Below are 144,179 nucleotides of genomic sequence, written 5' to 3' on the forward strand. Positions count from 1 at the left end.
ATAAATATACATGTCATTATTACAAAAAAAAATACAGGCCGATTGATTTGTCATATAGAATTCCTGAGAGAATTTAACCTTTAAGCTTGTGTGATACAGTGCTGAAAGTTTGGGGTTCTCTAACTGCAGATTTGGCCATGTGTGATACAAAGTTACACATTCATGGATCCCGGCAGAGTGTTTCCTTGCCAAAGACGCAGTGCTGCAAATTCACTGTGAGGGAAAATCTTCTATACATTTAAACAGTGTAGAAATCTTACCAAGGGTGCTCTGGCATAGGCTGAAGAAACGGGAGGCCTGGGCCCTGGATAAGCAGCATTATAGAGTGGAATAAAGGTGAGAGTGACATCCAAAATATCGGAATGCTTGTTCTGCCCTCTAGGGCAAAGAGGGCAGGCACACCCAGAAGTAACAACCAATCTAAACCCTGTCCCATTTACAGGCCAATGATGTAGGTATTCACCAAAATCTTAACCAGGGGGAGGAGAGAGAACACTATAAAAACAAGAGACCCCAGTCATTGACAGTGGGTTAAAGGAGCAGGGGACTTAAGTTTGGAGTTGGCTGAGGGTTGGAGAAGGCAGAGGTTGGAGGGGTTGAATCAGTGGAGATCAGGAGAAGGTGCTAAGAGCTATGCAATGAATTATACAGAGTCATCACCAAACCCCAGCCTAAAGTCTCCTCCTGTGTGGCCTGGGGAAGGCAGCTACTACCTGATCCTAACACTCTGGGTGGTACCAGGGGGGAGGATCACATGGGAGGAGATGGCTGTCAGGGGGAAGTGGTGAACACTCCTTTTGGGGAGTCACTGTATTGTCCTTTACTCAAGATGAGGATCTTACAATTCCCAGACACCCAATAGCATGTTATCCTTGTTCAATCCCCTCCCATGAAACCACCCAGAGAAAATCTTGTGACAAGTCAAATAATCAGACTTACATGTGCACCTTGGGAGTTCAGGACTTAAGTACAACACTCTCTCATCATGATGAGACTATCTCAGATAGAAATCCTAATCCCAATAATAGAACACAACCTTTTTCCCATTTCCTAACTCTGACCCATCTCAGTTTTAAAAACCATCTGATACAAAAGAGTCAACATCACTAAGGACTTCAAGGTCCAGGATGCTTGTAGTACTGGGCAGAGGAAGAGGGGCTCAGAGTTAGTAAGGATCCAAAAAGCAACTAACCTGAATGAGTGGTCCAGTTGCTGCAAAGACATACACCTGAGCGGGACATTTAAATTGAGAAATGAAGTGCCATTGGGAGAAGGTGGAAACAGCAAAGCTGAATCAGATTGGGTGCTGAGGTTGGCGTAAGAGGAGCAGGAAGCCCAGCTGATGCTGATGCGAAATGGGCAGCCAGATCACCGTACCGAGTGTTCACAGCGGGAAGCGGCATTGGATGAGAGAAGCCAGGTGAATGGGAGACGTGCTCCCATTCAGGCAGGTACTGCTGCGGAGTGCAGAGAAGAGCAACGAAGCACCAGAGCTACCCCAGCAATACTAATTGCTGGGGTTAGTCTTGGGGAACAGGACTATGGAAAGTCTGTAATTTGACAATCAACAGAAGAATGGTTTAGGGAACTCTAGAGCCAGTAAGTCATTGAGAACTGTGAAGGGGTGTCTAAATCCGTTTTGAACTGTAAGATCTGGGAAGGAGATTTGAGAGGCCATGAAGGTCTGAGAGCCTGGGAGCCAGGGGATGATAATTAGGGAGCCACCTACAGGCAGAAAGGCCCCGTTATGTCCAAGAAGAAGACCCATCCTAACAGTTTTGGTTTTAGGATGATCCTGTTTCTACTTTAAGCTGGCCCCCTGTGTATTTATTTCCCTAAATAAAATTCTAAACTTGAATGTATAGTCTTGGAATACTTCATGTTCCCTATCAGCTCTGCAACAGCACCCAATGGCTGTAGTAAGCACCAAATCTCTGAGACTGGAAACAGGTTATATCAGTGTAAGGGTGCAGAAGAAGGACTCTGACACATTGTTGGCATGTTTGGGGCTAAGGATGTTTATTAAATAGTAAAGCAAGAGATTACCTATCTTTCCCCATTCCTAAGAGGGGATTCCCTCCCTCAACTAAAGATCTAAGGTGTCTGTCAGGATGTCTGTTAAAGTAAAACTGTCCACCGCCTTGTGTCAAGGAAACCTTATTTCTGTCCCTTATACTCTAAACTAAAGAATAAAGCAGCACTGTTCTGGTCCTAGGAGAAAGTCTCCTTTCTCCTGGGTTATGGTCAAAGTTCCACACAATGTTTCCATGATAGGCCTAGAGAAGGCCTCCCTTCTCCTGACGTTCAGCCTAAGATAGTTCCAAACAATTTTTACTTCTTAGGCCAAGAGAATGTCTCCCTTCTCGTGGCATACAGCCTCAAATAGCCTGGGCGAATGACTCCCTTCCCTAGGTCACAAGGTTCCAAGCAATATTTACTTCATGGACCAGTAGAATGCCTCCCTTCTCCTGGAGTTCAGTCTCAAAATAGCCTGGGGAATGACTCACTTCCCAAGGCCTGTTGGACCTTACTCCTGATCCAATTTACCACGAGAATGACTCCCTTCTCATGGTTATCATAAAACAATCTCTTGTAACCAGGGGGAATGACTCCCCTCCCCTGATCTTCTCTTCATTATGTTTCACACCTGCAACACCTACCTCTGAGTGTTTAAGAACATCTGGGAGCCTAGCTTCTCTTCTTCTTTGATTGGACCCACTTGGTTCACTTCCCCTTGATGTTGCTATTAGTTCCTCTACATCTTGGGAAACTGGGGTGATGGCCTGTTCAAGTATCCTCTGTGCTACGGCCTCCCCATCCTTGACCACGTACTGATTAGACCCATGGATATGGAGGAGTATCTTAACCTCTCCCCAGTAGTTAGGATCTATTACGATGGCTGCAACATCCAGGGCGTACCGCTGGGGAAGACCTGACTTTGTGGCCAATCATGCATAAATTGCAGGTGGAGGGGAGATACTGAGACCCGTAGTTATTAAGCGTCTTTTATGAGGGGGTATAGAAATCTCGTCTATACTGTAACCTTGGCTTTCAAAGACAATTTCCTAAATAGCATCGGTCCCAAGCTGGTCTACATCTGGCTTCTGACACCATATGTGGCTATGCAGAAGAAGAAAGAGTCTGACTTGATTTATTTAAATTAATGTAAAAATGCCTATCTGTCGCATCGCTAAGAGAGATTTCCCTTCCTATAAACAAAACTAAAGGTGCTTGTCGTATGTCAAACCAAAATAAGTCCTCAGTCCAAAAACCTATTCACTATCTGGATCTACCAGTTCAGAAAAAAAGCATGAATATAAGCCAAAATAACAGTCTCTTAGCTCAGGCTTTAGCCGGACAATGTTACTTGGATCTCTCTCGGTTTATTGGTCACAGTTCAAAACAATTTTCTTCACAATTCACCCCCAAAAAGTTTGCAGCTCTCTCGTTATGCTCCTAGAGAAAAGTTGTAAATCTTTGTACAAATGTAATGTCTCAAGTTCTTTACATTCTCCACCAACTTGGTCAGGTCCTTTTGTGAGAAATCAGAGGGTGTCACACCCGCTAGTTCCCAGGGATCTCGCTCTCAGGTGGCAAGGGCATGACCATTACCTTTGAATCCAGGCCCTGGGGTGGACCAATGCAGGAAGATCACCTTGATGAGGGTTTTAGGGGCCTGGGGGTGAGGCAGCCGATGGTGAGATGCTGTATTACCCCCTTTTTTGTCCACATAACCCATCCGATTTTTTTAGGATTCTCAGACGTTCCAACTCCCCCCCCACCCCCTTTTTACACAAACCCTGGGCTGAGGAAGAGGGGGACTGAGAGTATCAAGACTAACTCTCATACATCGTTCTGGACACGTCCTGTTAATCGGGTCAAGCAAAGTCAGGCACTTAACTTTAAGTGCATGCACCTGATACCAATTAGCAATTAAGCAAGCACTATTTTGAGTTAATTTACGTTTTAACAAATGAAAGATTCATCTTGGACTCAATCCATGTTTCATTCACTCTTTGTGTGATGTGTGTGTTGCAAAAGTCTCTATTTTTATAAGTGTAGCAATGAAAACTGAGGTGAGTAACATGTTGATTATTTTTCAGCATTGGCATTGGAATTACATGAATATATGACCTGTTTATCTTTAAACTGCTTTAATTATTTCTCTTTGGTTAGAAAATATACCATCTGTGCAACCCAGTGTGTTTCTTGTCCCGATAAGTGAGTCCCAGATTCATAGTAAGAACTTTATCAAATAAAGGGAAAATGTGCGTGCCTGGTTTGGAGTGGGTGGACATTTCCCCTGAATTAGATGTCGCCCGACTAAACCATCCTACAAAACTGAAGGTCCCACCGAGATATGATTTCTAGGATAACTACTGTCATTGCAACATAGACCTTTTTAACTTAAATTGTGCAGAGCTCACAAATGTGCATGGAAGCTTTGTGTTGCATTGAGTTATATGGCATTGATACCACAGCCTCTTAACGAAATACAAAGGCTTGCCCAGAAGTAGAGATTATTACATTGAAATTGTTAGCATTTGGATTTGCAGTGGTACGGGATTCAGTGACAGAGGGAAAAAAGGAGTAAGAAACATTTGCAGTTCTGCTTAGCAAGACATTTGGAGGCAGAGTGTTATATTTGAAACAGAGAGATGTCTAACATAGCAGTACCTGTGATAAAAGCCCATGCTCTTTCAAAGTTATATTTCAAAGGAGATTGGACAGCCACAGATATTGATGTTTGGAAGACAGAATAGCCTCAGTGGGTGCAGACATTTAAGACGTAAGAGGCCGGCCCATTAAATCAGTTCCTACAGAGGCTATATATGACTTCAACTAACTGATCTGTCTCTCTGCAGACCTTTATTTTCACTTCCAATTGGTGGAGAACAGGTTAGCAGTCAGGTATGTTGAGATTAAACAGTGCCAAGAAGCGGCCCAGAACATTTCGGAATAGCTGAAGAGCACCAAGCAAGTGTGTAACGACAAACTGGAAGACATTGTGCGGCTGCAGGAAACACTGAAGGAAAATCAGGTTTCCATATTGCAACAGCAGAATGTCATGGATCAGATAAAAGCTGAAATTAAGACAGCTTCTGAAGAGCTGATGGAGCAAGCAACACAGTTTTCGAGTCTCCAAGACACTTATAATCAACGTATAAGGCCATAAATAAGCTACAAGGAAAATATAATGTCCAATATGTGTATAATAATGTCTGGTTAGACAACATTGTGACACATAGCAGAGTTAAAACAAGAAAATAGTAAATTAATTCTCAAAGAAGTTGAGTCCAAAAAACGAATTTGATCAAATTAATCATAATTTAAGTGTCACAAAAAAACAGAGATCAGCTTGCACAAGAGCGTGATGCTCTAATTTATGGGAAACAGCAACTGATACAAAAAATTAATGAGGTGTATGGACATACGTGCCTGAGTCAAGTCTCTTCCCAAGAGCTAGCCATTGTAAAAGATGCTCATTTGCATCTACAGGACAAATTGGAACAAATAGAGTCTGCCCTGAAACAGGCAGTCCAACAAAAGAGTTATATGAAAAAGAAACGCTGCACCAGCAAGAGAAACACAAGGACCGGTCTGGTGTAATTCAAAATTGCCAGCACGAGAATTAAAGTTTACAGCAGGAATTGAAAACTTGTTAACTTGCCAGAACAAAACGCTGGAAGCTAATCAGGCCAGAATGTGCAATTTGAGAGAGCAGCTAGTGCAGTGTAGGCAGAACATTATTATGGAAATGGAAAAAATGAAAAATGACACCAGGAAGTAAGGGACTATGAAATGGCCCTACAATTACCCAGCAGGCAACCATCAGTGGGAAGTACTTTGGGTAGGGAGGATCATTCCTTTTTGCCAAAGGCTTCATTACACCCACCTAAAACCTCCTATAAGCAGGCTGAGATTAGAGGTGTCTAACATCCCCTCTCCCAAATATCTCTGATGAGGAAGGAGAGCATTACTTATCAGGCATTTACTGGCAAGAAGGGGGACAGTGCCTGATTCAGCATGTCAGGCGAAGACAGGAGTGGAAATGAAGATACATCTGGACCTGAGGAAAAATATCGGCTACCAGTGATAGTATTGAAAACAAAAGGATCGAATGCCTCCAAACCCCCATTTTCTTTATTAAAAACTTTTTTTTACCAACCCAAACTAAAAAAATATATAAATAATTAAATTTAAAAAACTACCCTTTTTTTCCGATCCTTTTGCAGTCGAGCAAAGGGTCATTCGATCCTTTTTTTCGATCGTTTGACTGGACACCAAAATGTCAAGAGGGATTGAGCGATTTGGAACTGCAGAAAATGATCCTGCAGGGAAATCATTTAGCCCACTTGGCTGAGATGAAAGACAGAATTTTCAGACCAGGAAGGGCATTTTAAAAGTTTCTTCCATCAGGGTGACTGGGGGTGGGGTATAATGCTAGGCAATCATGGAGAAGAGACATCGTTTATTTTCAGCCCTCAGAGGAAGAAACCCAATATTATCCAACTTCTAAAAAGGGATCCTGGGAAAATAACCCAGTGAAATACCAAAGAAACGGGCAAAGGGAGGAGCCTATGTCCTGTGCATCTAGAAAGCATTCCCGAAATCGGAACAGTAAGGTGGCCCCAGATGACAATAGGGAATGGGGTTCCAGCAGTAGCTCTGAATCTGAGGGAAGGTGAACTCAGGTTCAGAGACGTAAGAAAGGCAGATCCAAACAGAGTTGCATCAAACACCCTATCAAACAAATAAAAGCCATCAAAAATGTTATGACCCCTTATCATAAAAACGCCAAGTATTCTGTGTGGGAAGATCTAGAGTTGAAAGAGCAAATGATGTCCGCATTTGGAATAAGGAATTAATTTAATAATATAGAGTATGACATTCTCCCCTGGGTTTTCCAGCTTCTTTGCAGGGCTGGAAGTTCAAACCCACTATAAACTACTTACATGGCAGAAACCCACAAGAGGCCCATACATCTGCACATAATATGGTTTGTAACGAGTACCAATCTCAGCGAATTTGCCCATCTCTTGGTGGGTAAATACCAACAGCAGGGAGTTTATTACAACATATTTCCATGCACTCCCAAAGTACAAACTTTCAAACCATCTACAACATCTACCACGTGAAAGTGGCAAAGGTGAAGGGTGCTTCTCCTTTGATCTTTTGTCAGGGGTTCAAAGAATGTTCCTCCTCCCACCAAACAAAATGTCTGACAGAGGAGGCCCCCTGCCCAGTCCCAATCGAGCATCACTCAACTAGTGCTCCAAAATATCAACCCTTCTGACACTCGTACATATATAAGTCCATTGCACATGTGTTCTACGCCCATCGTGGGCTACAGATACAGTCCCCGACAACAGGGGGGAATCAAATGCAAGGGACAGTTCCCCTGTGAAATCAGAATCAGAATTTCCCACGGGAAAGAAATCCAACACTGCCACCTAATCAAAATCTCCAAATTATGTTCCTCCTCCTCCTGAATTCCAGGATAGTAGAACCCAGAATGAAGGGGAGTGGAGACTGTAAGGAATGCATGCTATCAACAGTAAGACAGACACAAGTGACCACACAGTTCAAGAGTGTTTATTGAACTTCAAAAAGGGTTTGAAAAAAGCCTATCTAATCCTAAATCTACAGATGGGAGCAAGCTACGACAATGAAATAATAATAACACAGTCCTAGTGGTGTCTTGTCAAAATAAAAGGGCCTATACTAATGAATATATTGCCAATCCTTACCTTTAAATACAAAGGGGGTCATTACGAGGTTGGAGGTAATGTAAAAACAATGTCGGTAAGGGATTACCGGCACCGCATACTGCTCAGGGCTATTCCGACAGAACAACCCGGTACTAGCGCCACCGGTGATAGCGTGCACCCCCGTACCAATATGCGCGCGCGCACGCAAGCCTTGGGCCCAGCAATAGCAGCATGGCGCTAACAGAAGGACATCACGAGTCAGGCAGACATGCAAATACCGGCATCATGAAGGCGGTAATGAGGGATACCGCGATGCCGGCAATACCGGCATCGCGAACCACCCGCAAACAGCAATGTGCAGTGTTCGCAACTCCCACAGGTGCACACATTCAGCACAGGTGGTGGCAATGGAGTCTGGCCCAGCACAAAAGGAGCACACCCACACACCACACCCCTTACCACACCAAAATGATTCCACTTGTAGTAGCAATACTGGGGCTGGAGGACATGCTTGCATTGCTACACCAGAAACAACAACAGGCACCACAGAGGAGACGCAGGAGGAGAAGGAGGGTGAGACAGGCCCAGCAAGCCCCACCAGTGCAGCCAGTGGTACCACGCAGGCAGCCCCCAATCCCTCGCATCAGAGCCAGTCTATTCAACCTAACCCCTGAGCAGATCCACACCCTGTACCGTCTGGACCGGGACACCATCACCACCATTGTGGACATGATACACAACGACAGTGTAAGCCTGTTTGAAATATGCACCGCCCCCCCCGCCCACCTCTACTGAAGGTAGTGTCTGTGCTCCACTTCCTGGCCACAGGCACCTACCAGCACACAGTGGGGCACATGCATGGCATATCACAACCCTTATTTTCCTGCATGCTGAACCAAGTGCTGTATCCCCTCCTGAAGCACTCAAGGAACTACATATCCCTACCACGGACTGTCCAGGAGATTTTTGACACGAAAGTTGGCTTCCATGCACTGGCAGGCATGCCAAATTGTATTGGTGCACTTGACTGCACCCATGTGGAATTGGTGGTCCTGCATTCAACTGAGGTGCTGTACCGCAATTGTAAGCTATATCACTCAATCAATGTACAGATGGTATGTGACTCAAGCAAGATCATCATACATTGTTGTGCCCTATTACCCGGATCAACTCATGACTCAATGGTCCTGCGGAACTCCACGCTACCACGCTACATGGAGCGATATTCAGGACGATGTGCCTGGCTGCTTGGCAAGTTGCATGACAGGCACATGGCAGTGTAATGGGGGAGAGATGCACACACCACCATGGTGTCATTGTTGTGGTGACAGCATGATGTGCACATCCCAAAACACTGTGCCCCAAAGCATCCCAAACTGAACATGACAACCAATCTCCATAGCAATGAAGGAACCTGCACACCAATCACAACATTCCAAACCTTCAACCACCCCACATCCCACAACACATGCACCACCCACCATCAGACCTCACCCTCTGTAACACAATCCAGCAACATGATGTGAGTATACACAATGTAAATGTCTGCAGCAAATCACTACACAGGACAAGCATCCATGAGGGTGCACAAAACAAAACCACCAAGGGAATCCAGTGCTTGTCACAGGGCCACAACCACAGTAGTGCAGCATGTCACCATGGGAATAATCAGCGCTGAATGCTAAGTAATGCAGAGACTACTGCCAACGCAGTAGAAAATCATACAGAACACTAGACATCACATATATAACACAAACACAGCAGTATGCGTCCACAATGCATGAGCACCATCAAGGCAGTGTACACCGTGTATCATCTTGAAGACGCAATCCACACCATAAGACCATGGCACAGCACATAATCAGGTAAAAATGTGTGCATACAACCAGGGACATGTGAATGTGACCAACAAATATCTGCAGGCATGTGTGATAAGTACAGCGGTCCATCATGAATTGACTAACACATACCTTATTTTGCACCCATGCAAGAGATAGTGGCTATCCCTTGAAGCTGTGGCTCCTCACCCCTGTCCGGAACGCGCAGAACTGGCACAAAGAGGACTACAATCGTTCCCATACCCGTACCCGTGTGGTCATCAAGCAGACCTTTGGCCTGTTGAAGGCACGTTTTCGCTGCCTCAGACACTCCTCTACAGGCATGAGAAGGTGACCAAGATCATCATGGCATGTGTCATGCTGCACAACATGTGTATCTGACCGAACATGCCCCTGCCCCCTGACATTGAACAGCAACCACCAGGTGATGATGAAGAGGATGAAGAAGATGTGGGCGCACATCATTGCAGTGCCGATGCACAGCAGGGATGTTCTGTGCACCAGTCAGTGATTGGACAATATTTCTAAGACACATGGGTGTAGAGGATCCCATGAAAGTGGGACTGAGGGCACTGGGTGTGGGAGTACATATACAATATGCACTGTAGACCAATAAATGACACATATACAATAAGAAATGTCCACTCAAGTATTTTTTCAGGTACACAAAGGGTATATTAAACAGGTTGTGCGTTTTAGGACCTGGACAACCGGTCTTCTGCTGTGAAGACTTGCTGCTTGAGTGGAGTATGTATACCTCCGTCCCTAAGCAACTAACAGCGATATACAATGATCTTCGCTGTTTGGAGATTAGGGCCACAGGTGGTAGAAACAGGAATCCAGGTCCTCCAAGTGGTTGCTGCAAGAAACGTACAAGTTAGATTATACAGTTGGGCAGCTTTGTCTTTGCAATAATGTGTTACTAGAAAGAGAGGACACCTACCAGGAAAACCTATGCAGGCGCGGTGGTATAAGTGGAGGAATGAGTGTGAAGTGCAGGAGCAAACCTGTTCCCTCAGCGGGCCCAAATTCAGCGGTGGAATTTTGGACAAAAAATTCAGGCTCGCTGGAAACACCTGTGGGAATGTCCAAATGTTTGTTTCCAAGATGACTCAAGGCAAATGGTTCCGTTTGGAGCAAAAGGGGAGAATCCAAAAGCAATCCATAATTCAGTCCGTGGTTCGTAGCAAAAGCAAAGTCCAGGCGGTAAGCAATGATTGGATAATCCGGAAGCAATCCGTAATTCAGTCCGTGGTCAGTGACAGAAGGAAAAGCAGAATATGTCTTCAATGCCGGCGGGGAAAGACAAGAATATCCAGGTACGAGGTCTGTGGTCCGTGGTCAGTTCAGGTAAGCAATCCGAGAATTCAAAGTATCGAGACACCAAACGGCTGTGGAAAAACAGCTGAGAAGCACAGTGTAATGAGACAGTCGTAGTTTTATGCCGTTTCCATGGACACCCCGAATCACGTGATCGGAATCTAGTGCAACACGTGTCAGGATGTGTAGAGTTACTGTGAAGGCAGGCTGCCATGGTAACAGCGTCACGTGAGAATTGTATGGGTTGTTTCTTCCTCATCCATGTACACAAATGCCAGGAAGTACTTTGTTTTGGATACCCATACAAACGCCTAGGTAAACGCCATCTATTGTACGCAGAAGTTCTTCTTTGAGGGCGGTGCTGTGGGTGAAAAGTTTGTTTACTCCTGCAGTGAGTGTGTAACGGGTCAGTTCTCGTAGTGCGTGAAGTGGCATGCATGACAGAACCCCCCCAAACGCCCACGACCCCGTGGGCAGGACGGATGATCCCTATGAAAACGAGACACCAAGAGAGGGGCATGGACATCAGAGGCGAGTTCCCACGACCGCTCCTCTGGACCGTATCCCAGCCAATCGATCAGGTAATACAGACGACCCCTAGAAACACGGGAGCCCAGGATAGCGGTGACCTTGTACTCATGGACACCATCGTGCATAACAGGAGAGGGGGCAGGACCACTCTAGTGGACAAGGGACATGGTTTGAGGAGGGAGGTGTGAAAGACAGGATGAATATGCCAGGAAGTCGGAAGAGAAAGACGGAAAGCCACTGGGTTGATGACCTGCGTGATCTTATAGGGCCGAACAACCGGAGATGAGGGATGGAAAGGCAAACCCGGTCGCCCACTGCATATGGAGGAGAAGGCAACCATTTCTTGTTTGCAGCGGTTCTCATGGTTTCCTGCGCCTCGTGAAGATGTGTTAAAGCCTGGGCATGAATCGTGGACAGGTCTCCGAGGCAAGCTGTGGCAGCAGGATTCTGGGATACAAGGGAGTCAGGGATAGGGAGATTGCGGGGATGTTGGCCATATGGGATGAAAAACTGTGAAAACCCAGTGGAGGAGTGAGGAGCGTTGTTGTACGCGAATTCAGCCAGATGCAATGAAATAATCGGGTAAGATGTCTCCAAAACTTTGACGTAAACTGAGATCCCCGATCCGAGACAAGGACGGAGGGCAATCCGAACAGGCAAAACACCTCCCGCAAGAATAGGGCAGCCAGTTTTGGGGCTGAAGGGATACCAGAAAAAGGGATAAACCGAGCCAATTTTGAAAAAGAATCAACCACAACCCAGATAGTGTCATAGCCCTTCACCTTGGATAGGTCTGTAACAAAGTCCATACTGAGAGTATGCCAGGGTCGAGGTGGGACAGGTAATGGATGCAGGAAGCCTAAGGGGCGCCCCTTCCGGTTTTTACATTGGGCAAAGATCGAACACGTGTTTACGTAATTGTTAACATCCTTCCGCATTGTGGGCCACCAACACCACTGCTGTAGTAAACCGAGGGTGCGTTGCTGACCTGGGTGGCCATTAAATGGGGCGTCATGAGTCCATTCCAATGCTTGACTGCAGGTATCTCGAGTGGGTACAAACAATCTGTCCTGAAAGTATGTCAAACCCTCTCGTAGTGTCAAATCCCACTCTGATACCACTTCAGGATGTAATCCGATCCACTGACTGATGTCAGAAAGCATATCGGATGATGGTGTGAAAAGGCAAATCGTGTGTCTTTTGTCTAGCACGGTCTCAGGGAGGATGGGAAGAGAAACCCCCCCAGGGGAGCGAGAAAGGGCATTGGCTTTCCCATGGGAAATGCCAGGTCTGTGCTTATGACAAAGTCATAGGAGGAAAAGAATATATGCCATCGGACTTGTCTGCTATTCACACAATTCAAGGATGCCAAATCCTGAAGATTTCTATGGTCTGTATAGACTATGGTCTGTTGACGGGCCCCTAAAAGGTGATGACGCCAAGTTTGAAATGCTTCCTTGATAGCCAAGAGTTCCTTCTCGGTCACTGTGTAGTGGGTTTCAGCTGTGTTAAATTTACGTGAATTAAATGCTATCGGCTGTAAACGACCAGTAGCCGGACAGGACTGTGATAAGACGGCTCCCAAAGCATAGGAGGATGAATCTGCCTCTACTATAAACGGAAGTTCAGGATTGGGGTGCTGAAGGACGGGTGCTGTGGTGAAGGCATTTTTTAGTGTTTCAAAGGTGGCTTGCTGCACCGTGGTCCATTGAAAACCCACCTGAGGACTGGTGAGTGCAGTGCAGTGAGAGGCGCTACGATAGAGGAAAAGCCAGAGATGAAGCGTCTATAAAAGTTGGCGAGCCAAGGAAGGACTGGAGTTCCTTCAGTGTCTTTGGAACTGGCCAATCAGTGACAGCCTTCACCTTAGACATATTCATGGATAACCCCCCTGGAGAGATGTGGAAACCCAGAAATTCTACACTAGACATATGGAATAGACACTTCTCAGGTTTGGCATATAAAGCCTGGCCCCGGAGCCGTGAGAAGACCTCTTGTACATGAACCACATGCACCTGAAGAGAAGAAGAGAACACAAAGATATCGTCTAGATAGACTATTACAAAGGTGTCTAGGATATCGCTGAATACGTCATCCATAAAGGGTTGAAATGTGGCGGGGGCGTTACATAGCCCAAAAGGCATGATCAAGTATTCGTAAAGGCCATAACGGGTGCAAAATGCTGTCTTCCATTCATCACCAATGCGGGTCGCACCAGATTGTAGGTCACTCTGAGATCCAGCTTGGTGTATATGGATGCGCGGGTTAATCGGTCTAGCATAGGACCAATAAGAGGTATGGGATACCAGTTCTTTATAGTTATTGAGTTCAGGCGTCTGTAGTCAACACAAGGGTGGAGGTCTCCCTCTGTTTTTTGGAACAAAAAATATGGGACTCGCAGCTGGGGAAGTGGAATGTCGGATATGTCTGAGAGCAAGAGCAGTACTAATGTATTCTTTGAGGATTTGTTCTTCAGATGGAGATAGAGAATAGACCCGCCCAGTGGGTATCTTGGAATTAGGTATCAGATCGATAGGGCAGTCGTAAGGCCAATGAGGGGGTAGCGTTTCCGTACACCCCTTATCAAAGACCTCAGCGAAATTGTGATAGACAGATGGGATACCTGACGTTATGGCCCCCACAATGTGTTGGGATGTATCGAGATCCATAGGAGTGGTGTCGGCCAAAGTAAGTTGAGCGACTTCCCCCAACAAGTGTGATGGTGTTTCAGGTGTATCATGGTGTACCAGACACATAGAGTGACAAAGGGCTGAGTCGAAAAACAAGCGGCCAGTGTCCCAGTTCACAACAGGGTTATGTAAACGTAACCAGGGTATCCCAAGAATGAGCCCAAACTGAGGTGTAGTGATTAGGTCAAAAGTAATGTTTTCTCTATGGGTGTCCTGAATAACTAAGGTCAGAGAAGCAGTTTGTTGTTTGATAGGACCTGAAATTAGGGAAGTGCCGTCTACGGCCTGTACCGCTTCCGGCCGCCTTTTGTTCTGTAGAGGCAGGTTCAATGAAGCGGCCAATGATATGTCAATGTAGTTTCCAGTGGCCCCAGAGTCAATAACAAGGTGGACATGATGCTTTATATCTTGGGAATAGGACAGGGTGGCTTGAATGGTAATTGGTTTCTTCCCTTCCACAGAAGACAACAAAAAAGAGGGGATCAATTCTAGGATCGTCCGTGCCCCCAAAGTTACGGATGAGCCTTCTGAAAACCCGATGTCTTGAGTTTGGGCCGACAAGGGCATTCCCTAACAAAGTGTCCATTAAGCCCACAATAGCAGTCCCCCTTCACTCTCTTTCTAGGGCTGTAATAGGGCTGCGGATTCCCCCAATCTGCATGGGTTCCCTGTGTGTTTCTATTGTGGGAGTGAAACGAGAGGTAGTAAAGCCTATTTCATTCTTTCTTTCGGTTCGTCGGGCATCAACCTGTAAAGCCAGGTCCTCAAGATCATTAAATTGAGCAGGCAAGGATGGAACCACAGCCAAGGCATCCTTCATAGAATCGTTTAGACCCTTATAGAACATTACGGCCTTCTTGTCTTCAGGCCAGGCTGTTTCCACAGCCAACTGGTTGTACCGAGTGATGTATTCTATAAGGATATTCTTACCCTGGATCAAATTGAGTAGTTCCAAATCTCGGGATTGGGCCTTGTGTCGTACGTCAAATACTTTGGTCATTTCTGTGACTAGTAGATCAAAATCGTATAGGGCAGGGCTGTCGCTTTCTAGTAGAGGGTTAGCCCAGGTGGCGGCAATCCCGCCCAGATGGGACATTGTAAAGGCTGCCTTGGTCGTATCATCGGGGAAAGCCTGAGGTTTGCACAAGAAGTTGAGTTTACATTGATTCAAAAACGTTCTGGATCACCTTGAAACTTTTCGAGAGCTGCTAGAGGCTATGGGGTGGGAACAATGACCTGAGTTGTGACATTAAGAGGTAACTGAGAGGGACTAGGCTGGGATGTAGGGTCCCTGAATTCTAGGTCGGCTGGTAATGCATGTCTTTCGCTCTGAATAGTGTCTCGGCATTGATGGATCGCTGCGGTAGCAGCTGCCATATCAGAACGTAATACTGAGATTGCTTGGACAAGTGCAGCCACTGGGTCCCCGGTCAAGGATTCCATACTCCAGACAAGCGATAGAGGCTTCTCAGTCTGTCAAGACTTGCTGCTTGCGTGGAGTATGTATACCTCCGTCCCTAAGCAACTAACAGCGATATACAATGATCTTCGCTGTTTGGAGATTATGGCCACAGGTGATAGAAACAGGAATCCAGGTCCTCCAAGTGGCTGCTGCAAGAAACGTACAAGTTAGATTATACAATTGGGCAGCTTTGTCTTTGCAATAATTTGTTATTAGAGAGAGAGAGAGGACACCTACCAGAAAAACCTCTGCAGGCGCGGTGGTATAAGTGGAGGAATGAGTGTGAAGTGCAGGAGCAAACCTGTTCCCTCAGAGGTGGAATTTTGGACAAAAAATTCAGGCTCGCTGGAAACACCTATAGGAATGTCCAAACATTTGTTTCCAAGATGAACTAAAGCAAATGGTTCCGTTTGGAGCACAAGGGAAGAATTCAAAAGCAATCCGTAATTCAGTCTGTGGTTCATAGCAAAAGCAAAGTCCAGGCGGTAAGCAGTGAATGGATAATCCGAAAGCAGTCCGTAATTCAGTCCATGGTCAGTAACCAGAAGGAAAAGCAGAATATGTCTTCAATGCCGGCGGGGAAAGACTAGAATATCCAGGTACGAGGTCCATGGTCAGTTCAAGTAAGCAATCCGAGAATTCAAAGTAGCGAGACTCCAAACGGCTGTGGAAAAACAGCTGAGAAGCACAGTGTAACGAGACAGCCATAGTTTTACGCCGTTTCCATGGATCACGTACCCCAGATCACGTGATCGGAATCTAGTGCATCTTGTGTCAGGATGTGTAGAGTTACAGTGACGGCAGGCTGTCATGGTAACAGTGTCACGTGAGCGTTGTATGGGTTGTTTCTGCCTCATCCATGTACGCAAATGCCAGGAAGTACTTCGATTTGGATACGTAAACAAACGCCAAGGTAAACGCCATCTATCATACGCAGAAGTTTTTCTTTGAGGGCGGTGCTGTGGGTGAACAGTTTGTTTACTCCTGCAGTGGGTGTGTAACGGGTCAGTTCTCGTAGTGCATGAAGGGGCATGCATGACACTTGCACACCTTCTATTGGCGGTTGTAGCTTATCCTGCAGCCTGGCACATGGTTTGACTGGGGACCAACTCCAGGTTTCCCTAGTAATTTGATGCTTGGTGGTGAAACAAAAAGCCGACACGCGTTTCGGCCGTAGTCTTTATCAAAGCAGAGGTGAAGTGGCAGCAGGCTCATGGTAGAGTCACTGACTCCAGCTGGAACGGAACGCTGATCCCGGCACCAGATCAGGCTATCAAGCCTCCACCTGGCACCCTAACGTGGACTGACCAGCTGCCAGCTCTACCACGAGCCTGCTGCCACTTCACCTCTGCCTTGATAAAGACTATGGTCGAAATGCACGTCAGCTTTTTGTTTCACCACCTCTGGCGTATAATGCCACATTGACTTTGTTTGTTGTGTACACCAATAAAACATCTTGCCTACAACCTAAAGACTGGACTATCACTAGACTGTAGCAAATAGCAGAATTGCTAAGATTGGACCTACGGATCCAGCCAGCGCCCACACCTAACAAGGGTTTGTCACCCCACCAAGCAGTGTATTAAACAGTACAATAGTAAAAAAAATGCTCATACCCTCCACCTCAAACACACCCTCTCCCCCCTCTACACTCTCCCGCTTCCCTCAATACTCCCCCACACACCCTCTCCTCCCTCCCCCTCACATGGTGTCCAACCAAATGCTGCAGGTTTCTGCATCAATTGGCATATTCAGACTGCCCCATCTACTTTTGACCACTTCCCGCATCTGGTGGCGCATGGCTGAGCTCTGCAAGGTGCGCGCAGACCTGTGAAGGGGGCTGGACTGAGTGGAAATGGAAGATGAGGCCGTGCCCGCTTGCTCCAGTCTCGGGGCAGGACGCTCTGCCTCCAAGGCCTCCGCCATACGGCAAAGGATCTGACTTACAGCAGACAACTCTTCGCCCATACGAGTAGTGCTGGCCTCAATGGCCTGTCTCAAAGACCCAGTGTTGTCCCGGCCCTCCTGTCTTTACTTTACTTTACGCCTGGGTACCGTCTGAGACAAATTGTCTGACTAGGCCTGTCAGCTCCTCCTGGCGCTGCTGCTCTCTCTGTGCCATTTGCTGCACCCCATCCCGGACACCAGTGGTGGTGGATGCTGCATGTGGCACATGTCCCATGTCATGTGGCTCCTCTGTGAGGCTCAAGCTTCTTTGCCTTGGCTCCCCTCCAGACTGCTCCTGTGTGCTGTCATTGGTGGTGCTGAATGGTTTGATCTGGGGTGATGGTGGGGGACTGGGTGTGGCAGGTAAGTCTGATGACTCATCCTCCACAGGGACACACATCTGGCCTTGGCTCTGTACATCTTCGTCGCTATGGGGTACCATGGCTGCCGCCTCCCCGACAGAGTTGTTGGCAGCTGAAAGGGCCCCATCGGCCACTGGCTCCTGTGCAGTGCACACAGCTCTTGTGGGGACTGTTGCTGTGGCAGTGGCCCTTAGCAGCCCCAGTGATGTAGCATCCTGTGGTGCCTACCCCTTCTGTGGCAGTTGTGGCTTGCCTGGGCCTTTTGATGTGGGAGGCCTGTTGCCTTCTTCCCTGTCCCTGGCCTTCTTTCTGGGAGTTGTTGCCTGCACCGCTGAGTCCCGGGCCTCGCTGTTAGGATCTGAGCCTGTGGGGGACCGAGAGAGGGACGACTGTTACACTCACCTGGTTTCCGTAGGGGTGCCGAACAGAGCTGGACTGTGGCGGTCTCCACCAGCGGGACTCGTAGCGAAGTGATGAGTGACTGCACCTGCCCCTTTAGTTTCGTCTGTCTGGCACGAAGGAAGATTTGCCTAAAATGGTGAAAGTGATAAATTAACTAGCCGTAAGGGGAAGGGCCAACTTCCACTTCCGTGACCTCTCAATGTCCCTTCACTGTGTCTCACCTTAATGTTATGAAGGATGGGCTCTCCATACTGCGACTGTATGCAGGGGTGCGTCGAGATTCAGGAATCCAGTTAACTTCACTGATCCTTTAGCCTTATGGCAGAGTTCAGACAACAATGACTCTGGGGTAAGTCTTTTATGCTAATCCTAAATAGCGTGAAATGCTTTAGAGTTCTGGTTGTCTTAAAGTTTACTCCTGTACCTTTCTTTGCAGATTCCCCTTTGAGGTACACCCGAAGAAAGGTGACTCCCTTCCAGATAAGATGAGGTAATGCCAAGGTAAGTTTCAATACTTGCACGATTCAAAAATGTCTAACAAGTGATTGTGAACGGAGAGAAATGGGAAAAAGGAAGGGGGAACGAATGCCGTGGGAGCACCACATTAATGAAGGGGGACAGCCTGGGAGCCAGCGAGAGGGGGAAAAACAATGCCACCTTCCCGGGCTGAACACAGCGTCACATGGAGCTGAGTCGCGTGGAGCCGAATTGTTGGAAGAGACAAACAGTAATGACCTGGCAGTTCCCGCTCCAGTTCCCGCTCCCCTGATTCACAATTGTTCCTTTCCCGACCCACAAACAAAAACGAGTGACAGGGAACTGTCACGTGAAACCGCGAGTCCTTTTTTCAACCAGCATGAATACACGGTAAAGCATTACCATTCCCTACACGCTCATCTGTCCCGTTCGGCTGTGAACCACGCGGCTTCTCTCGCAAACAAACAGAATAGCACAACAGACGCTGCCAGGGTAATTAACATTTCACAGCCCCCATTTCACACGGGTTACTTACCTTCCTTGTTGGAAGACAACACTCCGGAAGGATTAGTTGTATCAGCTTGCATGGAGGCAGAGGTATCCCGCGAGTTACCGGCTTTGACGGGAGAGGCTGGATGGCGAACTTCGTGCAAATAGAAAGGGGGCAGGGCTTGGGGGTGTATTTATAGAAAAACAGCACAAAGCAGCCCTGATTGGTCCAACCAACCCCAACCCCTATATAAGGGTGAAACTAATGACTAACTGTGTGTGTCTTTCCGAATCTCTTGCAGATCACCAGAGGAGAGAGAGAGAGAACTGCACCTGAGACGCTCTGGGCATACGAGGACTAGGCGTCATTTTCTCACTGTTCATCCGTATCACAGAAGAAGGAAGAAGGGTATTTGAGAACTTTGAGAACTCATTTTTTTTATTTTGTTGATCCTGAATAAAGGCTGTTTTTGCGTTACTTTAAGTCATCGTCTGTCTGCCTCATCCTTTTTACAGTGATATTGTTCTTTGTGCTATTAATTTGCTGTTCCCTTTCATTCCTGCAGGTGCGGCGCCGCCGGAGCGAAGGTGGTGTAATGGTGACTCGCGGAACCGTTAGGGAATACTGCTTCTGGTGAGTATTATGCTGCGTGAGATTTGAATGTCTTTTAGCGAAGCGCAGCTCACCTGTTGTGTGCTTTCCTTGTTCTGCAGATGCGGCTGCACCGGGACGGCGATCGCGTGAGAATGCCTCGTTGGATCGCATGGATATACAGCACTTAGTTGAGTATCACGCTGCGCAATGCTAACTGTCTTTAAGCTGGTTCTTACATAGCATGGTTAACTGATGTTCCTTTTTCTGCAGATGCGGAGACTCCCTAGTGATGGCGATGGAGTATCAGGGTAAGCTCTTGTTCTAATCTGTGATCTCTCCTTCCTTTGCAGGCGCGGATCGCGGTGACCAGGACGGGTGTGGCTGAAGACAGGACTGGAGCTGCAGGCACGGTGAGCGTTACGCTGCAGGAGTGCAGAATAACGCGAAGCGTGTTCTGTTCTTCGGGCATGGTTTAAATAGCTTCCCAGAAGTAGTTCCCAGGTAAAGTAGTCCCTGCACCACACCTTATCAAATAGTCCCTAGATAAAGTAGTCCCTTCAACCAACCTCAGACTGGGCTGTACATAGTTCTGTTACTTGATAATCTGTCTTGCCTGAAAAGGCAGTATGAGCCTGGCGCCAACGGCGCCAGGACTGATTCCAGGAAGCCCTTAGGCAATCCTTTGGGGCCTTAAAGGTCCCCATGGGTGCCAGTACTCTGGGCCGACTGGTCTGCTCCTGATGTCTGGGGGCATGCACCATGACAACGGCATCAGTGATGGTTCTACATGCATCATGCATACGTTGGTATTATTGCTGTTCTACACATTAGAGGGGAGTAGGTATTAGAGTTTTGACATTCAGGTTGCTCGCTTTATGGGGGAGCATGCAGGCATACATCAGGGTCACACATGTTTGAGGTGGTGTATGTTGTGTGACATGCATTTCTGTTGTGGACTGCGTGCAGTGTGACTAATGCCGTTTCCATGTTTGTGGGATGTGTCTCAGGTATGGCATTGGCATGCTGCACGCATGTGGATGTGTCAGTGCTGAGGACGGCATCTAGGCAAGGATGTGTCCATGCGTATGTAATGGGCAATGCATTGCCTCATGGCACTGTCACATTGGTGGACTATCAACATACTTTGCATTACAGTGTTTTCTTAGGACACTCACCTCCATCTGTGGATGATGTGGCGCCATGTTCCATCTCGCCCACACCTTCGATAGACTCAATGCTGATAGTGCTGCTGCACGTTTCCTCCCAATGGCCGAGTTTAATTGGCGACCTAGGTCCATCGGCAGTAGCCAGGCCCTGGCTCCAGTTGGCCGACATGATGTTACGCACTGTGAGGCGCAGGTCGTCCCACAGTTTACGCATGTCCTTCACTGTGCAGGGGGTGTTCCCAACTGCACTCAATTTACAGGCTGCTTCTTCCAAGATCTCTTTTTTCTTGAGCTGGGCTGTTCTCTTGAGGTCATTCGCAAAGACCACCTCAGCATTTTCAGCAATCGTGTCTGCTAGCATTGTGAGCTCATCCTCTGAAAACCGCTCCTTACGCTGCCGGGATGCCCCTTTCTTCACTGCCTTTGGCATGATGCTGGTGGAGTGGATGTTTTTCTTCTGTCTGAATGAGTCTCCAGGTGCTGTGTAGTGAGGATGACAATGGATTGTGTTTTTAAAGATGGCCTCCGTGCGCTTTCCCGTTCCGGAGCGATGACGTTACTTCCGGTTCCGCTTATTAGCGGTGACCGCTATTAGCGGTAGCCACTATTAGCAGTGCCCGCTAATGCCGTATCCATTGATGCCGGGCCTGTTATTTAGAGGTGGACGGCGGCGGTAGTGCTGTCTGTGCTTCCCATGATGCCACTAAGGGGCATTTTGGGACTTTGGCGGCATGCCGTTACTGTCGATACTGGCTTGCCGCTACGCTCGTGCACTCAAACTCGTACTAGGCCACTGTTAGTGGCCTCTTTCCTACATGGACACGTTATTTACTCCATGCCGGCAAAAACAGTTTTTTCCCTCCAACCTCGTAGTGACCCCTAATATAGTGAAATAGTGTGGGAAACAATGTTACATAAAAGAAAGTGTTTACGAATTGATATGTCAAGATGTTCAGGCCGTTGCCCTCCCTCCCCCACATTTTCAGCACATGATACGGCAGTACAGTCGAGCTTAGCACAGTCTCTGGCTTCTCTAGCACAAGGGTGCAGTTCATACATTAGCATCAGGGCCTTCTGTCCCCAAGACTCTTTGACTTCCAAAGTATCTTCTTACAGAGGGCCAGATGCGACGACCAAACAATAAGTTATTTTCCTCAGGGAACTTCACGCGTACTCAATTTCTCAAGTGATTCACTACTCACCTCAGATCCCCCTCAGCTGGGCTCAGATCCCCTTTAATACAAACTTCATAGGATTTTCATGTGTCCAATTTCTCAGGTGATTCACTATCCACCCAGTATCCCCCTCTGCCAGGCTCAGATCCGTTTTTAACACAATGTTCAATTAGTCTCTCTCCGCCAGGCTCGGACCAAATTAATTCACTTTAACAAACCTGCTTTATCCCAAAAGCTTTCAACTGATCTCCCTCATTCAGGCTTGGAACAACTTTCTTCAATATATCTCCCGCGTTCGGGCTCGGACCAACTTTCTCTACTTTGTCAGCAACTTATTCAATTGATCTCCCTCGTTCGGGCTTGGACCAACTTTCTCAATTTTGTCATCAACATGTTTGGCAGTATTAACATCGAAGACTTTCGATTGTGCACAGGATTCTGCTCGACCCATCGCAGGACCACTTTGATGTACAGTTCTTTGCCACTCTTTCACCTTTCTCCACTCTCAGTTGGATACCTTACAGAGGCCTTCGAATGAGCACACACGCAGTGCAGGACCACTCTATCAAAGGTATTGTATCTTGGTTCCAAAGTTCAATCACTCATCTGTTGTTCAATTTTTACTCGTGTTGCTTATCACATGAGTTTCATACACTGTTCGATTCAGCATTCACCATACAATGTTGCCTCTTGCAACCTTGGCTTCAACACAGACCGGTCTGATATCAGTCTCCCCAACTCACCAGCTGTGTTGATTTCACTGGTGCGATTTTGTTGTAGGAGCCAACGACAGCACCACGGCGGCAATCGATTCTCCCCACCTTGACTACCGATGCGGGAGGGCCCAGGTACTTCCAACACACAATGCATGATTCTTCAGCCTGGTTTCCTGGTTTTACGCTTTCTATTCTCAAGGGTTTTTGAAAATAACAGTTCCTCGTCGAAAAGGTCAAGGGAACTTCCCTCGTTGCGCTCTCCATCTGTTTTTCCATCTTTTTCCTTGTGTTAAACTGCCATCTTGGAACTGCTGTTTCCTTGTGTGTGTTTCCTTGTTCAGAGTGTGCTCTCGTGCTCCGCCTTTTATCCGTGTGAGGAAGTGTAATGGAAGTCAGGTGTATGTGATGGTCAGTAATTGTCTGACCCTGCCTGACTATTGTATTGGGTGTTAGTCCAATTTTCTCTCATAGCAAGATGTCCATGAGAAAGTGTTCATGTTGTGAAGGAGGGGGGTTGTGTTCCTAAATATCCCACCTAGTAGGATGGGGTAAAGGTGTAAACAGGAAGGGGATACTGCGTCTCACCATCTGGTGTCCCACTCCCACTCCCCAAAGACCCCTCACTCAGGTGATCATCCTACACTGGTCCACCCCCTGGAACTGGATCCAAAAGCGATGGCCACCTGGATGACAGAACCCCAGGGACTAGGAGATGAGACACCTTCAGGTTTCTCACAAGACCCAGAAATTAATGCTACAATGGTATCTTTTTTATCATATCTGAGTTACTTTGCTAGGCGGTATAGTTACACTTCCATGAAGCAACAAGTTATGAACAAAGTCCTCCATATGGTTCCGAGGTAGGAGAAAAGGTCTCTCAACTTGAGCGACAGGTCAAGCAATTGACCGAGATCATTGAACAAATGTTGAAGGCCCAATAGAACTCTCAGACTACCAGTATTCTCCAAAATGCCCCAATATCTGGGTCAGGTGACCTGGTTGGGCAATGACAAGAGGAAACAATCCAAATATTAATGTCCTACTTGAAGAAGGAAAGCCGTACAGGAAGCTTCCTTTCTGAACCATACAACGACCCCTGAATAAATTAAGATAGACAAGAAATTAGTAGTGACACCTTTTTCCACTGGGAACTACAACCCAAAGGACAGAGAAAAATCCCAAGAAAAGAAAAATAGAATAATCACCATTGACACAGAGGAGAACACAGAAATTCTTCTCTTTGTGAGGAGCATGAGGGCATCCTCATTTCCTTTTCCTCGACATCCCCTACTCAGGTGGCCAGGGAAGAGTCATTACTCTTGAATACCAACCCTGGGGGTGGCGATGCAAGGGAGGATCACCTGGATAGAGGACACTTGGGGAATGGCAGGGGGATGTCCTTGGGTGAGACGTGGTATGCCCCATTTCCATTCCATAATGAACCCTTCCTCCCATCTGCATTTGTAGGATATTTCTATCCTTTTTCCTCTGCCCAGAAAAACATCACTAGATATCCTAAATATGGGAACATTAGAAGGAGGACGAAGAAGGGGAGGTCTGCATGTGAGACAGAGTATCCCCCTTTCTCTTATGAGAACCAATCACCCCTGCCTCTTCCTTTAGGGGCTGTTGTAAACCATCTCCCCTCATTTCCCCTCATTCAAACCACTATGGTACTGAGGTGAGGAAGAGGCGACTAGGAGTAGTGAACACAACTAAGTCATTTCACCACTTAAGCACTGAGATGAGGAAGAGGCCTGCAGAGGGTTGTAAAGGCCAGCATGTCTCAACTGCTCTTCTAATTACGCCCAGGCAATTACAATTTGGGACTCACACCTGCAACCTGGCAAGTGGTTGCAGGTGTATAAAAAGGGAGGAGACCAGCAGCAAGGAGACCAGTAGGGAATCCTGTGTGCAAGGAGGCAGCCGATGTGGGTCCTGCAGGAGAGCCAGGTCACCGGCGGACAACCCCAAGAAGCTGCAGAGCCAAGGGCCAGGCAGGCCGCGAGAAGACCACAGGAGTGGGAGCCTCATTGGTCAGAGGTGCGCAGCTAGAGCTGCTGTGAGAAACCTGAGGTTATTCTCCCAGGTAGACCTTGAAAATACCTTATTCAGGTGGCCAGGGAAGGGCTGGTGCTCTCAGATCCCAACCATGGCGGCGGACAAACGAGGCAGGATCACCTGGGTAGGGGAGCCCATGGTTATGCTTGAGGGAATACCCATGTGAGATGCGTTATTACACCATGGACGAAGGAGAAGAGGATGAGGTATCTGAGGCTTTTGTATGATGTATCACATCTAACTCCCTTCCAACCAAAGAATCTCCTTTATCCAAATTCTACGACCCCTCCATATCTGATAAATCCCCTAGGAACCACATCTGCCAGAATCCCTTTTTTCCTGTTTCCTACTTGAGTACACCCAATAATTCTTCTCCACATCCCTCTAGTTATTATTTCCCAAACTCCCAGTCTGCTTTGACAAAACACTACCATTCCCACAATCCCCCCTTTCATTTCACAACCCCTACAAATCTCACCCTTCTGAGTTTACCAACCCACCCCCCTAGAACGAGGGCTATAATTCCAGATAACACCTTTTCCCATCCTACCCTGTAGGATATTCAGAAACTCTTCCCCCCTTCCAACACAAATACTTCCGTACACCGTGACAAACAATGGACTTACACCCGAACAGTTTACCCGACGTGTCCCAACACAAGTGTCAGGCAGAGACAGGAAATTGAAGATAATTATACACACCTTGCAGCCCTTTCTCTTCCCCATAGGGATAAAAGGCAGAGTTCGAAAGCACATTTTGAGCAATGCCGAACACACACGATTCTGGACTGGCAGTTCAAGCGTAGGAGAAAGGCGGCGAGACCTGAAAGGACAACGAGGAGGGAATTGTGCCTTGCACTTTTCAATTCAAACCTGCAAAGCCTCCGAAAAGGGAATCACAAGACCGGGAAGTACAGCTGGCGTGTGGTGTGACCGGTGTCAACGGTACATGGGGGCCTCCCACGATGAAAACACAGGCGGGGAGGCACGCTGGCTAAGATGGTACCGTCCTTGACTCCAGAAGCAAGACAAGCCAACAGGTTCAGCACAGCCGGTGAGTCAGAGAAAGCTGATAGCAAACTGAACTGTTTTGAGCCTAAGGTTGCAAGTGGCAACATTATATGAACGCAAGAAGGGCCAGCTGCAGAGTGATCAAGCACCGCAGGAGCGCTTGTGCAAAAGACTCTGGGCCTCATTACACATAAGGCGGTAAGGGTTAACGGTCACCGGTAATGCTACTGGTGACCATTAACCCTTACCACCTTACTACGAGTTCCCTTTGCGGGACCCGACTTTAACGGCTGGTTAAAGTAGGGTGCCGCAAAGGGACCTTGGTGCTAATTATGGTACCGCAATTTGCGGTACTGTAATTAGCGCCTTCCCCATTCCCATTATGCCCTATGGGGGCAAAAATGCGAATGGCCTTGGTGAATGGGGAATTACCGCCCCCGCTCACCTTGGAGTAGGGCGGTAATTCCGCCATCCACCAAGGCAGACACGGTAAAATACCGGCGGCAACCATGGCGCTAATAGCGCCATGGTTACCGCCTACCGTGTAATGAGGCCCTCTGGCTGGCCCCTTTGTTTTGTGTAAAAAATACAAGTACCAGAAGGACCTAGGAGAGGGCGGCGTGAGGTGTCAGAATGGTCCTATATGGATCATGTCAAAACCCTTGTACAATCAAAAGTCTCTGACCTATTGCCTAAAGAAAGCTAGGGGAAGGGAAACCTACTTTTGATTAGATGAGCAAATCATGAACTGTATTTGAAAAGTAAAGTGAACATTGTGTTAAAATGGCTATATAAACCCGACGGAGGGATGCCAAGGGAAAAGCTAAGAGAAGTAAATCCTGCATCAAGATCAAAGTAAAGTGGACTGTGAAATTGGCAAATGAGAACCCAGTTGAGGGATGCCTGTGAATCGGTGTGAGGCATGATACACCCGAGACCATTGTGTTAAGATTAGGATTGAAAGGCTGTAGTGAACCCGACGGAGGGAGGCCCATGTATTGTGAGCTGAGGCAAGTGTGAACCCGACAGAGGGATGCCGAAAGAAAGCTAGGGGAAGGGATACTTTACTTTCTGATGAGTTAAAGCAAAGCATGAACTGTGTTAGAAACTCATGAACCGTGTTAAAGAAGGCTGTAGTGAAACTGACAGAGGGAGGCCCACGTTGCAAGGAGGATCCGAGCCCGGTGGAAGGAGATCCTAGTGTCGAAGAGCAATAGCCCAAGGTGCAAGACCACGAAAGGAACTTTTGTTTGTTGTTTTGATCCAGCAGGCCTTCAAAGGCAAAAGACTTTGCAGAAAAGAGGCTTTGTCCCTGAAGGTCCTGTTATCATTGAATGTAATTTTGAACCTCGAGCTGGAGAGGCCCATGAGTGTGATGTGCTCAGAAGTCCCGGCTTGTCCCGTGCTTAAAACGTGGAGAAGGGAGACCCCAGCCATACCATCCTGACCTATCATTTTGTGAACACTTCTTTCTTTTCTGGTGAACATTATCCCACACTCTTTGTAACTTAGTGGTAAGGATTGACAATAGTTTTATTTTAGTATAGGCCCTTTTTATTTGACAATATGCCACCTGGACTGCCTTATTATTATTTGATGGCTGTAGCTTACTCCCATCTTAGCTTTAGGTTTAGATTAGGCATTTTTCTCACCTATTCATACAGTTTAATAAACACCCTTCAACTGTGATAACTTGTGTCAGTCTTTACTTTTGCCACCATGAGTTCCTTACACTACAGACACAGAAGAAAGAAGAAAAGTGACTGGCAGCATCTGTAGAGAGTGAGCGGAGCTGCACACAGGATCTGAATAGAAAGTGAAGAGCGAGCCGGGTTCGCGGTTGAAAGCAAACATGTCGGCAGAGCCGAAACCGAAAGCATAGCTCCCCAGAGGAGAAGCCAGGTACTGCTGAGTGTAGTAGGAAAAGCACTCGAACCAGGGTGCATCTGAGGCTATGTGGGGAGGCCGAATTAGATGAAGAATGAATGAGAAAGCATGTACAAGATGAAATTAACCCAAAGCAACGGGTTGAGAGAAAAATACAAGGACAATATAACATGCAAGCAGTAGATTGACAAATCACAACTATTAAATACCGAAATATATGAAGGCTTTTGGTAAAGATGTGCCTACATGACAAATGTGTGTGAAATTCCAATACTGCCTATTGAAAGCAAAGCACGAGTCGTACGAAATACAAAAGAAAACAAGTATGGAAGATTGCGATAGAGCATTGAACTGGAGACTTCCAGCCCTTTAAGATGAGTAGCAATACCCTTGAGATGGATGGGGATGCAAATTTTAATCAAACATCAACAATTCAGACGACACAAATAGCTTGGTAAAAGGTTAGTCTGTTTTAATATAAGTAAGTAAAACAGGGAGTACAACGAAAATCAGCAATCGCTCGATACTCAACTCTCAACTTATTTAAGAAGAAACACTATTTTTATAGACCAAATATGTCATTACTGACGGGTAGACCTGCGTCATTACTAAAGTCATCCTACGTGGCAAACTTCTTAATCCTATCTGGAAGCAGGATTGGCTCTAAGTGAACTACTAAGTATAGGTGTAATATCTGTATAGAGTAACAGAGAGAATTAATTGGATAGTCAACAACAGGTGGGACAACTAAGCCCTCCCTTCAAAATGGCCACTATGAACGTCACTACATGTACAGCGTCCCATTGGCTACACAACTATAGGACCCCCAACTATGTGGTCCTCTACAATTGGTTGGCTACTAACCCCTATCAATAACTTTCCACCTACATGAGCAGCATGCAGACTGTACAACCAGGTGCGGGTGAGCTTGACTTGATACCAGCTTCCCACCAATTAAAATGGACACTCCATCATCACCTCAACGGTTCAGTGTCTGAAGTTGACCTTGAGTTTGTACTGTTCTCTGGGATTTTTTTAAGGAGTATGGGTACTGTCTGGCTTCCATGCGTAGGTGTGATCTCCTCATGCATCCAACTTTCTTCCATCATGTGACAGGACACCATGAATTGAGCCTTTCTCATGTATTTAACTGTATTTTCCAATAGTCCTCTGACGTCTTTGTTTATACTTCACCTTCTTGAACTAGAGCTTCTGTTCTTTCACGTTAATTGTATCTAATGTCAGCCAATGTTAGTTCTGATAAGACCTTGGCTCTTTGTGTCAAGAACCGAGGCTTCCTCCCCCAACTCCTCACCTGGATCTTCTGGGAAGGATTCTTTAGGGTTGGCCTCGGGCTTCCTCTGATCCTTTCTCCTTGAGGGAGTCTTGTCCTTTGGAGTTCGGACCTTCTTATCGTGTAGGTAGGGTCTGGCCCCTCCAGAGGCCACCTTGGCAGAGATGTAACTCTGACCTCGGGGATCCCCAGAGGGCCAGTCCTAATTTCCGGGGAAAAAGCACAAATGCAGAAAAAACCCTGTTTCCGGATGGGTTCAGATGGGGGGTAGTCGGTTCCTCTCAATCGAAAAGGAAGGCGTAGCTTCTCCACACCAAAAGAGGAATACTTGTAGAATAGAAGTCAGATTCCTCAATTGTTCAGACTGCTGGGAGTATAAACTGCATAGAACTCCCGAAGTTCTCCTAATAGAATGCAGATAAGAGTAAAGGATATAAGGTGAAAAAGGCAACACCACGTGATAAGAAGAAATTATGACAAAAAGAATATCCTAAACAGTTTAGGCAAGGCTGACCGAAAAGAAAAATAGAAAAGTATACGGATCTAGTCTGATTGAGTAAAGGCAAAGTTTCCCAGGGTGAGGTCAGAGCAACAGGGACCAAAACCTGTGAAGGGCTAGGCTGCGCCGATAGAAGTAAGGATACCGGCCCCCACAGTTCAAAATAAATTAAAAAAGGATAAGCTGAATGGCGAAAGGAACAGGAGCAAATAGGACTAACTAAAGGCAAAAGCACTGAACAGGCGGCGCCGAGACACCAGGAGTGGAAAGATGAAGAATTAGAAGGCGGGAGAGAAAATAGAGCAAGCAAACAAAAGAGGCACGGCAGGTAGGAGGAGGGTGACTAGAGCAGGAATCAAGGCGGTAAGTAGATTTGCTGAGGGCACAGAAGGATCCAAGAGGAAAACTTCAACACACGAACCGAGCGTTGACAAACAGATACAACGCACCGGCTTGTGGGAGGAGCCAGCCTCTTAAAGGTACGGCGGCCATCTTGGGTGAGGACTGGAGCGCGCGCTGATCATAGCCTCCAGCGCTTCCACAATCTCCAGTTCCTGACAGTATACCCCTTCTTCCTCGGAGCACCCCCAGGTTTGCCCGGATGAAGTCGATGGAACCTCTGCACCAGACGTGGGGCATGTATATGGCTCACAGGTTCCCATGTCCTCTCTTCTACTGGATAATTCTTCCAATGAACCAAGTAGTATAACCGCCCTTTGCGGTAACGGGAATCCACCAAATGAGATACTTCATATTCTTCAGGTGTCGAGATCACTCGGGCACGTGAGCGGTTCACAGGTCTCTTGAAGGGATCATCCTTGTATTCTTTGAGAAGGGATACATGAAAGACCGGATGCACCTTCCTAAGATAGTCTGGTAGCTGGAGCTTATATGCAACCGGATTGATTTGTTGCAAAATGGGGAAAGGCCCAAGAAAACGAGAGGAGAACTTCCCCCTATGAACCCATCTAGGTAGATACCTGGTGGATAACCAGACCAAATGTCCGACCTTCCAGCTAGGATGGGCGCGACGACCCTTGTCAGCCCACTTCTTCTGCGCTAGTTGACTTGCTTGGTGAGCTTCCTTAGCGAGCTTGTGCACCTTCTGTAGGTCTAGTAGAATCGAATCTAGAGCCGGAATCTTGGTAGAAGGAGGACTGAGATAGGGTAGGTGTTGAGGATGGTATCCGTAAGTACAATAGAAAGGGCTCATCTGGATCGAGGTATGAAGGGAATTGTTATGAGCGAATTCCGCTTGTGGGAGGAAGCAATACCACTCTTCTTGTTGTGGACTGCAAAAACACCTAAGATATTGTTCTAAATTGGCATTAAGTCTTTCTGTTTGGCCGTTGCTCTGTGGTTGATATCCTGAGGAAAGAGCCTTGTGAATTCCGAGTGCTTGGCAAAGGGAGGACCAAAACTTTGAGGTGAATTGGGGTCCCCTGTCGGACACAATGGTCTTAGGTACACCATGAAGACGAACAATGTCCTGGAGAAAAGTTGCGGCCATCTCAGAGGCTGAAGGGACTTGCTTGAAGGCAGAGAAATGCGCCAGCTTGCTAAAGGAGTCAATGGTTACCATGATTGTAGTCATGCCATATGATGGAGGGAGATCCACGATAAAATCTGTAGATATATGTTCCCATGGACGGTCTGGTAGGGAGTGTTGTTGTAACAACCCCAGCGGCCTTCCTGTTCGGTTCTTGTTGGAAGCACATACCGAACAAGCAGACACATACTGGCCTACATCTCTTCTTAAGGTAGGCCACCAGAATCCTCTCTGGATAAGATCAAAGGTCTTCCTAATACCGGAATGACCGGATAGAGGGGTGTCATGACACCAAGAAAGTATTAGCTTTTGCAACTCCTTCGTAGGAATGTAGAGAGCTCCTTCATGATAGAACAATCCGTCCTTATCCTGGTTAACAGATAACGGAATTTCGGAACACCTCTGATACTGTGGGATTAGATCTTGAAGGAACGAAACTGTAGAAGCTAGGACGGTGAGATGCGGAAAAACCAGTTCATGTTCCTTATAGGAACTAGATGACTCTCCTAGGCTTCTGGACAAAGCGTCGGCCTTCCTGTTTTCTGTGCCAGGTATGTAAGTAATCATAAAGTCGTATTGTAAGACAAAATAAGCCCATCTGGCGTGTCTGGCGTTAGAACATTCTAACTGTTGCAAAACCCGAAGGTTACGGTGGTCAGTTCTAATGGTGAATTGATGTGTGGCTCCTTGTAGGAGATGTCTCCATTCTTGGCAGGCCAATTTTATGGCCAACAGCTCCTTTTCGATTACAGAGTAGTTGCACTCACTACTAGTAAGTGTCTTGGAGTAGTAAGCAACCGGAAGCTCATAGCCGTCTTCCGTCCTTTGGAGTAAGACTGCCCCTACCGCCCCTCCAGAAGCATCTGTTTCAAGAATGAAAGGCTTGGCTTGATCCGGTTGGACCAGGATGGGTGCTGTAGAAAAACATTCCTTTAAGAAACTGAAAGCTCTTTGAGGTTCGCCTCCGAATATGAACCTCACACCCTTCTTCAATAAGGAGGTCAAAGGGAGTACCTTCTTGGAGAAGTTGGGAATAAACCTCCTGTATAAGTTAGCCAGTCCTAGAAACCCTTGTAGTTCCTTGACATTGGTAGGTTCCTTCCAATCTCTAATGGCCTTTACCTTATTAGCATCCATCTCAATACCATCCTTGGATAGTATGAAACCCAAGTAGGACACTGTTGTGGATTAAAATGAACACTTCTCTGGCTTTACCAGTAAATGATGGAACTGCAGACGCTGTAGAACTAATCTGACCAATGATCGGTGCTCTGATAAAGACTTGGAAAAGATTAGGATGTCGTCCAGGTACACTACTACCGACAAAAACAACATGCCGGCGAATATCTTGTCCATGTACCTCTGGAAGATGGCTGGTGCGTTTACGAGACCGAAGGGCATCACACAGTATTCAAAGAGTCCGAAGGGGGTGCGGAACGCCGTCTTCCACTCGTCACCTTGCCTGATTCTTAAGAGGTGATAAGCGCCTCTTAGATCAAGCTTAGTAAAGTACACCGCCCCCTGTACTGCCTCCAAGATATCCCGAATTAGGGGCATGGGATATCTATCCCGGATGGTGATCTTGTTTAGACCCCTGTAATCTATACAAGGGCGGAGCTCTGTCGAGTCCTTCTTGGGAATGAAAATAAGGATGCCCCACAGGCGGACTTGGACTCTTGGATTAATCCGTTCTGTAAATTAGCGTCGAGGTACTCTCTTAAAGCCTTCCTCTCTGGCAACGACAAGGGGTACAGTCTACCAAAGGGTACCACAGCCTCCGGAATTAAGTCAATGCAGCAATCCTCAGGTCTATCTGGTGGTAGTTGTCTGGGTATGGTGTCCATAAACACCTCTGAGAAGTCTTGATAATGTACGGGAACTGAGGCCACAGTGACAGGTTCCTGAACCCCACACTGGCTGTGTTCTAGGGTGTTAGGAGAAGCAGACCGGTTGATACAGTGGGACTCACAGAAGGTCGAATTGAAAGAGACCCTGTTGGTAGTCCAATCAATGTGAGGGTTGTGTCTCCTTAGCCAAGGAATTCCTATAACTAACGGAAAATGAGCAGCACGGATCTGGTCAAACACCAAAAACTCTTCATGTTGGCCGAGCCTCATCCTTAATGGAATGGTCTCCAGCGTTATAGGTCCGGATGACAGGGGCCTACCATCGACCCCTTCTACTGGAATCGGGGTGGCCTTGGGTATGGTGGAGATTAGATGCTCAGCTGCCCATTTAGAGTCAATGAAATTTCCAGCAGCTCCGCAGTCTAGCATAGCGAACACCTCAGTGGGGAATCCTCGGTCAACCACAGGTTGACCCGAAACACCATTAGGCTGTTATCCTCCGGGGTGCTTACTGCTCTTGTGTAGTAGCAAGGGTGCTTGTTACTTCCCCCGAAACCTCCCTTGCTGTGGATCGGGGGTGGAAGTTTCCCTGTCGTCTAGGTGGGACTTCAGGACAGTCTCTCAATAAATGCTTCGAGGAGCCGCAGTACATACATAATCCTGCCTCTCTCCTTCTTCTTCTTTCTTCTTGCGTCAAGGGACCGCGAGCCGCCCCAATCTGCATAGGTTCATCAGTCCTAGGGGTAGTTCGAGGTGGAGGAGCAGGGGATGGTTGACTGGACTGTTGTGGGAAACCTCTGGTTCTTCTTCTTTCGGATCTTCTCTCTTGAAGACGGAACTCGATCTGAAGTGACAAAGTCACCAATTCCTGAAAGGATGCCGGACGAGCCACTCTGGCTAGCTCGTCCTTGATTTCTTCATGAAGACCCCGTCTGAAGATTGTTTGCTGAGCAGAATCAGGCCAATCTGCCTTGGCTGCCAGCCTCTGGAAACGGGAGAGATAGGTCTGTATGTCCGTGTTTCCCTGTTGGACATCAAGTATTGCTTCCAGAGAAGAATAGAATACTTCTGGTCTATCAAATCTTTCACCAAAAACTTCTGTAAAACGATCATAGTCGCTCAAAACGGGATCATCTCTGGTAACCAAGGGTGTGGCCCATGCAAGGGCGTTTCCAATTAGATTGGCTATGATGAACCCCACCTTAGATCTGGCAGTCTCATAGGCGTGAGGTCGGAAGGCGAAATACACTCTGCAGGCATCCAGAAATTCTTTCAGACCCCCCGGGTGAACATCATATTTACCAAAGGAAAGGGGCATCGTAGGCAGGTCTCCACGATCATCCCGATGTAACACTACCTGCTGCCTGAGGGCTACATTCTCTGTCCGTAAAGCCTGCACCTCTAAAGTAAGGTTCTGTAAAGCAGCCACCAATTCCTGATACTGCTCTAGTGAGGCCATGATGGTTATTGGGCGTTGTATGCTGTCAAGAACCGAGGCTTCCTCCCCCAACTCCTCACCTGGATCTTCTGGGAAGGATTCTTTAGGGTTGGCCTCGGGCTTCCTCTGATCCTTTCTCCTTGAGGGAGTCTTGTCCTTTGGAGTTCGGACCTTCTTATCGTGTAGGTAGAGTCTGGCCCCTCCGGAGGCCACCTCGGCAGAGATGTAACTCTGACCTCGGGGATCCCCAGAGGGCCAGTCCTAATTTCCAGGGAAAAAGCACAAATGCAGAAAAAACCCTGTTTCCGGATGGGTTCAGATGGGGGGTAGTCGGTTCCTCTCAATCGAAAAGGAAGGCGTAGCTTCTCCACACCAAAAGAGGAATACTTGTAGAATAGAAGTCAGATTCCTCAATTGTTCAGACTGCTGGGAGTATAAACTACATAGAACTCCCGAAGTTCTCCTAATAGAATGCAGATAAGAGTAAAGGATATAAGGTGAAAAAGACAACACCACGTGATAAGAAGAAATTATGACAAAAAGAATATCCTAAACAGTTTAGGCAAGGCTGACCGAAAAGAAAAATAGAAAAGTATACGGATCTAGTCTGATTGAGTAAAGGCAAAGTTTCCCAGGGTGAGGTCAGAGCAACAGGGACCAAAACCTGTGAAGGGCTAGGCAGCGCCGATAGAAGTAAGGATACCGGCCCCCACAGTTCAAAATAAATTAAAAAAGGATAAGCTGAATGGCGAAAGGAACAGGAGCAAATAGGACTAACTAAAGGCAAAAGCACTGAACAGGCGGCGCCGAGACACCAGGAGTGGAAAGATGAAGAATTAGAAGGCGGGAGAGAAAATAGAGCAAGCAAACAAAAGAGGCACGGCAGGTAGGAGGAGGGTGACTAGAGCAGGAATCAAGGCGGTAAGTAGATTTGCTAAGGGCACAGAAGGATCCAAGAGGAAAACTCCAACACACAAACCGAGCGTTGACAAACAGATACAACGCACCGGCTTGTGGGAGGAGCCAGCCTCTTAAAGGTACGGCGGCCATCTTGGGTGAGGACTGGAGCGCGCGCTGATCATAGCCTCCAGCGCTTCCACAATCTCAAGTTCCTGACACTTTGGCTCATCCCACTCCTTAGTGGAAATATATTCTGTTTAATTCAATTGCTTTTGTAACAACGACACTGAATTCAAGACCTTCCTCGTCGTTCAAAACTGCTATATATACGTAATGGAACTTTCTTTTTTATTCAATCCATATGTATCTATGAGGTATATATGTATATGTGTCAGAGTGTGTAAAAGTTCCGTCCCCCTGAGACTCCTCACCTGGTACTTCAGCAGGGTTTGATGACTTTGGTCTCCTTCTTCTTTCTGTCTGGGAACTCCCTCTTTCGTCGTTCGACTGGTTAGTCCTTCTTCCCTTCTTCCGTTCGAAGAGATAGGGACGGTCTCCCCCCGAGGCCACCTTGCCCGCCGATGGATCTGGCAGTCAGGTGAACCCAGGGGAGTCCGCTCCTCAAACAGGGAAAAAGCCTGTTAAGGCAGAAAAAACCCTGTGTGTCAATTGATGGTATTAGCAAATCCGATGTGAAGACTGGAGACTGGAGATAGGAGACTGGAGATAGGAGACTGGAGAGGCTGGCGTTGTCCTGTATCGGCTGAAACCGTAAGTTAACAGAAGGTTTGATTTCCCCGGAAAGGGGTTTGTTCCAAGCGAAGCTCTGGGAGAGAATGGGGTTCGCCCTATCACTGGAAGCGAGGAACTGTTCCAGACGGGAGGCTTAAAAGAGGAAGGATTGCCACAATAGAACTCTGGAGGAAGGTAAGAGAGGAGTGAACGATGAAAGAGGAAGAGATCGTGAGAGAGAGAGAGAGAGTGCGAGCGCGAGAGAGAGAGAGAAAAGAGAGAGTGCGAGTGCGAGAGAGAGAGGGAGAGCGAGAGAGAAAGAGAGAGAGAGAGAAAAGAGAGAGAGTGAGAGAGCGAGCGGGAGCGAGAGAGAAAGCGAGCGGGAGAGAGAGAGAGAGCGAGCGGGAGAGAGAGAGAAAGCGAGCGGGAGAGAGAGAGAGAGCGAGCGGGAGAGAGAGAGAAAGCGAGCGGGAGAGAGAGAAAGAGTTAAAGACACGAACGTAGTAAGGAGTCGCGGACACAGAACACACCGCAACCGGGTGACAGTGAATACGAGCATAAGAAATACTCAGTCGGAGCGGTCAGGATAGCAAAGGACCAGAGGGAGCAAGAGAAATAATGCACCCTGGACGGGGCACTGCTGCGCGGGCGAAAGTCAAGAGACTAACGAAAGCGAGTTGCAACGCGAGTTGCAGGGGGCGTGGTCTCTTGTTATACCTGCCGGTCCAAGACGACTAGCGCGTCAAGCGGACCGGCACAGAGGCTCGATACCGCCTCCATCTTGCCCAGAGTTTCCACGGCCGCGGTGTGACAATATGTTGGCACTTGCCGCAATCTATTTACTATAAGCCTTTGGCTAGCTTCATGATTGCTTTGCTGCTTGCGTTTCATTGTATCTGTACACGGTTAAACTAACTAAGTTTCTTCATCAGGTTTGTGGCAAAGGTTTCTTCATCTTGATCCCAAAATGTCACTTATCCTTAGTACTTCGTCATTCTTCATAAATCGTCTGACTCTTAGGTCTGATTATCTTCTATCTATGGAGTCGATTCAGTTTCGTATGATGTCACCATTCATCCTGGTCATTCAGTTTCTTTGTTTCATCAGGAATCTCATTCAAATGACCATCATATTGTCTTGGATGTAGGTATGGTTTCCTTAATGGATACTTTACTTCCCATATTCTCTGACGTATAAACATTGCTCTTCTTCTTGCCTTCTGATTGGTGTAGTATATGTCACATACTTTTGTTCATACTTCTCAGGTAATGTAGGCAGGGTAGGTGGAGTAGGGGTACTTGGCTCCTCCTCTACAGCTTGAAAGCAAGGGGGTGAAGGAACAAACTTGCCACAAATTGAACTATATGTAAAAATACATTGTGGCAAGGCCAAAAGTCTGGCAAAGGAAAGAACACATTGTGGCAAGGCCAAAAGACTGGCAAAGGAAAGAACACATTGTGGAAAAGCCAAGAGGCTGACAAGGAGAAGCAAGTGAGTATGAACTAGCACACAGGTACAGAAGAACCTGTGTGTGTTAGAGAGGCTAGGTTACCTGGTTGCGTGACCTGTGATGGGTAGCCTGTGTGGTCTGGAAACTGCGCCTAGACCAGGGGAAACCCAATTGTAAAAACCAAAGAGGTTGCTGAAGTGAAACAGAAGAAAGCTATTTGATTGAATTGTTAAGAAACCAGAAGGAGTGTAAAGTTGGTTTGGAACTGTTTTTCAACATTGTAAGATTGAGAATAATTACAGGTTGACTTTCTTGAACTTGGGGAAGGGTACCCTGAGGTTTTTTGGAACTGTCTTCAACCTGGAAAAGGGAATCGCAAGGTTTTGTGGAACTATCTTGAACTTGGGCAAGTGGAGCTGAACAGTAAGCCAAGAGCTGGAATAAGCACAGAATTTTAATTGAAACACGATTTATTTTATTGCTGACATCGCTACACATTGTTAGCTTTAGTTGTGAGGGTAAGTATAGGTTTTGGACACAGACAGACATTTATGTTAAACTTTCTGACTTTCCTTAGTTTCTTTAGATAGGGGAATCCCACCCTAATATAGGGCAAGTTAGGCCTACAACCATCTGACATTTGAGTTAATAAAACATTTTGGTTTGAACTTTAAATCTGTTGTCTGTGTCTTACTTCAAGATGCCTTCACATCTTTCAGAGATGGAGTGACACTTCCTAAAGAAAAGTGGGCAAATATAGAAAACCCTGAATCTGAGAATCTAGAAAAGAGTCTGAAAAGTGCAACAGAACCACTTGATATGAAAGACAATGTGATAAAACACATTATAAATCTAGAAACAGTATTGCTGAGGTGTGCCAGGCTGTGGAAGCGCTTGAGCTAGTCCCACTGGAAAAACCACTTCAATCAATCAATTCTAGCTGCTGCATACTGATGGAACAAGTAGGCACCCAAAACTACTACACAATAGAAAAAAACACAGTCATTGTTCCACCACTAGATGCGCTGCTAGCACACACAGATTAAGCGTATAATTGGTTAGTGATTGTAAATGTCACAATTTATGCAAGTCAATATGCACAAGATCTTCTCAAAGGAGACTCAAATAGATATTTAGTTGTTTTATTCTGTTCATTTGCCGTGTTCAATTGACAGAGTTATTTGCCAACACGTGTTTCAACCTCAACAGGTCTTTTTCAAGGCAAAGCTCTGCACCAAACAAGTGATATATAATCATATGAATACAGAGCATAACATTTCAACAAAATAAACATTGAAAATAATTCATTGTGAAATACCCCAACATATGGACAAGGGCATAGATTACAGGGAAAACATAAACCCATAAAATAAAGTATACATTACCAAGTCCCAATGTCAACAAATAAACAGGAACATGCCATCATGAATAACAGCCCCAACAGCGCATAAAAAGAAGAAAGAAGGGAAAAGCATATACACATTGAGCATCTGGTATCAAAAACCAAAAACCAGAGAAATTTGGATGGCATGCGGTCTATATACCATTAATATTATGTGTTCAATTGAGACCCATGCAATCAAATCAAGTGTGCCACCAACTGGAGCCCAGTGCCTCCAACCACTGTGTCTCTCACTGCACTCCCTAGCCAAATACACTAAGCAAGCTGAATGAATGGTGAAAGGATATAAAGTTATCACTTATACCCCTAAGTGTGCTTATTGAATGCCAATACCCAGTGGTTCACATGCACTATAATGATTGAGTGGGTATGTCTATTACCAAGTATAAAGTCTCTCCGATTTATATCTGATAGTGGGCAATTTCGAACAAAATCATCAATGAAGATTCTGGCAGCCTGCATTCCAAATTAGGAACAACAATTAATATGACTTGTTCATGTACCAAAACATCTTATGAGGTGAAGTTCCTGAATTCATAAATACGGAAAGAAGACGTTACCTACGCATGTATTAATGCAGATCTGTCGCTGAACAATTTGTCGATGTCGATCAATGTGAACGATGAGCAGCTAGCCCTTAAGTGGCATGACCTGATAGGCAAAAAACCCAACCATATTAGGAATTTTAACTTAAAAAGCAGCAACTCTAATTGTCACGCATTGAGCACGCAGCTATTACTGCCTTACCCAAATATACTGCCATCTGTTCGTGTCGTCCAAAGCAAAAACCAAGTCCTACAACGGCCGTCCCTGGACTCAATATTAAAGAAAGGAACCTTGTATACACGTGACATGTTACTAATCACATGACCCAATACAATCACGTGATCGAAAAGTGAAATTCTGAAAGACTTACAATCCTTATTATAAAGCGAACCGGAAGTTCGAATGTTAGAAATTCAGGGCATTCATCGCTACATAATTAGTACCAGTAAATGAAAAGTACCATGTGCTGAAAAAGAGGAAATAAATTGCGAGAATGCACATTTTTTAAAATTACTATTAGTGCTCACGGTGCCATGTGCTAAAAGTGAGGAAATCAACCTCATGAATGTTACTAGAACAACCAAGTGCCTTAAATAACCAATATGAACCTGAATACTTGTGAAAATCCAATATCTCAGACCTCTGAGTGCAAAATTTGTTAATGCTCACGGTAGCATGTGAAAAAAGTAAGGATGAATAATTGACTAGTTCCAATACCTGTGGCCCACGGGTGCAGTGCCGACACCACAGCAGTTCCCAGGCTCCAGCAGTGCCACATAGATATGACACAATGTAAAGAGCTTATACCCATTTCAAAGAACAAATGGATGACCAAATCCTATCATGTTGGAATATAGGTACCACATCCAATCGCCTATTTACAAGAAAACATGTAATTCCATATCACTGTTTAGACCCATAGTAGTACATCGAAGTCGGCATATGGTACGTGCTTCTAATTGACGTAACAGTGCAAGGCGGTCGCCCGCCCTGGGGTGAGCTTGCGCTTGCATTAGGCCAATAAACTTAATATCTCTTACATTATCCATTTGATGGTATTCTTGCCAGTGGATGGAAAGAAGTAATTTGGAATCAGGTTTTTTCAAGTTGGCAAAATGTTCACAAATGCATATTCGCAATTCCTGTATTGTAGAACCCACATAAACTTTACCACATATGCAGAGAATACCATATACCACATATTTGGTCTTGCAGTTCATGAAATCACAAATTTGAATAGAAAGACCATTATGGCAAGAAAAAGTGTCAGAACTTATAACAACCTTGCAGAAATTACATGTGCCACATTTTTTAAAAAAAACCTTTGGTTTAGGCGGTACCCATGATATTGAGGCTGCAGAGTTAAATTGGGGTGCTAAAAAGGAGGGACACAAGTGTCCTTTGAGTGTCTGATTCCGTGTGAAGATAAACTTTGGTTTGTCCGCTATATAAGGACGTATATCCGAATCGAGCTGAAGTAAATGCCAATGTTTAGCTAAAAGTGCATATAGCATGTCCGAATTTTGCACATATTTGGTAATGATCCGCACATCAGAATAACTGGTGGACTTATGTATCTCTTGAACAGAAAGCATGTCCTCTCGTGTTATATCACTAGCTCGTTGTATACCTTTCTGAATGCATTGGTTAGAATAGCCTCTTCTCTTAAACCTGTCTTTAATCAGTCCAAATTCATTTATAAAGTCTACCGTGGCACTGCAATTTCTGCGAGCTCGATAGAATTCACCAAAAGGTATATTTTCTATGACTGATCGTTTGTGACAACTTTTAGCATGTAAAATTGAATTGACAGCTGTCGGTTTCCTGAACGTGTGTGTGTGTATTTGACAATTCGAAATGCTAATGATTAGGTCCAGACATTCTATTCTGTTCGAACTAGTGTGCCCCAGGATTTCAATACCAAAAGTATTGTCATTGAATTATTCTGTGAATTATTGAAAAGTATCTGTGGACCCATTCCATATAAGTAAAACATCGTCAATATACCTCTTGCATACTACAATGTGGTCTTTAAATTTATGTGGGTTAAAAATATAATGTTGTTCAAAATTCCCCATAAAGAGTTTTGCTAACGAAGGGGTGTACTTAGCCCCCATCGCCACTCCCCTGGTTTGAACATAATAGTGACCATTAAACAGAAACTTGTTATGTTCTAACATAAAGGCCAAAGAATCCTTAATCATAGATATGTGCTCTGCATAAGAGGCTGAATAGTTCCTAAAAGAAAAATCAATAGTATCCAATGCTAGATTGTGTTAAATTGCAGTATATCAAGATTTAACATCAAAACTTGCTAACAAAAATTTCTCTGTCCATTGAATGGATGATAAAATTTGTAAAGTGTGAGTTGTATCTCGCAAGTAGGCAGGTAGTGTGGTGACCAAACTTTTGATCGCGGTGTCAATGTATTGGGACAAACCTTCAGTGGCCCATCCCAAACCACTCGTAATAGGTCTTACAGTTCATGGAACTCTTTATGAATCTTAGCCAGAAAGTACATAGTGGGCATGACCGGAGTCGGTCGATACAGATACTGTTTTTCATCATCAGAAATTAAACCACATGAGTGCCAGTTTTGAATCAGTTTTGATAAATCTGAAACTGTTTGGGATGTAGGATTGCCAGGTAATAATCGATAACAGCCAGGAGTGGCTAAATGGTCATTAGCCATCTTAATATAATCAGCTCTATTTAGTATGACTATATTTCCGCCTTTATCAGCTTCCTTAATAACAATATTTGAATCCTGCATCAGTTTAGTGAGTGCCTGTTTCTCAACATTAGAAAGATTATTATACTGATACAATGTTTTCTTAGGATGATCAATAAGGTGGTGTAAATCCTGTATAACAGCCTGATAAAATGTATCAATTACATTCTCATTTTGGGATACTAGTACAAATTTCGAAGACCTTTTATGTTCAGGTAATTTCAAATTTAGTTGATGAATACCTAATTCCTGTTGCAATTGGTCTTCCTCCGAGCTAAGGTCATCCGTGAGAGACAAAAGTAATGCAGTATCTTCGATATCAGATAACGTAAGCTGACTTGGTGAATAAGAGGTGCTTTTAGGTTTATATTGCTGAACCTGTGTGTGAAAGAATTTTTTAAGTTTCAACTTACGTATAAACTTGAAAAGATCTTTTTGAAAATCAATAAGATCAGGCTTAAGACTTGGTGCAAATGACAAACCTTTATTCAATACAGACAACTCCACCGGCGTAAATACTTTGGAGGATAGATTATGAACTACGTTTTCAGAATGGATTTGGCTTGAAGATTCTTGAGGCTGGCCCTTGTCTGTCATCTTTTGATGTTGTGCCCTGTATCTGTCCCTAGATCCTCTTCCTCTTCTTCCTCGGACGATGTGGTGGGTGTTATAGTAGCTCGTCCTAAAGGGACAGTGAATAGTACATGTTTATTTGTGGCAGCACTGTAACTGGAAAAGTTTCCTTTCTTGTGTCTTTTAATTTCTGCCATGAAACCCCTTCTACAATGGGTTAAGGTAGGGGTTGGATTTTCTCCCACTGCCCCCTCTGTTTTATTAGAGGGTTCTTCTTCAGAGTCTACCTCAGAAAAGACCAGCGTTCCAATTGGTGTTTTAACCATTGGCCCAATATTATCTTTGTCATACTTGGCCTGAAAAGTATACACTCTATCGTTATTGTAGTCTCTCTCATCCCGCCAAAATTAGCGAAACTTCCGAATTTTAATCTCATCCTGATAATCTTTCAAAATACTGTGCATTTTGTCAAAGTTTTTTTCCTTAACTCTAGGTGGATTCCCCATTTCTTCTATCTCTTTGTGTAAAGCCTCATTTTGTTTAGAAACCCTCTCATGTTCCCGTTCTGCGTGTGTTATCGATAGCTTTAACATTTTTTCTGAACTAAGCGTTAAATTCTCTTCCCATTCTTGGGCGAGATCCTGATCCGCATCATTGGTGAAGTCGGGAAATATGAGTATGCGTAATCCCCTGGGTATCATATTATGTCCTATATAATTAGCCAGAGATGCTTTTTCCCAATACTTATTTATTTCACGCTTGGACAATCTGTCACGACTCGCTCCCTTCGCTCCCGTTCCAGCCACTTGGGGGCATGTTTTGGGGTTTATTCCCTACTGGACATTTCCTCCGAACCTAATGCTACAGTGCTGTGATGAATTGGGAGCGCTAAAACCTTATTGTCCAAGTTACTTCCCTTCCGGATCCATTCTAGGTTTTTGGCAGCCAGCATGCTACTTTAATCAAATGACTATGCTTCCCAGAATGCCTGGCTCACTGCTTCACCTCCTCCCTTGCAGGACAAGGTTGGGTGGAGGATAGGCAACACCTGAGGCTGCAGGTGCAGCAGGCGGCACACCTGAGGGGTGTGCTCGTTAAGCAGCTTTAAAAGCCTCAGTTTGCTTCAGTCCAGCGCTGGTCATCGTTGCAGTGTTCCTGTTGTGACTAGTCCCTTGTTCTTAGCTTTTGTGCCTAGTTCCTAGTTCCTGTATCTTGTTCCTCTGCCCTGGATTTCGGATTCATGTGCTTAATTGATTTCTGCTTTCTGGATTTCCCTTTCTGTCTTCCTCTGTCTGCAGGCAGCCTTTCTCTGTGCTTTACCCTTTGCTGCAGCCCAATTTGCCTGTGTTTTCTGTTTCTTTGATGCTGTCCTTTGCTACTGAAAAACTTGATGCATTAGTCTTTCCTTGTTTAGATTTAGCTTCCTGCCTTTTCTCCTTGGATGGGTGGGAAAGGTTTCCTTTTGTGATATTATTTTCCCTGCTCCTGATCCTTACTTTCTATTGGGATCCATTCCATGTTTTCCATTTCACTTCTGCATTTTCCCATTTGATTATTTAGGTGTGGTGTGCTGTTGTAACTAGTCCCTGTGTGAATGCCTTTTGTTTTCCTCACTATTTCTTTTATCACAATTCCTACTTGCTCCTTGACTTAGGTCTTAGGTATTTAGTTATCCTCCACCCATTGCTGTTATAGGCTTCTGGGTCCCTGTTTGATCAACTGGGTTCGTGGGTTTACTGACATTCAAGTGGTCTTTCCGGTTCTCGTGAGTAATGTTTCTAAGTTCCTTATTCAGTATCATCCAGAGTGTCAGCACACAGATCCTGTCCTTGCTTGCCCTCTACGTGGGCTTAGCGCTGTCAGTATCTGTAATAGCATAGTGGGTAAGGAGTTTGCCGACTTTCCTTTCAGTCATAAGGAGGTTCTAAGTGCTTACCCCACATCCCTTTTCATATATTGGTATTTTTGTTTCACTCTATTTGCACTCCTGGGTTTTAGTATATATGAGTCGTGGATCTTGTGTGCACGTTGTTTGATTCAAGGTTATTCACTGTGTGATCTTGTGCACATTTCCCTTGCCATATTCGCTGCCTTTGTACTCACCTGATTAATCCTGACACAATCTTTCTAATTTGAAAAATGTATGAGCCAAAGTCTGTGGTTGTGTACTGTTACCAGCAAAAGCGTTACCAGTGGTGCCTTTGGGGGAGAACAATGCTACTCTGTCCCTTTCTCGATTAACAAGATATTCAGCCATGTTAAATACTAACAAATATGCAAATGTATAATATGCTCAGCAATGCCCCACCTGGCATGAGTAGAAAACAAGAAACAGTATTGCTGAGGTGTGCCAGGCTTTGGAAGCGCTTGAGCTAGTCCCACTGGAAAAACACTTCAATCAATTCTAGCTGCTGCATACTGGTGGAACAAGTAGGCACCCCAAACCTACTACACATTAGAAAAAAAACACAGTAATTGTTCCACTACTAGATGCGCTGCTAGCACACACAGATTAAGCGTATAATTGGTTAGTGATTGGAAATGTCACAATTTATGCAAGTCAATATGCACAAGATCTTCTCAAAGGAGACTCGAATAGATATTTCGTTGTTTTACTCTGTTCATTTGCTGTGTTCAATTGACAGAGTTATTTGCCAACACGTGTTTCGACCTCAACAGGTCTTTTTCAAGGCAAAGCTCTGCACCAAACAAGTAATATATAATCATATGAATACATAGCATAACATTTCAACAAAATAAACATTGAAAATAATTCATTGTGAAATACCCCAACATATGGACAAGGGCATAGATTACAGGGAAAACATAAATCCATAAAATAAAGTATACATTACCAAGTCCCAATGTCAACAAATAAACAGGAACATGCCATCATGAATAACAGCCCCAACAGCGCATAAAAAGAAGAATGAAGGGAGAAGCATATACACTTTGAGCATCTGGTATCAAAAACCAAAAACCAGAGAAATTTGTATGGCATGCGGTCTATATACCATTAATATAATGTGTTCAATTGAGACCCATGTAATCAATCCAGTTGTGCCACCAACTGGAGCCCAGTGCCTCCAACCGCAGTGTCTCTCACTGTACTCGCTAGCCAAATACACTAAGCAAGCTGAATAAATGGGTCACGTGATTAGTAACGTGTCATGTGTATACAAGGTTCCTTGCTTTAATATTGAGTCCGGGGACGGCCGTTGTAGTACTTGTTTTTTGCTTTGGACGACACGAACAGGCGGCAGTTTATTTGGGTAAGGCATTAATAGCTGCGTGCTCAACGTGTGACATGTAGAGTTGCCACTTTTTAAGTTCAAATTCCTAATATGGTTGGGTTTTTTGCCTATCAGGTCATGCCACTTAAGGGCTCGCTGCTCATCGTACAGATTGATCGACATAGACAAATTGTTACGCAACAGATCTGCATTAATACATGCGTAGGTAACGTCTTCTTTCCGTATTTATGAATTCAGGAACTTCACCTCATAAGATGTTTTGGTATATGAACAAGTCGTATTAATTGTTGTTCCTAATTTGGAATGCAGGCTGCCAGAATCTTCATTGATAATTTCGTTCGAAATTGCACACTATCAGATATAAATCGGAGGGACTTTATACTTGGTAATGGACATACCCACTCAATCATTATAATGCATGTGAACCATTGGGTATTGGCATTCAATAAGCACACTTAGGGGTATAAGTAATAACGTTGTATCCTTTCACCATTCATTCAGTTTGCTTAGTGTATTTGGCTAGCGAGTGCAGTGAGAGACACTGCGGTTGGAGGCACTGGGCTCCAGTTGGTGGCACACTTGGATTGATTGCATGGGTCTCAATTGAACACATTATATTAATGGTAGACTGCATGCCATACAAATTTCTCTGGTTTTTGATACCAGATGCTCAATGTGTATATGCTTCTCCCTTCTTTCATCTTTTTATGTGCTGTTGGGGCTGTTATTCATGATGGCATGTTCCTGTTTATTTGTTGACATTGGGACTTAGTAATGTATACTTTATTTTATGGGTTTATGTTTTCCCTGTAATCTATGCCTTTTCCATATGTTGGGGTATTTCACAATGAATTATTTTCAATGTTTATTTTGTTGAAATGTTATGCTATGTATTCATAAGATTATATATTACTTGTTTGGTGCAGAGCTTTGCCTTGAATAAGACCTGTTGAGGTCGAAACACGTGTTGGCAAATAACTCTTTCAATTGAACACGGCAAATGAACAGAATAAAACAACAAAATATCTATTTGAGTCTCCTTTGAAAAGATCTTGTGCATATTGACTTGCATAAATTGTGACATTTACAATCACTAACCAATTATACGCTTAATCTGTGTGTGCTAGCAGCGCATCTAGTGGTGAAACATTATGAATCTAGACAATTCAGAAACAGTAGAAGGGCCCTCACTCCTGAAGGATTCTGAGGATTGTCTTCAGAAAAGAGAAGACAACAAAGAGTCTGTGGATAAGGGCGATACACCTAATCCATATTTTATCTCCAAATGCGTTTTTATGCTGACAGGTTTCTGAGGCAACTAGAGTGAACTTGAACTCAAGGATGGAAGTGCATACATAGTGCCGACCCCAGGCAGGAATGTTTTGAGTTAATTTGCATTTTAACATATGAACGATTGATCTTGGACTCTCGTGCATTTTCAATCCATGGTGGATGTGCACTCAGGGTGAATTAAATGTATAGATATCTATGTTGATGTGTGTGTGAAAAAACTCTCTATTTTAATAACTGTAGCTTAGAAAACTGAGGTGAATAGCGTGTTGATTATTTTTCATAATTGTCACTGGAATTTCATGGATGCATAATTTGTTTATCTTTAAACTAATTCAATTATTTTTTTTTGTTTAATGAGTATACCTTCTGTGCAACCCTCTGTGTTTTTGTCCCAAAAGGGGAGGGAGGCTGTAACGAATCCATACTGTTAAATTGGGGGTCCCAGATTCATAAAAGAACTTTATCATTTTAAATGGAAATTGTGCATACCTGGTTTGGGGTGGGTGGAAAGTTCCCCTGAATTGGATGTCACCCGATTAAAACATCCTATAGCCACTTGCAAATCCTCGCAGGGCTGTAATTCCTGCTGCTGCATCCATCTCCTCGATGTTGCCCTCCCACAGAGGGCGCAAATGCTGAATTCCGGAACCTGGCACGAACTAAGACAGTCCTTTCCTGATGCGAAATAAATCCAGTGGCGTCCTAATTCTCCTGTGAAATTCCCTGCCTAGGCACGAACCACAAACATGGGATACAAAGCGTGGCGGGCCGCCAGACCGTGCAGAGGATGGGAATTGTTTGAAGGTTCTGCTTAGCTAAAAGACCGCTAATGCCTGCAGCAACCAAATAAATGGTGGTTCCTAGTGATGACCACCGGCCAAATCGCTCAGAGAGTGAGACTCATTCCTCAGTCCATCTCCACCCCAAGCACCACTACTCAGCGGCTTGCAGTATCCATATATTTTATAGTGGGAGTGCAGAGTGATAGTGTCCACCTCTGCGTGGTGTAAAGCGGGGCAGACATGATGTACTTCAATGATTAAAAGGACCCACGTCTTCCTGGGTAGATACTTGTCGCACCAACGACTCTGTGTGTGCATGCAGTCTTTTCCTGGACCTCCCCCAGGTTTACGACATTTGGCGAAAAGGTGGTTGCGGTGACTGGATGTAGCTCCGCCATCATAAATCTCTGCTGCACTGCCTACCGATCAGGCTGGAAATGACCGCTTGCCACAACACAGCTGTATGGGTGCCGGAATCCAGTCTTCTGAAGGTTAGAGGCTGGCTACAGTGGCAGAAATGGGGGTGAGTGCGCTCTCCACGCATTGATTTCCAAAGGGCTGTGGAGCAAAGAGGGAACAAAGACTGATTTTGTGGCCTGCATATTAAAACACTGGCGTGGCCTAATTTCTGAAGATTATGCATTTTTATCCATTTTAATAATTTTTATTAAGGTATGTAGAATACATTTGTAACGTCATATTATCCAAAACATAATGCAGTTAACCATTACATGTACTTAAGAATAATCTATGGTAAAATAGTAGTGATCCAGAGGATCTATTAATAGGGTGCACTACATACTTTATGAGGTTAAGCATTTGATGAACTACTTACAATAATAATTGAAACATAAACGAAACCATTGTGACACAGTGTTGCGCACGATTTAGTGTTGAACGATTTCTGCATTATGATGTTTTAAGTAGGGGGAGGACGAACACAAGACTAACATTTGACAAACACGAAAAATGAGGGGATGGGAGAGGTAGGGGGTCGGTGTAGAGGTGTGGCTCTTTAGTATATGGTAAAATAAATATTCAATACAGTGTTAGGGTTAAGATTCATACATAAAAATCTTACGAGCATCAAAGGAGTGTTATATATTAACAAAAGTCACATTCCATGCGTGGTTACATTAAAATGATCCAGATAACGAATGAAAAATGACCATTTAGCATTGAACCTAGGTATAGAATTAAGATTGTTTGCCATACACATTTCCATCTTTTGCGTGAGACAGATGTTATTCCACCAGCTTCTTATGCACAAGAAGCGGGAGTCTTTCCAATTGGCAGTTATATTCTTCATGGCCAAACAAATGAAGAGATCATAGAGTTTAGATGCACCAGATGGCAAGTAGGTGGTAATAGCCAGGCTTCCTAAGACAATGTTCATGAATGACAGAGGGACATTAGTTAAAAAAATAGAGTTAAGGTACTTCCACACTTGTTGCCAAAATCTGTGGGTATATGGACACATGAAGAACATATGCTCATACGAAGCAGGGGTGGCTCCACATGTCCAACAGTTATCATGATTATTAATATTAGTGAGGCATAGTTTAGCAGGTGTGATGAAAACTCTGTGTATAAAGAAGAGAAAATGTTGGGAGATATTTGCTGAAGCAGAGATGTCCTTGATTCTTGAGAAAATCTTAAACCATGTATATTCATTTAAAATGTAACCAAAATCCTCTTCCCATTTGTGGCGTATTGTGCAAATCTTAAGGGATGATATGAGAATGCCATAGAATTTTGAAGCCTTAGTGTCGGTGGGCATTGTTAGGTGTAGTAATCTTGAGACATCAGGAGTTAGAATCTCATTGGAGGAGCTGCGGAGAGCATCAAAGCAAGAATTAACTAACTTATTATAGAAATTGTAATCAGTGTTGGGAATTGAGAATTGATTTTTGAGCTGCTGAAAAGAAAGGATAGAAGATTTATTTATAATTTGTTGTATAAATCTAATACCCTTTTTCTTCCAGGATTTTCTGTTTAAGGTTTTGTTATTAATCGTTATCTTGCTGTTATGCCATAAAAAAGGTGAGAGGCTTTTTTGGGGGGAATTTGTCTGTGTGAATACAAAGAGTTGGAGGGCTGATATTGTAGCTCTGATAGGGTCTGATATAGACGTCGAAGAATGCTTGAATACATAAATGAGGTCCGTTATTTCTATAGGAAACACAAGCTGTTTCTCTATGGTACACCATGTGGGAATATCTGACATTATGGGACAGGCAAACCAATATCTGGCTTGCTTCAAAAGAAAGGCATTATGGTATGCTTTAAAATCGGGAAACTTGACCCCTCCCTTGTCATATGGTGCCTTCAATTTGGTTAGAGCAATTCTTTTACTTTTGCCTTGTCCCCAAAGGAAGTTTAGAAGAATAGAGTACATTGATTTGTAAAAGGAGGAAGATATCGGAACACATAGGAGTTGTAGGTAATATAAAATTATTGGTGATAGCATCATCTTGATCGTGTCTAGTCGTCCCCACCAAGAAAGATATAAGGGGGACCATCTGGATGTTAATTCCTTTAGTTTATCTAGTAATGAATGTGTATTAAGCTTAATGGTGTCCGGGATCGAGGGAGCAAATCTAAGACCTAGGTATTTAATAGAGGAACTGCACCATTTAAAACCAAAGGGGTCAATGTCGTGTTTAAGGCAGTAGGGATTGAGGGGCATAATTTCTGATTTATCTTTGTTAAGTTTGTAACCTGAAACTGAACTGAATTGCGATAGTACTTCAAGTAAATGTGGGAGGTGTGTTTTTGGTTTTTGATGAGAATAAGGATGTCATCAGCATAAGCAGCTGTTTTAATATGGGATGTACCGCTTGCTATACCTGGAATGTTTTTATTAGATCTGATCATTTCTAATAATGGCTCTAAGGAGAGGATGTATAAGATAGGTGAGAGGGGACACCCCTGTCTAGTACCTCTATTGAGGGAAAAAAATGGGGAGGTAAGACCATTAATACAAATTGAGGATCGTGGAGAAGAATAAAGTAAGCTGACTAGGGAAATGAACTTATCGCTACAACCGTGCCAGCGGAGGGATTGAAACATAAAGTCCCAGTTGACACGATCAAAGGCTTTTTCTGCATCTACTGCTATAACCGCTGCGCCCCGTTTATCTTTTTTATTTTTGTTAGATAGGTGGATAGCATTTAGAAGGAGTCTGGCATTGGAAGAGATGTTTCGCCCTTTAACATAGCCTACTTGATCAGGTTTGACAAGGGAAGGAAGAGAGGATTCAATCCTATTGGCCAAGATTTTTGCAAAGATTTTGCTTTCGACATTTATTAGAGAGATGGGCCTATAATTTCCTGGTAATGACGGATCCTTGTCGGGTTTGGGGAAGAGAATGAGCAAGGCTTCTGAGAAGGAACCAGAGGACGCTTTTTGGGAAATAAAGTATGAAAATAGATTTTGAAGTTTAGGAATGAGGGATCGAGATAAACTATCATAACATTCTGTGGAAAGGCCATCTGGGCCAGGAGCTTTACTTTTACCTAATCCTTTAATTGCTTTGGAAATTTCTGGAAGAGTGATTGCAGTGTCTAAATGGGATAAGTCTAATTGAGGGTAGGAGGTTCTATTAATATTTTCAAAAAAGGATGTGATGTTGTTATGGGGTATAGAAATCTCGGGAGTATATAATTTGGTATAGAAGTCTCTGAAGCAATTTAGAATATCTTTGGGATGGTGATGAACATTGCCAGATGGGTCTTTGATGTGGGATATGAAAAATTGCTCCTTTTTGGTTTTTAAGTAAGAGGCCAGTGCTTTTCCAGCTTTATTGGATGTTTGATAAATTTTCGTTTTGTATTTAAGTATTGTGCCTGTAGCTAGGTCTGTAATCTCCTTATTGATTGAGAAGCGCAAAGTCAGTACTTTATGAAGGTTGGTAAGGTTAGAGACACTGTAATATTGTTGCTCAGCTATAGTTAGTTGAGAATATAGGTCATCTAGGTGTTTTTTGCGTTGTGCTTTCATTTTGCCTGAGTAAGCCATGATGTGACCTCTCAAGGCCGCTTTAAGAGTATCCCAATTATTCACTACCGAAGTGTCTCCGTCTAGATTATCTATATAGAATTGTTGAATAAAGGACTCTACTGATTTGATAAATTGAGGGTCTTGTAAAAGAAAATTATTGAGCTTCCATCGAGATGACGGTTTTCGAACATCAGAAAGACTGAATGAGGTACAAACAGGGGCATGATCAGAAATTATGATGTTTTCTATTTTGGAATCTGTAATGGTACCTGTGAGGTTTTTAGTGGAGAAAATATAATCAATACGGGACAGAGTATTGTGTGGGGAAGAATGGAAAGTGTAATCAAGCTGAGTGGGGTGGGATATTCTCCATGTATCTATAAGACCTGTTTCAGCTAAACAACCAATAAAGGATTTGTGTGATTTGTTGTTTTTGAATACACAGCTAGATTTTCTGTCCAGAAATGGATCAAGGACTTGATTCATGTCCCCACACATTATTAGATTAGAAAAGTTTTTTTGAAGTATCAATTGTTTGATGGTGATCCAAAACTTGGGGTCTGGATTAGTAGGACCATAAATATTCAGAATGGTAACTTCAGTAGATTCTATTTTTAGTTTATCCCAAACCCATCTACCATCAGTATCAGCACCTTGATCAAGAACTTTATATGATAATTTCTTGCTGATTAGAATAGCAACCCCATTTTTTTTAGCAACAGCAGGACTAGAAATAATTTCCTTGATCCATCTAGACTTCAGTTTCAAAGTTTCACAGGTAGATAAGTGTGTTTCTTGTATACATGCAATGGAGGGGTTGAGTTTGTTAAGATGAGATATGACCTTACACCTTTTGATGGGATTTTTGCAACCTTTGATGTTCCAGGTGACACATTTAAAAATCATAGTAACAGTTCAAATATTGTTATAGCATAGTTATAGCATAAAACCTTGTACATGCCAATATTAGGAGCCGGGGAACAGTAACTTAAGTAGTTTTTGATGGGAGTAGGACACATAAGGAGGACACATGAGGTAGTGGGGAGAGGGTTGGGGAGTCTAATCATAGACATTCTGCAAAGATTTGAGACGTGAAAATTATAATATAGATTAGACAGGAAGTGGGAAGAGGAGAGTGAAATTGAAGAGGAGGAGGGTGACACCCGCTGAGTCGTCTACAAGAAAAGAACAACTCAGGATGGAAGATAGACGCAGCGAGGCTACCCATCCCACATTTTATACATAGGGTATATTCGATGCATTATATATTGAGATAGTGAGGAGAGCAGGAAGATAATACATTCAAGTTATAAAGGAAGTGGAGGTACTTGCAGGAGAGGAAGTGTCCATGCCATCAGATTTAATAGACCGTATAAAAGCTCTTAGGTCAGTTGGTTCTTCAAACATTATTGTACGACCTTCATGTGTTATTTTAAAAGAACATGGGTGGTATAGACCATAGCGTATGTTTAACTGTTTCAAGGCTGGGCGGAAGGATAAAAATACTTTCCTGCGCTGAGCCGTATTTTTGGCAACATCTTGCGAGATGTAGATTTTATTGCCATTCCATGTAAGAGATTTACGATCTTTTGCAGCAGATATGATGAGCTGAAGTTGAGAATATTCCAGAAGATAGAAAATCAGGGTTCTGGTCGTTGGTCGAGGAGTGATGGAGGAGGACGTTTGGACAATTCTATGAGCTCGTTGTATGTTAAGTATTAAATCTGAAGGTAGGTGGAGCAGAGCTGATAGAAATTTTTGCAAGAAGGCGATGGTGTCCGTTCCTTCAGAGCCCTCTGGTAGGCCTGAAATTCGGAGGTTGTTACGTCTACTCCGATTTTCTAAATCTTCGTTGTGTTTTTGAAGATCTTTTATTGATTTTTCAAGTTGTGTTACCTTAGGAGTAGTATCTTCTATTAGCGCAACTCTTTTCTCAACCTCTTCCATTCTGTTTTCAAAACCTTTCCATCTGTCATCCAACTGTTGTAGTTTTAGGTTAGTAGTCTCTATGAAGGGTTTGAGTGCTCTAATTTCTGATAATATGACTTCGATAGCTGGGTCGGAAATGCTTAACGGAGGGGGTGAGTCACTTTTGGGTCTCTTGAGGTTGGCCGCAGGGATGTTAGCATCTTTGGTGTTAGAAGTATTGTTCTTTTTGTTTGCCGCCATGCTATTATATTATATATTGCGTAATACGCTGCCCGATATATTGATGTTGGAGGGCGGTAAGATGTTGAAGATTATAATGGATGATGTAATAGCAGGTTCTTCCTTAGATGGGATCTGTTTTGAAGAGGTATAATGGTCGTAGGTTGTGGTAGTTGGCTAAGAACCATATAACCGCTTAGCGAGTTGTATATGAGTTTTTATAATCCCAAGTTTACAATTCTTATATCCATATTATGCATGCAGTGCTGCTCCAAGAAGTGGATGTTAATAGAGCACAGTTGAATAATAAGGCGTAAACTTGGGCGTAGATCGGAGGGGCAGCCAACTTTGTACCCATCAAAAGCCACCAGTTATTCTAGGTATTTAGTAGTAGCAGATTGCAGCGAAGAGTAATAATTATTCGCAGTTCCAAACAGATTCCACTTTGTTGAGTACGCGGTTCAAATATGGCACAAGATGTGAAGTAAACATATATCTCTCTGTCTCAGCAGTGAAGAGAAGAACCCAAATAGGGAGGGTTGTGTCTCTTATGTAGCAGTATTTGCGCAATAACCTATAGAATAGTTCTGTGTTCCATTAAATATATTAGCTTGAAGAGGTCTCAGCTTTTTTTTTTTTTTTACTTCCTTAATAAACGTGTAGCTAGTCAAAATAAACGTGTATCTTCCTTTCACTTTTTTTTTTTTTTTTTTTTTCCTCCCTTATGTTATGGCGCTTGTTCGCCTGAGGCGGTGATATGCCGTGGGAGGAAGGGCCTACCAGGCCGAAGCCGGCGCGTCACTGAAGGCGTGGCGCCGGCACTTACTTCGTGTGAGGCGGGCAGCAGAAGGCGGCTGCAGCGGTCGTCGAGGCAGAGGCTCCGGAGCTCGCAGCGCCGCGAGGAAAATCCCTGAACCACTCCGAATTTCGAGCGGCAGCCTCAGGAAGCGGTCCGGTCCGCTTCGCTGTGGGAAGCAGGTAAGTAATAATTGAGGAAATATATAATATGCCAGTTTTATTTTTAATAGTGGGACGGAGCAACCGGGCTAGGCGGCCATCTTCTTTGGCGCCAAGCCACGCCTCCCCATTATGCATTTTTATATCTAGGCCTACTGACTTTTAAACCCTCGTGAATTGGTTGAGGGGATTGGCAGTGGGGAACGGCATACTGCTTTGATACCTAGCAGCAGCAGACCTGCAAAGCACAGTGTTTGCGGCTCTACCCAAACAGAGTGCTTGTGTAACACTGGTGTCTGTCCTGTCCCAACAGAGAAGTGATGTACGAACCGGAGAAGGCGATGGTGATGATGACGTGTCGTCAAAGACCAACGGTGTCAAGGGCGTCGGTCCAGCGCAGGACATCAACAACTGCCCCAACTGTTTCACATTAACCCAGTACCAGGATTTGACATAGCAGGCTCATCTGCGACACTAGGCCCATGCTGGGCTCTGTGGTGTGAGCGTCTGGACATGTTTTTCACTGCCACTAATGTTTGGGATGACGATACCAAATGCTCCATGCTGTTATTTTATGCAGGAAGTGAAGTTCATCGCCTGATCCAAACCCTCCCTCAGGACAATGGGTCGTATGCAGATACGAAGGCGGCTCTGACAAATGATTTTACCCCAATGATCAATGTAGACTATGAACGCTTCCAGTTACGAAAGGCGCAACAAGAGCTAACTGGTTCATTGGATGTCTTCTGTACCAGACGGCGTCATGTGGCCTCCATGGGCACCTTCCAGGACAAAGAAAGGGAAATCAGAGGATAAATTATCCAGAAATGTCACTCTTCGCAGCTAAGAAAGAAGATTTTCAAAGATCCAGGACTGCCTCTGGTGCACATACTGGAGTTGAGCAAGGCGCAAGAGCTGGCCAATAAGAGGGTGGTGCATATGGAAGATGCGATGAAGGGTTTGAAAATTGAGATGGCACACCTGGTCAAGTAGACACCTTCCATGCAAGCAAGAGGTAGAGTTAAGATGAGACACTCGTCCAAAGCAACAGATGCATCAGGAGCCATCAAAGTCCTGGTGTGAACATTGGTGGGCCGCTTCTGCACCCCGAGGATTGTCCGGCTACGAGAATAGTGAAGGCATGATGAAGCAAGACACAGACAACAGACAAAGTTCAAACAAAAGATGTTTATTAACTTAAATGTCAAGATGGTAGAAGACCTAACTTGCCCTATGCTAAGGTGGGATTTCCCTACCTGAACGAAACTAAGGAAAGTCTGAGTCAAATGAGTCAAAGAGTTCAACTTAAAGGTCTGTCTGTGTCCAAAACCTATGCTTGTCCTCACATCTAAAGCTAAACAGGGTGTAGGGATGTCAATAATCAAAGAAACAGTGATTAACATAAAGTTCTGAACTCCTGCCTGCTCTTAGCTTCCTTTTCAGCTCCCCTTCCCCAAGTTCAAGAAGGTTCCACAAAAGTCTCAGAATTACCTTTCTCACGTTCAAGGTAATACAGTTCCATACAATCGTCGGGGTTCCCTTCCCCAAGTTCCAAGTAGCACAGTTCAAAAGCAAAAGGTCTTGGGGCTTCGTTCTCATGACAATATTTGCAGTTCCTCAATTCTCAGGGTTCCCTTCCCCAAAACCTTAGCTCAGCCACTTGTACTTGTTTCAGTCTTTCACAATGTCTTTTGTTCTGACAGTTCAGGGCTCACTGGTCTAGGCGCAGTTGTCAAACCACATGGTCCACCCATCACAGGTCACGCAACCAGGATCCCTAGGCTCTTCAGCCCACACAGCTTCTTCTGTACCTGCCCCTGTGTTCAGAGTAGAGTCACATTCACTTATCTCCTCTTTGTTAGCCTCTTGGCTTTATATGCAGGTTTATACTTTTCTGGCTTCTCCTGGTCAGCCTTTTGGCTCTGCCATAATGTGTCACACACCTCTTGCCAGTCTTTGGACTTGCCGCTCTGCATTTACTCATAGACTTCACTTTGTGGTGGTCTTGCTCATGTCCCACCTTTCTATGGCACTCTTTCATACTTATGTTTTTTCCTATATGTTGTTTTCATATGGACACTTTCACCTTGGCTGTCCTCCATTATTTGCTTTGCCCATAATTCCATATTCAATAAGCTTAATTGCAAGGTTTCATTCAGTTTGGTATTCAAGAGATACTCAATATGCTTAATTTCAGGTTTCCATTCAGTTCGGTATTCAATGTGCATTCGTTATGGTTAATTTCAAGTTTTCCTTCAGTTCGGTATGCAATTGCATTCGATATGTTTTATTTCAAGTTTCTATTCAGTTCGATATGCAATGTGCATTTGTTATGCTTAATTCCAAGTTTTCCTTCAGTTCAGTATTCCATATGCATTCGATATGCTTAATTTCAAGTTTCCCTTTAGTTACGTATTTAATATGCAATCGATACCTATTGCAGCCTGCTAGGAACGCCCCGGCTTTCGAGTGCCTCTCCCTGACACTCACTTGTCCTCTCCGTTGTTCCTCAGGGGCTCGTGCTGCTTCTTTTCCTCTTTGCAGGTCAGCGGGCCAACTTCTCTGAGCGCCGCTTGCATACCGGGGTCTGCCCGGCACATGCTGGCAGCTACCCTGCCTCTGTATGGACGCTGACAGCATCCTGCTTTCTCCTGCACTTTCGCAGTTCCGGCTGCTGATTCCTCATCACAGAGGACCCCCTCTCTGGGCTGCTGGCCAGCGTCCTGGCTGCTCCACAGGTCCCACCAGGGCTGCCTCTTCCTGAAAAAAGGGTGCCCTGCTGGCCTCTCCCCCACAGGCCTCCCTGTTTCTCCTCTTGGTGGTCTCTGCCTCTGTCTTTATACACCTGCAACCATCTAATAGGTTGCAGGTGTGGATCCTTAGTAATGTTTGCCTGACTATAATTAAGGGGGCATGCCTGACTCTCACCATACTCTGCAGGCATCTTCCTCATCCCAGTACCGGAGTGGTAAAATGAAGATGTAGTATTCATTACTCTCAGTCTCCTCTTCCTCGTAACAGTACCTTCAAAGGTTAAATGTGGGGAAATGAGGGGAGAAGTTTTTCAGTAGCCCATAAAGGTCGGGAGGTTTAGGTTGCTGCGAAGAGGATCCAGGGGGTTTTGCAGTGAAGATACCCTCAGGTTTCTCACAGAAGACATTGTGACCTGTGTGGCAAGATTAACCACTGTGCCAAAATGTGACGGGCAGTGTGGCCGCCTCCACATTTCAGAGACTACCTGTTTAGTCAAGAAATTGACAGGCAAGACGGGCAGTCCAGAAGGAGAAGAAATGGGTGAAAACAATTTTGATAATGAAGATATTTTCTTCATCTCAATAATCTCCGAGGAGGCACCTGGAAAAGGGAGGCTAACACTCTGTGCAGTTCAAATTGTATCCTCCACGGTGCCAGTGTTTATTGACACCGGCACATCTGTCAACATAATGACGTCTGAGCAATTTTAAAGATTGTTACCTGTATCTCCACTAGAGGCTCTGGACATCAAAATCTTCATATATGGTGGAAGGCATCCGCTACAGTTGAAGGGGGCTTTCTTCCCACAGGTGATGCATGAACGCATATCCATCCAAGCGTCATTTTATGCCCCATCAGCGGCTACTGATATTTTGCTGAGCTGTAACAGGGAAGAAGATTTGGGAATGCGGCATTTTGCTTTCAATGTTTATGCACATGACATGAACATCTACACATCGAAGACACTATTAAATCTATGGCCAACCTTAGATGTTATGGCCAAGAGGAAACTAATTGCAAAGGATGAAAATATCTGTCGATTCTGCAAGACTCCCAACCAAAGTGAAACTTTGGAGCACTGCCTGGTCTATTGTTCCCATTTAGACTGTCTACACAAAGTTCATTTTGGAAATGTTTTTGATGATTTAAATCTGCTCTCGGAGTCTGACATATGGCCACGTATTTTTTCCTCACCTAGGTTGGCTGTAAAAGTGGCAAATGTACATTTTTTGGATGCGATATTCCCTCAAACATAGTCTGTTCAGAACACTTCACTTCTTGCACAGCGTCATGAATTGTTATTATTTTAATATTTGTTAAAACATATCTAGTATTATGCGTTTTTGGACATTATTAAGTTATGCAAATTTTTGTTGACTATGTAATTTGTTGATCCAATTGCTCACGTTGAGACACTAAGTTATTTTTTTAATTAGATTTTACATTTGTCAAAGGCAATTTTAAATTTGTGTCTAATGCATTGATGATTGAAGTTGATGTAATTTGAAATGAATTGTAACACTTTGTTAATTTGAAAGGTTGATTTTATCAACTAAACAAATAAAAAAAAAATTTAAAAAAAAAATAAGACTCCATGCAACGCTGTATACCATTTCACTTAAGACAAAGAGTGGAAGAAGTGCTCAGAAGGTTAGAGTTGGCTGACATTATTGAACCGATTGACGGTCCCATGCCATGGGTGTCACCTATAGATATTGCGACGAAACCCAAGCAGCCAGGAGCAGTATCCATCTATGTAAAAATGCAGACCTCGAATAGAGCAATAAAGAGAGAGCGATTCTTGATGACATCCTAGCAGATCTCCATGAGGCCAAAGTATTTTGTACAATAGACCTGTTTGTAGGGTATCATCGAATTCTTCTCCATTGAGATTGGAAGACGATAACGACCATCTCAACACCCATTTTCCTGTTTTGTTTTTTTGTGAAGTCTTCCGCTGTGGAGGTATTCCAGAATACAGTTTGAGTTGTGTTGGCAGGACTGGAGGGGGTCATCAACTGACCAATGACTTGCTCATTATATGCCTAGAAAGAACAAGAAATTTCGAAAAGGCTTAAAGCTATGTTCCTGAGGTTAAGAAACAAGGGCCTCATGCTGCACGAGAGAAAGTGGCAGATTTTACAACATCAAGTTCAGTTTGTTGGATTTGTGTTCCAGGTAAATGGAATATCAGCTGACCCTCTGACGGTGGAAGCGATCGAAATTTTTGCGGCCCGAAGTCTCTGGTGGAGGTGAGAAGCTTTTTGGTTTTTGATCAACTTCTGTGGTGGATTCATCCCCAATCTGGCCATGGTCACAGAGCCTTTGAGAAACCTCATCCGGAAGGATACTGAATAGGAATGGCATACAACCTATCACACAGCATTTTAGAAGGATGATGCAGCATTAGCTCAAGATAGGACTATGGCGTTTTTTAATCCACATCGCCAATCAGAAATCATTGACGACACAAGCCCTGTGGGGCTGAGGGGCAGTATTAACTTAAGTTGATGACGATGGACATCGCCGGTCCATCGCTTTCATGAGTAAAGCACTCACTGCCACTGAGTAGGTACTCGCAGATAGAGCGGGAAGCTCTGACGGTGTTAAGGGGCTCGCAACACGTTCCCATATATATCTTTGGTCACAGTGGTCACACACCACAAAGCATTGCTATTGATACTCTATTACTCAGGGCTACATCCACTTCTCTGGCTCCAATGCTGGATGCTACAGCTGCAGGACTATGGGGTGACACTGCGTTTTGAGGCCTGAGCATCAAATCCAGCTTATTATCTATCTCGACATCCAGTGGAGCCTGATAACACAGTGATAGACAATTCTTTTGAAAGAGAAGAGCTGGTGAACATGGTTAGCAGGGCTGCGATGCCTAACTCCATGTCGCTGGAAGGGAATGCGAGAGCAACTACTTAGCACAGAAGGATGCAGCAAGTACTGCATCAACTAAGGTGTGGACAATGGAAATTTCTGTTGACGGACATTGGTCAGTACAAGCAGACACCCAGGCATTCATGAATGGACTCTGGAGAGTGACGGCAGAGCTTTCTGTAGGAGCTGAAGAAGTATTACTCTGTGACTGCAGAATAGTGATTCCTCTGGTGTTCATAGCTAAATGTGTGGTTTCCCGATCTAGAGGCACAGGTGGACTCCATGGTAGAGCAATGAAGATTGTGACTGTCAACAGAAAGTACTCCGAAACTACCAGCAATGCAGTTACCGAGAGAGCTGAGAGGCAGTGGCAGGCTTTGAGCATGGATTCAACCAAACCAGGACTTCTTGGTTGTACTCGATGAATTCTCGAGGAATCCCGGGGTACAGCAGCAGAAGTGGTTAATCCTGTAATGGCGGAAATATTTGTGGAATATAGGCTGCCAAGCTCTGTCAAAAGAGATAATGGCCTGCCATTTCAAGGTATGGCATTCAAAGAATTCATGGGGAGCCTGAACATTGAGCACCTCCGGATCCCCCCATATTGGGTATCAGGTAATATTATCCCCACCAAAAATATCGCTGTATATATGGTCATCGGGAACGGCTATAGGCGATATTTTTAGTGGGGATATTATTAGGGTTTTTTGGTTGCGGGGGTGTCCCCCTCTCTGTTTGAGATAATATGGGTTTGCGGGGGTGTCCCCCACAGGTTACATGCCTTAATATCGCCGCAAAAATATGGCAATATTTTTGTATGGCGCGGGGATATTAACACATGGAACCCCCATATTGGCCTAGAGCAAATGGTGACTTCGAGGGGTTTATGTGCACACTTAACAAGGTTTTCAGAATTGCGCTAGGGGATGGTCCATCCTTAGACAAGGAGCTGCCTACGTTCATGATGCTGTATCGAACCACGGTGCACACGTCTATAGGCGTCTCTCCTGCTGAGACATTGCTACAACGAAAGTGCAGTCTGCATTTCCAGAACAGGGCTCGAGAGAAGCAGGGAGAATTGATGAGCCCATGGCGATGAACAGAGAGATCCAAATGACAGTGAATACCAATGCAGGCGAATAGTGCCATCCCAGATACAGGTAGGAGACATTGCACTATTGCGAACAGAAAGGTTACCCAAAAATGAGATCTCCCTCAAGAGGTGGCTCCCTGGACGGTGACAAAACAACTGATCTATGGTAACAGCATGGAGGACAGCTGAAGAGGTAACTTGGAACTGTAGTAGGTTTAAGCGGATAACAGAGTCTGTGAATGAGGCGGTGCGGAACAAGCAAAAAGCGTAGTGCGAGGTGAGGTGGGTGATCGATCCCGGCGAGAAGGTACCCCGCCAGGGAAAATAGAAGGATGCCAGAAAAATAAAATGACTTTCTGGTAGAGAATGACTAAAAGAAGACGTGGCCTGCTTTGTGTACTGTTGATGTGGTTATGTCATTTATTTGTTGGTTGGCAAGCGATGTTAGTTTATCCACCCCTGCGTAGTGTAAAGCAGGACGGACGTGATGTACTTCAATGAATAAAAGGAGGGGGACTCCTGTCGCAATGTGCGTGCATCTTTGCCTGGGCCTCCCCCAGTACGACAACATACAGTACTTATGTATTATGATATACATCTGCCGACTCCAGTCAGTGCGAAAACAATAATTCACTAAATAAGAAAGGGTGGTCCTAAGGTGATTTCCTATTTAGCATACTCGTCTGAAAGTCTAGTTAATATTTAAAAAAAATGCTGGGTGCAGTACACGTCCAAGCAAAAAAAGAAAATCAGAAAGATTAATAAATACGAATATGCTTCCCAAGTGATATGAAGCACTGGCAGGTGAAACACACCACCGGACCGCATATACCCCGCATATACCTGTTCAAACCCTTAATATTGTGTGGTTTAGCGAAGGAGGTGAAGGGTGTTGGTTTGCCAGAATGGCCGCCCCGGCTGCCTTTCGATTCAATTTCGAACTGCAATCTAATCTGAAAGCGGGAGGCACTCCCTGCAGATGCCTTGGCAACCGATCACGTTCCTCCATTTTATCCGAGGGCTTAAAACAGGGAGGGCGTCTGTTTCCACAACTGCCAGGCGTGGCTTGCTTGACGACAGCTAGCAACCAGCAAGTGCTTGCCAGGAACTGGGTGTATGTTCTTATGCCGCACAGAAGTTATTGCCCCAAAGGTAGTCGTCTGTTGTACGTGTCTCTCCCCTACTCGTCTCCCTTCGTTACGCCATCGCCGTGGACTCCCAAGACAAGATTTCCACGAGTACTGCGTTCTGTCCTTAAAGGTGTGCTTCTAATAAACATGCAAAGGTGTATAATTATGTCTTAATCTCTTCTTTTGAATGTATCACTAGCAGTGAAAAAAAAAAGAAAAAATGACCCTTGAGGCCACAGAGTAAGATTGTGAATAAAACCGATCAAAAATTAGACAGCAGCCTGAGTTTGTTTTAACTCGCAATGAACTTCGCTTCGTTTTTTATTAGAGTCTATTTGTGACATCACAACTAAATTGTTATAAGAACATTTGTGACGTCACAACACCTCCTGCAGAAAGAACTTCAGCTGTTACTGCAGCACTTGATTAAAGCCATGAAAAGCTTTTCCAATTCCTTGCTTGCAAAGTAGTTTTCTGTGACACATTCCAAGGAACTGTTTATGGTAAAATGTTTAACACGTGCAATGCTGGAGCTAACTCATGTTAAACCACTGGATGACGCCTAACTACCTCCTACTAAACCCAGGGAAAACAGAGATCACAATATACAGCAGAACTGTTCTATTCCCCCAACCGACTCCCTGGCCACCCTCACTCTGTCCCCCCACGGCCATCCGCCGACCATCAACACTGTCTGTCAAAAATCTCGGAAGCACAATGGACTCGGACCTTACTCTGTCTCACCACTTCAACAATGCATCCAAATCCTGTCAAATCCAATTTAGGCTTCTGAAACACATCTTCCCTTAAATCACCTACCCCAATAGACTGGCTGCAATTAGGTCTATCGTCATGTCCAGACTTAATTATGCAAACTCCTTCTACTTGGGTGCACTGACATACCAACTAAACAAGCCCAAAAGAGTCCAAAACTCAGCTGCAAGACTGCCACTCGCTTTGGGGAGAAGGGACCACGTCTCACCCGCTCCACGCACTGTACACTGGCTCCCAATTTGACGCAAAGCCACCTTCAAAATCCTGTGTATTACTCACCGAGCAGTGCACAAAGCAGGCCCCAAATACTATACCCCACGAAAAGTGGCCTAGCTGCACACGTAATCCCATTCACAATCTCCACCGTCGCCAGAATGCAGCTACCAGCTGACCTTGCTGCACACATTCTACTGAACTCACACAACCACTGCACCATGCCTAGCACTTGAATGTAGCTATACACCACTTAACCGACCCTGGCTGCACACATACCGAGTGCACCCAAACACTTTACTACCCGACACTCTCCACTGACCTGGACTACGGTCCCTGAGGGTGTTCAACCCACAGCGCTTTGGAATCATACCAGTGGTAAAAGGCGCTATACAAATGCCCAATAACATAACATAACATAACAACATCACATGTGAACAAGAATCCGCCTGTTATTACTCATTTCAAAGCACAAAATGGAAGTTGTTCCAATACATTTTGTTAAACTGCTTCAACTATTTTTCTGCAACACATTAGGAGCTGGATTTTTTTCTTTTTTAGATCCAAACAGATTCTACATTGATTATATGGATCAGCAAATGGAAGATCTCTTACATTATATTAAGCAAAAGACAGGACATTAAAGGGAATGAAATTATTTGACCATGTATTATACGCCTACCGTACATAAAAAGGATACTGCAAGTCCACTTGGAGTTCCATGACCTTATGGAACTTGCCCTTTGACCTCGTTCCTCTTTCTGGTCACGAAACTCCTCAGTGACTTGCGACATTCCTATAACATATGGTAGATGGTACATTATCCCATATATGCATGCAAGCTTGGCATCCGCAAGCAGTCACTGAGCGCAAAGCAGGCCATTTAACTCCTAGTCATAAAAGCTCAAATCAAATATAAAATGATCTTTATTTTGAACGTTAGTACAACCTTCATTAAAAGAGAATGACACATATTAAAATAACGAATCAATAATAAAATGACCTGATTCGATATGTTATATATTGCAAATGGGAGAGATACAAATTCGTGCACTATTTGCAACATTTGGAACTGTTAAACAAAAGCAGAAACATATTACTCCAGGGTGCAACACGTATACAGCCTCAAATTCCCGATATTTGTGATATTATGTGTCCAATGAGACAAAGGAGCGGGATCTGTTTAAATGGCGACATTCCAGGGCGATCTCCATGATGCCCTCCCTAAAGTGTTTTGTTACCCATAAAGCAGGTTATATTCTATCTGCAGTAGCCAGTGTATATTGGCCAAGATTAGTCTTAAACATTAGTTATGCCTTGGAATGCTCTTATACCGTCTCAGTGGGATGGGCCAATCATTTGGAAGGATATTTACGGGCTGCAAATATTAGGTTTATCGAGAGCTATCCCTATCCAAGCGATTTGCACTGAGCTGGGCATTACCTCCCTGCCTACGATAATTAACATCAATAGAGGTCATCTTTACATAAAATAAGGTGTACTAACGGGAACTCAATACTTGTCATTTTACGGAATGAAATGAGGAATGGTGGCTGCTCTGTATTGTCTGAGTTTGAAAAAGCTAATATGCCTTTTTGTCAGATGATTGCATGGTTCCCGGATTGGGAGGAGAATTTGAGTGAACTTGCATTCTTTTTGGATATTCAGAGTGACCTATTTTGGAGAAATGGCATTTCGGGATGTAGTATGGCTAGAGCCATCACCTTCTCACATGTGTAGATGGCTTTTGAAAAAGAACTTGACATATTAAATAATATGTAGAGGTGGGGGTTTTTACTTTTACAATGGGTTGATCTACCTCGGGTATTAAAGTGATTGTATTTTATTGATTGTTTGAAAAGTAGAAATGTAATATTTGTGCATATCTTAATTGTGTTTAGTGTTTTAGATATTACTGTAAAATTGAAGTCTATTTAATGCTGATGTCTTTGTTTTTGTGAAAGGTTTTAACGAACTATATCACAAATAAAAAATAAAATAAATGGCAGGCTTTTGACAGGTCAACATTGCAAGAAATTGGTAGGCCAAATTCCAGGAGACCTGATTCACCAAACACAGGTGTCCACACTTTATCTCAGAAATACTGGCCCATTCAAAGGTCAGCCACAGCCAGCAGGAGAGTGTCCTTTAGATTCCCGTGGGTTCTCTCAACGAAAGATAAATAACAGCCCACCAACCGTCTGCTAGCCATGTTACAAGGATTAGGCACATAGCTAGCATATCTTTACCCCCCAGCACAAATCAATTTCAATTAGGTCAAGTCAAGAAAACCCCACGAGAGCCTAAGGACCAACTAGAAACAGCCCATCAAGAACATTTAATCAAAATAGCACACAAAGAGTGCTGCTACCCCAAACCAGCAACCAGGTATGGAGTAAGTGTTCTCACACTAAGAGCGTCCAAAGACAGCTCGGAAACATACTGTAAGGAAAATGACTCGAATGGCCTACCCTCAGTAGTGTAAAACATGCTAGTTTCGATTTTATTCCATTGTGTAACCCACCAGCCCCATTGAAGCGGCATAGAAAGCATGTGTTTTTTTTAAATAAATAGGTCTCCCGGTCCATGTGCTGCGTGGGGTACCGTCCAAACCAAAGCAAAGTAAGAATTCTGAATAGAGCGAGTGGAGCGCTTTTGTGACAGTTTAACGACAGCCCGACTATCTCACAGGAGCTTCAAGCCGGCACTCCGCTCAACGCTCTGTAATAAACATGATCTGGTTTATCCAGCCTCTATCGAAGCAGTGCCACATTGCCAAGAGGGGTGCCGCACTTGTGATCACCACCACCACGCAGGCTGTATGAATCAGCGCTCTCCGTGCGGAGGGGAGCACCGCCCATTAGCCGCCGCTTAACACGAATACGTGGCACTTCCCAGTGAAGAGGGGAGCACCACATGACTGATGCTGGGCCCACCCAGTAACAATGGACGCAAAACTAAACTGGAAAAACCATATAGAAAAAACCAGCAAAAAGCAACTGGCAAACTAGTGTGAATATATCCACTTTCGAAGAGCAGATCTATTCCGATACAGAGCAAGATGCAAGTCATGCAAGCTATAATCAGGCCCACCTTGACCTACGCTTCTGCAGTCTGGAGTGGCTGCCACAAGCGACATCGCAGCATTCTCCTAAAGGGTCCAAAACAAGATACTACGAATTGCAGCAGGTGCTCCCCCTGGACAAGGACAGCAGATCTCAATTGCGACCTGGGTATGGAAATGCTAGACAAACATCTCCTAAAACTGAACAAAAGATTCTATGAAGATCTGAATCGGAAAGAAAAACCCCTGATCAGAAATCTTGCTGCTATCACCACAAACCCATTTGACCGCTACCCACAGCCAATTGCAGCATTGAACCTGTGAACTACTGCATCCCCACTGCGTAGCGATGTACCGCAGACCAAGATGTATTCCTAAACGTCATTTAAAACTTCAACCAGCTACATTGGAGTAATAAGGCGAAAGCCTTGGCATCCAAAAAACACACTTCCAGAATATCTCTGGTAGAGAGAATGAAGAAGTCAGGCATAAATGGCCCGGGTGCAAGAGACATTGCTGGAGCCCCATTCCCAGTTGCTTCAACTAGTGCCGCCCTGCTGATGGCATACACTCCCTAGCAAGGACTCCTGTCAGGGCCCGCCAGAACCGCTGCTCAATGGAAAATGCGGGCTGGTTAAAAGGACTATGATGCCCCCTCCATGCTGCTGATGTCCTGTGAGGATCCAGGGATGCCCTTGCTACTCAGGGGAACTTTTAAGAAGAGGACATCTGCAGCTAAGTGGATCTTGAGGCAGCCATGGCAAGGTTGCCTTCCAAGAAAGGGCATTTGTATATAGTTTTAAATTATAAAGAGCATTTGACAAAGATGATATATACTTTTTAAAGGACTATTTTAACTTCTTTTTTAGATGCAGCTGCTTAGGGATAAGAACTGCTCATAGTGTCTAGTGTGTTTGTCCCATTTTTATGAAAAAAAGGATCAAACTACTATTGTGCTGAGACTGATTCAAGACATATCTGCAACATTTGATTACTAAAAGGACGTACATCAGCATTCCTTTGTCTGCCTTAGTTTGTGTTTTTTTAAAATTTATTTTGTATTACATTTGTTAAACGCCCAGACCCTCAGGTATCACAGCGTTGTTGTAGACAGCTTATAATACAGTTTACACAGTTTCAGATACAAAACAATTACACAATTGCAAAGGTTAATACATTAATATTATTTACAATAATTGGTATAGGTCTACCCTACAGGAGTGGATGTCTAGCCAAGTTTTTAGCAATTTTTTTAAACAGAGGAAGGATGCTTCGTTTTTGGTGTTAAGTGGGAGCTTGTTCCAATGTTTAGGGGCCATGACTATCAAGCGTATTGTATATTGTCTATATGCGTATTGTGTATTTAGCCTAACCTAGTGTTTCTTTTTCGGGATTTGGGGGTATTCATACACCTATTCCGTGTACTGGCCATGTCCTCATCCTAGTGCGGCATACCCAGGGTGATCCAGGAACTCAGGTAGGCGACAGGTGCCAGAGACAGGAAGCAGGAGATGCCAGAGACAGGAAGCAGGAGATGCCAGAGACAGGAAGCAGGAGATGCCAGAGACAGGTAAGAGGCAGGAATGCGTACAAATAAGCCAGAGAAGTTTGTTACCGTGCGTGCCCACACCTGTCTCCCATCAAGTGCGATTAGAACCACTCCCTACTACACACGGGTGGTTAATTCACCGGGAGATTAAATTGGCCCACCAGAAGAGCAAAACAGACAGGACTTTAGAGTCTGCAGGGCTGCCCAGTCATTTGGTCGACAGACAAATGGTCGACGCAATTTGGTCGAAAGACAAATGGTCGAATTTGTTTTTTATTTATATATATATATTTTTCAGGTTTTCGTTTAGGAAAAAAAAGGGTTTTTTAGCAAAAAAAGGGGGTTAGGGGGGACCCCCCCAAAAAAACAAAAAGTGAAAATACAAACAAACAAAAAAATTCGATCATGTGTCTTTCGACCAAATTGCGTCGACCATTTGTTCTGTCGACCATTTATTTTCGACCAAATGACCTGTAACCGTCTGCAGGACTGAGGGGGTAAGAGTCTGTGTTCAGTTTGAGTTCTGATGCAACAGTAAAAATAGGGGGTATCCCAAATACCACCTGTTTTTACTTTTCATTTACTTATGGCTACATGAGATATTTCCCTAATGTGTTTTCCTCAGAATACCACATGCGGTAAATCCCTTATGATTACCAGGTTAAATGTTGCCTCGAAATACCACATACGTTTTCCTTCACCAAACAGTTAGTTGTGAAAAGATTCTCCACCCCAATATCTCGATTTTTCTTCATGGCAGGATGCCTTTCAATTTACCGGACGAAAATATGCATGGAGTGATGGACCACAATCCCAGCCCTATTGCTGCACAATGCGCAGGAGAGTGTTTACTCACACTTCCCTGCAAGTTTCCTGCACGTGACAGCAGCGTTGTAAACCACTAATGTCCGATTTGCATTTCCATCTCTCAAACCTCCATGGAAACACGTTTTTTTAAATGGTACTTTCTTATGACATGAAGTATTTTGGAAATAACACATGCAGCGTTTCCAAAATACTGCCAGTCTGGGTGACTTTACTGCACGTGACATTTAGGTCAACAGCCAGGCCCCTCATTCATCTGCTTGCCGCAAGGGTAATTACTGCTTCAAGTATTCTGATAACAAGACTGCATAACTCGAAATGAGGGCCTTTGCGTCTTATTCCACTAATATGGCTCCCAGCAGTGGCAAGAATCACATTCAAGACCCTCTGCATTGTCCACAAGACTTTCTGGGACCTGTGGCCACACTGTTACTCTCTCTTCCTAAACATCTCCCTTCTCGGGCTCTCCATTCATCCACCTCCAACTCTAAGAGGGTCAGTCGCTTTTCCAAGCAGAGAGTTAGGGGCAGCTTTCTTTCTTCGGGCTGCGGTCTCCCTCTGGAACAGCCTTCCTGCCTCTCTCAAACTTGAGCAGTACCACCTGCGGTTCCGGAAGCAACTCAAGACCTTCCTCTTCGCTTCCGCTTTCTCTCTTCCTCTCCCCTGCTCATAACCAATCTGTTACACATATTGGTTGGTCACCTGGCCACCCTCTGAACTTGGGCCCAGGTCCCTGCCTGTCCAGTTGCACCTCACACTGCCTCTTGGCTCTCCCAGTACTTGTGGCCTGTATCTGTAACCCTACAGTCGCCTCTGTCTGCACTTATGAGCCATCCGTTGGCTGCACTTTCTGATTACCTGCACTGAGCCACCTGCTGGCTGCGAGTTTTGATTGCCTGTACTTCTCCACCCCCCCTTGCCACTTCTCCGCTTCCATTTCTCTGCACTTGTGCGATCTGAATGACACAATGCCTAGTAAGATCGTTGTTTTGTAATCCCTCTGTTTCCCCCTCCTTGTCTTGTCGCGCCTAGAAACACTTGTTTACAGGCGCGTTATAAATGCCATATCATATCATATCATGACCCACCATCCTCTGTAGGGTCTAGAGGTTGACATTGCTCATCAGGCTTTGATAGTTGCACTCAGATTCAGATTCAGATTCCTTTGTTGCTAGCCATCAGTTGCAGGAGTTGATCTGCAATTGCAGGTAACAGCCTACAGGTGTGTGGCCGGGTACATCTCGAAGTGTTCTTCCGGGCACGTTTTCAGCCCAGATCCCATAAACCCCATTAATGTGCCCTTCTCTGAAAGAGACAATTCTCCTGGCTGTTTCCATTGCACGATATGTTTTATTTTCACACATTTGCACATTTCTTTTAAGTTTGGATTTCTGAAGAGCATTCCGCGAATCAAGGGCCCAGCCTTTGAACTGGCCGGTCTGGACGCAATTTGGGTCAATCTAAATAACAATGATATTTCTCTTTGAAACTTATTGTACAATTGGACTTCCCTGGAATGCATCCGGCTCTCTCTGCCCAATCTCCCAGATCCTCCAGGGCTATTGGAGAATGATGGGCTCTGGACTCTTCTGCCATAAGAGGAACCCCATGCATTCAACAATTTGTCCCAACATGACCTAAAGGCCCAGACCACTCCCTGTTTGAATGGGTCCCTAGATTCTGTAAAAAGATTTCTAACCACCTTTGGGTTGGCCTCTGTGGATATTGTCACCTTGCTTTTAGTTGAGCAGCTGGGGCAAGGCGTCCTTAGTTTGCATGTAAACGTCATATTAGGAAGTGAGTGAATTACTGTATGTAAGTAATCTGCCTTTGATTGCAATGGGAAGCACTCACCGCCCCTTGAATGCAGCAAGTTCTCTGTCCAGGGCATTGGCTGATCTTCCATGCCTGCATTGAATCTTCTTGTAGACTTCAGACTGATAGTGCTGTAGGTCAGTTGCCTTAGATCTCATTGTCTTTGATGTGATAGTTCAATCTCAACATTAGTCTGAGCCAAATGGTTGATCCGGAGTTTGGAGGATCATGTTCATAGCCTTTAACCCGTTTGGATGATGAAGCGAAGCATCACCCAATGTTCCTGAAACCATCTTGCAGCTTATTGAAGGGGTCATGAGGTGTGTGCTGGGCCCACATGTTTTGGTTGAAATGGGTGTATCTAGTCCTATTTCAGTAGGAGTCCCATTTAGGTTTGGCCTTTTGGCTAGTTTGTGCCCTCCATCCGCCCGCCAACTAGGAGTCAATGCCAACAGATGCTTTTTTGCCAGTATGATCCAGTCTTCTGCCAAGGTGGATCAGTAGGTGTGACAGCCAATCATCAAGGAATTCTAGTTGCATAAGTATGTTTGTGGCTGAAGCCCCATTTCTGCCTATGTCATCCACACCCAGATAAAGTGCACTTCAAAGTAGCATTGTGGAATGTCCACTATGGCACATTGCACTGATATTGGGGGAAAGTGGGATATACCTGACATGGGCACAGAATAAGGAATGTGCAATCATACAGTGGTCAGGGGCCATTTGAGACACCCATGCACACAGGATTGTGCTTACTGTTTTTGCTGTGCACATGATAGGTTGTGCAGGTTACCTACCAGAAGAGCACACCCTCAGTCTAAGAGGGATCAAATCTCCAAACTACAAATGCCATGCCCATAAAGTTCCTAGCAGGCCTCAAGGAATTCCAGGCAGGCCGGTTCAGTGCTTTGCTCCCAGTGGAGCCACAGACCAAAGCCGCCCACATTTAAAGGGCATGTGGTCCCCTCCCTCCAGTTTTCCTGGCCATTTGTGGCTGTGCAGTGCACTTCTTTCCATGCTTGTGTTTTTTTTAAATGTATCCTTTATAATTTTGATTTGTTTACAGAGGGGCATTTTTCATTTTCAAGGGGGTTTTCCTCATTGTTTGTTTCATCCATGTGTATATTTACTTTTCACACATCCTCATTTTCTTTGGAAATAACTGTGGTTTTGACATGTAAGCATTTTATGATACACCATGTTATGTTTTGTTATGGATGTTATGTGATGTTTTGTTACGTCATATTAGCAATGCCATGTTGGTTTGCACAAGGCTGACAGGGGCTGTGAAGCAGCTGGGAAGAAGGTGACATTACCATTCCACCCCCAAAGTAATTAAATAATACATGTTAGCGGCACTCAGTTCCGGTAAAGTGGCACATCTCCCAACATAGACTTGCAAAAAAAGATTCTACAACCCATCTGAACCCAAGATTACCCTGCTGCCCTCTTTTAATACAATGAGGTAACTGCAGTCCAGGTTGAGCAAGTGAGTCAAGGATGGATTATGCAGATTAGCTACAAGAAGAACTCAGCCTCAGGCCAAAAGGAATCCAACCCCCAGGTCTAGGGCCTTGCTCCCAGTGGATCAGCAGACCAAACACCACCCTCATTTAAGAATGCCTGTGGTTGCTCCCAGCTTTCCTGTCTATAGCAGACAGTGCAGTAAGTGAAAAGGTGTCTGCACACCTGCTCCTTTGGGCATCACTTAAATAGACCTAGTCAGTGCAAAGGGCTCAACGCCTGTTCCTAAAATGCCAGAAAGAGTTAGCATGCAACTCTTATAATGCGCATTTGCCCCCTCAAGTGTTGTCCATAATCTCTCCTTTGACCCAGCCTGCTCGACCCCTTCTGGCTGTCTGCAGAATCCAATGTGATTATCTGATTAGTAGCTCACACATCACCTATGACCCCTTGAGCACACTTCAAGGCCATCATGCATGCAGAACATGACCTAACATAACGACACCATCAAAAGGTCTGCGGGCCAACAAAGGTAGCACTTGTCACTTTATTTGATTGCATTTCCTCAAAAACACTGAAAACTATACATTAAAGCCAACAACCGCTAAACTAAGCCCACTTGTATAGCTCACACTTCAAGTGGTAATTCCTTCTGAGAATGGTACATTGAATCACTTTCACAGTGCTCTGAAGCAAGAAAACCTACAGTATAAAGCACCACACTAAATCCTGATCTTATTGAATTGCTTTACATATATAATACTGTTTGCACTTATGGCTCAGACCATTTATCTGGCCTTTGAAAGGGTTTGTATTTGTTTGAAGAACAGGTATGTCAATTTCAATCATAAATGGCTTACAGCCTCGGGAGGATAGCTCAGGGCCAACGTGCTCGCCTTGGAAGCAAGACGACACAGAGCAACACAGGTTCGATCCCCAAGTCCACGCTTCGAAACCTCTGGGTGATAAGTGCGCTATAAATAACCAATCATATCATAATAACACATTTGCAGGTAGCGGCATCATTCCCACAAAGGGTGCCTGTACAATAGCATAAAGATGAGAACAAGTAGTGAGCCAGTTCATGAGGGGGTTCAAAAATGAGGATATATACCAGGGACAAAACAAACCGAAACAAAATGTATATAAGAGAACAGGGGACTTGCAAAGGTAACATTAACCCAAGTGGACAATTGCTTCAAATTAAAGAGGAGTACTAAATATACAAAATTAAATTATGTATCGTCACTGGAGGCAGTAGTGGGGTCAGTTGGGGGGATGGGGTAGAAGGTATGGGGGGCTTCCCCTTTACCAAGTAAGTGAAGTTTAAACCCAGCTTCGAAGAAATCCACAGTTGGGCTGGCTTATAGGTCTGTCATATAGGCGTGGCCCTTTTCAAATTCAGCCTGAAAAATGGACATGCATTGAAAATATCCTTGACATATCTTTACAAATGTGCATGCAATTTGCATGCGATTGCAAGTTGTTCATTGTGCATGTGTTCTGCTTGTACATTACAGCAGAGCCCTCAACTATAGACAGTTGAGCAGAATGATTTATACAAGCCCCGTTCCACCTTTCGCACTGCACCCCAAAGAATACAACTGAGTGCCATGAAAACTTGGCCCAGCTGTCACATAGTCATTGGCATAGCAGTCCACCCCGCATCTGTACACTCCTCATAGTATGGTTACTTTAATGTCACTACACTAGTCATCTCTGCTAATTGAACAGTTGCTTGAAATTATAAATATCATTTTAATTGAATGCAATAGTATTTTTATTTCATGTTAGTTCAGACTCTGCCTGCAGAAGGGTCACTCACCCCATAGCTCTTCAAAGACATAAGAAAGGCTGTAGGGGCGCTATACAAATACCAAGAAACATAGCTTAACATTAGATCACTCATCCTTACTTTTTAATTACCGTACATTTTGCAAGTTAAACCTCTATCTTTGTGTATCCCTGACTGTTCCCACTCTTCCCCTTTCCTGCTTTTCCTGTTCCCATTTCTTTCTCACTCCGCAGTCGGTCCTGCTGCCACCGTGGGTGTCGTCGCATTTCGCTATTTACAACGACAAGATTCGGCACTTTAAAACCACTACTCTGCTGATGTGTGGCATATAGAAGGCAAATAACATAACACTCTGACGAATTTCCATACTGACCAAAGACATATTTGCTTTGTATTGAAAGGAAAGTATATGTGGGCAAAAAGTAGAAAGTGGAGACAGGTGGCCATGCGGGATAGGTGTAAAGTGTTGCATGGGGGTGTGCAACAAAGAAGAAAAACACGAACATGTTGGCAAAATAGAAATCGAGAATGCTGCTAATATTGGCAATTTGTGATTTTTACTTGATAAACGGCGCCATTTTGTGGTTACCATACTGCCACCTCTTAACCCAACTAGGCAACTGCAGCTCAGGGAAATGGTTTGAAAGGGGTGATTTACATGCAAAATATTCAGAGTAGCTCAGTGACCCCTTTGACCGAACGTGAAGGTGTCAGGCAAAATCGCATGCGCTTAAATTAATTTGTACCGACGCTAACCTTCTGAAGATTAATTTTTCGAGCAACTGAGAAAACTTCATTTTAGTTCATGCAGTCAAAATAGACACTCCTTTCCTTCTTTCCATCCTTGTATTTGATTTGAAATATTCCTTTCAAATTTTAATTTTGTTACCAAAGGACATTTTTCATTTGTTTTTATCTACATTTATATTTACTTACCCCCCTCCAACACCACTTTCAAATATTTGAACATAGCAGTGGTGTTATTCTACTGGCACGTTATGATATACTGTGTTATGCCATGCCATATCCTTTCATGTTTTGCTGTGCCAGAATAGCAATGTCATGGTGAATTTAACAAGGCCAACAAAGCCTGTGAAACCATGGGAAGACGACATGTAGCACTCCACATATGAATCTTACCACCACTCAGTTCAGGTAAAGGGTCTCATCACCCAACATAGACCTGCAAACGCAGATTCCAGAACCCTTCTGAACCTAGGTTTACCCTGCTTTTCTCTATTTACAGGATGTGGCAAAAGCAGGCAAGGTTGGGAAATGCCGTCAAAAGTGGATAATACAGATTCTGTCCAGAAGAGGCCTGTCTCTTGTCAAGAGGAATACAACTTCCCCACTACCATTGCCATCCCCATAAAGTTCCTAGTAGGACTCAAGAACTTCCATGTAGCCTGGTCCAGGGCCTTACTCCCAGTGGAGTCACAGACTAAAAACCACGTGCATTTAAGCGTACACATGGTTCCTCCCAGCTATCCTGTATATAGGGTAGTGGCTGGCAGTGGAAGAGTGAGTGCTCACCTGCCCATTTGGGTATTATTCGACTACACATAAGCAGTGCAGGAATGCCTCAAACCCTGTGCTTAATGTGACACAGCCTTTGCATACAGTCTCATAACGGACAATTGTCCTGGAAGAGTTTTATCCTGAATATGAATGACCCAGCCGGCCTGCCTTCAGTATTTTACTTCCATCTGATTAAATTCTCTCATGCTGCATTACAGTTGCTTATTCACCAATTCACTGCATACAACTGCGGCAACCCTTGTTCTCCCTTCTCCACCCAAGACCATCAATCAAGGTGGGGAATGTCCTTTTTGTCAAACTCTTTTTGTGTCCCCCAGCACTCATTCTGCACACAGCCAATTCCTGGCTCTGACACCTCCACCACTGGGGCGATATTGACCATAACTCCCCCAACTATTAGCAGGAAGGAGTCCGATATGATTATCTGGTTAGTAGCCACGGCAACTCCTAGCAACTCTTGAGAACATCTCAAGGTCAACATGCATACACAACATGCCTTAATGTAATATCACAACCACACTATTACCTGCCTCCATGAAATTCTGTGGGCCAATAAGGGAAGCTCGTCTCCCTTCTTTTGATTATATTTTCTTCTGGTCAAAACATTGAAAATTATACATTCACCCCTACAATCTCTAAACAAAGCCCATGTGTACTGCTCTTACTGCTACTGGTAATTCCTTCTGAGAATGGTACACTGAGTACCCACTTTCAGCATGCGTAAAATTAAGGCAACCCCTTGTATGAAGCACCACCCCAAAACATGATTTTATTGCATTGCTTGATTTGCATATATCATACTGTGTGAACGTAGGGCTAAAGCCAGTTATCCTGCCTTTGAATATCATAGGAGGCTGGTAATTTTCAAATGTGGCCTGACATTGTACATTGATGTAATGCATCCTTGAGATATCTGACAAATATGACTGTTATATGCATATGAATGCTAGGTATTCATTGTGTATGTGTTCTGCATGGAAAGAATTTTTAAAAACTAGGAAAGCGAAACGGCTGCATATCTACTGGAGAGTGTACTACTCAATTTAACTGTTTAAATTGAAAACAAATCTACGAATCAAACAATCCAACACACTGCGTGATGACAAATCCGTTTCTTTTACAGAACATATATTGTTCAAGAAAGTGCAGAACATACATACATAAAAACATAATTAACGGCAAATTAAGCAGATGTCTTGATGTCACAAATTGAACATGAATAAGAGAAAACACATGTTGTTAACAAATGTAACAAGAATGTAAGAAGTGAAAAAACTTCCCTGTGCAACCCCAACACAGGTGAGAAGACACCATATGAAAAGACACTAAAATAATTGAAAAACCACCAGAAACCAAATAAACAAACAAAAACACTACAACACTAGATTTCCAGGGGTGTCAATAGTATAACCCTGAAGCCGTACTCCAGTATCGGCTCCTTCATCCAAAAATAGAAAATATGCAGATCTATGGAAATTTGATACACACATGAATACAGACAAAGCACCAAATGCTTAATTAATCATGACAGTTTGCATAAACAGCACATAGAAACACTTGATGACTAGATGGGGTATTCATTAGATGTTGGCAACCCGATTTCGGCTGTGTACATGGCCATGCGTTTGAGCAGTGGCCCAGCCTTCTTCAGGGCAGAATACATTTCCAAACAGGGAAGTCGCGGTACACATACCTACAAAAACACAAAATTCATATTAAAATTGTTGGACAATCCCACAGGACACAAAAACACTTAAAGAAGCTGGTACAAGTATACATATAGACAAATAATAAAGGGCATACCATGTTTGCGTTTTGAAGTACATGGTCCATAGTGCGACTTAATTGAAAAGCAGGGCCCTCCCCATTGTGTTCCGAGTCCCCACCGCCAAACAGAGTCTGTAAAGGACAAAATGTCCTTAAAAACGAACCTAATGTCATGGGCAAAACGAGATGACCTCAAGCACGAGACTGCCAAATACCTTGGGCGAGGATCAGGCAACTATCTGAGCCAAGGCTGCAATGAGAATGGCCAAAGGTCTGGTCAGTGCTGCAAGGAGAATGCAGAAAAAATGCAACTGCTCCGCTAGGTACATAGGGCCTGATTCATGGAATTTTCTGCACGGTTCAAAGTGACATTGCAGTGCTGCAAATGTACTTTGCCTACTGACACAAAACCTAATTCGTGGAACTGTGCAAAGTGTATTTTTGTCAGTGCAAAGTCATTTTGTACTGCAAAAATGACTTTGCACTGATTGCATTTCAAAAATACCTTTTTCACAGTTCCATGAATCAGGGTGTGTAAGTCACTTTTTAGCAGTGCAAATTCACTATGAACCGTGCAAATCATTCCAGGAATTGGGCCCACTGAGTCAAAGCCCACAAAATACGGCCAATGCAGAATGCGCCTGAGTCCCATGCAAAATTCAGTCCTACTGTCAACATGTCTGGATGGGCCTGAACACTCTTCACACTAGGGCAATTATAATGTCACTGCACTATTCATCTCTGCTAATAACTGAACATGCGCTCAAATTAGAAATACCATTTACATGCAAAATAAAGCTATTTTTTCATGTCTGCTCAGGCTATGGTGCGCCAAAGGGCCATTCAACCCACAGCACCTCAAAGCCATAACAATGGCAGCCGTAAGGCCCTAAAGAAACACCAAGTAACATAACTTGCCATTGATGGTCTTCGAAGTAGAAATGTACACCAGTGTGTCTCTGCCCAGAGAGACGGTGTACTCCTCGCAGGAATGTTATTGCCTCCTTTGCCAAGGCCCAGTTCCTAAGGGAGCAGAGGGGTGAAGGTTGCAGGTTTTATTGCCATTTGTGCTTACAATTATGCCTTTGAAAAGTTTGCCTTTACAGTCCTTCTTCACTGATGACAATGGGCTGCAGACCCTCGTTGACATTGGATGTGCTCTGGTTCCAACTGGAGCCAGTTGTGAGTCTTCAATCAGGTTCCAACTGGAGCCAGTTTTGAGTCTTCAATCTGGGCTGTTGTAAGGGATTTTGGAGTGTGAGACACACCCTTTTGCCCACCCCACCAACTAAAGTAAAGGGATCCAAAGATCTCTGGTTATGCGCCCCCAAATTCTGATTTAATCACAGCCACAACCCCATAGATCGATATCTTGCCGCAGCAGGAATAAAAACAGGCATGAATATTCCCTGCCATGCTCTTTATCCCCTTCATCCGGGAGAATTGCTCAGGGGCAACGTGCTTGTCTTGGAAGCAAGGCAACACACGGAGCAAAACAGGTTCGATCCCCTGGTCCCTGCTTAGAAACCTCTGGGTATTACGAGTTATAAATATCATAACATCATATCATATCCTTGTTGCAATCAGAATAATACACACGTGCCAATTCAATGACATCATTCGCAGTCCATGACGGAAGTAGTTGTGTTCTAGCATGGGTACAGGAAACCTGTTCCCAATCGCAGCCATAGCATAAGTGCATGTCAGTAACCGCATGTACAGACACATTCTCAAGAAAAGACACAAAGCTTAGAGTAGCAGTCACAAAATATACAAGTGCTCAAGCATGGATGGAGGAGACAGATTGCAAGCACGAGCAAGGTGCGCATATCATAACATAGATAGAGGATACATATTAGAAATGACCAAAAGGTGCATGTACACAAACATAGAATGAGATTAGAAGAGGGCAGTGGTTTTCAAGATGTGTTGCCAGTGATTAAAGAAACAAATGACTTTATGGTGTGAAGTGTGTCAAAAGTCACAATCAAGCAGCACTAAAGCTGGTTAAACCACGAGTGAGGGTTTTTTAAATGCTGATTATTTTCAAATATTTAGGGACTGGACATTTTGACAGTTTAGGCGCAATAGAGATACAAATAAATATATTTGTCTAGAGTCACACAATTTGGTGAAATGGTGAAGCCGGGATTTGAGGCCAGTCTGCGATTTTGGTACTTGACCACATTGCTTTTGAGTTCTTGGCGAACAGCAAGGTGCAATTATTTATGAATGTTTGAATTTCAGGAATTAAAATAATACCTTGTTTGTGGACCTAATTGGAAAGTACACAAATCACGTGAAAACCCATCATGATAAAAAAAATGGTTTTTAATCCTGATAAAGAAATGTGATACAAAAGGAAAATGAATCTACTGCCGTTTTTTTCTCCTTCATCAAGGGAAGCATTCTAGCACAGGAGCACTAATTCATCTGAGCCTAAAAATGTCATAGTATTTTAAAGCTACAAATAAATCCATGTATCTATTTGTAAATGAATATGTCCAGGGCCCTCCATTTGTGTACAGTCCCATTTTCAAGGGAGGTCCAGCAAAGAGGAGTGTTTTCCTAGTGTGTGATCGTGTGACTATTTCACTGCATGTACAATCTTTAAATGCCATATGTAGTGTGTGCGTGTGAAATAAAATGGTTTATTTAAAAAGATCACTGGCCTAACAAGTGCAATACAATGGAATGTTAAGCAGTGGAGACCATTCAGTGCCCAATCCATTGAATAACACAGGCCTGGGCTACTCGGGAGAACATATCAGTGCCACAGTGAAAGGTCCCTCTAATTATTATGTTCTCAGTGTGCTATTAAATGGGGTTGGGTCTATTTGGCCTAATCACATTTGATTTAATTTATTTGATCTTTTTTTCAGTCTAAATCTGCATCGCACCACCACTTCCCCTCAAACCTAATCTATACCCTTATCCACCGCCAGATATATATTTAATTAAATTTGACCCAAAGAAAGGTCAAAACAATTTGATCAAATGTTTTAGGTCAAATGTGTTTAGGTCAATTAGCTACTACCATTAAATGATTGCCAGCACACTTTTTTCGAATGTCCATAGGCAAAATTCCTCCATTTTAAAGCATTTTTTCGAACTATATAGGCTGAATACAACAGAGACACTTATGAAGGGGAGCCGATGCAACAATCCAATGCTTTAAAATGCGGCATGGCATCGGAAAACAATATTATTCCATTGCAGGAAAAATGGACTTCATGCACTCACCAGACGCATTTTGATTTGCTTCAGATGCAGCTGCTTTCCAAGCGGTGGCCTGGGGCAGAGCCTGCAGTGCAAAAAGCACAACAATCATGGTACACAACTCAATTTAAGCATTGGCTACACCTATTAAAAGCAACTGTGATACGGTCATTTGTGTACAATCTATTTTTGACACAGAGTTGCAGATTATCAATTGTGTTGTGATGAAGAACATTATACAGTAAAGCAAACCAAATTTTGTTTTAGATAAGCAGACCTGAAAGTAAGCTTGCCGGAGGATGCTATGTTATTTTTTTATAACTTGCACCTTCTGCTGTAGTTACGTGGTTTTGCAGCACACTAGAGTTTAAAATCGTCAAAGTGTATATACTCATATGTATCCACCTGAAAGAGAAGAAAGACTCAGGCCTTGAATCATGGAATTATTTGCGTGTAAAACGGGGATTGGCGTGCCATTCTGCCCTCAAATCCCCATTTGTCAAACAGGGATTTGCAGTCCGAATGGCACGCATAGCCCCATTTTACACGAAAATAATTCCATGAATCAGGGCCTGAGTCTGACTTGATGGGATTTGGACCTGTAATCTGGCTGTTCAATGAACACATTAATACAAACAAAAATTAGCCACGGGTGAGTGTGTCAGTCAATCAGGTTGTTCAGAACCCCGGGTGAATCTACTGAAGCAAGCATGAGCTGTGAGCAAGCTAGGTGCTACTCTTCCCCGCCTCAGTCCTCCTACCTCCCCCTCCTTCCTCACATCTCTATCCCTCTGCCTTATTCTCCACCGCGTCTCTGACTCGGGCATACCCAGATGTGGGTCCCGTGCCTGGTGGGCCTAGAGACCCAAGCTACTCCTCAAGGCCCAACACGGCCGAAACATGTTTGGGGTTGCTTGTGGTCTCGTGCAGAAGGGATGTGACCAAGCAGTTCTGGCTGGACTGCCCCTTTTTGGGTGCGGCCAATCCTGATTTGCATATGGTCTTTCCCCTTTAGGAATGGCTTGGCAGGAGAAGACGGATGGACTGGAGGGTTGATGCAGGGTTGCCCAGAGCAATGCCAGTGGTTGGGATTAACTCCAAACCTTCCAGCCATCATCTCTTTTGTTTTGCTCAAGCATGCACTGGACATTTAAGACTGGATCAGCGAGAGGTAGGTTTTGAGCCAGTGGATGTCCTTGATGGAGTCCATCTTGAGGTATAGCTGTGTAGTCTGTGGGGCACTAGGCTCTAACATTTGTATTCAGTTTCAGTGAGACAAATTATAAATGAAAAGAAGGATGAGTGGAACAGTAATCCTGTAATGGATTGAACATCAGGTTTAAGCACAGTTTTGACATGTAGAATCCATCTTCAGAGTCTCGGAGTGTGAGAATCTTACTAAGTTCATTTTCTTAATATGAAACATGTCTAGAGGTGGGTATGCCAGCTAATTCATAGTTAGAGCTGTGCTAAAGCAGACCCAGGCTGTCTTGTTTGGCTCTAAGATCTAAGGGTGAAGTAATCTGGTGCGAGACGCATAGCTGGTGTCCTGCCTCCCCATCATTCAGAATACCAAAACCCATACCTGGTGTCCTGCCACTCCAACCCTCCAAAACATGAAGGCACAAGAAGCTGCTGACAGAAAACTCCCCAGAATTGTTTCAGTGTAAGGCAGTACTTTCTGCCTAGGAACGACTTTGTATGGTAGGATAGGTCTACAGGACCCCCTCCCCGACATGCCCCACCTCCGTGAGGTTCGTGGCTCGTCAGCGGCCCCCCCATGCACCTGTGCTCGGGTGGCAGGGTGGCTGCTGATCGACACACAGGGCCAATCGGCTTGTACCGTAATATACCATGGACACCATTTTGAAAGCTTCAAGACTCCATTTTAGATAGAAATGACCAAAAACCCCAAGGAAACAGCCTGCCTGCGAAAGCTACAGCTGGCCCCCGCTCTCTGCGCACAGGGACCCATGAACTCCCCCTGTGCCTCTACCCCATGGCAGATCCGCTGAAGGCCCGTTCTCACGAGCAACCAGACACGAACGAGTATCAGAACAAACACTGTATCATTTACCTTCCGCAGTACATCACCGTCCCCGAAGTGACCTGACTCGTGGTTCAAGTCTGGAAAATAACAGGAACCCTCCCGATTGAACAGGACTCGACCTGGCATTTAACCCCTAACATTTGAAAATATATGGTGTCAATAACCTTCCTGTATGAACCCCTGCCCACGTCCCCCAAATGAAGTGTTAACTGCATACCAAAGCCCAACGAGTCACAGAGTTATTTGGTAAATTATAATGCGGGAAGGAATGAAGTTTATAACATGGGTAAAGTAAGAATGACCTCAGCCCATTGCAAAATACCATGTGCCTTGAAGACTTAATGAAAGGGCTTGATAAAGCCCCACCTAATGCTAACTAATGATTGCTGCTAGTGTGCAAAGGAAGGCGAAAAAGCATTACTAAGAGTACTCGTGTGTAATATAGTGAAACAGGTTTAAAGAGGTATAACCGAAAATGCAAATGCACGATTGTATATGAACGTATTGCTTCTATGCTCCTGATTACACGATCCAACCTGATGCTACCTCACGTGTTATCTATCTATTGCCTTTGAATTACCAATATGCATTCAACTAATGTTGTGTAATGTATGTGTCACTGCCAAACTTTTACAGCTACACATGAAGAAATGAACGAATGTATAAACAATAGAAATTTGTAATCATCTTAATGCTACCAATTTTATTAACCGTTCCCTGATCTGGTATATTGTGCAGCCCAGGCACATCGAATCTCGCAGAGCCACAAGGCCATCTTCCCCTCCTCCCGCCAAGGCCTGCCAGGGCTCGCTGGAGCTCGAGCAGCACAGCGTCACCTCCCCCTCATTTTGCTGGACCCGCTTCAAGTATTCACCTCCCCCATGTCCGAGGCCGCCATGGTCAGCCAAATTAATTATGTACAACTTGGACCTAAACCCCACCGCCTCGATGGGGCACAGGTGTGCCCCCGTTGATCCAGTAGTACTCCAGTCCACCCCAAGTTAATGATCCTTGGAGATAGATATCCAACCCCGTACTAACATATCATAAAGTAATCCCACATCTAACGGAACAGAACGGCAAGGCAGCTCACTTCGTGCCCTCTGACAAGACCCCCATAGTCATGACACCTGGTCAACAGGTCAAAAGTAATAGTGCAATGATATATTGGTGAAGCTTCACATTGCATGTTGTTTCTCCGGTCTCCTATTATTTCTTAGAGTAACATATTGTAGGATTTACAGGACAACTGGAATCGTCTAAGGGATGAGTGTTTGTGTGTGTGTGGCCACAAGGGCAAAGTGTTAGTGCAGCCATCAATCATCGACTCAGACCGCGCCTGGCAGCTCCAACCCGACGAGCCCAGCTGACCTGGCCACCCCACGTTGGCACCACGCGGATGTCCACCAATCCTGGAGCGGCTCATCAGTGTATAACCTATAGCTTAGTCGACGCCACCCAATCCCCGAGATGACATGCCCCGTATAGCTTACAGGATTTATGACGTGGTTTTGTAATAAATATGACTGTCTTTGCTATTGTCAGACAGAGCGCACTCGAAGCTTGCAGAGTCCTTTGCATGCCCTATTTTGATTATATAAAAAAAAAACTTTTACATCACCTGCACTTGGTCTTGGTCTCATTCCCACCTGGGGTGTGTCCTTATTGCCTCTCATTATGGGGAGGGTACTGCCTCTTGGGGACGCTTGCTTTCAACTTTCAGTCCTTGAAAAGTTCTGTAGTGGAAATATTTACTGGACAAAAGGGATCCATGTCATTGGCCCTCATTACGACCCTGGCGGAAATCGTGGCGCAAAATGCACCATGGAGCACGGCGGAAAGCTGCCGATAGCGCCATGGGGGTTGGCGGATTTACCGCCCCATTCCGACCTTGGCGGGGCGGTAAATCCCCATTCCCCATTTTACCCTTCCCCATTCCCATTTTTGCCCCATAGGGTATAATGGGAGTGGGGAAGGCGTTAATTACGCCACCGTAAAATACGGTGGCGTAATTAACAACAAGGTCCCGTAGCGCCATGGATTTCTCCGCCCGGAAAAACCAGGCGGAAAACGCTCCATGGCGCTACGGGAACTCGTAGTAGGGCGGACGGGTCCGCCGCGAATACCGCTGGCGTAAACCCACTCCGCCAGGGTCGTAATGAGGCCCATTGACAGTAATTACTTCATGGTAATTGACCACGAAGTAATTACTAATATATTTTACTTCAAATTGTTTTATTTTTTATTTTGGGGAGGTCAGCCCCAGATCCCAATTCCCCATTCCCCTTCATTACTATCCCTCCCCAAAACCCTCTTTACCCTTTAACCCTTATATACCCATATCAGTCAAAGTAATTTCCAAGTAATTACCACAAAGTAATTGTAGTAAATTACCACAAAGTAATTACTTTCAATGAATGAATGGGATACCGACAAAACTTCCCAACATTCCAAATATAAATGATTGGTTTTGAAAGCAATGGGCTCTTGTTTGCTACTACAGGTTTCAGTCATTTATTTTCCATCTGTCTTGTACCCCAACTGCTTTGAATATCCCACCACCTGCCCTGACTCGACCCAGAAACCATTATGGGGCAGGTTATATCGCCATCGGTTCACCGTAGCCCACACAATTAGGCTACGGAAGACCTGGAAAATAGTCATGAAGTCTTTATGGAACTTCAAGAGTCCCTCTGCCTTTCTTCATCCAGACATTGCCACATGAAGAGAGGTCCAGTATTTGCATCTGTCTGGTTCTCTGAACTCTTTGAATGCCCCACCACCCACCAAGTCTTGTGGCAGAAACTACTGTGCGGAACAAATCATCATTGTTGCTTCTACGGAGAACACATAATCAGCTTCTCAGAATTATTATTTTTTATACTTTCTTTTTTAAAGCACTTGGTATTGCATATCTCATAACCAAAGTACAAATATCAGAGAAGCAATCAGTACAAAAAAGGTGCAATTATGAACAGACAATAAATCAAGGAGACATTGTAATGTTCACAAGACGTTGAGATATGTAGGTGGGACAAAACAAGATGAAGAAAAGGATAACGTTGACGTAGCAAACGGACAGAGTATTAGCATGGATCAGCCTATCAGGGAGTCTTTGTTTGCATGTGACAAATACGATTTGAAGAGCTGCCATATATCCTTCGGGCAGTTCCCAACTGACTGCATGGACGCCCATTGGTCTTCAGTATCACTGGCCAAGGCGACAGCCTGCAAGCCAATCAGAACTTAGAAGGAAGGCACTGGGTGACCTTGCAAGAATGGCCGGTGAATGACGGTTGAATAAAGGCACCACCTATTTGCTGGCTCGCCCACGCCACAACTCTGGCCATCTTCCTAGTGGCAAATCAACATGGCGTCTCTGGGCCTCTCGTAAGAACACCAGGAAAATGCTTTGTTTTAACACTAGGTCCCCAACTTAATTCTCATTGAAGGATTTATGGGTGCACCATAAAATCTGGGCCAAGTAGAACCTTCCTAAACTTCTACCTCATGCACCTTTATACTACCGTTTGGCTGCTGAATCTAGACATAACCTCTGCACCATAACTGGTAAGGCACCACTTACAGGGATCCGGGATCATGTTTAGTTACAAATTCAAAATGTAATTTAAGTGATTTCTATGCCCCTGTCTCTGACTTGTCAAGATCCGGAACGTTCTCCTTTCAATGGCACTCTCCCTTACCTCCCCTTATCTTCCTCTCTTAAGTTTTGACCCAAGACAGGCTCAGGAGTGTAGCCCAGGATTAGCTGTGAACATCTCTTGACCTGTGTGAAAAGAGGATTGCAGTCCGCGATGATGAAGTTAAGTTTATTCAATTTACATACTGGAGTCCTGCAGGGGTACATCCAGGTGCTTCCACCTCCAAGCGTTATCTTTCCGTGTTCCTCCCGAACCATTCCACATCACTCGGAACTTGGTGTGTCACCAAGTTCCATATTAGCACAACCTGGTCCACCTCTCTTAACCTTTCCTCTCACCTTTCTCCTCTATCATGTCAGGATGTGGAATGCAGAGCCTGGGCTTAGTGGTGGACTATCCCTTACCTGTTCCATCTCCCCTTACCATTTACTCTGCCAATCACTCACTCTGGGAACACTCAAACCAAGGGCAAGCATACCCCTACTTCTCTCTCTTCCAACGAAAGAAGATACAACTCTGATTTGATGACAAACTGGGACTCATATAGGTTTTCTACAGACATCTTTGGATGATCCAGTCATTTAGAAAGAGGGAAATCCTGCACTGTATTTCTGAATTCTGTTTTGAAAAGTCTTTGCAAAAACTATGCAATAAAAGTACTCAAATGAATGGAGCCTTTTGCGATAAAGACACTTGATTTAGAGAAGCCTTCGATTCAATAAAGTGGTGCTTAATCTTGGGCGTCCCTGGTGAAGTTGGGCTTCATTTGGAGTTTCTTATAAAGGGTGAAACGATACAATGACCCCCAATGCTGCACTCATGGTGCTTTCCCCTAGACAGGGTATCTAGAGAAGGGTGCACTCCGGACCAGTTCTGGTTTCCTTAGCAATGGAATAATGGTTTGTTTCAGAGAGGTCCATGCAGACAGCGTTCCAGGGAAAAGGATAATTGTACACAACCAACCACCTCATATATATGAGACACAGTTATCCAGTGCATGAGTGATAGATGGACATCTTGCAGGAGGGCGATTGGCATGGTGGACTGTGCTTCAAATAGGCGACTCACTTCCAATCTGCGAGGGGTAGTTGGAGTCCCACCCTCCCCCACTCCCCAAAATGGCTCCCTGGTTCAAATCAAGTGCGACACATTCAGGCTCCTGGGCATCTAGATGTTCAGGTTTCTTGGTGGTTGGACGGGGGATTTAAAGAGCCTTTAACTCACTACCCGCAGGTTAAACAAGTATCTTGGGTGATTTGAAAAGCTACCACTGAACTTGACAAGTAAAGTGGTCCTGTTTAAATGTATTTATGTGCCTAGGGTCTTGCATGTTTTTTAAAATGCAACAGACAAAATTAATTTAACTGGAATGGGGTAATGTGCTCATTGATGAGGCAGGACAACACTCCTAGAGTGATATCACGAACACTATGCTGTTTAGTACGGAGTATGACTAAGATTGCCAGATGTGAGGGCGTACGGCTGGGCATCCCAGCTAGAGATGGCAAATCTATAGGTTATGTAGGGTGGCGGGAAATCCAGCTATTCGATTGGAGTCTAAGGTAATGCTTCTACCCTATGCTGGAAGGTTAGATCCCAAAACCGCTGCAACCGGATGCAAGAACTCGAAGGCCTGGGGTTGCTCCAGCTCAAAAAAAGAGAACATTTCAGCTCCATTAAGAAGAGTGACTTTCAGTGGCTGTTTTTGGACCTATTCGAGTTCCTACATATAGGACATGCTTGGCAGGTGCAATATAAAACCAAATGTGAGGTACCAGGGGCCTCTGCTATTACACCCAACATCCTTGACAGATCCATTCCCATTAAGTGAATGTAGACCCTAGACAAGGCCTCCTCTGTTTTCTCGCCCTGGCCATCAGGTCATGAGTGGAATCAGGGTCTGGGTAGTCCTGAGGGCGATGATTAACAGGCACTTTGTAAATCTCAGCATAAATTGATCATCAACTCCACCTGACAACATGTAAATGTTTTGCAGCACACTTATTACTCACAGGGCCATTTACATGAGAGGGGGTACAGCAGGGATGTACACTGTGCATGGTACAGGATCAGTACAAGAGAGCTTCTATTAAAGTGTGCTCCCGATCTCCAACTCAGCCCTTCTTCTTGGACTCTTTGTGGTTTGAAGGTTTCCTGGATGTGTCCTGAGTGCGTTACAAGAACTCTAAATAAAATACAATTTCTGGAGAACAGGAAACGGGCAAACCAAGGACTTAATGACCTAGCGCTCGCAAAAAGAGCAGTGCCCATGCTCCACACCCTCACTGAAGCAGGAAACAGAGAGGGAGTTGATTGATAGCATCTCTCCCTGAGTCCCGCCTCCAGAGATAGACCATAGAAGGCAAAGAGAGCTCATGGTTGGAGCTCAAGCATGCACACTCCTGTGCAGGGCAGGGGTTCAAACCTGCTATTCCCCTTTGGCAGCAATCAGTAAGCGCCTTGAAGTTAGGAAAATGTTCCATTGTTGTGTTCAGCTGTCTGTAAGTTACGCTCAGTATGTTTTTCCTTCAATGCATTTGTCTCTTGGATCCTCTGCAAAATTTCTTGCTACTTGATATGCCTTTCTTTCTTTAATGACTAGTTTTAGTACTGATAACATGTTCTCTGGGTGTGACAGTTAGTCGTGTTGCCCACACATAGCATGCGCAATATTCTTATCACTGGAGCAAACATGCTCTGTTGCTCAGACCCAATACAGCTGAACTGGTCCGACCACCTTATACCCCTATTCTTAATTCACGTGGAATTGTTATATAGACTGACGCAGCAAGAGCAGCAACTATTGCCTATTGCAAGTGTCTGTCTCATTCTTTTCCAGCGCTCTGTGACATCTTCAATCATCATCAAAATGTTGCCTTTGTTTATGATTTAGTAATGCACTATTCTGATAATGTTTGGTCCTTTTTGGACACGTGCTCCTATTATATTAACTCCAAATTATCCAAGTAGAAGAGCCATAATGCTTGACATTCCAATTCCTCTAATACACACAAATGGCTACTTAATTTGGCAATTTATACAAAAATGTCTTTTTTCAATTTGAGGATAATCTTTAAACTTTATACTTAGTTTGGAAACAGCAGATAATTTTAGTTAAAAAGGAAAATGTACCTATTATTCCCGCCTTATCTGTAGAGCAGATAATACATCAAAGCCACTTTTGCCCTGCCCTAGGGAAGAGCATGGATTCTAATTAATATGGGTACTCACCCCTGCCCCTTCACTGGGTAGGGTGCCCAGGCCTCTCTGACAGTGCCGTCCAGAGATATTAAAAGAAGGCCCAAAGTGGAAGGCTGTTTTGGGAAAAGGAAGCGACTACTAGCATGCAATGAGAGGGTCCAAAATGGTGGCATCAAGTGACTCGGTGCTAGGATGCAGTGAATAACTCATGATAGAGACTCTAAAGATTTAGCAGAGGGCAGCCCACTCTGGAAAGCAAACCTGAAATTAGAAATTCTTGCGATTTGAAGGCAGAAAAGAGGCATGAAGTCGAAAAAACGGTTCCGCCATGTTTTCCTCCTTTGCCTTCAAGTATCAAATGGAGGCTTATTTTTTTGGCAAAAATGCTAATTGCATCCAAGGGACCATCCCCACCATGCAACTTACTGCCTTTCCAAAATGGAGTGCAAAAGCAAAGACTAAAAACAGACAGAATTGTCTTTACTCTTTACTTTTATTATCTGTTTTGTAAAAGATGTAAAGGCCACCGTCAAATAACGCTTTGCAAACCACATACATCACCCCATCTGGCCGCGTCACTATCCATGGCACCTTTGATGCCCGCCCACCAAGGACCCATCGGCGCACCCCAGACATCGCCACATGCACCAGGACCGGCAGCCTTTAAAGACCGCGCTGTACTCACTAAGATGGCCGCCATAGCGGCATGTATTTGCTCCACTACTTGTCGACCAATGCAGCATCGGCAATCAGCTGATTGGCCAAGGCACTCCCTTGAACAGGATCTGGAACCCAGCCGGCAGGCATTGGCGGACATCGCACAAGGCCATCACCTAAGGCCAAGGAAATGGTGAAGCAAAGTCTCTGCCGGACTTAAAGGGTATCGCTGTTCACCGCCGACTATTGTCTGTAAAGATTAATCTGTTTCGGCAACCTGTGTCTCCAGCTACAGACTACAATGAGGAGGAATCTCTGAAAAACATTGCCTCCTCAATTTTGGCCACACTTCCTCCAGCATCAGTTATGGCACCTGCACTAATGCTCAAGCGGAAGGTAAGCAGCCTGTCCATTTGCAAGCCCTCGCCCTGTGGGCCCATGGCTGCCAAAATCCCTGCACTCCAGGATCCACACTATGCCTAACCTTCTTCAAGCTCCCCCATCCAGCACCCATCATGCACCGACCACTGCAGCATTACCTCTACACACTGCAGATAATCCCAACGCATAACCCATGCAAAAAACTTACCATGTCAGGCTCCCTCCCTGAATCCTCCCATCTCCAGCTGTCTTTCTTCCTGCTGGGTGCGCTCCTGCTGTGCTACAAGGTCCCTGCAGCATCTCTGTACGAAGACTGCCACCACAACACGACCGGGAGTTGGAAACCCTGTCCTACAATCACCAGAAACATGCGTTTGCATACACGCTTCCTGAAATATAACCGTGCCCACGCACTACCCTTGCCTACGATCATCAGAAATGCTCGTCTAGGCTCCCAGCTTGCTGCTGGCTATTCAAAGACCTCAAACCTCTCCAGTCTGCCACCGTCAACCACATTTTATCCTCTAGAGCCAGAAACTAACACTACTTACCTTGCTAACCTTGGCGACGCTTCGCTATCTTGCACACATGTGACCAATGCCTCAGGGCCTACCTGGCCTCAGGCAAGCCTGAACACAGCCTATGCCTCACTGTAATTGGCCAAACTATCCAAAGCTGCCACTGTATTGCCTCATACCAATGTATTACTCACCATTTTAAGCATTTTTTTATGAGCCAATGTACTACCTCCTGGTACCACCAAAGTACTAGGGTCCACACCCACCCCTCCTTCTGCAAAGTTGGCCAAAGCTGCATACGTATGCCTAACTTGCCTCATGCCTTTGTATTACCTTCTGCTTCAACCAACATCCGAGGAGCCCCCCCTATCATGTTCTAACACAAACAAAGCATCCCAAACTAGCGCACAGCCGTCAGTCTATGTCGTGAACAACCTAGGGGCATACCCGAGCCTCAAAACCCCAATATCATCCCTGACTAAACTGGCAAACATTAGACAGCTCGTCCCCACAACCACAGTCATCAAGGGCTCGACGGACATATCTCCACCCCTCGTAGAGCTTAAAGGAGCTTTAATTAATGCCAGATCACTACCTGCACACAAACTTGATATCCATGACCTCATCATAATTGACCACCTGTATATTTTGGTCATCAAAGAAACATGGCTACACCTAGCATTGTGGCCCGTACCACCTCTGGCAATCGCTCAAAACAATACCATCTGTAGGAAAGACAGACTTACTTCCAAAGAGGGTGGATTAGCGCTCATTGCGAAGGAAACACTAGCCATTCCTGTAACAAACAACTCAGCCAGTCAATCGGGCGAACTACTATCCATCAAATGAACCCTCTCCCACACAGCCACACTGAACTTGCACCTTATATACAGGCCATCAGGACCTGCTCTATCGTTCGAGGATGACATAGTTTCACTCCTATATCTAGAAACCAAACCTCTTTCCAGAACTGTTATCCTTGTGATTTCAACCTCAGCCTTAAAGGAATAGTTCTTTCAGAAATATTATTGGCCAAAAAGATGGCCAATAATAAAACAAATATCTAAAATATTTTTTTTTAAGTCTCTATGGAAAGTTTCGAGCAAATGAAGCTCAAACTTTAAAATTGCAAGCACTAGGGGGCATCCATTTTGTGAAATGGATGCTGCCTGTGCTTGCGTTTGCGGCACTAATGAAGCAAAAGCCAGCCAGCTGTAGTAAACAAAAGCTACCACTGGGTGGCTTTTGCTTCATTGGTGCCGGACTCGGAGGACGGGGACCAGAGACTACAGGCAGGAAAGCTGCAGCTGCATCTCGGTAAGTGCCCTTTTTAAAAAAAAAATAAGCACTAGCTGCGTTTTTTTTTCTCTAAGTTTTCCGGGCTGGAGGAGCCCGGAAAACTTAGAAATAAAACCGCAGCTTGGGCTCCAAGCTGAAGCTACCGCAAACATAAATACAACGTTGTTGCGTTTAAAAAACACTGCGGTTTTTCTTTCTAAGTTTCTCAGGCTCCTCTGAGCGAGAGGAGCCTGAGAAACTTAGAAAGAAAAACTGAAGCGTTTTTGAAACACAACCGCATTGTGTTTCTGTCTGCCATGGCTATCACTTTGGGTCTCCGGTGCTCCCTTGGGGGAGCACCGGAGACCCAAAGTGAAAAGCAAGGCAGGCCGAAACACAACGCGGTTGTGTTTCCATGCTCCAGTGTTTCTGCCTACAGCAGCTTTCACTTTGGAGCTCTCAGGCTCCCCGGGGGGAGCCCGAGAGCCCCAAAGTGAAAGCTGCTGTAGGCAGAAACACCATGCGGGTGTGTTTCCATGCCACAGTGTTTAGAAATACAACGTTTTGTATTTGAAAATGCTGCAGTATTTACAAATCCAAAAACGTTGTTATTCTGAATGCGGCAGCTTTCGCTGGGAGTCTCGTGGACCCCCTCAGGGTTGGGGGAGTCCAGGATCCACGCGAAAGCTGCCGCTGTCAGAATAACAACATTGTTGTATTTGTGATTGCCGTGGTTTTCCAACCACGGCAATCACAAATACAACAACGTTATATTTTTAATTGGTGCGCCTTGGCTTTTTGCCTTCATTTTACGTTTTCTGTGCTTCCCTGGGCTTGGGGAGCACAGAAAACGTAAAATGAAAATGAAGGCAGCCTCCTCAGCTCTGCTCAAGCTGCAGTGAGCAAAAGCTCCCAGTAGGGGGCTTTTGCTGCTTGTTTAGTGCCACAAATGCAGAGCTGAGGAGGCTGCCCGAAATCACAAAATGGATGCCCCCTAGTGCTTCCAATTTTAAAGTTTGAGCTTCATTTGCTCGAAACTTTCCATAGGGACTTAAAAAATATATATATTTTAGATATTTGTTTTATTATTGGCCATCTTTTTGGCCAATAATATTTTCTGACCGAACCATTCCTTTAAAGATCGAGCGGACTCTCATGCTCTGTCCCTCGCAAAGTCCCTAAGTGCCTTGGGCTTTAATCACTGCATCTGCGAACCCACATACATTAAAGGTCGGACACTTAACTGACTCGCAGAATGTAACAGCAATCTTAAGATACTAACCAACCTACCATGCCCTTGGTCAGATCATAACATTATCTCTTTTGCCATTCCTCTGCATAATCCCCTAACACAAGCTGATCCCATCTACCCAGCCACTCTAATTAGGAAATAGTGTAATATTACCTATGCCACCATCCTTCCGCTATTGGAGCCTCTCACCACACCAGATCTACTGCCTCACAAACCCACTGATCTGATCAACCTCTATAATAACACCCTACTTCAAGTCATCGACAAACTTGCTGCACTACGTGAACATAAAACCAAACCTTTAGCTCACCTAAACACATGGCTCACGGCCAACCTGAAAACCCCATGCTTCACGAAGCTTGCAGCAGAAGAAAGGGCCCATCACACTTTAACAAAGTCTTATTCACTTCCCTTTTCGAAATCATATAAACTAGCCATTTGCCAAGCTAAAAAAGAATGCTATAATGACAGAATCGATAATGCCAAATCAAACTCCAGAGAGCTTTTCGCCATTCTGCATTAACTAGAGACCCCAACTCCTCCACCAACTATTTGTGACAAGGACTATACCTGGTGCACTAATATCCAAAATGCATTCTTGGATAAATTAGCGACACTCCAAATGAAAATCCAATCAAAAAAAGACAAACTCTCAGACATGCCACCTCCACTCACACAAGCATCTCAAAACTGCATGGCCCAACCGTTTGACTTTGCTCAGGTATCCGATCTGGAAGTGAAGAAAATCATTTGTTGCCTCAAACCATCCAGATGCCCTAGCGACATAGGCCCGGCCATGGTCATCAAAGACTGAGGCGCTGAACTAGACCCCTATATTTCGGCCATCGTCAACTCTTCCTTCACCACTAGTACGGTCCCCACTAATCTCAAAGAAGCCTGAGTCCTCCTGCTTCTAAAAAAAACGAAATCTTGACCCCAGCATCCCAACGAATTATCGTCCCCATCAAAACTGTCCCATTTATATTGAAAATGTTGGATAGAGAAGCCTATGTGCAGATTGAAAAACACTTTGAATCTAATAATCTCCTTGGACTGCACCAATCTGGCTTCCGGCATGGCCATGGAACTGAATCAGCTCTCCTTGATCTAAAGATCTAAATGGACGAATGCATTGAGAACGGCAAACTTGCCCTCCTCCTCCTTCTTGACCTCTCAGCCGCCTTCGACCTGGCGGACCATGATACATTATGCCTTCACATGGCATCAGCATCTCACTTCTCACCTAAGGCAATAACCTGGATCAAATCATTTTTGTCCGACAGAACCATGAGAGTTCGCTCCCTCAGCATCAGCAGACCCGGCTCCAGTTACCTGTGGTGTCCCTGTAGGCTCCTGCGTGCCTCCCACGCTTTACAATATTTGTACCAAGTCCCTATTCGACAGCCTTGACGTTATGGGTATCTTTTACACTAACTATGCAGATGATACCCAAATTCTCATTCCCTTCACTGGCAACTATGACACCGACTCTAGGACTCTCATCTCTGTCTACTATAGCATCCAGGCTTTGATGGCTACGCAAGCCATCTGCCTCAACGATGACAAGACAGAGCTCCTACTCGTTGGTTCCCACAACCGGCTAAACAAACTGGACAAATCTGTCACGGATGGCACTCTGTTAAGAGTGGCACAGTACACCCAGTAAGCGTTTGGGTGGTTGTGCCGAAGTAAGGTGGAAAGATAAGTACACACACAGCTGAAAGTAAAGAGAACGAAGAGTAGGCAAATGTAGAAAGGAAATAAGGTACAACAGAATGGATTCCCTCTTGGGGTGTATGCAGATAAAGGAAAAGAGTATTCCACGGACCTTAGGAAAAACTGTAGCCTTCTGCACAGTTTGCTATAACAGAGGCCCACGCTGTTTGCTCATGGCTTGGAACAATGGCTATGGGTGTCTGTAACGCAGAAACGAAACAAGGGAAGGGGCAGAGGTTGCCTGACAGAAACCAACAGACAAGCTCTGTACAAAGAGGTCTACAAACAGTACAAGATAAGACACTAACAGACAAATCCAGGAAAAAGGAAGTCGATAAGCAAACTAGCAGAAGGTAATGAAGGGAAAGCCGTATAACAGGATTGGATAGGGATAAAGAACAGAGGGTAGAAAACAAGGAAGAAAGCAAGGGAGCAGCAGTCAAGAAACAGGGGGACTGCAATAACTGAAAGTAAATAATGTAGGTGAACTGTTGTGGATAGCAGAGGACGGTAGGGTACAAGGTTGAGAGCTCAGAGGAGCAGGAAAGCAATGAGCAAGCCCAAAGGAGCAGAGCTGTAAGGAAGGGAGCCCAGAGGGAAAGGGCTTAGGGCAGCAGAGTGAAGCAGGCTGTGCGGCAAGGAGCCAGAAGGGCCGGGCAGCAAGGAGTAAGCCCACAGAAGCAGGGCTGTGAGGCAGGGAGTCCAAAAGGCTAGGGCTGTAGGCAGCAGGGTGTAGCAGGCTGCAAGACAGGAAGCCCAGCAGACGAAGGTTGTAGGTTGAATGCAGCGGAGCGTGATCGGCTGCAAGGCAGGAGCCTGGAAGACAAAGGCGGAAGGTAGCAGCTGAGCGTGATCGGCTGCAAGGCTGGAGCCCGGAAGGGCAAAGGCGGAGGCTGGAAAGCAGCAGAGCGTGATCGGCTGCAATGCAGAGAGCCCGGCAGGGCACTGGATCCAAAGCAGGAGTAAGGAGGAACCGCATACAAAGATCCGTAGCTCGAAGCAAAAAGGTGCTGGAAGGACTCTTAATGCAAGGGGCTGAGCCCCTGCAGGCAGCACCTTTTATACCGCCCTGCCCAGCACAGAGGCAGGCTAATTGGTCGCACCGGGATCAGCACAGCTGCATACAATCTGCCTCCTCCCTCTCTGTTCTGGAGCTGGTGGAAGCAGAGCTGATCCCTAGGGCTTCTGGGGATTGTAGTTCCGAGGATGACAAATAGGAATAGCCAGGAATAGATAGTTATAGCCAAGTGCATTGCGGTAAGTGTAGTTTGTTGGGAAAAATAGAAAAGCACCAAAGTCTCGCAAATGGGAAATAAGGTCCAAGAAGTGAATAGCGGTTGATCCAAGAGTTTTCCGCAGATAAATGAATAATAATTAGTCCATATTGATCGCCAATGTATGCGCCCATGGCGCAGGCATGACAAAATGTTATGCCTCCTTCACAATAGATGGAAACTCCATTCCTAACTCCAAAGCTGTAAAAACCTTGGGAGTACACATAGATGCTTCCCTAACTCTAACCAAGCAGGTCAGCACAATAGCCTCTTCCTCAGCTTACACAACTAAATTAATCAATGCCAGCAGACGCTTCCTATCCACTGACAGTTGCCTGACCTTAGCCAGAGCCCTTATCCTATCAAGACTACTGCACTTCCCTCTTTGCCGGAACGTCCTCCAGTAATCTAAAGAAACTTCAAGTTATCCAAAATAACACTCTTAGAACAGCACTAAATATCCAGAAAAAAGACCACATCTCGGCTGGCAGAAGTAATGCCCACTGGCTCCCCTTTAGAGAAAGAATCCACTTCAAATGCCTCACCATCACACACAAATGTTTAGCCAATAATGCCCGAAATACCTCGCCAAGAAATGTAACAAAACGCAAGCGTATAGACCAACTAAAACATCCCAGGTGAACATGCTTCTGTCCCCCAAATCTAAACTTAAAAAATTGGGAGGATGTAGCTTTCCTCTAGTAGCAGCCAAACACTGGAAGGCCCTACCTGCCCAACTTAGAGCGGATACCTCCTGCTGGTCCTTCAGGAAAAAACGTAAAACCTGTCGGTTCACGCTAGACAATTAACATTAACGGATACCCCTGGGATACAGTTACCCATTTTTACTTCCGCCACAATAACCCTATGTGACTTCTTCCACTGTAATTGAACGTTTACATGCCTTGTACAACGCCTTGACTCTGTGTTTGCATTGTTCCTGTGACCTATGTCTGTCTGCGACAGCGCCCTGATGCCGACGGCTTGGGTGCGCTACAAAAATAAATGAAATAAATAAATCCAGGATTCCTCTGTAATCTTCCCGATTTCGGCAGGTAGGTGCTAGAGTCCACAGGAATCCATTTGGTGTACACCTGCATGAAAATAATCAGGTAAGCGTACAACAAAGAGGTTTGCAGGCCCAGTGGGAAGGACGAGGAGGAAACATTCCCCATTCCGTCCCCTACTCTGCCTGCAAAATCATTCTAACATTAACCGCCTTGCTTGTACACCTTGATGTAATGCTCCCAGCTGTGCAAAATGAGTGCCGGGGTTTAACCACAGAATGTATTTTCATGCTGGCGTTAAACCAGTGGATTGTTGTGGAATCTTCATACGCCTACTGAAAGCAGGCATATTCCATAGGAATCCATTGTAAAGGCCGCCTGCAAAGCATCATTTTCCAAAATCGAGCAAAAAAAGCACGGAGGGAACGATATTTTGCCTGTTTTTTCTCTTTACTTTGAGTTAAAAATGACATGCAGAGGACTCAACTGCGCACGAGTTCTAATAATAATTGCTCTTTTATAAGGCACTTAATGCCAGGATTCAAACCTGTGTTGCTATGCGTTGACTTCTAAGACAAACGCATTGCCCCTGAGATATCCTTCCCTGCATGCAATTTGAAATGAATATAAAATTACCCCGTAAATATCATAAGAGGGAAACATACATTTTATACGGTAAAAACAATAAATAGGGTTAAGTGCTCGCCACCGCTGTGAAAACTGTTGACTCTACATGTACATATATATATATATATATATATATATATATATATATATATATATATATATATATATATATACATATATATATATATATATAACTTTTCAAACATGTTGTACATTGTCAAAGTAAATGGCAGAGCAGGATTTCCCTTTCTTGCTGCAGAAGAGGCAAGGTTTGCCTTGCCAGGACAGGGAGCACTCACTGTGACTGGCTTAACAGCGGTTCATAGACATAATTTCGAATACAAAATATTCGAAAGTCAAAAAGTCGAAAAAAAAAACGTCGAAAAAAAAAACGTCTAATTTTTTTTTAATGACGTTTTTTTTCTCGAAATGGGGGGTTCCCCCCTAACCCCCCTTTTTTTTATTTTTACCTATTTTTTTCACAGAAACTAGAGCCCAAAAAAAAATATCGGAAAAAAAAACAATTCGACATTTTTTTTTTTTCGACATTTTTGATTCGACTTTTTTGACTTTCGAAATTATGTTTTCGAAATTATGACTGGACACCCTTAACAGCTGCTGAAATGGCTCTCCCTTATCCCACAGCTTATGGGAGGGGGTGTTTACTGCAACTGCCAGTCGCTCTGCGCTGAGAATATCTAGGGCAAGGTACACGAATTTATGCAGCAGCTAACGACTTACACTATAGGTCACATATCAGTGTTTTTTTATTTTATATATCTTCTGTTCAATGAGCGGCCTACAGGCCCCTCAAGGGGGAGCTTCAACTCCAATATAGAATTTAAAATGCCGAAAAAGCTGTGGTACAATATGGTACATTCTTTTCCAGCTGGGCACTCCCTTTTGTCTCTAAAACATCAAATGTGGCTCTATTGTAACAGAGCGAGAAGGGGGCAGCACGGCAGCACTTTATCTGGGGTACACACATACTTGAACCTGCCTTGAGTGCTGCCACGCTCTTTTGCAAAGATACTACCGACCATGTCATCAAAGTTACAATCTGACATTTGTATTTCTCTTCACAGACTTTCAAAAACAGCCACCTCAGATATTTACTAGAATTTTAATGAGACAGCACATTTGAATTGTATACATTTTTTTAAATCAAGTTTCCTTTTTATTTTTGGGTGAAAGGGTCCTTTTTCAGTACATCACTCGAATAAACATTGTTTGGATATCCTTGTGCAGATGGACTTTTAGACTGATGGAAGCATATATTGTAATTTGTACTAATTTTCCTTACTTTTGTGCATGGGTTCTATCTGGCTGTTTTTGGTTTTGGCACAAATTAAGGCATTGCATATTTGTGTATCTTTGCATGCAATTCTTTCTTCTAGTCCTGGATCCTACTCTTCTACATTCTGTTTCATCATAGTCCTTCACCTTCGTCATGGTGCCTCTTCTTTTGTCCCAGTCCTTTTTTGCAGTCTTTGACCTTCATCACAGTCGTTTGATAGCCCTTCTCCTTCACCAGTCTCTCTCCTTTGTCCTATTCCTTCTCCTTCATCCTGGTACTTCACCTTCTTCATAGTCTTTCACTGTGTTCAAAGACCCACTCCATCTCTCACAGTCCTTCATCACAATCCTTCTCCTCCATAACAGTCCTTCCTCCAGTTCTTCATCACCGCCCATCTCCATTGTCACAGTCCTTCATAAAAATCCTTCTCCTTCCTCAAAGTTCTTACCTTCATCACTGTCCTTTCACTTCATCACAGTCCTTCATCACACTTCTTCCCCTTTGTCAGAGCACCTTGTCACAGTCTTTCTTGTGCTCCACATTCCTTCTCCTCTGTAAGTATTTGTATTTATTTCATTTGTATAGCGCTCCAGGTCCGAGGGCATCCAGGCGCGTACCTTATAGCAACCAGGTACAGATAAGACAGTGGTTACAGTTACATTGGAATACAAGGCAGTATACGTGAGTGTAGTGCCATGAACGGAGTACATAGTAAGCAGGATAAATAAATAATGGACATAGTAGGTGTGAGTGAAAACAAATGGTTAATGAGGCTGTAGAGGGAGGATACAGTTAATAAAAGTAAGGCATATAGTGTAATCCAGCGGTGTCAGGAAGTAGGAAGAAGACTGTTGAGTAAAGGCGCACGTGGCAGTTAGTCAAGTGTGGAGGAAAGCCATAGCTTAGCTTTTTGTTTGAATCTGTAATGGATCTGGCCTGTCTTGAAGATTCTGACTTTGATCCTTCTAATGCTTGCCTTTCTGATTTTAATATTGACCCGGACTGGGATGTACATACAAAATTGAAGGCTAAATCTAAATTTAATCCTCAGTTTCCAATTGGTGGCTGCATTGAAGCTTTCAATGATCTATGTATTAGCGACTTGAGAAAATTAAGGAGAAGTACCATCAAAAACAAACAAAACCTTACTTCTGCCCAACTTATGGCCATCACTGAATTACAAGGTTTATCAAACATCATCATTAAACCAGCTGATAAGGGGTCTAACATTGTAATTCAAGATCGGATACATTATGTGGCAGAAGCCAATCGTCAACTAAAGGATCGATTATGCTATTCCCAACTCTCGAAAAATCCCTTTCCTGATATACAATTGGCAATTACAAATCTTTGTACTAAATGGGTGGACAATGGCTTAATTGATGACGAATTTGTAAAATTTCTTGTTCCCTCCTTTTTCACTATACCAACCATTTATTTTTTACCAAAAATTCACAAGTCTCTTACTCATCCACCAGGGAGACCCATCGTCACTTTATGTGGCTCCCTCCTTGAACACATGGCCCAATATGTTGACGAAACATTATTTCCTTTGGTATCAGCTTTGCCTTCCTACTTACGGGATACCAAGGATTTTTTGCAACACATTACAAACACACCGTGGGAGGATGGTTTGCTTTTAGCAACCCTTGATGTTGTCTCCCTGTATACCTCCATCGACCATCAAATTGGGATGAAAGCATGTAAATTTTTCCTTGATAGCCGCTCATTGAATTTTCATGGCCATAGCTCTATGATTCTTGAAATGCTGTTTTTTTGTTTAACCAACAATGTTTTTCTATTTGAAGGTTCGTTTTACCACCAGATAAGGGGCACTGCCATGGGGAGTACTTTTGCACCATCCTATGCAAATTTGACAATGGGTTGGTGGGAGGCCACCTTTCTCAGTGATCTACTTACATCCAGATTTGCTATGCATATCGTCGCTTGGTGGCGATACATAGATGACGTTTTCGTCATATGGAATGGGACTGAAGTTGAATGGTTATCATTTGTAAAACATATTAATATCAACACAGTCAACTTACGTTTTACAGAGTGCAATAGCAGGACTGAGATCATATATTTAGATGTAGTTGTGACCCTTGGAAGATCTGGGTTCAAGACTGCACTACATAAAAAACCCTCAAACACTGGTTTACCCTTGCATGCAACAAGTTGCCATCCTACATCATGTAAACGTAGCATTCCATATGGTGAATTTATTCGATACCGCAGAAACTGTACCGATCTAGTATCGTTTGACCATCATTGTTCTTTGGCGGCTGTAGATTTCATCAAACAAGGCTATGAACGCAGAGTGATAGAAATGGCCTACGTTAAAGCTCGCGGATTAAATAGGAATGTTCTATTGTATGGCAACAAACCTGCCAAAATCGCTATGAATGATGGACCACGGCTTATAGTCACTTTTGACAATGCCTCTAATCACGTTCGCAAAATCATAGAGCGACATTGGCGGGTCCTAACTGTGGACAAAGACTTATGTCCATTGCTGGCCAATCGTCCAACCATTACCTATAAACGTGTACCCTCACTTAGGGATAAACTCGTCTCCAGTTTTTTGCCACCTATTGACACTAATCCCTCTTTGACGCAATCTTTAATGAAATCTCCCATAGGTTTTACAAAATGTTCAAAATGTAAGGCTTGTGCTCATGCCACTGCATGTAAATTCTTTGTGCATCCGGTCACCAAATGCAAACAACTAATCAAGTATTCGATCAACTGCGATACCACCTTTGTGGTCTATGTCCTTTCATGCCCTTGCATGAAATGGTATGTGGGAAGCACTACATGCAAATTGAAGCTTAGAATATTGCAGCACCTCAGGGCAATTAAGAACCTAGATCCCGCATACCCCATGGCTAAGCACTTTAGATTGGAACATGATAATGACCTTACCTTTCTCAATTTTTTTGCGGTGGCACATGTCCCGATTCATCCGAGAGGTGGAGATCGTGTATTAAAATTGAGACAGTTGGAGACCCGTTTTATCTTGGACTTCGACACAAAATCCCCTAATGGGCACAATCTTGATGAGGAGCTTTATACGTTTCTAGGTACATAATAATGTGTTCTCTCCCTATTATGTCTTTCTGAATTGATCTATTTCCATCTATTATTTTTCTTAGACATTATATAGTTAATCTATGCTCTTTAAATGTGGGTTAACTAGTAATTTACTGTTCAGCATTGTATATCTTAAATTCATTGATTGTTCCTTGGCCTGTGTTTTTAGTACCAAATTTCCTTTTTCCCTCTAACGTGCCTATGATTCAGATTGCCACTATGGTTTATAATAGGGTTAGTGGGGGCAAAAAAGGAAAGACAAAAAAAATATATTTTTTTGTTTTTAATGTTGCTATATTCACGACCTAAAGGACTCTGGACTGGTGAATAATGTGATATTTTGTGTCCATAGTTCCACTCTGGTTTTTATTTGTATAAATAGGTCATTATTGGTACATTTTACATAAGATCTCAGATTTACATATTTCTAGTCTGATAGTACAACTAGAAAAGTAATTGTCATCTAAATTAGATTATATCTATGTTTGTGAGGCCTGGACAATATAGTTCTAGTCCTGGACAGGTCATAGGCATAACTGATAGCAGAGATAGGCAGATGATTTCACAATTTTTAAACGTGGTCATTCCTAGAACGGTGTCTATTCTGCATATTGCCTAGCTTGCCATTGTTGAATTTGCACTTGCACTTTACCTCCTTCCTAAATATGATTAGTTTTAATACCAATGTTACTTGAACTGTGATTTCTATGTCTAGTTTTGATACTGCAATCATATTGAATTTTAACCATATTTTATGTGTTTTTATCTTTGCAATTTTGCACGAGACATAGGCTCTATTCCATCTCAGTAATTAGATGCCATTTATGCACATTGACGCTGCTAATTTGCATATTTGCACAATGCCAAATTGGAGGTTACTTTGATAAACCATCTACAATGACATAGCCTGACCAGACTTTCCTCTTTCTATCTATTTGTATATGATGATATTACATGTCCCCCCTTTATAATTGGTACTATGAAGAATCGATTGCATTATACAAGCTGTTGCCTGTATTTGTATCAGATACCATCTGTCTTAAGTCAATGTACTAGGTCTGCAATTAAATGCCAATTTAGCTTGGCTTTGCCAATTATGGAAACATAAGGTGGAAATTACAATATATGAAATGGCATCTTTAACAATTTTGTGACATTTATTTATAAAACATAATTGGGATATTTGATAATTCTTGCTCCCATGTGTATTTAAACTGATTACACAAACTAAATGTTGTCATTTATATAGATCTATTGTATGACTCTTTGTTTCAAGATGGCCACTGTTGAATCACCATGTAAATGTATCACCTATTTCTCACAATTGACATAGAAGATGGACTATACACTTTTTAACCGTGTCCTTTGTCCTTCGTTTGTGTTACGTGATCAAGCGCTCAGTTGAGCGTGAAACGCGTTGTAAGCGGGCCGTGCCTTTAGGCGTCCTGCCTCTGTTTGTATATGCTGTTTTCCCAGCCTTTTGTTTTGTGCATTTGCACATCTTATAATTGATTAAATATTTTTCCCTTTTTTCTAATTTGTGTGAGCTGCGCCTTTTTTTCCTTATTTGGATATGAATTCACGGAGAGTGCGGTCCTTCCCCTCTCCTCTTTTTGTTTACATATATATATATATATATATACATATATATATATATATATATATAACTTTTCAAACATGTTGTACATTGTCAAAGTAAATGGCAGAGCAGGATTTCCCTTTCTTGCTGCAGAAGAGGCAAGGTTTGCCTTGCCAGGACAGGGAGCACTCACTGTGACTGGCTTAACAGCGGTTCATAGACATAATTTCGAATACAAAATATTCGAAAGTCAAAAAGTCGAAAAAAAAAACGTCGAAAAAAAAAATGTCGAATTTTTTTTTAATGACGTTTTTTTTCTCGAAATGGGGGGTTCCCCCCCAACCCCCCTTTTTTTTATTTTTACCTATTTTTTTCACAGAAACTAGAGCCCAAAAAAAAATATCGGAAAAAAAAACAATTCGACATTTTTTTTTTCGACATTTTTGATTCGACTTTTTTGACTTTCGAAATTATGTTTTCGAAATTATGACTGGACACCCTTAACAGCTGCTGAAATGGCTCTCCCTTATCCCACAGCTTATGGGAGGGGGTGTTTACTGCAACTGCCAGTCGCTCTGCGCTGAGAATATCTAGGGCAAGGTACACGAATTTATGCAGCAGCTAACGACTTACACTATAGGTCACATATCAGTGTTTTTTTATTTTATATATCTTCTGTTCAATGAGCGGCCTACAGGCCCCTCAAGGGGGAGCTTCAACTCCAATATAGAATTTAAAATGCCGAAAAAGCTGTGGTACAATATGGTACATTCTTTTCCAGCTGGGCACTCCCTTTTGTCTCTAAAACATCAAATGTGGCTCTATTGTAACAGAGCGAGAAGGGGGCAGCACGGCAGCACTTTATCTGGGGTACACACATACTTGAACCTGCCTTGAGTGCTGCCACGCTCTTTTGCAAAGATACTACCGACCATGTCATCAAAGTTACAATCTGACATTTGTATTTCTCTTCACAGACTTTCAAAAACAGCCACCTCAGATATTTACTGGAATTTTAATGAGACAGCACATTTGAATTGTATACATTTTTTTAAATCAAGTTTCCTTTTTATTTTTGGGTGAAAGGGTCCTTTGTCAGTACATCACTCAAATAAACATTGTTGGGATATCCTTGTGCAGATGGACTTTTAGACTGATGGAAGCATATATTGTAATTTGTACTCATTTTCCTTACTTTTGTGCATGGGTCCTATCTGGCTGTTTTTGGTTTTGGCACAAATTAAGGCATTGCATATTTGTGTATCTTTGCATGCAATTCTTTCTTCTAGTCCTGGATCCTACTCTTCTACATTCTGTTTCATCATAGTCCTTCACCTTCGTCATGGTGCCTCTTCTTTTGTCCCAGTCCTTTTTTGCAGTCTTTGACCTTCATCACAGTCGTTTGATAGCCCTTCTCCTTCACCAGTCTCTCTCATTTGTCCTATTCCTTCTCCTTCATCCTGGTACTTCACCTTCTTCATAGACTTTCACTGTTTTCAAAGACCCACTCCATCTCTCACAGTCCTTCATCACAATCCTTCTCCTCCATAACAGTCCTTCCTCCAGTTCTTCATCACCGCCCGTCTCCATTGTCACAGTCCTTCATAAAAATCCTTCTCCTTCCTCAAAGTTCTTACCTTCTTCTCTGTCCTTTCACTTCATCACAGTCCTTCATCACACTTCTTCCCCTTTGTCAGAGCACCTTGTCACAGTCTTTCTTGTGCTCCACATTCCTTCTCCTCTGTAAGTATTTGTATTTATTTTATTTTTATAGCGCTCCAGGTCCGAGGGCATCCAGGCGCGTACCTTAGAGCAACCAGGTACAGATAAAACAGTGGTTACAGTTACATTGGAATACAAGGCAGTATACGTAAGTCTAGTGCCATGAACGGAGTACATAGTAAGCAGGATAAATAAATAATGGACATAGTAGGTGTGAGTGAAAACAAATGGTTAATGAGGCTGTGGAGGGAGGATACAGTTAATAAAAGTAAGGCATATAGTGTAATCCAGCGGTGTCAGGAAGTAGGAAGAAGACTGTTGAGTAAAGGCGCACGTGGCAGTTAGTCAAGTGTGGAGGAAAGCCATAGCTTAGCTTTTTGTTTGAATAAAGTTGGAGAAGATAAGGATCTGACGGTTAGAGGAAGTGTGTTCCATAGTTTGGAGGCTAGAACTGGAAGCTTACACCCCTAGCTTTCTGAAGTTTGTATCTAGGGATGGTCAGGCTATGTGCTTGGGCGGATCTGAGAGGCCGATTGGGCACATACTGAGTGAAGCGCGAAGCTAGGTAGATAGGGGCCTGGTTGTTTATACATTTATGTGTGAGGGCAAGGGATTTCAATGATATCCTTTGAGCAACAGAAAGACAATGTAGGCTCTTCCTTGTTTCAGAGATGTGCGCAGATTTGGGGAAGTTGAGGACTTGCTTGGCAATGCTTATTGGCATTGTTTTGCGTGACCATGAGTTTGTTGAGGTTTACGGTGATTGGTCCCTTGATATAGTGCATTGCAGTAATCGAGTTTAGACATAACCAACGCCCTGGCCAGGGTAATGCAGTTCTGTGTGGAGAGAAAGGGCCAGCAGGCTGTAAGAATCTTACATGTGTAAGCAGAGGCAGAGACAACAACAAGTTCTCTTTTGTCAGTTTTCCCTCTTTGTCATATTCCTTCACCTTGGTCATACTCCTTCTTTGTCATAGTTCTTCATCAGAGTCCTTCTACTTTGCTGCAGTCCTTCATCATAGCCCTTTGTAATTGCTTTCACTGCATCCAAGTCCTTCTCCTTTGTCACTGCCCTTTTCCTTCATCATAGTCGTTCTTCATCAGTGTCCTTCTACATCATCAAAGTCCTTCTATGTCATCAAAGTCCACCATAGTGCTTCTCCTTCATCATATTTCTTCTTCATTAGCCCTTTTCTTTCATCACAATAATACTCCTTCATAGTCCCTCACCTTCATCAAAGGCCTTCTCTTTGATCACAGTGCATCATCACAGTACTTCATCACATTCCTTTGTCACTGTCCTTTTTCATCACAGTCGTTCTCCTTGGTTGTAGTCCTTCTGTATCATCACAGTCTATCTTTATCACATTCCTTCTTACTTGTTGTCCTTATTCATCCCAGTCCTTACTTGTCATAGTCCTTATCATTCATAACCATCCTTCTCCATCATCAAAGTCCGTTGCTAAAATCCTTTTCCTTCATCAAAGTCTGTCCTCTTCATCATAGACTTTATCTCCATCACAGTTCTTCTACTTCTGCACAGTCTTGCCCTTTCAACACAGCCCTTCCACAAAGGCTCCCAAATAAGAGAAAAGTCTCTTCGGATGATGACAATGGTGATGATGTTTTGGGCTTGCCCCAGGGCCCCCAGAGGGCAAGTTTATAGTCACAAATTGTCTGTTCTGCCTCCCACTTTGAGTCTGGGGCTCGGGTAATGTATGCAGTTGCTGGTTCTCAGTCAGGTGTCATGAGGACAGGTCAGTGGAAACTCTGGAGCAGATGGAAGTTGCAGGAAGAGATCGCGAGGAAGAGCCTTTCATCAAGCAACGTTCTAGTCTTTTCGTTTGGTATACTATATCCGGGTGCTGGCCCCGCCCCATCACTGCGTTGCAACTCTAGGAGAATTACACTCCGACCTTGCTCGCTTGTGCTATTCCTCCTGCCTTTGGATATTAGTACTCTTCTTGCTTCTACTTGCCTTTGACTACTTTTTAGTCTTATCCTTCAAGTCCTGTCCTCTTTTTTGACTACTTTTGTTTTCGAGCGTTTGTTTTCCAAACGCTCAGTGCTGTTCTGATACTTTGTTCTCCCTTTTTCGTCCACCTGGACTTGCATCTTCTGGCTTCTCCTGCTGGTCCTTTTCGGACACATTCCTTCTAGTCAGTAAGTGTGGGGCTTATATTCTAATTCCCTTTAACTTATATGAACGTCGGCTACTTTCTAGCCTTCGATTAGTATTCATTACTCACCTTATCTCGGTTGCGGCCGCTCCGCGTTTCCACCCTTTTTTCTTCCGCTTGGTTTTCCTCCTTCCTGATTCTGCTTTCATACCTAGTCCCTTTTTCTGTCCTTTTTCTTTCTTTTCCGATGACGTCTTTTCTATTCTGGAGTTACGGACCCCGAGCCTGATAGTACTTCAGTCTGTCTTGTGTTGACTACCTGCAGTCATATTTACCTGCGTTCAGAACTTTCCTGTTGTGGCTCCTTGGGATTCCTTTGCCCTCTACAACGCTACAAGTCTACAGAACGCAATCTCTGCATCTACCTTCTACCTAAAGGTGCAGAATCCATCACAGACACTATTTCGGCGCAGCCAACCTACATCCCATCTTGGATAATCTTGGATAATCTTTCAGGTTTTTTTTCTGCCATCCGGTTTCCCCCTGCATCGGGCTGCGCAGGGGGTTTGCCATACTGGTTTGTTTGTTTGTTTGTTTGTTTTATTATTTATAATGCACGCCAGACCCGAAGGTATCCAGGCGCAGAAGGCATAAGAGGGATGTTCAGCTTAGGTTACATTGCTGTGAGATAATATACAGTATATACAAAATAGGCAATAAGGGTTATTCAGCATTGGTTACATTCCTGAAAGTGACATGCGTTAAATACAAGATTAGGGCAATATTGCATCAAAAAAGCAAGTATATACAGTCTATACATATAAGGCAGGTAAAGTAGTCTGAAAGTATTGAAGTGTCAAATGTCATTTTGCTTGATCCAGTTGATAAGGTTGGATCTAAATTGAAGATAAGGTAAATCTTCTCTAAGTTTCGGTGGGAGTGAGTTCCAGTATTGGCAATTTGACCGGGAAACTGCTTCCGCCCCTCCTGGTTCGATTAAATCTAGGCACTAGTAGGAGGTTGGCGTTAGCTGTCCTTGAAGGCCAATTGGATGATTGTCTGGCGAATCTGGCAATGAGGTATTGTGGGGCAGCACGGTGTAGACATTTGTGTGTCAGGGATGCCGTTTTGAGAGGAATTTTATCTTTTGTAGAGAGCCAGTTATTAGCTCTTCTGAGGTCAGATATGTGGGCTTTCTTGGGGATGCTTAGGGCTGCTCCCAGGGCATTATTTTGCAGAATCTGGATCTTAGTGGTAATGTATTTATTACTCCCCACATATTAAGCATTACAATAATCCAGTTTAGATAATACAAGGGCTCTTGCTAGTGTAATGCAGTTTTTAGATGAAAGGAAGGGTTTAGCTGCGCTAATTATAATTTACAGGTGTAAGCTGTAGCTGAGTCCATAGAGTTGACTTGTTTTTTGAAGTTTAAAGTGGAGTCTAGATAGAAACCAACGGTTTTGACTTCCTTGGCTACTGTAATGTCATTGTTGTCTTCGAGTAGAGATGGGCTATTTTGTGGAGTTTGACAGGGGTGCCAAGAATGAAGAGTTCCGTTTTGTCATCATTCAGGCATAGACCGTGGGAGGCCATCCATGCCTGGATGATGAGGTACACTCAGTTCACGAAGGCCAAATCCTTGTTATAATCTCCCGTCAATGGGATGAGGATCTGTGTATCATCCGCATAGTTAGTGTAGGTGATACCCGGGCCATCTAGATCAACAAAAAGGGGCTTTGTGAAGATGTTGTACAAGGTGGGAGAGACGCAGGAGCCCTGGGGCACACCACATGTAATGGGTATGGGGTCGGCGGCTGCAGAAGGTGAGAAGACCGGCATTGTTCTATTGTTTAGGAAGGATTGAATCCAACCTATAGCTTCTTGTGAGAAGTGAACGGCAGAGTCCAGATGGTTACAGAGAATCTTATGGTCAACCAAGTCGAAGGCCGCAGAGAGATCTAGTAGCAGTAGTAGTGCTGTTTTACCATTGTCTCTCAAGGCGTCTGTTTGTGCTTTGAGGTCGATGAGCGCAGTTTCCGTTCCATGTTGTGGTCTAAAACCCGACTGGCACACTCCTAGGAGATGGTTACATTCCAGATATTGTTGGATCTGGAGGTACGCCACCTTGTCTCAGATTTTAAGTAGGAACGGGACTGTGGTGATGGGGCGATAATTTTTGGGTATGGAGGGGTCACGTGTTTGTTTTTTGAGGAGCGGGAGGACCCAAGACTGTTTCACGTTCTGGGGAATAGTGCCACTGAAGAAGGAAGCATTTATGAGTTTGGTGATAAAAGGGGAGAGGTCACGTGCAGCATCTTTTATGATTTGTGCTCGGCAAGGGTCGCTGTGACAATTGGAAGGTGTAAGGGTGAGAATGACTTTTTCCACTTCAAGGATGGATAATTTCTTAAAGTGGAAGTGGGGTGTGAGTCTAGTATGAGGAGTGTTAGGTGGGGTGGTCAAAGGCACAGGAGTGGAGTTTTTATTTGGGTTAGGTGCGAGGAGGAGGGTTTCTTTTTTATTATTGATCTTGGCTTGGAGAGTTGAAATTTTGCTAGATAGAGCATTCTGAATGCTGGTGCACCAGCTTTTGTCTTTAAGGCAGGTGTCGGGGGCTTCGATGGGCGTTTCTATCTCTTTGAGGATAGTGAATAGTTCCTTGGTATTGGAGTTCTCTTGGGTGATGCGCAAGTTGTATGATTCTTTTTTGGCAAGGATAATCTCCTTTTTGTAAAGGGAGGCTAGTTTGCTAAGGTTGTTTTTGTTAGTGTCAGAAGTCTCTAGTCTCCAAATTTGTTCACATTTACGTTTCTCCAGTCTGATTGCTTTCAGGTGGGGAGAGAATCAAGTATTCACGTGCCTTTTCTGTTTACTCTTTCTAACTTTCAAAGGCGCTATGGTGTCGAGGGCAGATAGCAATACTTTGTTGCATTCTTCTACTCAGATAAATGGGTCTGTGAGGGCGAGAAGAGAGTTCAAGGTAGGTATAATCAACGGGATGAGTTTGTGGCAGTGATATTTTTCTTGTTTCTAGTGGGAATGGCAGGAGCTATGCTAATGGTTTGTGTGGGGGCTGTTGCCGCTATAGACAAGGAGATCAGGTAGTGGTCAGTCCAGGGCAGCGATATTGAAGAAGTGATGGAGGTCTGGCAGTTGTACTCTGCTATCCAGTCAAGGGTTCTACCTTTAATATGGGTGGCGCCCGATACCTTTTGGGTGAACCCTAGTTCCTCAAGGGAGTCGTTAATCTGCAGCGCATTAAGGTCTGAGGGGTCTTTGAAGCCGAGGTTAAGGTCTCCTAAGAGAAGGCATCGAGAGGAATTCCTAAGGTTGTCAGGCAGGATGTTGGTAAGATCTTCTTCAAAGGAACCTAGTGGTCCTGGAGGTCTATATATATATATATATGAGGTTGATGGATAGATTTTGGGTATCAGAAATGATCAGCTTGGCGGTTAGGGATTCGCAGGAATCTATATTTAGTGGTGGTGTGAGTCTCAGTGCTAAGCTAGATTTGGCAATTATGGCCAGGCCTCCGCCTCTAGAGGTGGTGCGATCTAATCTTAGAAGAGTGTAATCCTTAGGGATGGCTAGCATGATTGCTGGGCCGGCTGCTGGGTGCAGCCAGGATTCTGTGATAGCAAGGAAATCCATTTTTTCTGTAAGGAGAAGGTCGGCTATTTCGGTTGCATGGGCCAGCATAGAACAGGCATTGATTAGAGATCCTTTTATGTTAGTTTGTGTAGGCTCTAAGGGTGGTGTCTGGGTGTTGGGGTAGCGCCTAGGCTGGGTATTGTGGTCTCGATTGATACGACTATTAAGTTGGAGTGGGTGCTGCGTGTTGGTAACTTTGTGAGCGGGGGCTTTGGAGGGAGGCTGCTAGCCTCTCGGGTTTCCGGTGGTGTCATTAGGGGGAGGATGAGAGGTTTTGGCTGGAGGTTTCTATATATCTGAGGGAGTCTGGCGCGGAGTTTGAGGTTTCTTTGGAGGAGGCAGCAAGGTCTTGTAGTCGGGCCATTTAGACAGAGGGGTTAGTTGTAGGGTGTTGCATATGCAAACGTTGGTGAAGGCATGGTAAGGTCTAGTACCCTTATTGGATATAGGATAGTCCTCAGTAGGACATTGTAGGTCAAGGGCATATGCATAGTTTGTGTGTGACGTGGCTAGCTAGTGGTAGGTATGTCATCAAAGGTAGGTTCGGGTATGCGCAAATATCAGATCAAGGTAGGCATAAATGCACGACTATCTAGATTTGAGATGGGCATAGATACCTGGATGCAGAGCTAAAGTGAAGGTCACAGAGGCAAGGGTCAGAATCAGAGTGAGCACAGCCATTCAGATATGAACTGGGCACCAAAGCACGGCTGTCAAAATGCAAGATAGCACAAATGCAGAAGTACCTGAGTTCAGAATAGGCACCGGTGCATAAATATCTAACGATGCCTAGGTGCAGAGCAGTTCGCGTAGTTGCAGAGGCTAGGGTTGGCATAAACAGTAAAGCTAGGTTCAGATATGCATGGCTATCTAGGTTCGAGAGGGATGGATGTACAAGTATCTAAGATCAAAGTGGGCGCAGGTTCCTAAATACAGTAATGTTACCGTGATCTCAGTGGTTGTAAGGCTAGGATCGGTATGACCACAGGGCAAGAATTGAAGTGTAAATAACTGAGCTGGATGTAAGATAAACACAGAGGCCTAACAGTGCAATTACACTATTCACATTAGACCCAAGCCTAGGGTCAACAAGGTTACAACAGGGTTGGGTATAATGCATTTACAGTGGTTAGGTTAATCAGACATGGGGATGAGCAGTATGTACTTATGAGCAGATGTGGGAACAAGCAAGCAGAAAAATCTAGATACAATTTGCAGCAGTGGGTCTGAATCCAGTTTACATCACTGGTGCAGGGTCAATTCTCAAAGGAGGCCAGGTGCACTTTTTAACAAATGGTGTAAGCTTAGTCTTAAATTAAATACGGTTTTCAACATTTGACTAAATGCATATCACAGCAGAGGGCGAAAAGCGATTGGTAGTGCGGAGAGGAGTACAATTAACATGCTAACAGCTGATTGACACTTGGTAGTTTGAAATACTGAACAAATCTCAACAGTGGACAGTAAATGAGACGTGACCATTGGGCTTCTCTGGGTCTACATGCAATGTGGGTAGAGTACTCTTAGTCAGTGACTTACTCGTGGATGCTGATTGCAGTATATCAGACAGACATCACGAATCGTCGATGGCTAGGAGAGATCCCTGAAGGTACTGAGCATGTGCGGCGTTCGGCAGGTGGTTTACTATCTCAGTTCATCAAGTTGGCTAACTCCCAGAACAGACCCTATCTGTTCACAAAAAAGGGCTCTCCTAAAGAAAATCTTCCTATTCTGTTGGATCCTGAAACATCCTACAGTGACAGCAACGAAGACTTGCAGGTGAGATCGGTGAAAGTTGACATCAGGAGACAATAACATGGTATCCTTTTCTGAGTTGACGCCTATGCAATCTTCTTAGTATAGGGTGGATGAAGCTGTTCTGGATCCGTCTCCACAGCATATACACTGGGACCTGTGGCGACAGATGCCGTACACACTAGTTCTGCTGATCTTATTACTCCTGGGCAATGGCTTCAAGTAAAGATAAAGATCACTCAAGAACTCAATCAGTGCACAAACATTGCTGATTCGTGTCGATGGGTGGATTTGTTGGATAAGTGTGCATCACAATTCAATATCGACAAGGTAGATAATTTCTGCACAACTGAAAAGCTGGACGGTAGCTTACATTCACTCCCAATATCTGCTGAAATGGGGCTTCCCCCTCAAGCCAACAAAGGTGGCAGAGACAAGGAGGGCTCTGACACTTGGGACAAATCCTGTCAAACTGTCCTCTGTGGGGGAAAACATGATGCAATTGAAGGAAAAATGTGTCAACTTGCAGGAAGTTATAACGGTTTACTCAGTTTGGACTCTAACTTTGCCGAATGTGTTAGGAGAGCTTGCTCACATATCAACATCCATAGTGCCGGTGATACGCAAAGGATTATCTCAGGCATATGCATACCTGCTCCGTTCTACCTAGTTAAATCCAGAACTGGCACTACTCAGTGTCAGCGGGTTAGTAACATTTCAATGCCTGTGATTATTGACACTTGCCTGTGAGGATTTGAGTTGGAGTCTAGAAACCTCATCATTACTGAAGGCATATAAGGAGGACTTAAAAAGCAAAGTCTTGGCACGGCTACGGCAGAGGACTGTCCCTGAGATTGTTTGTTCTTCCGATTTGAAGGTTTTTACAAAGAATTGATTTAGACAACTTGTGCAAGCAGCATAACAGGGATTGTGTCTTGGTGGGACATGCAGGGAGTAATCTCCCTCTCTTTTTGAGTGATTATAAAGACCTTTCTGAGGATTCGTCTATTTTGAAGGTGATGGTGGACGCTAGCTAGATTTTATAGATTTTTAGAATGTTTAGGCTCAGATGTCATTTCCCTCCTGATTTCTAGTTGCAATTGGCCACCTGTCCTATTATGTTTCCTGGATTACTGCTTTTGATTACTCGACTTTGGTTTGGTTCATGGATCTGCTAATATGGTGTCTGTGTTTGTCCTTTTACGTTGTGCTTGGAGATCTCTTGGTGTGTGGCACATTATTAAAATTAAAATAAATAAATAAAACTTCATCACAGTCCTTTGTGAGCACTCATTCCTCATCAATGTCTATAAAACTTCATCACAGTCCTTTGTAAGCACTCATTCTTCACCAGCGACTTTCACCTTAGTCAGAGCCCATAGTCTTTCTACTTTTTCACAGTCCTTTTACTTCACAACGTACCTTCTTCATAGTCGTTCTTTGTCACAGTCTTTCTTTGTCAGTCATTTCCCTTCATCCAGGGCCTTCTCCTTTATCACAGTTATTCTCCTTCATTACAGTCCTTCTCCTTTGATATAGCCCTTCTCCTTCACCACAGTCCTTCTTCGTCACAGTACTTTTTCACCTTAGTCTAATCTACATCATCACAGCCTTCATCTTAATCCTTCAACTTCACCAGAGACCTTCTTCATTAATTAGACCGAGATTCTCCTCATCGGCACACCCACTCCCTCCTTTCCTGTCACTCTCTGGCCGGCCTCTCTTGGCCCTCTCCCTGCTCCCACCTGTGAGGCTAAAAACCTTAGGGTCATCTTTGACTCCACACATTCCTTCTCTTCTCACATCTCTGAGGTCTCTAAGAAATCTCACTACAAGCTGCACCTCCTCAGAGGTATTCTTCCCTTCCTATCCTTCCCCCAGAAGCTCACTGTCTCCAGAGCTCTGGTTCTTTCTAGGCTGGACTACTGCAACAGCCTCTTTCTAAATCTGCCTGCTTCTACTCTCCGCCCTCTGCAACTCATCCAGAACAGGACTGCGAAACTTGTCCTTGGCCTCAAGCCCAGGGATCGTTTCTCTCCAGGACTGAAATCTCTGCACTGGCTCCCAGTGGCTGCGAGGATTAAGTTCAAAACCATCTGCATTGTCCACAAGGCCTTTTGGGGCTAGGTCCTCAATACATACAACTTTCTCTTCCCAAATATCTTCCTTCTCAAGCTCTTCGCTAATCTACCTCCAACTCCCTCAGGGTCAGTCACTTCTCCAAGCAACAAGTTGGTGGTAGATCTCTTTCTTCGGCTGGGGCCTCCCTCTGGAACAGCCTCCCTGCCTCCCTGAAACTTGAGTAGAATCATCTCTGGTTCCGGAAACACCACACCTCAAAACCTCTTTGCTTCTGCTTTTTCTCCTCCTCTCCCCTGTTGACTAACTGGCTGAAACTGAAACTGGACTGGTGACCTGGCCACCCTCTGATCTCAGGCCCAGGTCCCCTCCCCCTCCAGTCACACACCTGCACTGCCTTCCTGGCAACACCCTCTCTTGGAGACTGATTTCTGCATCCCTACAGTCCCACTACCAGCACTTACACTGATGTCTGCACTTACCCTCGCACTTGCCACCTGCTGGCCGTACTTCTATTTATTGTTATTTATTCTTTTATCCCATGTACTGCACTGTCCTCTCCCTCCTCCCCTGGAATTTACCCCTTTCCCCCTTCCCATGCACTTGCGTGATCTGAATGATACCTGTGCTAGTAGGATCGTTGTCTGTCTTCCCCCTGTTCCTCCTCCCTTGCCTCGTCGTGCCTTGAAACACTTGTGTATAGGTGCGTTATAAATGCCATATCATATCATATCAATCCTTTGCCTTCATTAAAACTCTATGCCTTCTACATAGTCCATCTCCTTAATTCAAGTCCTTGTTCTTCACAGTCCTTCTACCTCACAGTCCTTCATCAACATCCATCTCCATTGTCACACTCTTCTCCTTTGTCACATTCCTGTGTCACAGACCTTCCTCATCAAAGTCCTTCTCCTTTGCCCTACTGTGCTTCAACACAGTCCTTCTTCATTACCGTCTGTCTTCCTTGTTGTCCTTTTTCATCAAACCCTTACTTGTCATAATCCTAATCCTTCATAAAATCCTTCTCCTTCATCACAGTCTCTCCTCTTCATCATAGCATTCACCTTCATCACAGCCATTCTCCAACTTCACAGACTTTCATCTTCAACACTGTCTTTCATCGTAGTCACAGCCCTTCTTCATCATAGTTCCTCTACTTTGTCACAGTCCTCCTACTTTACTGCAGTCATACATCATTGCCCTTCTTTGTCATAGTCATTCTTTTTCAATCCTTTTACTTCATCTCAGTCATTCCCATTCATCAAGGGCCTTCGCTTTTTTTTTCATCACAGTTATTTCCTTCGTATAAATTATTCTTCATCAGAGTACTGCCTAATTTGTACATGTATATATAATCTGCTTGTCCTCTCATTGCTATTACTATACCTGTAAATTCTGTATTATACTTGTAAACTTTGTAATTATGGTTCTGTCTGTTTTTCTTATGTTGTAACTAAGTGATGCGGCCGGTTGCCCCTGGGCCTGGTGCGCTATACAAATAAATAAAATACAAATACAAATTCACAATAGTCCTTCTAAGTTATAGCAGACCATCTCCTTCATCAGAGTACTTCTTCATCTCAATCCTTCTTTCTCCCAATCCTTATTTGTCAGAGTCCTTATTTGTCACAGTCCTTTTCCTTCATCACAGTCATTCGTAACAGTCCTCTTTGGTCACAGACCGTCTCCTTCATCACATCCCTTCTCCATGACAGCCCTTCCTCATCACAGTCTTCACCGTGGTGTCACTGTCCTTCCACTTCATCTTATCCCTTCATCACAATCCTTCTCTTTTATCAGAATATTTCTCCATTGGAGTCCTACTACTTCTTCATCACAGTCTTTTTCCTTCTTTAGAGTCCAACTTCTTTGCTACATTTTTTCTGCTTTCATACCATCTTTCTTCACAGTCCTTCCCTTTTGTCACACTCGTTAATCTGAGTCCTTTTTCATCAAAGTCCTTCTCTTTCATCACAGTCCTACTTCATCTCAGTCCTTCCTTATCACATCCCTTCATCAAAGTCCTTCTGCTTCTGCTTTGTCACAGTCCTTTTCCTTTGTCACAGTCCTTCATCTTCATCACTGTCCTTCTCCTTCATCACAATACTCTGTCACAGCCCTTGCACCTTTGTAATAGTCCTTATACTTCACTAGAGTCCTTACTCACAGTCCTTCTCCATCGTCACAATTTCTCGTCAAAGTCTTCCCTGGTTAGTCCTTGTCTTTTTGCCTACTCCTTCTCCTTCATTATAGTCCTTCATGTTCATCATAGTGCCTCTTCTTTTGTCGCAGTCATTTATCACATGCCTTATCCTTCATGATAATCCTTCTCTTTTATCAATGTCATTCCTCACAGACCTTCTCCTTCTTCACAGTCTTTCTCCTTTGTGACAGTCTTCTCCATATTGTTACAAATTCATTTGTGTATGATGGTGTTTCACTGGAAGATGGCTGCTTGATGACAAATCCAATTTTCCTCACCACAGATTGCAGCAGTCTAAGGAAACCATATGCGAATTCCCTACTGAGGAAAGGGAAAATAAAACAAAAGAACTGAAACCTTATGAATGGAGATGGTTGATTTGGAATCTCTGTTTCAGTGTCCCTGATTTCTCCTCTACTCCCCAACAGAGCCCCCTGGCTTAGAGAATTCAAAGTCGCAAGCTTGCCACTGAGACTACTGAAAAAACATCTCCAAATGGGCGGATCAAAAAGTAGTGGAACCGCTATATAGGAAAGTTATATTCAAACAGTAAGTGCCAGCCAGATCAAAATTGTATATAGCCAGATCAAAACAATGTGGTAGACCTGCCACAACAAGTCGATATAAAACATTGGCGCTGATATGTAGATCAGGGATCGAAATTAAGATCTGATAAGCAGGAGCTAAAAGCAGCTCCTCAATATTGCGCATTAACCCGTGACCATGAGCTACCGCTGGAGAACTATGAGTTAGTGCATAGTGTCCGCAAGCCTAACTTCCACATAACATGCAAACATATAACATTGTCCATTATCTATGACCCATTATGCTTTAAATGTCACATAGATGTGTCCTAATGCTTATTTATAAATGGTTCGAAATGCACAGAGTTAAAGTCACATAGGTGTGTTTGTTTGGCATCGGTTGGCCTGGGGAGCCAAAGTTATCTCCTGGTCCCTGTTGGTGTCAGGCTAACAAGGCTCTTGTAGGCCACACGCAGGAGCTAAATAGCTCCCAGATGATATATTTTTCATCTGAAACTGTCCTGTGGACATCTTACAAACCTTCATGATCTGGTTGAATGGCCAGAGGAATTATCTAGAATTCGACTCACGAATCAGCCAAAATCAAATTACCATTTTTGGATCTCTTGATTAAATATGCAAACAGCAAAATCTATAGTACCCTATTTCAAAAACCCACTGATCGAAAGCTCCCTTCTGTTATTTAATAGCCAACACCCCAGAACTATGACGGAGAACATACCTTATAGTCAGTGTCTAAGAGTGAGAAAGAACTGCTCCTTTAAAGATGACTGCAAAAGGCAGGCTAATATGCTCATTAATGTATTATCAGACAGAGGCTATCTGCTCAAGGTATTGAAGCATGCTGCCAAGAGTGCCTGTTACACAGTCAGGGATGCTCTTTTATCACCTTTACCTAAAACTCACACGAGTAACCATTTGGTCTGTGTGACTACTTTCTCAAGCAATACATCCACGATCAAAAAACAGGGAAAAAATGCTGGGGCTTAGTTCGCAGTTCAGGCTGCGCTTCCCAATTAAATCTATCTGCCCTCAAGAGGGGGCCTGACATTCGTGACAAACTGGTCCACTCATGATTCCAAATTTCAAACACAAGGAATACAACTTTAACTGATGTTTGGGGTCTGCCCATTCGACCAGTGACCGGACACTTCACTGTGGAAATTGCAGTGTATGTGAGTTCAGCCACACATCGGCTACTTTCAACTATGCTTATGTCAACTGGATCTTGAAACAACATACAAATTGCAATTCAAGCAATGCAATATGCATGGTCCAATGCCCATGTGAAATGCTCTATATTGGGATGACCACAAGAGCAGTCCCCACCTGCACTTGCATTTGCGAACACCGATCCAGGATTCATAATGGTTCTCACAGATTACAGGTTTACAGGATTACAGATGAAGCCCTAAGCTTCACTACACTGGCCTTTGCTCATATGTTATGGGGAAACTGATATGTCCTTTAGGTGGCCAGGACTGGGAAACATTGTGTCCCTTCTAGTACGTTACTACTTTTGGTTACTTTTCTATCACTTGTGGTAACTTTTTATCATTGTGCACAGCAGCTTACACTGCAGTACAATGGGGTGCATTTTTGCTCTGCCCTAGACTAACACTCAGAGGATTTTTGGTTACTCTAGGTGTGCCTAAAGGATGGGCTGTTGGTAGCAGTTAATTTCCCCCACTTCTGGGGGATTTTCGTTTTAGCTTTACTGTGTTTACCATGTTTGGCTACTAACTGTGGCTACTGGTTAAACATGGCCGTGACACCAGATGTTTTCCCTGTCCTTTTGCCATCTTGTTCTTTAGCCTTCTTCCTGGCCTGAGAGGCTAAGAAAAACCTTATAAGGATTTCCAGTGCACAGGAATGCAGGAGCTTTTGGCGGGCTACTGGAGGGCTGTGTGCGTTTGCTGGTAGGATGTGGGCTGGGTCTGTCTGACCCCAATCCACAAACTGGTTTTTCTGTGTCTGAGTGATATGCATGAATGTTCCCACCAGTGGTCCTGATTGGACCACTGCTGGTGTGTGTGCGTGGGCTAGTCCTGCTATTGGCTAGTGAGGGCAGCAGCTCTTACCTGGCTTTTAGGATAAGAAGAGGACCCCTGCACCCATTCTCCAGAGATCCTGGAGAAACCTGAAGGAGCCAAGTATCCTATCCAGCTATGAGACCCGCGAAGAAACCTGAGACCTTACTGAAGGAGGCCTGGAAACCAACTTCTGCTCTTGTCCTAGAGGAGCCCTGTCTTGCTCGTGATCTTTAGTAGTCCATCGAAAGAGTTGCAACCCTTGGAGTGGAGGAACCATCCATTCCTGATGTCTGCTCGGTGCCCTGCCAAAGGAAGATTTTGGCAGTGCCCTGGAACCTTCCTGTGGCTGAGAAGCTTTGTTTTTGGGCTACCATGCTGCGGGTGTCACTGTACTGAATTCTGGCCTGCACATTTGGGGATCCTCAGCAGGCCCTATGAGGCTAACCTTTGCGAAATTCCAGCATCCTAGCATGGAGGGGATCAAAGATAAGAGGGAAAGATCGACCGCTGCTGCTGAGTCCTCTCGTGTCGCCCTTCTGCAGTGACCACCATCCGAAACTGCTTACCTGACCTGAGTCCAGTCCTAAGAGGGGTGCTGCATTGAGTGTTTCTACATTCTTTGATCGAGAGACCTTGCAACAGTAAAAGACACCAACCGGAGATCAGCACAAACCTGTAACCTCTGAATCGAGGACTGTGACTTTCAGCGGGAAAAGCAACGTTGGACCCTCTTCCTTTGTTCTGCCAAGTCTGGGGAAGAATTGGAGAAAAGGAGTAAGTTGCAGAGTTTTTTTTAACCTACTCCTATACTACCATTATACGTCAATGGGCTTACAATAGACTTTATTTATAACAATATTGGCTTTGCCATTGCTTGCTTGCGCAAGACATCTGACTGTTGGAGCTAATTTTGGGCATTAGTCGAACTTGAACCCTAACCCTAAGAACCCTTCACTGGACCCCGGAGACCAAACCTGCATTTTATCCTGCCTCCTAACTTCTGTAGAACTGTAACCCGAGCTATTGGGCAAACGTTCCTAGGCAACTTAGGTCTGGACAAGTTTAGTTAGGGATCATCTCTATGGACCATATTTGCATCATACTTGTCTAACCTTTCCTTTGCAGGAGTTTCTGATGTGTATTATGCCCTATAACAAAGTGAATGTATATAGCTCCGTGTGATGTTTCTCCTTTTAAACTTTTGCCAAATAAACTGGATATGATGAAGAGCTGACGGCTGTCGGGTTGATTTCTAAAAACCTTGGTGGAGCTATTCTTTTTGTGTGGAGTGCAAATCCCTTTGCAGGAATCAGCAAATGTTTTCCTGGTTGTTTTAAGTATATATACTTTTCACACATCACTATCAAACTATATATATTATATATATTTAATATATATAGTTTGATAGTGATGTGTGAAAAGTCTACCTGCTAGTAGTCATTTTTCTATAGTGTGTTTTGCCCATAAATAAATCACTGTATTTGTATACATCCTGTCTAAGTGTAATCTGTGATTCCCATTGTGTGTCCTCATTGTGGACCCTTTACAAGCTCACCCCCTCTGAAGAACTTAGCCTAGACCGCCTGTCACTGCAACCTAAACTGGTTTGTCTACAGCTTCCCAGAGTTGTTCCTGTCACAATATAGGTTGGCCTTCTATATATCTATCTTCAAGTCCAGAGTTTAGAAGATCCGTCCTAACAGGTCCTATTCTTTATCACTTTATGCATATTCTCTTTTCCTTTCCCCCTTCCATATGTCCTTCTTTGTATCCCTCTCTTTGTCTGCTTTCTCCATTGCTTGCCATCCCTTTCCCTCTCTTGCCCTTCCTCTGTCACAGTGATTGTGGTGCATGTTGTGGTGGGAATGGCACAGGTGAAGGCTAAGAAACAATGAAATGCTTCATGGATAGGTTGTAAGGGTTGGATTCTAAAAACACAAAATGCATGTAATAGAATGGAATGCCATTCTGCTATGTAAAAACAACCCCCCAAACCCTGCCTTTGGGTTAACTTGTAGTATTTCTACATTTTGCAATTGGGGTCTTGCTCGGATGAGGTCTCAAGGTACGCCTGGGACCCAAGCTCTGTTATTAAGGATGACACCTTCAGGCAGGGACTGAGTAGACCAGTTGCTTCAGGTGTACTGGATGTACCTGGTAATGCTGCTCAAGTAATTCAAAGTCGTAAATGGCCTTGTGACTTTCATGCTGTCAGATCTTTATTGCATCATTTATAACAGGCATATTTAGTCCTGGGTCTTGGAACAGCACAATATTGTCACCCTGCACCAAATGACCGTTATCAAGCAGTACATGCCTTCATACACACGGTCACATATATCATCGTTTTGTGTATTCTATTTGGTAGTGGTACAGTCAGAATGTTGGGTCCTCTACTAAATGGGTTGTTAGTAGTTACACTGTTCTGTTGGACATTGTTTACAACCCTTTGTAACTGGGATTTATGTTTTAACATTATTGATGAAGACATGCTGGAAGGTACAGAGGTCAATTAACTTTGCAACACTGCTTTTCTTTCATTGGTTGATAGTTTAAAACTCCATAAAGTATTTGGAATTTCAAGAAAAAGAAATCTCATGCTTGAAAAGAAAAGTCTACTTTCTTTTTCGCACAGAAAAGTAGGCCTATAACGCATCATAGGATGCAGTTCGTTTGCCAGTTGCCTGGGATGTGCCTAATTTTGGTTCTAGGCAACTATCCATTACTCCTCTGCAAAGAATAACACAAACAGAGCACAGATCGGGAAGTGCAACTTCACACAAACACCTCTTGTTTAAGGGCACAAACCCCCAACATAGGTGAGGCTCTCCTCATGATTTCGACATTGCAGCTCCATCAAACCTCCAATATCCTTTTCTATTTACACCCATGAGTATTGGTTCAGGTGCTGAGTACAGGGCTATTGCTGATAGGGTAGCTCACAGTGTTCATGCTCTTTACGTGTTTATTCAGGACACCTGTTTTTCTTGGCTGTTGCATTGCTCACCAGTTCTCACCTTTTCCTTCAAACAAGCCATTTATGGTCAAGTGAAGAATAGTACATTCTGTCTAGCAAATTCGAACAAATTCAATTTTAAAGGCTGCGTGGATGCAGTCAACATCAACATGTCATTAAAAATGTCAGCTGTGGGTCACTCACCTCATTACGAGTTCGGCTGTGCGGTTAAAAGTGGATGTTATTCTGTTACCGCCACTTTTTTGGCAGTAACGGAATTAGCTCTGATTTTACTGCACCGCCAAATGTCAAGTTTGCAGGAAAAGTGGAGGATTCACCTCCAGTAAAAAGCTGAAGGTGAATCGTCCGCTGTTCTCCAAAGATCGTTGGATTTGCCATGACAGAATTGCCACTCATGGTAAACTCAACAAAATCCACATGGGGTCCTATGGACTCCAGAAATGGGGAATTACACCACCCTACCACCACTCGTAGTCCTGTGGTATGCCCACTGGACTGAGTGGCGCTAACAGTGAATGATTTGGGCGGATATTCAAAAGATTTGCTGCCAAATTACTGCTGAACTCCTAATTGCTCAAGCACATTCCAGAGCTGCTCATGCATCCAACATTGCAATGTGTAATAACTTACAAAGCTCAAAGTCTCCCTTGGACACACAGGCCAATTGCCATAACACTACAGGACATATGTGCCCCTCCTCTTTTGCATAACTATGGTCCACCAAACAGGGCTGACATGCACCCGTGCTATCACAAAACATTCTTCAACCATTGCATTCCTATCTATGCAGTATCCCTTTCCCTCGCTCAAATCTTATTCTCTTCCCCTTGCTCACTTTCTCTCCTTCTGCAGGCCACGGTCATGATACCCCTGGCGTGGGTACAGTACGCCACTCCACAGACAAGTGTAAGCACTCTGAAACCACTATGGTGGTAGTTTGGTGCAGTATATACGCAAATTAACATAGCATACCATATTTTATTTATTTATTTATTTATTTATTTACGTTTATCAAGCGCACAAGCGGCCCTGGGGCATCGTGGGGCATCGTGGCGCTGTTACAGAATACTTATCTTTCCCAGACAAAGGAGCAAGAAGGCATTACATGCGCTTCTGCATGGACCTCATCCAGACGGGTGCCCGTATTAGAAATTGGAACGGCTATAGGGCATTGGCAAAATGGGAGGGATGCAGATTTTGCCTAAATACATCTGAGCCTGAAACCCTGACACATCTCTTTATGCACTGTAATTTCTTTCTCAGGCATAGACAACGTTGTTTGGCCGCATATCTTACTTCGTTCTCTCTGTTTGAATGCCACCTAGTATGGCTGCGATGTATGCAGGGAAATTCTAATTCTATCATATTAGCAACCGTCAGCCTCGTTGCAATAATAGAAGAACATTTGTTGTTACTCAATAGGACCTTCTGGAGAGGGTAAACCTTTAAACCTTTGAGATTTTGCACATTCAATAACTATTGGTACTTGCCATTTGTTAGAGGCAAGACCTAAGTTGGTAGAGGCCTGCGATGCCTATTAGTACCATCCTGTTGGGTAGGTTAGGTTAGGTTGGGATTGACATTTGGTATTGTAGACCCCCCTTGTGATTCTGTGATTCTGTGATTCTGTGATCCTGTGATTCGGTGATGCCATGTTTATGTGATCTTGTGACTTTGTGAGTCGGTGATTCCGGGGATCCATGTCGATGCATTAGAAATGTTTTAACGTTCTAACGTTCCAATGATTTTAGTATTGTTTGGTTGTGTAATTATTTGTGTCATTGCGTATGTTTTATGAGATTTTATATGTTTTATATGTGTTATATATAATTTGTAATGGTGTAAATTTAATTTAGCTACCAAAACAAATAAATAAAAAAATAAAAAATAAAAAAAAATAAAAAAAAAAAGTTACACAATACTTTACTTGGGAGCAGGCCAAGACAATGGTGAACAGAATGTGGACAGGTACAGTAGAATAGACAGTGGTAAACATACGTATGTTATGCTGTTGCTACATTACTTAACTCTGGGATCTTTCCTCATAATTACCTTATTTCATGGAAGGTGTTTCCTATTCTTAGAGTTCTCCTTGTACTCCTTGGTGAAGAATATTTGGTTGGTTGGGTAGGTAAGGACAGTGGAGGAACTTGGAAGACTGAGTGTCACTGTAGTTATGAATGTAGGACAGGGAGTGGATGCTAATCCAGCTGTGAATGCGTCAGTCACTGGCTATCATTTGTCTTTAAGGGCAGATTCTGGATATTAGCTTAGCTGTGAGTGCGGACAGGTACTTTTATCCCTCCAGTTTTGAAGGAGGCCAACACTTGATTCAACACAGGCTGTGTAGCGAGGGGGGTGCATAGACCTTGTGTTCCGTGCGATGTGGAGGAAGGCACTGGGAGTCTCTCTAGCTTTGCGTAGGGACCTTCAATGTGTATCACTCCAACTGTATATGGTGGGTGTTAATCTGTACTTGGCAAATGGAGGGACACCTCTGTAGGGTCACATGATAAAAGATCAGTCCATTATGCTTTAGGAGGAGGACTCCTCTTATTAAAGGCAGATTTTATGAGTGCTTCAACTTTTGTATGAATTTAGTTTTTTTAGATTTGTGCACACTGTAATAGCCCCAATAGCAAAATAAATTCAGAGAACAAATAAATCCCTTGAGCCCTAGCCTAGGTCCAAGCGGAGACACTGAAAGTCGAATGTTGAACGTAAAGCACTTGGGATGTAAATTGGGTGGACAAGATACATGGTAACATTTTAAAACGTACAATTAAAAAATGTCAATATCAAAGTTAACTAAACTTTACATAGCGTTGTAAGTCCATTTTATGTTCAGTGGTGTTAGGAGCAATCACACTATCCTAGGATAAGGAGGATCCACTTTCTTCCAAACTCTATTCAACAGGACATCGCATAGATTGTCTTGTTCACTAGAAGGTAGCTGTGGTTGAGAAATTAAAGCTAGTTCTCAGGGATGAGAAAGGATAGACAAGAATGGGATTGGGGTCAGAAGACCGGGAACAAAAGACTTTGTGTTGTAATCCAGCCCATGAAGGCCACGCACAATGTTGGTCTTTTGTTTCCAACCCCTTCTTCCGGTCCTTTTCAGGGAGTCCAACCCATTCTGTGCAGCCCATCCATCACATCCACCCCAGCGCTCTACTTATCTCCTGCTTTCTCCGACAGCGTTGTGTAGGAAACCGATCCGGAAACCCAATGTACCACACATCGTGCTTTGATACGTGACCTTTAGCGTGTCAGAATTCCAGCTAGGTGGCCTGCCTCTCACAAACAGAAGAATTACTTTAAATAACGTTATATCTACAGAGAGGTACATATGAAAAATTACTTCATGTCTCGTAATAGGTAGGTATGAGTGTAAGTGGCGGGCCCTTGTTTCACCTGGCTTAAACGTCTAACTCTCTAGCGGAACATATGGGTGGTTAGTGATTAAGTCAGGCATAGCTTTGCAGTTTGGCATAGACAACAGGGATAGAGTGGTGGATAAAGATTATCAGGGTATCATCAAGGTGCTACTCCTCAACCACAGGAATGAGGTATACATGGTATGGGAAGGGGATCTGACATATCGACTTGTATACAAAATTATATTTAAACTAGTGCAGGAAGTTGTTTAATTGGAGGAAAGTAAAAAGGCGGAAAAGGGATTTTGCTCATCTCACTCATCAAAGATCGAGGCAACGGACTGCCCTTTTTCTGACTTCACTGTAAGCCAGCATAATGACCCATCCCTCTGGTTCACTATTCACCAGGAAATTTCCGTAGAGCAGAGTAGAAGTAGGACCGGTCCCTAGTGCGTCGAAAGAAAGGTACTACTCTTTTGGGCCGATAACAACATAAAAGGGGTTAGGTAAACCCATTACTGGTTATTGGCACCACCTCCATCTGTTTGTCTACTCACACATAACCTGCTGGACATCAGGGTATTGCAAAAACACAGGACCATGTTCTTTGAAGGTTTGTTTAGTCCAGGTTTTATGAGTAAGTAATTAAATTCTGTGCACAATCTGCCAAAAATGTGCACACATAAATGGAAAGGACCTTTTGCGTCCCTTACATGGATATCATGGGATACTTTATCCCTTCAAAAAGGGGAACAAATATATATCTTGGCAATTGCAGACTGTGCTCCCCATTATTTTGAGGCATCTTCCTTTCACAACAATATCACACAACACATCACCTGCGGTAGTAGGTTTAGTGGAGAACTGGGATGATCTTCCTTGGGTCAAATCTCCTTAGAGAAGGGTGTCACAATACTCAACAGCATTCCCCCCTGTGAGGAGCCAGGAGTGAGATGCGGACACAGAGAGCTCATAGTTTTCTCTATGAACTTTTATTCAAAATAAAAGGGGGTTGGAAAATTCCTTACTGTCCCTATTCTAGGAGGTATTTCCCTACCACAACCAAAACTAAGGATTGGTCCATCGTCATGATGTCCAAAGCAAAAATGTCCTGTGTCCAAAATTCTATTCTGGCCTTCAGATTCTAAAAGAATCTGTAAGGTGAAAAGGATAAATTCTTTGGCCTTGAAAGTGCACAAATGTTCAAAAAGGAAAAAAACGTAACTCCAGCACAAAGGTTCCCAATGAATACAGTTCACAGTTCCAGGGGAGTGCTCCCTTCCCCAGGTTTTCTCTTTACAATACTCTTAAGAGTATGAGTCTTCCTTGGAATTCTCTGATTAGCAAAGAAACAGCTTGTATATTGAGCAACTTGGCTGTTAGTCTCAATTTCATAGGATACCTGGTGTTCTCCACTGCCAGGTTTCTTCTCCTCTTTAATGTAATATGTTCTCACATTCTTGGCTTTTGCCTGGTATCTTCTCCTACCAGAACTTCCTCATGTAAATCGCTTTACACTCTTGCCAACTTGACTTTGCCTGGTATACTCTCCTGCCAGGTCTTTCTGATGTGCTTCACTTAATATACATGCAAACTTACCTTGACTTGCTTCACACATCTGTAAACTCAACTGTGCTTGGTATACTCTCCTTCTAGGGCTGGATCTATGTGATCACTGTGACCCTCACAATTGCGATGGGCGAAAATGCGGACTCTTTTTTTAACCCCTTTACACCACATAAATATGCAGGTGGAGACCCCCCCGCACTTCCCCATAATAATATTATATCATATACCCCCCTCCCACATTACCCTAGGGCTTTTATATGATTTGCTTTACACACCTGTAAACTTGTCTGTGCCTGGTATACTCTCCTACAAGGGCTTTTCATGTAATTAGCTTTGCACGCTTGTAAACTTGTCTATGCCCGGTATACTCTTCTTCTAGGGCATTTTAAGTGATTTGCTTAACACACTTCTAAACTTGTCTGTGCCTGGTATACTCTCCTGCCAGGGCTTTTTATGTAATTTACTTTGCACACTTGTAAACTTCTTGTTACGTTTCCCAGTCCCCGCGCCTGCCCTCGCTTTCCGAATCATTATCGGTGCAAGTCTGCCTTTCACTACAATAGACACAGGGCCTCCCCGTTCTATCATAGTTGATGGTTTACATGGAGGCGCACTATGCATCCTTCAACAACACTGCGTTCCAAGGCAATATGGCGTTAATCGCCATCGGATCACGTGAAAGTCTTTGTGGGATGGCAGATGCTGCTTCTGATTAAAGTATTATTATAGCTTTGCAAATCTTCTATTTTGGGCCTTATTTTGCTGGATAACTGCCCTCTTTGCCTGCCGTATGGACTTCCCCCTTGTTAAAGGATTTGGTGACTCAAATTCCTGCTTAGCTGCTGACCAACCTTTCTGGACTCCAGACTCCATCCTCCTTCCGATTCTGTCAAAATACTGCATGTTACATTGCTGACCCCTGCTTGGTTCAAAGGACTTGCTTATGCTTGAGTTGAACTGCTCACCCATGCCGGCCTGAGGCTCTGGTAAGAAACAATTCATTGCAGTTACGTTTTGCATCATTTACCTACCCCTGAGTGCCCGGACTTCATTGGATACTTCAGCCTGCATTTCTGGACCTCTTTCTTCTTACTTGCCTCCCGGAAAATCCACATGCATATTCCAGGACGCTCTGCAGACAACATCGGTGCACCATCCCGGAACTAGCATGTCCGTCATGCCATTCAAGCATAGCACCTTACTAACCTTCCCATTTCCCTTTGTTTTTTGCCCACCCCCCCAGTGGACTTGACTCTATAAAACTGTGCCCTCCTTTCCTGAATACCGGTAAGAAAACTACACCACCCATTCACATGCTGGTCCTGTGGAGCCATTCCTGATTCCCTCACTTCCACAAAACCTGTGCACCCTCGCAGGTAGATCAGTAATACTAGCTCTGTCAGTACGTTCTTTACATTTACATGTGAGTAACTGTTGTCATTTACAATTGCAGCACGGGTACCGTGGCTGTGTGTTCTGCCCGCTCTTTCAGTTGATCCACTCCTCTGATCCATATCATCCAACGGCAGAGGGGTATATCAAGAGAAAGAACTCCCTTTATGATGGGACAAGGGTTACGGACTAACCCACGTTATTCCCGCACTCTGGCATAGATCCAGCCCCTACCAGAACTATACCGGTGAGTAGCAACACTTATCTGTGCCTGGTATACTCTCCTGCCAGGGCTTTTCTTGTGATTTACTTTACACGCTTTAAACTGGGGCCTGAATTGTAAGCCTCTCTGCCATATGAGTTATATGTATGTGTGTATATGTCATTTTTAGAATGAATTTTGATAATGCTGTTGATTTTACAGAAATGCATTGCAAATTGTGATTTATTTTTATAAATATTAAAATATGTATATTTTTGGATAACACATGGTTAATCGCCCTTTTTGATGGTTAAGGGTTGAACATGACTAGGTTCACAGGCATCGAAACACTCACCCTTAACAGAAGGAAAAGGAAGCTGGTTTGTGGGCTATTGTATATTTTGTGCTTAATTGTCCTCACCCACACAGCCCCTAAAAAGAGGACTTTGAAGCTCTTGATAGCTGACGCTTTAAACTGGTACATTTCTCGGATTCATTCTATTAATCTTTTTCTGATAATATCGGGTTTCATGTTCCTTCTCATTTGTTCTAGTTTTCTTTATCCTTCTTTGGCAGCATTGCCGAAGTGCCCCGGTGTTCCAGTTCCCCACTGCAGGACTTAACAGCTTTTCGTGTCATTCTTCAGTTTCTCTGCAGTAAATGGGAAACAGCGTGGGGTCCCATCTCCCCCGTGCAGGCTCGCCGGCTTTGTCCGAAGGCTTCCAGGTCCTTTGCAGCAACCGCTTGCCTGCTGAGCCTCTCTGCATCTGCAGGTGGCTTTGAGGCTGCTCCCAGGTTCCTGTGGCCATGTGGAAGTCTCTGCTTCCTCCCATTGTTTCCACACAGCAAACCTTCTCCCTGAGCCAGATGGCTTCACAGACTTCTTGGCTCGGTGGTCCCTCTGTCAACACAGAGAGGGCAGAACTTCCCCAAGCAGCGTCTCACCCCAGTCAGCTGGTTAGATTTTTTAAATGCCCCGACACCTATTGTGCGCTCACGAACACTAGAGCACATCTTGTGCTTCTTACCTTTGCTGATCCTCATTACTCCATTAAGATTTCTCGTTGCAGTACTTTCACATGAATGGAAATGGTTGTCCATTCTTGGTAACTTATGTATAGAATCCAGGAAGGTATTCTAAGTAGCTTCAATGGTTGGTTGAAGGGTGCCATGACAATATGCCATTAAGTAATGGTGAATGGAAGGGGAATCCTAAAAGGAAAAGGGGATAGCATGTCTTGTCTGTTGATGTTAACTCTGCCCCCATGAGAGTCGCCTCCCCCATGTGATCCTCCCTCACAAGGCCCCTCCCTGGGTCAGGGAATGGCTGCAGTCCGCTGGCCACATGAGGAGAGACTTCCCCGGGGAAGGAGTGATGACATCATCAGATTCATCACACCCCATTTAAACTAATTTATGGACATGAATCCTGAGATTCTGTTGACATACTCAGTGGGGTATTTGAGATCCAGGAAGAGACTGGGCAATACTCTGACCACTTTGTGCAGGCCACCAATGAGCAGAATGGTTTGGCAAGAACTCTAGTAAGTACATCAACCCCTGCAATTTCAGTGCGGGCCATATACTTTTTGTTGCAAAGTTTGGTGAGGATTCGTCCACAGGGAGCGATTTTATAAGCCGCCCAAAAAAGTGGTCTTCCTATGGGCTTAGCAATTTAACCATAACTACACGGCCGCTACTGCAGGCTGTGTAATTCAACGACAAACAGAGAGGAGTTAGTGGCTTCATCCATCACATTGGGACACTACCGGGTAAATCCATATGTATTCAGCCCTACATGTTAGCAGAAGCCCAACACAAGGCAGTGCAAACAAAGGTCAAAGGAAACCTGGAACTATGAGTCATCAGTATCCTCAGAGCCACTGGCTGTCACCACTAGTGCTTATTGCCAATTCAGATGGGTCATGAAGTTTTTGTATAGACTTTGTAAGGAAAAATAAATCTCCAGATCCAATGTGTATTGAAGTCTACTCATCAATTACCTGATCAAGAGGATCAATCCTGCTGCCTTCATCTCCATGCTTGACATATCCAAATGCAACAGGCAGATACACCTGGCTCCAGAGGATGGTGAGAAAACTACCTTCCCGATTCCTGCAAGGCTGTTCCATTTTACAAGGTTGTAGTTTGGGCTACATAGAGCCACTGGCACTTTTCACAGCATACTAGATTGCATCTTGCAGTGGTGTACAAAAAAACCTGATGAGGCCCCGGGTGCCTAGTTACCTATAATCTTTGGAAAACAGAGCTGAAAGCCAATCACAACATATGTCGCAAGGCTTTATCATCAGTTAAATATTTTGGGCTCAGTGTTAGGAAAGGTACCTTGCAACTACCAGATGCTTGGATAGAATCAGTTCAAAAAGTTCAGGCACCTTCGATAAAAAGAGAACGCTGGGCGTACTTGAATATTATCGAAGGTTCATCCTACACTTCTCAATGGAGGCCAGACCTTTCAGAGACATGCTGAAAGGATTTCAGCCCACAAAATCACCTAGACTAGCACAGTGCTGGTGACTGAAAGAGGTTAAAGGACTCACCTGACCACGCACCCCTCCTCGTAATGCCAGGGTTCAGTCATTCATTCTCCAGATAGTTGAGTCTAGGGTTGGGCTCTGTGCTGTTCTTTTGCAAGAATATAATAGATGCTAGCAACCCATTCTCTACATAAGCTGCAGACCCATCCCTAATGAAAGGAGGCACACTGTCCCAGAGCTAGAAATGATCAAAAGAGGCACTAAAATATGTTCTTAGAGGGCAATAAATATCTGTTAGGTAAGAATTGGTGCAGTCACACTGTGTCAGACTAAACAAGACTTACCTGCTTGGTATTAGGTAACCCACCTTTTAATATAGGTCTGTAGTACACAAGTTGGTAGTGTCACTGAGCAGCCAGGCCTTTCTCAAAAAGGGTAAATGTGAGCTGTAGAGCTGTACAGGTGAAATCCGTCAATACAAGTAACAAAATAACACTTACACTCAAGGTTTTAGTTATAAATAATTATTTATTTATTTGCACATAAGTTTTAGTTAAGCATTCTGTTAAAAAGGCAATCTGTTGTAACTGTTCAAGCAAACTTTGGAATACTTTTCAAAATCAAATAAAGCTGGTGAATACTCTTTGGAGATGCTAATGCATTTCTCCTACACCCTGAAGTGACTTCAATAACAAGGACAGCATTGCATTACTATAGCTACCAATGTACTTTTCAGATTCTGAGTTTCAGGAAGGAAGGGTTAAGGAAAATATAAAGGTAAGAACAGTTTATTATAATGTGAGGACAACTGAATCCTCCAATGAAATCTAGGTAAGCCTTTCTCAGCAGTATCAGTATTCAACAAGTTACAACCTATGGAGGGACAGGCAATGCCAAAGTCAATTGATTCAGAAAGGTGCCTTTAGGGAGCCAGGACAGCCAAAGTAATTTGGACAAAGTCTGTAGTTCTGATGTACTTCTTGGATAACGTCTTTCACAAAGTTAGATAGTTTAAAGGAAATCACTGAAGACACACAAGCTGTTAGGCCTGTGCAAAGAGGAGTTTAAATCAACTCAGAAAGTTAAGCAAGTGCAAATCCCAAGTGAGACAGCACGACTTAAGGCAAGAAGGCAAGTAACCCCAAGCCTAAACAGTACCTCTAGTTAGAAGAAAAGTGGTCCAGCTGGATTCCATCTTGCTACCACCAAGCAGACCCTGGTTCCTGAGCCTCAGTCGTGGGAACAAGAGAGAGGATGTCTGGAGGGCTCCTGTGGCAGTACTCGGGAAGGTCGTTGGCAGCTACGGATTCTCTTAGATTCAGCGGCGCTTCTCGATTTCAGCGCTTCGCAAACAGCACTGATGCAGATCGAATATCTCCTGTTGGACTTTCTTTGCTCTCTCTGTCCGGGACTCTGGTGAGGGGACTGTGGATCATGATTTCCTGCTTCTGGAGTGTCCTAAGGAGGCTCCTGGAGCTTTTAGCCAGATTTGTTCCGCAGCAGACGTTGCACTCTGTTATGGACACTCGACCCCTAGCATTGGGCTTCTGCAGCAACAGAGAGGCACAGCAAGTCTGGGATTGCACCAAAGTGGAGTTCATCTCGGGGTTATTTGGTCCCACTTACCCAAGGGAAGAAGTCGTCCCTTCCAGAACTTCTCTGTCGAATTCGAAAAAAGAGGTCAATACAGCAGCAGGGCTTCCCAGTACTTTGAGGTCCAGGAGGTTACAGCAAGCTTCTCTTCACGATTTCTGCTTCGGATGTTTCTTCCAGTGGTTGACTCTGCCTCTAGTTTCAAAACCCTCACCTTTTAAGCATGTTTTCCCATTCATGCACAGCCTAGGCTGTCAATCACACAGCAGGGTGGCTGTCCTTTCCCAGCCAGCCAATCAGGGCAAGTTTCATTCAGGCACTCATAGAGACAAAGGACAGGGGAGTTTCAGGACCCTCCCTCACATCCTGTCCTTCCCAACACACTTGAGCCAGGCCCAGGCTTTAGGGCTGAAGACCGCCAAAGGCAAAACACACAAAGGGCTCAAATCTGTCTCAATGCACAGAGTAAAAGCCAAGAAAGGCCTCACAAACAGAAAATGTTGAAAAAAGAAAACATGGGCCATTTTGAGAAAATGGTCACCCATGAGTGCTGTACTGCAGCTGACGATTCAGCCTGCGGTAGAAAAAGCACAATGGTGGTAAAAATTAAACCACTGCCACCCGCCATTTAAAGTAGTCAGGGTAACAACAAATGATACATGAGAAAGTAGGATAAGGGGCTACTAAGTAAGAGCAATTTCACCTTACTATTCTTGGGAACTGTAGTTCACCCAAGAAAAGGTATTCAAACCTTAAGAGAAATTCAAAGGATTTCTCACTGACACTGCACTGAAGGCGCTGTGTGTCACTATACAAAAAGCAGATGTCTATGGAGTTTGTCAGACTCCAAAAACTGTGAAAACATAAAAGCCAAATCAGGGAAAAACACATGAGTGAGAAAAAGGTCCCACTCACGTAGGAGTTAAAATTAAAACGTCCTAAATCCAGCAAAAGAGCTGGGGGTCTCTAAGGTGGGAGGCTTTTAGCACAGAAATAAAATTTCTCCCTAACAATATCCTAATCACCAATCGTGTGCCTCTTACCTTGCTTGCCAGAAGTAAAGTATTCACAGGCCCTCTGATGGTTCCTTGCCTTACAACCCTAGCACTTCACTGTACTCCACAGTGGAGGGTGCCTATAGAAGAACGTGGGTTTTCTTAGTAGGCATCTCCTAGACAACCTTGGGGCAAATTGCAAGAAAGGGGTTATGTGATGAATGTCCCCAACCGTGATATCATGACTGTGGCCAAGGGTGTTTCTGACAGCCTTCCATAGTCTTGGGAATTTCTGTCTGGCCCATGAGTGTCCTGGCTCCAGACCCCATGTGCCAGGAAGCATGATGCCAGATGAACTGAGACATGAGGAAGGGCTTTAGGAAGCCTCAGTGTATAGTAATTGTTTTTGGGCTAACCAGCCTGCGTGAGAAGGGAACTGAGTTATGCCCTCAGCTGAGTTTGCCTATAATAATGTGTCCATTTGCTCTATTCGTCATGTGTTTTGTTACCTATCGTTTTCCTCCTCTATCTGTGACCCACCTAATGCTTACTTGAGGCTGAAGGTTATGTTGTGGGTTTTTTTATAGTGGTCCTCCATTTTGTTTTCAGAAGATGTCTGGCTTCTAAAGGTCTTATTGTGGCAGATTTCAAATCTGATGGCTTTCAAATGACTTTCCGCCAATTGTCTGCCAGTGGAAATCACTCAATTTGAAGTTATCATTGAATTGACTTTACACCAGGTGTAATAAATAGAAGCCTGCCTCTCTTGCACACTGGTTCTCTAGCACCCAACATTCAATAAACAATATTTTGGAATAAGTACAATTTTGTTCTGCAGAATTTGCTTTATGCAGCAAAATGTTCAATTTCCTGCTGTAATATCCTGCGGGGTCTAAATAATAAAGTTTAAATTTCCCATTGGAAATGCAGATCAATAAATACACTCAAAGGTTTATGTTAACCGTGAGACCAAGAATGGTAGAACTCTGACTTTAAATGTATCAAGATAGATCTAAGAGAGAGGACTGCATTCCAACAAAGCTTTAAGTATTAAGAAGTAGTCCCATGCCATGTATGACACCTATCATCCAGCCCTGGCTATTCATTCACAGTGGATTGCATTCTGGGATTTTTAGATTAGGCTTTCCAAAATCTGTGTACGGCAAATCAAATGCAGACTGCCATTGGCTAAAATGTAAACACTAACCAGTAGCAAGCTTCTGTCCCACCGCTGCCTCCTTACTCTATATGGTGGTTGTGAAGCAGATACATGTATTCCCACACACCATTTCAGTCAGGTGGGAGTGGTTTATTCTGTTCCTGGTGTTTATCTGCATTCTGGTATTCCTGTCATAGTTATGCTTTTCTTTTATCATTTCAGAACTATGACAAAATGCAAAAAAGAGGCAGACATGGTATACCCTATGCACAAGGTGGCAGTGCAACAACTTGAGGTGTCTGAAATCTGCTGTGGGTTATTTGTATTATTAATAAGCTATTTTCATTATTAAGTCAGGCTTTCAACATATTATTTTGCATATGTGTGAATAAAATTTGCAGTGTTTTTGTTTGTTAAAACATGTTTTTATTAAGAATTCATATACAATGCATGTGCCTAACAAGAAGTGCTAAGAATGTATAACAATTTAAGCAATTGATACATAAGTCAGAGTAGAATATTTCAAGTTATTATAATGAATGAAATATAGCTTTGTATTCTTACTATATAAATTCCAATAATGTGAAATAATTGTTTAGAAATAAAGCAGGGAAGGGGGAGAAAAACATATAAGACATACAATAAACGAACAAGAAATAAAGGAGAGGGGTGGGATAGAAGCAAGGAAAGGGAGGGAAATGATGAAGGCAATAGTTGGTTGATTAATGTGAGTTTATGTTAAAGCAGTAAGGCTATCAGAGGCAAGGGAATCAGAAAACATGTTCTATTTCAATACATATTTGCAACACAATAACTGTGTCAAAGCATTACATCCCTCAATTGTATGTATATTGTTTGTAGAATTCCACCATATTTTGTAATTAACAAGTTCTGATTTTTTCCAATGGGAAGTTCTTGAATTGCAATTAGAATAAGGAGATCAAATAGATTAGATGCATGGGAGTTTAGATGATGAAAAATAAGGGCACTACCCAGGAATAGGATCTTAAAATTAAAGAGAGTTAATTCAATTAAAAAATGCATTTGACAAAATGCCATACATTTTTCCAAAATGTTTTAACAAATTTACTTTTAGCAAACATGTGTTGAAAGGTTCCTTCTCCATCTTTAAAGTTCCAACATTTGTTGTCTAAAGTGATTTCACACTTGGACAGACTAGCAGGGGTAAATAAAAGTCTATGGCGTAAGAAGAAGAGAGTTTGGGTCAAATTGGCAGCGAAAATTATGGTGGAAGACCTTTTGCAAAAAGACGGCCATTCATGGTCTTCCAAAATGATCGAACAATCTTGTTGCCATTCTTTTTGTGTTTTCCATTGAGGATTCTGATTGGCATCCTTGGTAAGATCTTTATAGAAGTGGGAGACAGTAAACTGACTACTATAGAAATACCTATGTCTGACATCAGAGGTTTGCGCAGATGGCTGTAATATTAAGTATTGCTTATAAAATGACTGTGGAGCAAGGAATTTCATTCTAAATTCATTAAAAGTTAGGGGTATACCTTGCTTGAAAAGTTGGTGTGCAAATTGGATTCCTTAATAATCCAATTTTTCCAGAAAATGATTTTGCCTTTGATTTTTATTAGTTTGTTAAGCCATATGGGTTATTGTATGAACTCGGGTGGATTTAAAGAGGTAAGATACCTCCTGATCTGTTTGGTTGTGAAGTGCACATTGCAGTGTTTGGTAAATCTATTATTAGAATCAAATGCATAACAGTCAACAAGAGAGAAAGGTTTAACCATGTTCATTTCCGCACTAACCCATGTAGGTACTAAAATTTGATCATTTTGATGAATCCAACATTGTGCTTGTTTTAGTATGAAGGCAGAATGATACCTAGCAAAATCTGGAAACCCAACTTCACCACAGGTGGGTCTAATCTTTAATTTACTGAGAGACATCCTGTTCTTTGCCCATAAAATATTAGCAAGGCATGAATTGACATTCTTGAAGAATTTGTTGGGAATAGGAATAAGGCACATATATGAAACATACAAGATGCTCGCTGAAATTATCATTTTAATGGATTGTAGACGACCCACCAGGATAGGAATGGCGGGGACCATGACTCCAAAAGGATTTTGATTTTAACCAGGATATTGTTAGTGTTAACTTTAATGATATCTTTAATTGATGAGGACATTTGTAAACCTAAGTATTTGATTTTTCTGGGGCACCATCTCATTCCAAATTCCTAAACCTGCAGTTTGTTACAGTAGATATTTAAGGAAAGAATTTCAGATTCATCCATATTTTATTTGTAACCTGAGGCTGAAGAAAAGTTTGTTACTATATCAATTATATTTTGCAAACCCATTTCTGGATTTTTCCGAAATAGAAGAACAGCATCGGCATATGCGGCTAATTTGACATGGAGATCTCCAAAGGTTACACCATGGATACCGGGATGTATTCTGAGAGTTTCTATGAAGGGTTCAAGGGCTAAAATGAATAACAAGGGAGAAAGAGGACAGGCTTGTCGTGTACCTCGCCCTAAAGGAAAGAAGGGAGACGTCTGACCATTGATAAAAATAGAAGTTTTCGGGTTAGAATAAATAATTTTAATCATAGATATAAAGGTTTCATGCAACCCATGCCATTGTAGTGCATCAAATAGATAATCCCTCTCAACTCTATCAAAGGCCTTTTCCGCATCTAAGGCAACAGCTGCATATGGATCTGTTAAGAGGGAAGTGATATTGAAAACATTCAGAAACATTCTAATAATGGAATCAGAAACTCTTCCCGTAACATATCCCACTTGATCTTGTTTAATTAGCTTAGGCATGAAAAGGAGGAGTCTATTTGGTAGAATATTTGCAAATCTTTTACAGTTGGTATTGATTAGAGAAATTGGCCTGTAGCTTTGTGGTAATTCTGGGTCTTTATTAGGTTTCGGGAATGCTAGGAGCATAGCTTCAGTAAAGGATACTTCTGATGTGGAGTTAACAATAAAATTAGTAAAATGTTCTAATAACTTGGGAGTGAGTATTGATTTGAAGTGGTCATAAAAATCAATTGAAAATCCGTCTTTGCCAAGCTGTAAAATAGCTGTAATAATTTCAGTTTGTGTTAAGGGCAAGTTAAGTATATCAAAATTGACTGTTGGATAGTTTGTGCGTGGAGCCTTTTTGGAGGAAAGCAGCAATATTTGGATTGTTGGGGATAGATTCGGAGGAGTACAGTTGATGAAAAAATGTCTTGAATACATTGATGATATCTTTATCATACAATTTTCCGATGCAATTTGAATCTTTTATCACAGTATATCTGCTTCTTTCTTTTTTGATTATGATATAGGAAGCCAGGGATTTGCTTATCTTATTGGAGAATTGATACATTTTTTATTTATATTTAATCAGATTAGCATAGGAGTAATCAGATGTGAGTTTATTGTATTGAGATCTTACTTTTAAAATGTTTGATTGAGTTATCAGGGAGGGGTTAGTGAAATATTGTTTTTCAAGACTTTTTTATTTACGTAAGATTTCTTCAGATTATCGATTCATCTCTTTTTTCTTTTTCGCTACATAGGAAATTATCTCTCCTCTTAAGACAGCTTTATAACAGGCCGTAGCTTGAAGCCGCCGCGTGTGGTATGGCTTCATAGAAGCTCCTGGCTGGCTCTGGACGATGAGCATGAATTATCTGGTTCTCCGCTCCGTTTTGTGAGAAATTTGACTTGGCTGAGATGAGGAAGGAAAGATGACACTTTTGCTTGTTGCCGACACTATGATCCCCGGGATTGCTAAGTTTCACGCTGTCTGACCTGGCGCGTAAGCAGAATGAAAATGGCGGCCAGGTCTTTCTGGAGTTCCGTGCAGTCCATACAGAGGGGGAGCCTGGACTAGCAGACAGCCTTCTGGACCTGGCATGAACGCGATCTATGCACCGAACAACTGATCCCTAGATGAGCGCAATCTCTCCCTGATGGTCTCCCTCCACCCTGGAAGCACTGTGTCCTGGTGACATGATCCCTCGGCACCCGCCGGGCTGGGTTTTGCATCCCTGTCCTATCAGTGACAGCACACAGCCCGATCAACGCTCCGGAGGCAGACCCCCTCATCGTCCCCCTACACATCCCGGAGGGCTGTGAATCTCCTGCGGTGCCTTCTACATCGCTGCGCCAAGTCCCCACAGCTCAGCCTGCTCTACCCGCAGTGGTGCGCTCGGAAGGTCACAGCCCCTCACCTCACCCAGACTTCGGGGGGTCCCGCCGGAGGCAGGTCCTGCTCTGCAGCCTACGCTTTGAGTACCCCAGGATAGAGAAGCAGGGGGAATTCTGCAAAGACACTGCCACTGATGTGTGGGTCCCCTCTTACGGCCACACTGCGGGTGACTGGCCATCGTTTTCTGATGGCGATGGGCTGGGGGGTAGCCTACCCCTCAGCCCCTCCGACCTCACATGTCCTGCGGTGCTCCGGCCCCTACGTGGGGCCATTTTGCTTGAACTATGCGGGGGGTTGTCAGCAGTTTCCCTCCCTGAATTCTCCCAGGCACCATCACAGACCCCATCAGCTTGCCAGTGCATCCCTGCCCCTGGGGTGGTACCGACAACAGTATACGCCGATGCTCTTTCCCAGCATTGCCTAAAATTCCTCCCTGGAAACTTCCCTGCCTCCTGCTCAATCTTCCAGAGACGCAGTGTCTCCGTGCTGGACAGCATTCTACCCACATTTCTCAGCTTGCAGCCCAGGTGAAGGGCTGTGATAGCTGGGGCCTCCCCCTCTGGATTACCTCTGGGTCACACCTGGAGGCACCGCCCGGCACAACTCTCGACCCAATTCCACCGTCCTCCAGGCATTCCAAGGAAGGCCTGTGAAGTAAGGAGCTGTCAGTGCCTACTGCGCTGGGCTCTCTCCATGTTGCTGGGTCCCGTTCCCCGTGGGTCTCAGGGGAGTATCAGGGGCATCTGGATTCTCACAGGGGTGAATTAAAGAGGCACTTCAATAACTTCCCCTCAGGTACCCACTACCCCACAAGCGTCTGCTGCAATGGCAAAGAGTAACAAAGCCACCAAGCACAGGGACATTGCAACATTGATGGGGAACAACACCCTCGAGAGACCACGAAAGGCGGACCCCCTGGGGAAGCAAGTAGGGTGCCCCAGCCCTACCTAGGAGACCACAGAATCAGCTACAAAAACAGATTTAAGGGACCTTCTTGCAGCCTTAACCAAAGATATTAAAAAAGGAACTGAAAATGTAACGAAGAAGATCGACTCCCTCAATAAACGGGTGGAAGCAGTGGAGAGTCGTAGGACAGAGGTGGAGAACGCCCTATGTGAGCAATCTTTCAAATGGGAGAGGGGCCAGGAGAGGCTACGGGCCCTAGAGGCATGCTGCGAGGCACTTGAGGCGAAGCAGGAGGATGCAGAGAATAGGTCGAGAAGGAATAACATCTGCCTCTGAGGAATTCCATAATTCGTCTCAGACGCAGACCTGGAGGGTTACGTATTGGACTTATTCAGGTTCATAATCACTCTGCCTGGGGAATCCCTGCTGGAGTTAGACTGGGTCCATAGGAAAATTCCGAGACAGGCTGCCTCAGCGCCTCCTGATGTCCTCACCAGGGTCCATTTTTTTAAACTAAAGGAAGAAATCATGCACAAAGCAGATAAATGCAGCAAATCTCCTTCATAGGCTCCAATATCCTACTATACCAAGACCTTGCGAACTCCACCCTTCAGAAAAGAAAAGCACTCAAACCTCTCACTGACTGGCTCCGCGAAAGAAATGTTCTCTATCATTGGGGTTTTCCAACATCTGTAAAATTCACTTGGGAGGGTTCTCAGCGCCAAATCCACATCCTGAATGAAGCTGAGGTGCTCATGGGTATCGCAGGATCTGGCGAGGAATCTGATCCAGAGGTGCACTCTCGTGATCCCATCAAGAAGCATCCTACTGCATCATGGACAAGGGTCAGCAGAAGGCTTAGGATCGTGGTCCACCCCACAAAAAGCCAGACCCGGACTGAGGTGCATTGACCTCATGCTGGAACTGTCGGCATCATTGCGGGACTGCGGGTTGCTGATCCCTGGTGAACCATCCCTGGTTTGGGGGTAGGACTGTTGGGCCTGTTGCCCCTTCTGGGGTCTTCCAGACCACTGTGGTGTCAGAATCGGGCAGGGGGTTTTCTGATACTACCAGGTCCCTGACCGGCAGAGTAGCAAAGATGCACTGCATACCTAATCCAGATCGCTTTGCGATTTAGGGCATTTATTTTGTCCGGTCGCTCCCATGCTGGGCCCAGTTGGCCCTGTGGTTGGAACTGTTCCAGTTGCCCCGTTGGGAAAGTTGGATTATAGGACTGGGGTCGGGGGGGACTAGAAGGGGAGAGGGAGGGAGTTGGGGATAATCCTAATTGGGTTTGGGTTTTTCAGCCTCCCTGCTCTCAAGTGGGGGATGAATGTATTACACTGACATCTACATCTATTCCAGATGCACATTGCCTTGGCATTTACTCTGCAGCAACATTTGGCGCAGGCATGGGGTCAGTCTTTGTAGCCAAACTTGTCACCTCTCCTCATGGGGTAGGATGATATTTGCACACTAAATCTCCTCTCCTGGAACGTACAGGGCCTCAATTACCCTGGGAAGTGCAGATCATTGGAGCACATGCTCGATCTGCTATGGGGGGATATAGTTCTCCTCCAGGAGACTCATTTATTGCAAACAGACGAAAAGCGCATCAGATTTAAGAGATTGAAAAAGGCATTCTTCACCACCTCTGGGTCAATGAAAAGGGGTGTAGCTATTCTATTGAGTGAAAGGTTCCCCCTATCAAGAATTACGGTTAAAAGGGACCCCAACAGCAGATATATTCTGGTGAAGGGACTGTTGGTGGAATGCCCTATTACCATAGCCGCTATCTACTGTCCTAACTCTGCCCAGGATAAGTTCATTTCTGACCTGATCCGCATCATTCTCACGTTCGCGGAGGGGGTTCTCATTCTAGGTGGGGATTTTAATCTGGTCCTGGATCATGGACAAAACTCTCTCCCCAACTAAACCAGATTACACCAAAGCTCTGTCTTTCGTGGGGCTTCTCAGAGAAACGGAAATGGTGGGTGCATGGAGATTGTTTAACTAACTTCGGGGCACGAGATTACACTCATTACTCACATGCACACAGGGGTTTCTCACGTATAGACCTTCTACTTATCTCAAGTGATATCTACCCATGTCTGGACCAGGTGGAGATTCTCACCCGAACGCTCTCGGATCATGCCTCTGTATCTACAGCTCTTAGGATAACGGGCCACACTCAACCCCCCAAAGGTTTGGAAACGCATGATCCCGTCCTTTTAGATGATGCTATCAGAAGAGAAATTGGCGAGGTGCTTACTATTTCACTGAAAACACTGCTTCTGACACGGGGGTAGCTACCATTTGGGACGCAATGAAGGCGGTAGTAATAGGTACACTCATCAGTGCAGGGGTGGAATGGAGTCGAATGTCGCGAATAGAGGCGGCAAAATTAGAGAAAGAAGAATCGCCCTTGGAAAAAGAGTTACAATCCTGTAGGACACGGAAAATACAGAGGGCCTTAGTGAAAGCCAGGG

Source organism: Ambystoma mexicanum, chromosome 5q (assembly GCF_040938575.1).
Source record: "Ambystoma mexicanum isolate Mex_15411 chromosome 5q, UKY_AmexF1_1, whole genome shotgun sequence".
Classification (NCBI taxonomy): domain Eukaryota; kingdom Metazoa; phylum Chordata; class Amphibia; order Caudata; family Ambystomatidae; genus Ambystoma; species Ambystoma mexicanum.